Source organism: Cinclus cinclus, chromosome 14 (genome assembly GCF_963662255.1).
Source record: "Cinclus cinclus chromosome 14, bCinCin1.1, whole genome shotgun sequence".
Classification (NCBI taxonomy): Eukaryota; Metazoa; Chordata; class Aves; order Passeriformes; family Cinclidae; genus Cinclus; species Cinclus cinclus.
The window spans coordinates 14,546,763-14,657,890 of NC_085059.1; the positions used below are offsets into that span (position 1 = coordinate 14,546,763).

General features: G+C 46.4%; 2 protein-coding genes across 10 annotated transcripts; both read right to left on the minus strand.

The window, feature by feature from the left end:
- Positions 1-210: 210 nt before the first annotated feature.
- Positions 211-47,987, minus strand: RNF130 (ring finger protein 130). 4 transcript variants are annotated; one of them, XM_062502224.1, is made up of 9 exons: positions 47,343-47,987; positions 37,383-37,577; positions 24,323-24,573; positions 20,896-20,967; positions 18,991-19,073; positions 12,421-12,517; positions 11,222-11,426; positions 9,101-9,194; positions 6,196-6,392 (listed from the first exon to the last, which is right to left on the minus strand). In XM_062502224.1, the coding sequence occupies exons 1-9, from the start codon at positions 47,608-47,610 to the stop codon at positions 6,377-6,379; spliced, it is 1,281 nt and encodes a 426-aa protein (XP_062358208.1). In that variant the 5' UTR covers positions 47,611-47,987; the 3' UTR covers positions 6,196-6,376. The 4 variants fall into 4 exon arrangements, with proteins under 4 accessions (XP_062358209.1, XP_062358208.1, XP_062358210.1 ...); XM_062502225.1 differs by lacking the exons at positions 6,196-6,392; positions 9,101-9,194 and adding an exon at positions 211-320; XM_062502226.1 differs by lacking the exon at positions 20,896-20,967.
- A 3,497-nt stretch (positions 47,988-51,484) lies between these two features.
- Positions 51,485-109,016, minus strand: FLT4 (fms related receptor tyrosine kinase 4). Of its 6 annotated transcripts, none has more exons than XM_062502560.1 (30): positions 108,882-109,016; positions 87,543-87,639; positions 81,487-81,758; positions 77,735-77,844; positions 76,681-76,843; positions 76,300-76,439; positions 75,432-75,600; positions 74,759-74,876; positions 74,018-74,169; positions 73,172-73,334; positions 71,276-71,414; positions 68,615-68,723; positions 67,161-67,520; positions 66,765-66,911; positions 65,983-66,114; positions 65,597-65,703; positions 65,158-65,293; positions 64,260-64,364; positions 62,769-62,882; positions 62,456-62,544; positions 62,069-62,216; positions 61,411-61,505; positions 60,942-61,064; positions 60,452-60,563; positions 59,987-60,086; positions 59,391-59,496; positions 58,329-58,468; positions 57,607-57,727; positions 56,768-56,853; positions 51,485-55,449 (listed from the first exon to the last, which is right to left on the minus strand). In XM_062502560.1, exons 1-30 carry the CDS (start codon positions 108,937-108,939, stop codon positions 55,230-55,232), a joined length of 4,131 nt encoding a protein of 1,376 aa, XP_062358544.1. In that variant the 5' UTR covers positions 108,940-109,016; the 3' UTR covers positions 51,485-55,229. The 6 variants fall into 6 exon arrangements, with proteins under 6 accessions (XP_062358544.1, XP_062358542.1, XP_062358543.1 ...); XM_062502558.1 differs by having other exon boundaries at positions 71,276-71,420; XM_062502559.1 differs by having other exon boundaries at positions 51,485-55,446; positions 58,329-58,471; positions 71,276-71,420.
- Between the last annotated feature and the right edge of the window lie 2,112 nt (positions 109,017-111,128).

The window sequence follows — 111,128 nt, forward strand, 5'->3', positions numbered from 1 at the left end:
TTGCTTGTGCACAGCTCTTTGTCAGCTCAAAGATGCCACCCTCGGAATCCACCACAGCTGGTCTTCATCTGTGCAATCGAGAAGGTGGGTTCGTGTTCTGGAAAAAGCAGCTCTTCTTCAGACAAAGGAGATCCATGGAAAGAGTACACAACAACAGGAATGAGAAATGAAAAAAACAGAAAAAGGGCCAGGAAGGAGCATGGATTCCTTTCAGGTTTTGTTCTCGTCGTACATGTCCAAGGCAGGCTCGATGGTTGAGAACTCACTCTCATAGACCAGGCTTCGAGGGGACAGAGAGTTACGATGGAAGAAGTGACTGCCTGCAAGAGGTAGAACAAAACCACATTAGCAACACACATGAACAATGAAAGAACTGAGTAAAACATCCTCATATCTGTGTGCTGGATGCAAACAGAGCACACATGGAAAAAACAGCCACTCTTCAACACAAACCAGTAACAACCATGAAACATTTCACCTCTGTTCATGTACTCCCCTGCCAATTTAAAGCAACTGCTTTTCATATGCATGAACAGTCACATCTCAAATGCCTCTTTCAGATAAAAGAGGTCAAGTCTGAACAAGGCTGGGGCAGGCCAGAGTTTTGCACTTGTTGCTGGCTGTTAATTTACAGCCTTGTAAAGCAGAGATGTGTTCCCTCAGAAGACCCTGAAATCTCTGGTCAGCACCAAAGCACTATGCCCTGCACCACCACAAAGTGCTTCAGCTTGAGGCCAAAAGGAATGAGCAGGCAGAGTGAGTGGGCTCACCAGGGATCACCCGCCAGTGCTGCTGGGAGCCTGACCTCCTTCAGAGCTCAGCAAACTCCATCCACATGAGTCACCTTCTAAAAACAGCCACCTATGGATTCCTTACACATAACCAACGAGACCCAACCCTCTTTTCCATCACTCTGGCAATACCCAAAACAAACGCCATGCGGCTGTTGATAAACTTTTTCCTTGGTGGCCTGGCATTCCCATGGTGCCCTTTGAATCCATAGATGTGTTTTTGCAAGGAGCCCAGCCCTTCTGCTGTACAAACAATTCTCTCTGAAAGCATCTATCATCAGATCAGGCTCTTGGCCAAAACGCTTCATTACCTGGTTTCTTGATCCCAGGGGGGATTAGCTGGGAGCAAGGCTGCTTAGATTACAATACGCCAGGCAGCTACATGAGCCAAACTGGAGGCAACTGAAAAGCTTCCAAGTTCATCAAAAAGGCATTCAACAAACTAAGGTGCTTCCAGTTTCAGGCACTAGTGAAGCAAAATGCTTAGGGAATTGTAGTTTTAGCCCTGGCAGATTTTAGCTGTGTAAATCCCCCTTTCTTTGCCAAATTTTGAGCCCAGCTTTCCCCATTCTGAAATAAAGACCTCATAGGAGGCATAAGAAAAGAAGAATTCAGCTGCTACTGTCCAAAACACCTTTTCCCCTTTCCCACTCACCCAAAAGATACAGACTTTATGCCCAGGTCAAATCCTTAACAAGTGCCCAGCAGGAAAATGGAGCTGGGCAATGGATCTGCTGCTCTTTCACAAGCAAAAGTCAGTAAACACACTCACTTCACCATTTGCAGTGAGAATGGGAAGTTGTCATAAGCAAATTAATTTTTGATCTTGTAGTTAACTGAAACAAGAGTGAAATTAGTGGTTAAATTGCACAGGAGTGCATTGATGACTTTGCCAGGAGCATATATCCAGGTATGGAACAAGTGGGCTGTCTTGGAATATACTTCCAGAAGCAGTTGGTGGGGAATGATAAACACCCATTTTCTGTATCTGAATCGTCCCCCAAATTTACAGGTTTCTAAAACTGGGCAATGCTTAAAATAAAAACAAATAAATAAATAAATAAAGATTGAGTGTTTAAGGAAACATAAAGATGGAACTGTGACTTCCAGATTATCATAGTCTGTCTCCAACAGCTGGACTCAATGACTTTAGACATCTTTTCCAACCTTAATGATTCTATAATTCAAGCAAAAAATCCCCCAAACCCTGAACCTGCTGTGAAATTATACAAGATAAAAACTGATTTCAAGACTGTGCTATGGGTTAAGATAATTTACTTTTTGATGAACGAGTCTCATTTTGCAATTGAAATAAGCCGTGAATATTGAATATTTCATCTCCCCTTCCTCCACCTGCTGCAATGTTACACACAACCAATGCTCAAACAAACCCAAGGGATTCTAAAAGCTTTTGTATTTATTACACAGAAATCAAACATGGGATTCGGAAGCAGACAGCCCAGGCTGTCATTTCCTCTGTGTGCACCCAGACTTCCATCTAGCAGGTTGGAGGGAGAGATTTAATCAACAGGCAAACAGGTCATCTGACAGCAAGTATTTTATATACATCTGGAAATAGGCAATGTATATTCAATGGCTCTGAAATTCTTCACTGTGATGTTTTTGTCCTTCTTGGCAAAGGAAATTTGAGCCACCCACTTTCAGGAAGGCTGCATGTTTCTATGAAGATAGACGTCTCTTGGCTTCCATACCACTTTCGAGACACATCTTTCATTCTTTTCCTAAGTGTCTCCTCTCCCATCCAGTGCAGCCAGCCCAGAGCTGAGAATCCAGCTGCTGCTCAGTGTTTTCCACCACTCAATCTTCAGGTGCTCCATTAACCAGGTCAGGAGCATTGCCCACAGCTTACGGCTGGAGCAGCAGGGCACAGTGACCTGCCATACTCCTCTTAATGCAGAAAATTGCTAGTGTTTGTTTAAAAATGTGGCATCAGTCCAGCTGATAAATTTACTGAACAAATGTATTTTAAGGACAAGCACAAACATCCGCAGTTCCAAATTCAGCTTATGAATCTGTTCTTTCTATTTTGCACTTATGAAGAAGGATCAAGATTTATCCCTTATGTACAGAAAACAAATGGGAAGGCTGCATGCAGTTTAAATATATGAAAATAAATCCTTCAGTGCTCTCTGCCACTATTCTTCATTATATGCTTTAAAATAACTTTTCAGATAACTTGCATTGAGTGTGAAAATAAACACGCTACCCTGAAATTGATCTTTATACCTACCATAGGGTGCCACCAAAGCGAGGACAACACCAAGGCCAAAAACTCAAGAGACACAGCACTGCAGGTACACCAGGATTAAGTATCACCTGGTGTTCTCTTTCCATCTGAAAGGATCTTAATGCCCTTAGCCATTAATCAGGGCCATCTTCTGACACAAGCTGCAGTCCCTTCCACAGCTCCTGCAGTGAAGAGTTCTTACTGTGGAAATATGATCAGAGCACTCCCTACCATAACGTTTCAGACACCCTCTCAGTTAAGGAACAACAGAGTGGAGCTATTTTATAAAGTACCCTTTCCTCAAAGTCAGCTTAGCAGGAAGACTTTAAAGCAACTGCTTTCTATATGCACGAACAGTCACACCTCAAATGCCTCTTTCAGATAAAAGAGGTCAATTCTGAGCAAGGCTGGGGCAGGCCAAAGTTTTGCACTTGCTGCTGGCTGTAGATTTAGTAAAGCAGAGAGGTACTTCCTCAGAAGATCCTGAAAGACATGGTTACCATTGTGCAGACACAGTGGGATGACTGGCACAAATGGAGTGCTGCAACAGATAGCTGAAAACTCTTCAGAAGGGACAGGCAAGGAAGGAGACTCATTGTGGTGCTCACAGAGCCACTTCTCATGATTTACCAGAAGTTCCAGCAGCTACCTGGGGAGGTCTGACTTGAGGTCTGGGCAAATGCAGGGCCATCAGCTTGACTGAGGTGCCAGGAAAGGCCATGGAACAGATCATTTTAGTGCCATCACATGGCACATCCAGGACAAGCAGAGGGTCAGACCCAGCCAGTGTGGATTTAGGAAAAGCAGGTCCTCTTGACCAACCTGGTCTTCTGTGGCAAGATAACCCACATAGTGGATGAAGGAAAGGCTGTGGATGTGTCTACCTGTACTTTGGTTGACACTGTGTCCTACAGTATTCTCTTGGAAACTGGCTGCCCATGGCTTGGACAGGTGCACCATACATGGGTTAAGAACAGGCTGGATGGCTCAGCCCAGATGGGGAATGGAGTTACATCCACAGGGCTCAGAACTGGGGCCAGATGTGTTTAATGTCTTTATCAATGATCTGGATTAGGGGATTGAGTGCACCTTCAGTCAGTTTGCAGCCAACACCAAGTTGGGCTGATTTTCTGGAGGGCAGGAAGGCTCCACAGACAGATCTGGATAGGCTGGATCAAGGTATTTAAAAATACAGATGTGGCACTTGGGGACATGGTTTAGTGGTGGGCTTGGCAGTGCTGGGTTAATGGTTGGACTTGATGATCTTAGAGGGCTTTTCCAACCTAAGTGGTTCCATGATCCTATGAAAAACTGGGGATTTCCTTCTTCTGTCTAGCCAAGTAAAAATAGTTTCTGGGATGATGTAGAGTCCATCTTTGAACATATTTATTTCATTAACAGATAAACATGCACTGATTGCTCGACCTCTAAGTTTAAATCCTCTATGGAGGGAAATGCCCTAAAAGCCCTTTTGTTCCAAGTATCACTCAACTTCTTCTGCTGCTGCTGTTCTGAAGAAGAAACATGAACAGGAACTGTTATGTTGCCTTTTACATCTGGGTCACTGCACTGCTCACATGGTCCCTGCCCAAGAGCATTAAATAGCACTTACGGAATTTTGTTTCAGAAGACAAGCACAAACTTATCAGTTTTACTACTGCTGTTGAGAGATGAGTGAAAAGAACATGTATCGTAGTTTGTTCCCTAAATCATGCTCTAACCACATTCCTCCGTTTTTGGCAACAATACTCAGTTGACACATGCTGTACATTAAAAGCATACAACCCTCAAACACAGAATGTTTGAGGTTCTTTTTCTTCTCGTGAGTAAGTCCAATGGGGTTTTCCAGTCTTTCAAAATGCACTTACTGCTCTATTGGTTTGTTTCCATATTTCTTTCAGAATTTCACAAGGACACATTGGAGAAGAATTCTATTAAATGCACTGAAGCTATCACATTCTTCACTGCTTATTATAAAAGCTGCATTCTCAGCTGAAGTCTGATGGACAAATAAGAATTAAGAAACTATTTTAATGTAGCATCTGGCTGTGTTCCTAAATTCTAAAAGTGCCTATACATAAAAATAAAATTAAATTAAATCATACAGTTCCCAGTACATAAAAAAATTGAATCTTACAGCAAAATAGCTTAGCTCTGTCCATTTAATTAAATTAGAAAACATTCACTTTCTACATCTTGATCTGAGAACAACAAAAACAACCAAACGCAGGATAGTTTTTAATGTCTGTCAATTACTTTTTCCTTCCCAACTTGTTGCCTTCATTTACCCATCTCTTTAAGTCAAGCATTAGCATTTGGCTTCGACTCAGGCCCATGTGTTTTAACTGACTGTTGTGAAATTACTCACACAGGGCTTGCATAACGTGCGTGAAACAGGCAGAGTGAGGAAAGTGAGGGGAGATGTTTTCCCTCCGTCTCCTCACCAGTACAGAAGCTGTGGCATGAAAGGACATGCTGGCATAGAGTTTCTACATTAAAGAGCGTTATCAATCTTCCATAATCTGAATTTGAACCAAAACTAACCCCACCACTGTTACAAAAGGAGGTTTCACACATGGCACCAGGGGAAATGCTTTCACTTGTTATTAGGAAGGAAGAAGCAGTCAGAGCAGCTTCACTTTTATCAAAAGGAGGGTGGGGTGAAAGTAAAAGACAGAAAAAGTTTATGATTTGTGTTTTGAGACAACAGCTTTGCAAATCTTCAGCAATGCCTGGCCTCAAGGCAAAAATCCTACTGCAGTACTCCCAGGGTGACTGGGAGTGTTACAGGAAGAGAAACTGAGAAAATGTTCTTATTTCAAATTAATTCTCAGCTGGAGTCGAGGTAAGTCTATTACAGGAGAATTGACAGCTTGACCCAGCTTGTTTCCCTAACAAGTTGATGTGGAGTGATTGCTAACAACACTTTTTAGCCACTTCAGTGGCAGTTAAGTCACTTGATGGCATCGTTAACAATGGCAGTGCATGAGATTTCCACTACTTAGCTTGTGTCCCAAATGAATGCAGAATAATAGAGATCTGCAAAGACGAAGTCATCCAAAGGAAATAAAGCACCCTGTAAAATTTACAAAATGCTCTCAGACTTGAGTACTAACATAGAAAGAAAGCCCAAGAAAAAATGAGATTCTCACAGAGTAAGATTTCATAATTAAAGTTTTTTTTTATTTCTTCACTTTTTCTTTAATACAAAGCTTTGGCATCAGCAAATTTTATGAAAAAATAGAATGTACTAAATAATTGCTTGTGCTGCATGATCGATAAATGATGCATAAAAATAGGTGTCTCTCTCCAAGGCAATCGGCCGGAAAGCGTTTCTTCAATAGCATTCTGCTCTGCAGGGCAGAAAAAAAGGAACAAAATATTTATGTCAAAGTTAGTACTGCCAATACTAAAAAAAGAAAAAAAATCTGTAAGAAGTAAGTTAGTGAAAAACGACTAATTATACAAATCCAGAGCATTAAGAGACGTCTGTATTTGTCACATCATTCCTACAGAACAGCCAGAGGTCTGAGCACTTCTAAGCTTTTGAGGACACTCCATCTGCTACTGAAAACTTTCTCTAAGTGGTGCTTTCCAATATTGGGGCTTTTTGGGCTTAAACCCACACTTACACAGTAATTTCTGACTCTATTGAAGCAAGGCAAATTGTGCTGCTTCTGTTCCTTTCAAACACTGCCTAAAACTTTTCATACTAGTACTACAAGGGCATTTTGAGACCAAGAGAAAAGAGATGGTTCCTTATTTTATCACTTAGACAATGTTTACTTTGATCACAACGATTGAAAAATGCACGTGTGTGTATTTATACACACACAAACATACATATACATAGCTAAATATGTATATACTCACAACTCCAGAACTATTGCTCTAAATAATTATGTTTAAGCTGTGAGAAGGACATAGCAAAAAAAGGTGCAGGATATGTTTTTAGGTGAGTTTTAAAGCAGGGTTTCAAGTTTTTTACTTGCATCAGCATATTACATGGCCTCATTTTTGCTACTGTTGTTTTTCAGTAAGAAAACTCCCTCAGATTCCTCTTGAAACACTACCATAAGAAAGGCAGGGCATGCCAGCATTGCCTTTTTACATGGAGAGCAGCATAAAAAGCAGGTATGCTGTTTAACAGAAAAAGCAGTGAGAAGGAGCTGCCATATATCTGGCATGATACTTAGGACAGAAAATTCTCCGTCTGGCACTGGGAAGGTGTCAGTGAAATAATGAATCTTAGCATTAGTGTAATTTTAAAGTGTCTACAATGAGTAGTCGAATCTAGCAGCACTTGTGGAGGCTGCTCAGATCCCAGAGGATTCAGATGAAGACCTGCTGAGGTTAAAGGCCACAGCCAAGAACCTCAGTTACCCAAATAAGTGATTTTTGAAGTGCTGGTTTCTGGGTTGTGAGTTTTCTCAAGTCTGTCTCAAGTACACACTCGATGTGCTTGCATTTCAATTCCTATCACTCAGAAAAGGAGCTCTCCTTGTATCAGCACACCCTTTGTTTGTACTGAGGGAACATCACTGTTGAAAACACTTTGCTCCAGGCCCAAAGTCCCTGCCAATGCGCAGCAGCTTGTCCTTCCATTAAAAACAGTCCCAGATCCCACAGACCAACAAAAAGAAAATTTGCAAGCCAAGGCAGAAATGCAGCTGCTATCAATGCCCACATCTGGATGAGACTTCATGGGCTCCAGCTCCTCCTCCTTCCCAACGACTGTGCAAGTGCCCAGCAATGCAGACATTCCTGTTCTGCAGCTCATCTTGCTCCGTGCCCTCCCAAGATACTTTTCCAGGCAGATTAAAGATTAACTATGTTCAGCTGCAGCTATGTTGCCAAATTGCTGATTGATGACTGCAATTCAAGATTTTGACAAATGGAAAAAAAAATCAGTAGACATGATAGGGCTATTTGAAGTTCTAAATGTTTTCTTCATGCAGCCCTTTGGAATGAGCATATGAAAAGAGCAGGAAGATTTGCAAATTAGTGGTAATCAAAAATCCCTGACCAATATTATAGACCCTCCTGAAGATCATTACCTTGAGATTGCCTAGAATTTTACACTGGAGACTGTTAGACATGTTTCCATCTTACTGAGGACACCTTATACCTTCCAAATAGCAATTAAAAAAAAAAATCCAACTCCCTTCTCCTATCTCAAGAAAAAAAAAACAACAAAGAAAGTGTTTATAAAGCTGCATTTCTCAGCTGCATTTCTTTGGATCTCACCCCACTTCTGGCACAGAGACCAGCACTTTAATGGGAACTCAGCTGTGTCAAGATGTTCAGAGACAAAGAAGATGTTGACACTTTGCCTTCCCAAAGAAATAATTAAATTAAGATTAAACATATATCTTCAGCCCAGATATTCTGTATATCTACCTGAAAATAACTAGATGTACCTACTTAACAGATCTGCACAATAGATTTATACTTGCTCACACGCAGAATTATAAAAAAAAGACTGAAAGTCATCTGCTAGGGTAATTCTTGTCCAGTCTGCCTGAAGGAAGGCTGGGGGTTTCCATGTATGTTAAGAAAGCATGGAAGCAAGCATCCCCTCACCTAAGGGCAAAAAGGTAGTTTTCTATTTAAACACCATTTCCTCCCCTCTTAACTGAAAGTGTGTCAACTAGGAATACACAGTATTTTTTTTAATATGAAATTTGACTATAAAATTGAGGTAAAAACTGTCAAAGGTGTTGGCTATGACAGGTGAATTTTGAATGTAGGAATTTAATGGCAGAAATCGAATGGTTACCTAGAACATTGATAAAAAACTGACCATAAATATTGTGTTTTCCCCTTTTCATGTCTCCACTTAGCAGAGATTTTCTCAGACAGCCCAGCTAAATATAAATTAAGAGGGATTTTACATGTTGCCCTGAACGCTGCTGTTAACAGAGACACTTGCATTTGAGAAAAGCAGGAAATTTATTCCTTGAAATCCTACATATTTCCCCTTCTACTGGTATTTATTTCCAATGTTGTCCATGACACACACCCACCAGAAACACACAGAAACATCTGAGTATTTACTTACTCATTAGCATTCAAGCTAGCTGTGGCTTTGATGATCATGTAGCAGAGTGTAAGGGCACTGAGGAGGCCAAAACTGGCAATAATAAACCATTCTTCTGTTGACAAAGGAAAGGGAGGAAATCACTCGTGGGAGAAAGCGATGCCAATATTTCCCTCAAACACCACTGGTGGAAGGCAAGAGGCTTCTAAGCCATGACTGGCCCCAGGAGGTGAAGCAGAAGGAGGTTAAGCCAGAGTTACTGACGGGAGAAGGCTAGCAAAGAAGAAGTGGAGAGAGGTGCAGAAAAAAAGCATGGCACAACAGTATTTCCTGGCTGAGCCTATGGGTTAGTGATAAAGAAAAGTTACTTAACAATGCAAAGTGAAATGCAGGATCAAGGGAGAATGTAATGAAAACTTTGTCCACCCCCAAGTCAGAAAGACAACTCTCAGGTTGGGTTAGGTTTGGTGAGATGCAGCTCTTTCACATAAACACACCCAAAGTACTGTCACACTTCAACTCTTTGCCCCCTCCCTCCTGAATTTATGTTATACTGTTAATCAAAACCCAACAGAAATCAGGACAGATTGCTCAACAGCAAAACATAACTAAAGTTTTCTAATTAATAGACAGATATACCCACAGAAAAATAACTTCAATACTAGGGTAGACACACACACACATGTTAAATAAAAACTAACATAAAGAAGTCTATTGAAGAATGTTCACTATTCAAAATTCTCCCCAGGATAAACTTAGCATACAGTAACAGTTCAGAATACAAACACTGTTGTTGGATACAGCTTTTGGTTTAAATCCCATGCATCAAAGAATGCACGTGTCATCCATAAAATACAAACATTCCAAGAGCCCTTTCTTAAGCTTTACTTTATAAATATTGTCAGAATGAACTGTTGGTGGTTATTTCTTGTTTTACCCTGGCATCCCATTTGTGTACAAGCAGCACTACAGCTGGGAACAGACAGTAAAAAACACCTTCTGAAAAGGCAATCAGTAAAAAGTGAAAACTACAGTTCTCCCACCCATGACAAGGAAGCAGTACAGCAATGGATATGTTCTTGTTCACAACTGAGTGCAACGTGAACCAGAGGTTGAACAATGAATGCCAAAGAGACTTACTGGCTTTTGGAGAATCCAGGTTTTTTATGTGGATTTTCCCATCTCAGATTAGGACATTTCTAGATACGGACTAAGCTTTTCATGAGGTGAGCTGTTTTTTAATGAGGCATTTACTTTACTACAGCATCTAAAGAAGCACTCTAATGAACTGCATTGGTTTTTTCACTGCCTTGTATACATGTATCAGTGGCAACCAGTGTCATTAAGTTCAAAATCTAGATCACAGATGCACATAAACAAAACACACGGAGAAAGTTAGACTGTTGTACTGCATGGATTCTATTTTTTGCAATTCAGCCAGAAAAACAACCATGCACGCATCAACTTAAGACTGTACAGCATATGGATAACTAATGCAATTCCACACATACTGTATTTATTATAGTGCTATTGTACACTAAGAATCCTAGGTAAATTCCAGTACGTGGAAATTTTCCATGCTTCTCTTATGGATAAGAGGTTTCAAGCAGTGCAGGAACAGTTTTCTGATGTTATAAAACACTTGGACAATACTCAAAATGTTGGTACATCAAGTGCTTCTTTAATTCACAAATTTTGTAAGAAAAAACACCTGCTAAGTGACATCAGATTTCCAGTAGCAACGCTCTCAGGGGAAAAAAATGTCTGTAGAAATAGCTATTAGCTAAAATATTTATATTTGTATAAATTATTGCATGTAAAGTATTCTGAAGGGATAAATAACACTTTTGCCAATCCAGCTTCTTGTGCTGGTTACCGAATTCAGGAAGGTTATTTTGGTGCCATTTCAGTTCATCCAGGGCTTTTTGCATGCGGATCTAAATGGATATACCATTAATAATGGAAGTGCTGGCACTGTCATACCTAGAGTTATTGGTTCCAATAAGGAGCATATGCCTCTTGCAGAGACACTGAGGTCACCTTTGTCCCTGCAGGGACATCCATCACCAGGGCCCTGCAGCGCAGAGGGACACACACACCACGGAAGCTGTAGGACGGTACCAGGAGCCAAAGGACACTTACTTGTCACTGCAATGTTGATCTCTCCTGACCTGGGCGTCAGCTCCCCGTCCTGTGGCAGCTGTGACATGCCCGAGGTGCGCAGGGGCTCCAGGCTGAGGGAGCTGTCGGTGCCGAAGTCGCCGAGCGCCGAGCGCCTGCTCGCCGGCTGCCCCCGTGTCAGCCTCTCCATGTCAAAGGCTACATTATCTGTGCAGGGCACGTTGGGCTGGGGAAAAACACAGCTCTGTGTTACACTGCTGAATGCTCTACGTGCAGCACACCCATACGTTGAATGAAACCACTCACGCACACTTTCTTCAGCTGCTGTGGCTGTCCCAAGGCCACACAGGAGAGAAACACATGAATGAACAACTTCTACCTCTTAAAGGGGAGAAGGAAGAAGCAGAAAAAAAGGATTGAGATACAAGGAAGGCACTCAAGTACACTTGTATCATAGCCCATGTTGGTATGGCTTACCACAACTGTGACAAACTCTGAATTCTGTATCCTCTTCTAAAAACCCAGGAATGTTATTAACTGCAAAAACAGGTCATCCACAAAATATCTGCTACTATTTCTTAAGAAATGTGCAAATTTGCAACTGACACAGCTAAAAAAGGAGGCCTGATTATTCGCACTGTCTTGAATTAAAAACCACTTTAGACAGTCTCTCCATATGTTCTTCTCTTACTCTGAAAAGAGCATCACTCCCACGTTGTAATTTTTTTCTCATACAGGAAAGTTTAAAAGAATCTGCTCTGAGGTTTCACTGCTATCCCTTTGTGAAGTGGTCAGTGAAAGCAGTCCTCAAGTATCCCATAACACATGAGCTGCTTTAGGAAAACTCACTGGCCTTGGCTAGGGTGGGGCTTTTAATATGCAAATTTAAGACTGCCTACAGGAAACTACAAGAACAAGAGATTCAGAGAGTAAATTTAACAAGGAAGAGTTGAAAGAACTTGATAAAAAGAAGATTACGGAGAATCTGGCATACCTCCAGTAGATAATTGTGATAAACACAAATATAACAATATAGTCTTGACTACCAGCAAGGGAAAGAAGGAAGACCAACAAATCAGCACCGAAGAAATTTGTAAAAAAAACCCACATATTTTCTGAGTAAGGGTACTGGAACATCCTCCCCCCTCTCTCCCCTACAATTAATCTTCCTATTCTGGGTCTCAGACATGGGAGGAAGAGTTCACAACTGAGCAACTTACCACAATTCCCAGTGCTTTCAAAATGTTCAGTTTACACATTGGACATGTACAGTGCTCACTGAGCCATGGATCTACACAGACTTTGTGGAACACATGCCTAGAAGAACAGAGAAGACAGATACATAGTTTGCAAACAATTCTATTTTATACAATGAAAACTAATTAAACCTTCGGATAGTTGCCTTTTTTTTAAATTTTCAAATACATGCAATTCTTAGAATTGCCAGTATTCTATGCTAATTGCAGTAAAGAAATAGTTTAAAAAATTGCTTGTTGTTGTCACCCTTTACTAGTAGTTCAATTAGGAGGAAACACTTGAAGATTTTCCTTCCCCCCTCGCGCCTCCCTGCCTTTTATTGGGGATATGAATAATAGATGTAAGGTAGAAGAACCAAGGTAATGCCATTTCCACCATAAACTTGTCGGCAGCCTTGTCTCAGTTTTGATGCAGAATCTGACCATAAACTTGGTAGGAAGAGCATTGATCCATCAGCTGTCAATTTTGTTCACAAGTCAGTGGAACCAACTCAAACACACTCCTGTTTGACTTTGAAAAGACTTTTATAATTATCATATTGAAGTAAAAAGAAGGCTTTCTCTGGCATCAGTATTTCTTGATATCAAGAAGGAAAACATGTCCATCATCATACGGTTGTCATACAAATAAAAAGGAGAGGCAAACTGGGCTTTCAGAGATAGAAAGGCAAATTGGGCTCCTATTTGCACAGCAGGGAACTCTGCAATAGGCAACAGTCTGAATTTCCTCCCATATTGCATTCAAATTCTTAGTCACATACATGAATATAAATATAGTGTTGGGATTGATATAAACCAGTATAACAAGGAAGGACTATGCAGAGACCAAAACAAAGTATATAAATTAAAGGAAGTAAAGGAAATGCCCTCTTAGCTTTTCAAAAGGCAAATAACTTTTCAGAGCACATTCATGGCAGGAATGGGTATCACACGACTGTCTACCCAATATAGCTTTAGCAAATACTCATAATAACCCACTCTGAGTAACTGCCTGTGATAATTCCTATGATAAGAGCCCTGAACCTTCATTTCCACTGGTGCTGACTGCAGCAGTAAGAAACCAGTAAGAGCAGGCACACCCAAACACGACAGACTGGTGATCATGACAAAGATCAGCAATTACAAGGGCTGCTTATTCAGTGAAGAGCTGTGTTCTGGAGCCAGCAGGGAAAGGGGCAGACAAACAGGTCTTGCTATCTATTTGAGACAACAGCAGGGTCTGGAAGAGGTGGCCATGTGTGCCCCCAAGGCAGCACAAAGCTGAGGTATTCTCTGTCCCTTTCTTGCTTGGGTTACACTTGTCCTCTGTGCCTCAGAAAGCTCACCATGGAATCTGGGAGTTCTTTGCTCCCTATCTCTTGGGATTTTAAAACCAGAGACCAAATGAGGCATGTTACCAGACAATTCTCTTTTAAATCTCGGGAAAGCAACCTGAAAGGCCTCCTGAAACTGTTAAACATGGCAAAAGACAGTATATAATTATTGTCTATGCCTACTCAGGCTGATAGAGGGACTGAAGAATATCAACACAATGAAGTTCTAGGCAGCTACAGCTGTATGTCTTACCTGTACTAACTAAAGATGCAGAATTAGGGTGTAAAATCGTCAACAGAAGATGGATAGGCAGCAAAAGAATTTTGCTTATCCCTATCCCAGATAAGACAGGAATAGAAACTTAAAGAACCTCAATTAGTCACTTGCCTATGTCCTCTAGCAAGCTGGCTACTACAAAAACCAGGGCATGTACAGTGCCTTCTGTTCAAATCATCACCCAAAATAGACTCATTTCTATTATTATTAAGTCTTAATGCATTCCCTTTATTACTCACAAAACTACAGGAAACAATGTTTAGAAACTCTGGATGATGCATAATGGTTTGAAATAGTCTGAAACATACTGAGATGCTATTTTTCTGTTAGGCAAATTATGACTTTTAGTTGCTTATATTTTAAGTCTCTTAAGTCTGTTTTTTTAAAGTAGAACAAACCTGAAAATCTAATATTTTGGGCAATAGCAGACATCAAGTCTCCACAGAAGTATGAAAACAGCTTTATTATATCATTATTGGCTAATCAGTGCTGTAGAAGCACTCAGACCAAGTGAAGCAGGCGACGGATATAGATGCCAACATGCACCCACTAAACATTGTGAGTTATTTTAAAAAGTCATTAGCACTTGAATATATTTATATACACAGCCCAGTTGTTTTTGTGACCTCCCAATTATTTGATTTTAGTTCCTAAATCTTCAAAGATGTTTATTAATGTGTTTCAAAGAAGTGCAGTTCTCCAAAGGTTATTGATTTAGAAAGCATGGCTCTGCCTACTACTTACAGGGCTTCTCTACCTTTTAAAATGTTTGCTGATAGCACCACTGTGACACTGACTGCAAGAGTTAAAAAGCAGTTACACAGCAATGACGACAGCAAACAAGAATTATTTTAAAACCTCACCCTGACAAAATAAGCCCTTGCAATTTCTGCTCTCATAAACCTCCTCCATCTTCCTATTTCTGTCATTGGTATTCCAAGACCATAAACGTGACGAGTTCCTAGTGAGCTGCTCCTGGTCACAACAGCTGATGAGTTCCCTTAGGAGCCACTCTGGGGAGTCAGGTGTGACAGCCTCGGGCTGGAGGAAGCAGGGCTGGCAGCCAGGCTGGCAGGACTGACGGAGTCTCCCATGCGGGCACAACTCCAGGCAGGTGACCTCCAGGTATTTTTCCACTCTGTCAGCACACCCAATCCAGTTGCCCTCCAGCTGGTAATAAACATAACACTGACTCCTGTACAACACGGCTTCTTTGCAGCATTTCACAGGGGAGAAAGTGAGTTTAGGAATCTCTTCTGGTTGTATAAGGCCTCCAAATTCACACATCTCAAAAGAAGGGTGAAATGATTTACGGGTGCTGTTTCCCTAGAGATCACTACCCTTCCTGGCTCTCAGTGCAGCATCCCACCAAAGGGACCCTTGCTGCTGTAAAGCAGGATGTTTGGCTGCTGCTGGAAGAGCTGCTCTCCTGGCCCTGGGGTCCAAGGCACTGCAGGAAGCAGAAAGGATGCCATCAAGAATCTATGTTAATTTGGTCTTAAAAGGTTTGCCGCAGCACAGAATCAAACACGAAAATCTGAAAATCTGGTTTAGTCACTTTTGTCACTTTTCTCCTTCTTGCCAAGGACAGGAATTAAGACTTTGGCCCAAAAGCCATTATTTTGTAGTATTTGCTACTCTTTTAATTATTTTCCTACCTTGTTAATTCCTTCCTTCCTTCCTTGGCCATCTTTCTGTACTTCCCAATGTCATTTTCTGTTCTTCTCTAACCTGTGACTTTGCTCTCCCCTTTCTTTATCTCTCACTAATCCTTCACACTACCCACTCCTGATCACTTTTCACCTAGTGCCTTTTCTACCCCTAGATGCAGCAGTGTGATCGTAGAATAAAATTATCTGAACAAGGAAAAGTGTCCATGAGGTTTGTCTTTTGCTAGGATCCCTCTGACATTTACTTCCTCTACTTACTTCTCACTTACATAATGACATTCCCAAAATACACATTCCTCAAGCTTGGAAGCCTAAAATAGATGGCTACTTATCCCTCTGTGCCCTAAAGCTATAGGTATGTCCATAGGCTGCTGGTACTGAACATCTCTCTCTGAAGCACAAAATGAACTACTACAAACAATGATGTTGAATTTCTACCATTTTCACTTAAGTTTATTTTTAAATTGGCCACAATTTCCTGTATGCCACAAAACTTTACATTACAAATGTGGTGTTTTGCTACAGAATTTTAGGCGCAACTGCTCAGCTGCTGGTAGATTTTTCCTGCTGTTTGCCCAGACCAGATTTCTCTGCTGAAGCACAGTGCGACAGGACATACTTAACTGTGGAGAACAACTGTGCTACTAAAGAGAAAGGCTACTTTTAAATTGATAAAAGCAGCAAAGATGTCACATGTCAGTGATTCCTACTGACTAATGATTACAGCTTCCCCAGAAAAGCACAGTAAGAAGAACTTCTATCCTTTTATTTGTTTCCTCTTGGTCAAATAATTTTCTCCATGGTTTTCTTGCAATTATTTTCTCATCTGGCTTAGAAACTCTCTTGTAGGCTTTGTTTTATTGTCTGTGTGCTGTTTGGTTTTTGATTTTTTTTTTTTTAACTAACACTGTATACTGCACTAAAACGGAAGGCTGAAGTATGAGGAAGTAGAAAGGAATTAAACCTCCATAACAAGATTTGGGGAGAAGCATTTCAGGTACTCTGCTCCATATCAGGTACTGAAGACTGAAAAAATCTCACATGGAATCTGAAATTTATTGGGCCCATCTCTGAAGGTACTAGTTGGCTTTTCATCTACAAATATAAAAATGTCTTGTGGAAAGCATCAGTCTCACTGTGTCTAGCCTAGATGGCTTTGCACTCTGCTTAAAAGCTGGGCTGCAGCAAATGAAAAGTGAGATGTAAAAAAGAAGTAGAAAGCAAACATAAAAGTTGTCATACAGCCTTTGGCAGTAATGTAATCTGAGCCTTTGCTGACCTTACATTCTTGTGAAAAACAGAACAGAAAATGATCTACACAAGAGCCTTGATCTCTCCTTTACATGGGAAACTGCACTGGGGCAGCTTGTGCTGAGGTGGCAGCCAGGTGCACCTGCATGCAGCTCCCTGAACAGCTGTAACTATCCCTGAGAGCCCAGAGCTTCCTGCCTGCAGGACTGCAGCTCAACAAAGGTGTCGGAAGGAGAAGGACTTTTCTTTCTTTTTAATTAAAAGAATAAATCAATGATCATCCTGTTTAAATGGTCTGGATATCAGCAACATATCCACTGCTTGCACAGGGGCAGTTGTTTAACTGGCTTTTAATTCCAACTCTGCCTTGTGCTCAGTGGGAACAGTAATTTTCCTCTCAGGGAAGACTCATTTTCTCTTCTCTGGCAAGGACCTCCTCCTGCCCTTCGCTCAGTATCAGGAGAAAGGCACAGAGGAGTGGGACTTGTGACCTTTCATTCCATGTCCTTGAGCCTCACAGTAGAGCTACACAAGAGAAGTCTTCTTAAGAGGCAGTTTACAAAACAATCATCTCAGTGGTCAAAACTGGTGTGCAGTTTCCAGAACTTCCTCCTCTAATTTCTGAATAACCTTCTGCAGAACATATCCAAAGAGCAGGGCTTAATTCCCCTACACAAGCTTCACTTGAGATTGCAATAAATGATGTAACTCTGAAATCTTTACACTTGGGAGTACATTTTTCAATGCAAGAGGACATCAACTTTGAGTAAAAATGACCAAATTGTAAAAAAGAAATATACACATCCACATGACTAAAAATTCCGAAATCTTTACAATCAAAACTTTTCTATTCTTGAACATTTTAATGAGAATTTCTAAATAATTAGTTGTAGGGTATTTTAGGTAAACAACACTGAGAATCTAAAACAGGTCATTGTTTCCTGCTGTTCAAGCAGCAAGGAACACAGAACAGTAAACTGAATTGGAGTTTTGGCTTCAGAAGCATAATGTACACATATTTTGATCAGTAAGATATAAAATAATACTGTTTTCCTTTTATGATGATGGAAATACCCTGCACATTAGAAGATATTCAAGCTATTCAGAACAGCCTGCAGGAGGATTTAGAAGACCAATAATGAGCTCTTATGTGCTGCTGCTGCCTGACTGGAAATCAACTCCAACACATGACTTTGCTGCTTCTGGAGTATCATACAGAACCATTTATGTACCAAGCACAAGCCAAGTTACTGGATCTTGCTGCATATATACAACCTAATTTACATGTGGGTTTTGTGCCTGGAGATGAGGAGAAAACTTTGCATTTCAGAACACAAGGGAAAGATGTCCTTGGTAATGCTACCAAAATGTATGATTCATCAAAATCAACCACCAGGTGGAAAAGTATTTAAAAGCATTTCTCAAAGGAAAATGTCCCAAAACAACTCAAGAATGGAATTGGAATGGAAGCAAACTAAAAACCTGTAAATGTCAACACAATGCTATGAAAGGGGGAGGAAGTTGTTCCATTTTAAGCAGTAATGCAGAAGCACCAGCAAGTACAAATCTTCTGACACCAGCCAAGATCATACTGCATTGAAAAGACCAAAGACAGTGGCTGACTAATGTCAGGTGGTATGAAGGTTGCAAAGACTGCATTTCCCTTCCCTACAGTTTCAGCAACCAGCAGCCAGCAGCTGCACATCTACAGTGCAGAATGCTACAGCTGTACCTAGCTCATTATACTGAAGTGCTTTGAGTCTGCTCATTGCTCCTCACTGCAATCTCAACAGCTCCATTGCCAATATCTTTAATATAATTCTGTTTAATCTCCACTGTCCCAACAGTACCACCACCCACCTTCACAACTTCTGGCACCATAGTCTAAAATAAAGTGTCTGTTATCAGGACTGGAAACAGCCAACAAATGCATTTGTGAATTACAATGCACCTACTACATGAAATGAAACAAAAGAACACCAAAAGAGAACAGTTTCCAAACAAAGCAACTTTATTATCTTACTTGCATGGCAAAATGCGAACAACATCGTTCTGCTTGTAACTCTCAATGCAGACAGCACAATGATCAAAGTCTGGGTCTGTTTCCTAAAATGAATAGAATGAGAATTCAAGTCAAGAATTGAGGCTATGACAAATGTCAAAGTAGTTGTGACTAGTACATGAACTACACGGTGCCAAGTGGCTGTTACTAGGCTATAAACTCAATGACTGGATTATTATATTCCAACATGACTTAAGCAAGAAAAGCATCTCATACATGCAAAAATCCCCTTTCTTTAAGCTGGTAAATCATCGTTTGATACATAAGCTAAGGCCTAAGATGATTTTAATGTTCAGTGGAATTGTTACCAAACGTAGTGGAGATTTCCTAGATTTCCTTACTTTTTTTTTTTTTTACTTCCAGCTTAGAGCTAACATTTCTATCTTATTCAGTTTAATTTGTTTGTTTGTTTGTTTTGGCAGAATAAGAATTCTGGGGCTCATTTTTACAGCCAGAACAACCACACTTTACTTAGTGCAGAGTAGTCCCATATTTGTGTCTGCTGCTTACTTGCAGAATTATCATAATTCTTACTGAGACATGAATATCTGGATCACTGATTGACCAGCGCCTCTCTTTTCTGTTTTCCAGAAGTTATGATTTTTTTAAACTGTATTTTTACATATGATATTTTAAAATTCCAAATGAAAAAGGGGGGACTTCACTTGTATATAGATATGGCATCAACAAGACATATTTAAAATATTTGGGCCCGTGACACAAAACAGTCTGTGCTTCTTCTTAGTTCAACTTCATTATTCTTTTTCATGCCAACTAGCTACAAGCCAGACACCAAGACAGGGACCAGAGCAAGGCCAAAGCCACTCCTGGTCAGCATCAGCCAGGGCTGCACACAGAGAATTCTGATGGTTTCTTTGAGGAAGAAAAGGTTTTTCCCACTGTCCACCTGCACGTGCACCTCATGCTGTCTGTACTGCAACCTACACAGCACTTGCCAGTTCTGACTTTATGCTGTCAGGACAACAACACTGTTTTACATGGAAAGTTGCTCTAATTTGTACATTCTCTAATTCCAGAAAAGATTTAGTGCAGTGGGCTGTCTTGAAACAGAACTGTATAGGGAGGGAGGAAGATCAGAAAGACATTTTCTCTGCGTTCTCTCTGGAATCAAATTTTCCTATCACTTCCTAATCGCCCACTGCTGATAGTGTTGATAAGAAAGAAAAAAAAAAATCACAATAAAAAGGTCCTAAGAAATAGTATTTTAAAAATCAAATCACAGCCAGAATTCCCCTGCCTTTTGAAAATCAAAGCTAAAAATTTAAGCAAGATTAAATGACTATTCTTACACAATCAAAACTATAGCAATACTGCCCACGTAAGTGGGAAAAGCTTAGGACATAACACACCATATATTTTAGCTTGTATACTAGCAAGAAATATTCTTGGAGTAACTTTGACTGAAATACCTCTTTATGCTTCCCCTTAACTTACTGAATAGTCATATTTTACTTAAGATATTATCTTCAATTCCTGTCTTTTAACTTTATTTTTCATTTACAGAACTCACATATGATAAAGTTCTAAGCTTTTTAATTCCACATAAACAATGCCATCCCTATGTAGTCATGCCAGGACACCCTCCCAGTCAGCCAGCACACAAAACCACCCTCTGTCACGCTGCCAGATGGAGTGCAAATAGTATTTAAGAAAGAAAAACTTCTCTGAAATATCTGGACTTACTAACAGTTACACAAAATATTGTGCCACAGGACAAAGTAAGGCTCCAACAAGGAAGGCAAAGTCATAAATCAGAAACAAAAAGAAAAAAATGAGATTGTTTCCCCAGAAAAAAAAATTAAACATGATGTTCAAGTTTATCATGTTGAAATCTTATTATTATACCTTATCACCTTTCTTTACTGTCCTGGTTGTCAATTTACCAATGGCTTTCTTGGCAGCATCTCCAAGACGACGCTAATAAAGTGACAAAGAAAAGAACACAAATTAACCCTGATAAACAAGCTTAATTAGTGTCCTTTATAATGACTTATTTGGACTCAATAGTACCATTGCAATACACACTATGGCAGCAGGCCAACACAAGACAAAATGCAAATACAGCAAAGCACAGAGATTGATCAAGAAGGAAAAACAGCCAACAGTTGAATCCTCAAATGCTCTCCACAAGCACAGGCATAAAACTCATGGACTGTACAGAAGTCCACAGAAGTGAATCAACACTGATGTGCAAAACTAATCAAACCCAGGTTGCGGGGCAAAGGCTGAAGCAATGTCCTCTCCCAGTGATTTCCACTGTATTTTGTTCATATTGGTTTTTATTCAGTGTGCTGTAATATACTGCCTATTCTCTTAAGCTTGAATTATTTTTATATTTCCCCTCGGAGCAGGCTGATCTTATTCTGAGATGCAAAAGATCCTCCCAGTGTAACCTAGTTTCTCTTGCTATTACCCAAAACCACCAGGATCTCATAAAAGAAAGGAAACAGATGGGTCATGAAATCTAAATAAGCCAATACAGACTTAAATAAAGCTGAAATTAATACTGGTTAGAAGATAACCTCCATCTGAATGCAGAAGCTAAATTTCTTTCTTTCTTTTTTTTTTTTTTTTTTTTTTTTTTTTTTTTTTTTTTTTTTTGCTGTTTATGCTGCTTTATGACCACCACAGCTGGATGGAAGGAGCCTTTTCTGAAATTCAAGTGCTGATTCCTATGGAAATTGCCAGATCCCAGACAATAAGGAACAGCTTTTTGTTACTGTTTTTTTTTTCCCACTGGGGTCCCAGAGATAGGCAATGAATAAAACAAAGATCCTGCTGTCTTCCTTCAGGGACAGGAGACATCAATCTACAACTGACTTAAAAACTAGAAGTTACACATTTCCTCTTTCCCCTCCAACCTGTACTAAGTACTCTGCCTTTGAAAGGGATGGGCTGCTTATGAATGCAGCTCTCAAAAACTCTCCTGCAGCCTGCAATGAATGTGTAGGGTTTTGTGCCCACTTTTTATAAAACTGAAACCCAAAACCTTCATAACATGTGCCCCCTGCATCATACATTTCCTCGCATGCAAATTGCAATGAAAGTTACTTTTATGTGAGAAACACAATGATCTCAGAAGTCTGTATCACAACTGACTCTACCACTTATTCTAGAATTATGTAAGCACTTTTCTTCCTTGTGGTTTTCACAGAACAGCAACTCTTATTTTTTATTTTTTAGAGCAAGGATTTGAAAAAAAATCAGATACACAGTTCCAACTACTGAAGTACATCCTTGTATGAAGCACATCATCAGAAGCAGAGCTGGGATGGGAAATCATACGCTTCCTAAAGTCAGAAATCTCACCCTAACTTCAGTATGTAAGAATTTGGTCAATTTAAGCAGATCTAAATGACATATCCTGGAACAAGCATATTGGCCTGAGTACTTAATGACACAGAACACACTGGGCACACTGCTGGAGTAGATAACCACTGCATAATCAAAAGTGTGATTACTAAGAGAGGAAGGAGGCTGAGATGGCGTTTAACTTAAATGCTCAACTCTACCAGCTAAGTAAATGTGGGTAGTATTTATATTTCGTTCTACTGCATGCAGTTGTGTATGTACTACAATAAATTTTAAAGATTATTTTCCCATTGAAAGCATAATATTTCAGCAGAACTCTTCCAACATATTGAACTTCTTTTACATAAATAAATTTACCAAATAATAACTTCCATCTCTTCTGTTTAAGAGGTCAAGCTCTTCCATTTTCTAATTTTAACAAATACTCTTTTGTGCTAACACTGGAAATGCTCAGGATTTCCTATTTTGCTAAGTTAGGGCACAGGCATACAGCATATGCTTGCCTTTAAAACCCACAACTGTCTGGATGGAAAAGGTCACTCCCACATGCAAAAGAGTTTCACACCTCTGGAGGAAGTGAGCAAGAATAATGATGTGAAATGCCAATATCTACTTGTGTTATCTATAAAAGACAGCAAGTTTTAGATGGCTTTGATTTATAAAACAGAAAAACTTGTGCCTTGACATAACCTAAAAACAAGATCATAGCCTAAACCAAGTTATTTAATCACTAACAGTACAGTCTTTATGAAAGCTCTCAAAGCTTTTTAAAAATAAGCTGTAGCTGTCGCCACCTACTTATTAAAGTTTAATAAGCTCAGCTTTTTAAACCACATAAAATTTTCATCAAGTTTCTCCTGACCTTTGTAAAAATCTAAAGAAAGAAAGAAGGTCATAAGAGCCCTTTCCCAGTGGAACAACTGTTTTGAAACGTGGACATTTGGAAGGAGCCTAGAGCCATGTAGGGGATAGAGAAGGCACAATTTAGTATTCCACAGACATTCATTAAATTACAGTTATATTTAAACTTTCACCATCCCAAGGGACCACACTAAGTACTGGCTACAGTGTGGTCATTTAAGAATGACATCCTTAGGAAAATCTACAGGATGCCCATGGGAGCTGCAGCATCAGACACTATTTATAGTAACTGAAAAGGAAATCCTGTGCCACAGCCGAGGCTTTGTAAGTTTGAATTTGTTTTAGATCTGACAGAACACCAAAGAACTGGCACACAGTCAGCTGCTGTGTATCAGCTGTAATTTGGGGGAAAGGGGGAGACAGTGGCTAGAAGTCAGGAGGTTTCTAAGTTAGTCTTGACAGAGAGACAGGGCAAAGAGGGTCCTGTGGATTTCCTGAGGTTTACTGACCCTTCTCAATAAAAGCTAAGGCACACTGTGGAGGGTCATTAAGTCCACACTAGTAAAACATTTACTCCTGAAGTTTATCTCTGTTTGAGCTGACAACTTGATTTAGTCTAGATGTCTGAATATGGCCATACATAACTCAATTTTTAAACAAATAAAGAGTTGAAAAAGAATGTAAGAAAGGCATACTGGACAAAATTTTGGTTAAAATATATTACGCATAATTAGGCAGAAGAATTAGGCACACCTTACCAAGGGCGATTCACAATTTAACTTTCCTCCTCATTCCCAACATGCATCCAAGTATGTATTACTCAGCCAACATAGACTCCATCTTACTTCTGGACTTACACAAACCAAAACTCAAGTATTTTGCTTCAGTTCTGTTCTTTCTGTCATGTAATAGGACCTATACCAGTGATCAGGATGAAAACACTTTGCTATATGAAAATCCTTGTCTGGCAACATGCTCTGCCTTGGAACAAAGAGGTTCTGAACACCAGTTTGATGGGCATTCCTTATTTGTTCTCTACCGATTATTGTATACTGAAATATTATCTCCATAACTTAAGAGAAAACAAGAGCCCGCTTACCTGATTTCTGTCACGTGCACTTGTGTACCTGATCTTCTGGATGAAGTAAAATATTAACCATGCTGAAGAAATGATCATCAAAACAATGAATGATATTGACACAAAGACCAGAGAGCCCCGACTGAAGTTCTTTGGAGGAACACGGGACCCCACTGCTATGGCCATCAGGACAGAGATATTCTTTTCCAAGTAATTCAGGATCTCCTTAACCTTCGATTCTGTAATCATGACAGCAACAATGTCTCCAGTTCCTATAAAAAGGGGAAAAAAGGTCAATTGCTATTTAAAAATGAACATGGCACGCTGCTTACAAGATTTTCCAAATGCAAAGTCATTTGACAACTCAAGAGGTTTTAATTTTAACCATCGATGGCACATGGAACATACTACTGGGCACTCTACTCATATCTTGTCCTTCAAACTCAGATTTTCAAATTAGGGCATTAACATGCAAACTCTGCATCTCCACACATAGTAACAGATCTCTACTGTTGGTTACACAGTACTTCCCACATTGTAATTACTGTGTGAAGTCTGAACTAGCTTTCATAAGTACATTTGTTCCAGATCTGAAGCCGTGAAGACCTAAACAGTCAACTCTCAGAAAAACATTTAGGAGATGAGTGAGAATATGAGAATATTGCTCGAGCACCCTCAGCATTGGCAGTGCTGTGGATGTTGCTGGGGAAAGTTATGCAAGTTCCCTTGCATGGTTATGTGACTGCAAAGTAGAAGAGAATTGAAAAAACTTGGCAGAAGTTTGACTGCTGATTTTATCACCCGTACAAAGACACGCTTGATAGGATCGCAAAGAGGCTGTCAGCTTCATCAGCTCCATTTTCAATGTGTAGCCCATCTGTTTTCATAGTGTCTTGCCTCTAGACTATTTCCTGTCCCAAAGGGAAAATTATTGGTACAAGGATAATAGGAAAACCATAAGCCTTGCTGAAAAAGAACATAATTACCTATATAACAGAGAGAGCACCTATGTTTTAAAGCAAAGACCCCATTAAAAAATAGGATCTTGAACACAGGGTAATTCTAAGTTCAAAGAAAGAAAAGTTTTAGAAAAACCAAAGCCAGAAAGAAAAAAAATCCCTGTGAAGTTGCATTCTTATTCATGCAGACTTATCTGCTTCCTATACTAAAAACCCTTTCAAGACCTATTTTCAAAATGCTTGCAAAGTCTGTTCATCTGCTTTTTCCATCTGCTTGCTCCAAGTCGCATTGCCTCAGAGAGGAACTGTATAAGGCAAACGACTTCAGCACCAAGATTCTGGATTTAGAGTGGATTTAAGCTACAGAGAACCTAGTGTGACAGTAGAGAACATGAGGTCCTATTTTAACACAAGGCATTTATTCAAAGTCTTTTAATCAAAATCTAACTTTTAAGAAGCTACTGTATCCACAAAATGATGTTCAAGAGCCAAAAGAGCAGCATCTTTGAAACCCTGGGCACAATAACTCAGGGTGACAGCCACATAATTTTCCAAAATGGGGACTTTTAATAGAGTTGTGCAACAGCCTTAAATGCTGTCTTGTTACTCTTTGAATTCACCATGTTAAATAGTAACATTTACAGTCACTTATCATCAGTTTTCCTATTAAGTTCACTAATGTTGCTGATGTGGATTGTGCTGAACTACTCAAAAGAATCAAAATTTATAATCTCAGAAATTAAAATTTGCACAATAATTGAAAAAAACCATTCTACCGTCCTCAAATTGCTTTCGTCAAGAAACATAAACTTTTCTTTATTTAAAATTGAAATGGCAAAGTCATTCAGGTTTTGTCCTGCTAACATGGGACTGAATAGGAAAAGAAAGTTCAGCATTTCCTTCTGAATATTTTTGAAACAGTGCCACAGTAATTCAAAAGCTTTGAATAACAATGAAAACTCAACACAATTTATTTAATCTCTAGTTTACCACAGACTCACACAAGATCAACTTTCATCCAGCTCTCAGGAGATACTTCGGTACCAAGTTTGGTTTAATGCAAAAATAACCAATATATTTAACAGACAGCAGATGTCAGAATAGAAGTCCATCACTAGCTTTATTTTCATGGAAATCCACCCAGGTTCCCATTTGTCCAGTTGGGAAGATAGTTCCTGCCCAACCTTGCAGCACATTTCTACAGCACAAGAGACACACTTCCTGCAAGATCCTGTATGTAGATGCAGCACATGCTCCTGCAACCCCAAAATCCCTGCAGCTCAGATAGTGCAAGATCAATCAAGAGTAGATAATTTATATTGCTTGATATTTTCCCCAGACTTCACTTCTGCTCTTCGTATCTAGTTCAGACAGAGAAGAAAAGCAGGGAAGGGTACAGGAAGACTGTATTCCCCAGAGCACATGTTCTGCTAAACTCCCCCAGTAGGAATTTATTTGCACTGAGAGATTATGTTAGTATCAAAATATCAAGCTAAAGCACTTAATGTAATATTCTGACATGATTTATAGTTATCTACAAAGCAAAGATGACAAAGATCTTCTGATACTAGTCCAGTTCTTTCTGAATCCAAAGTCGAAACCTCTACCTATTCCCTGCCGCCCAGGGAATGTGACAAAGCTGACAATCTGTCATGCATTTTATTTAAAGCCCGGCACAATGGGAACCTCTGGCATCACTGCAAAGTGATTTGCATTCCAAATGACTCAACTGGGAACAGCCAAAGTGCTACTGCTGCTTCTGACCCTGCCAGAGCCAAGGAGAACTGCAGAAAAGAAAAATAAATTGTGTCTGTTTAACATACAGAAGCACAGTGGAAACTAGGACTTGGTTCATCCGTATTTTAGTCAGGGGCATCACCCTAAATAATTTTAGCAAGAACTCCCTGTTTGAGAACAATTGGGGGCAGGAGGAGAGAGTGACTCATTTATTTTAAGCACCTTGAAACCTTGTGTTTCTGAAACTTCAGCAGAAAAAAAATCCTCAGGTGAAGACAGAAAGACTATGAGTGTTTGTGAAACTCAGAATATGGTCTTACTCCATAATCTTACAAAAAGCAATATTCTCCTCAGCCAAGAACACAGTGTCCAGAGAAAAGAATCTAGATTGCTTACTAAAGCTAATGAACTACACGTGGAACCACAGATGACAAGCTAGGACAGACGGTAGGCATAAGATAAATATTGATGCCTGTAAACATAAATCATTTAATTGCTATCATCCAAGCCCAGGCAGCTCTCTCTCGCTTGCAATTTTACCATGTGCATGTTTAATTAGGAGAGTTATACAACCCTGTGTATGAAAAAGGATGGAGTTGTGACTAATCATTAAATCTGTGTAATGTTACATGGTGAGAGCAGAAGACTGAAGAACTTAAAAGCTGAGAAGACAGCAAAAAAAAAAGACTATGGGAAAAACAGCAACATCCTGTGGAGCTCATAAAGAAACTGCTTTGCTCTCTCACTGACCTATTCACATCTCCTAGCAATTCTAAAAGAGCATGCTTAGAAAGTCAATAAACAGTCATCTCAGAGAAATGTTTTAAGTGTCATCACAAGCAAATATATGTGGTGTTTTTGTTGCGTTGAGATTTTTTTTGTAGGTCTTTTTTTTTTTTTTTTTTTTACTGTTGTGGCTGATTCTTGACTACCAAATGTTTATCCAAAGCTCAAAATACTAATAACTATGTCCAGGATACCAGGCTGAAGCTGAAGACAGGCATGGTTCAAAGCAGACTTCTGACACTTTCAATCTGCCTAGCATGCACTGGAGGTTGCAGGGAATGGCAGCCTGGCAAAATGCAACTGCTAATCAGGCTACAATGCTTCAACCACCTTCCTGCAGATGGGGAGGGCAAAACGAAAGCGTCAGACCACCTGTAAGAAGCACTGAACTACTGTGATTTGATGCAACAGGGTTTGCAGACAACTGAGAATTAAGTCACATACTCATAACAAAGGTCAGTGATTTGCTAATGGCTGGTATTTTAAACTAAAGTCCTTGCAGTAAGTCCCTGATAGTGGCTGCTGACGCTGCAGACACAGCATGAAGCACACAGACTGCACTCATCTCATGCTTGTGTAAGAACACTGTCCTCTCTTGAAATACCAGAGAAAATTTTACTGCAACTGAGTCCTTTTCATCACTTCTTTCTGAAAAACCTAAACGTAGCACATTTACCTGAATAATTCTGCTGGTGAAATTTTCAGAGTACTTCCTTAGAAAACACAAATCCCCCATTCCCTGATAAAGGTAAAGATTGGTCCAGACAATCACTTGAAAGCTGGATTCAGACAGTGAAATGCCACTGCCTTTCTCAGTGCAGCAATAGGATCATCATCATGATAATGTAGGTGGAAATAAAACTGCCAATACTCAAATCCAGACTTCCCTATTCTTCTATTAAAATGCTGTAGCTGTGTGCTAAGCACTTCTGAACACATTATATCAGAAATAAAAAGACAGCAACACCTACTATTCAGTACCCAGGAAAGGGATCAGTCCTATTACTGTGAGCAACAGATTTCTTGGAATAACATCAACTAACGGTGAAACCACTCCAACAGAATTTGGGAGCCCAGAAAATGATGAAGAAAGCAGGAAAGCACTAATGAAAGCTATGGCTGTATATGAAATTTTGAGATACTGATTATGAGTTCTGTGAAAACAGCAGAAGACATCTGAGCTGCATGAGAGCAGAGGTGGAAGCAAGGATTAGCTCTACAAGGGAAAGGATTCAGCCATGGAGGATATAATCCACAGAACACATGAGGTAAAGGATAAGGGAAAGGCATACTGACTCGTAAGCAAAGCTGTGCTGCTAGCAAAGGTAGGCGTGAGGAGAACCGTTTTTAAATAAAAATTCCATGGCACAACAGTGGGGAAACCCACACATTTATCAGGTACGTTAACATTTTTGTCTGATGCAAAATAAAGAAATTCGTTGTGAAGAGTAACTCTTACATTCTAAACAGGTTTATGGGAAAGCAGACACCAAGAGGATGAGCCTTGGCATATCTTCAGAGTCATTAAAACCGGTCTAGCTGCACATATTTTTATTTTGATCTAATCAGAAAGTAAACAAGAGCACATCCAAGCTGTCAACACATAAGCAATCTCAAGAGTAGAATATGTTGTTTGAGTTATCCCAAATCAAATACTTCTGAAAACAGAAAAAGGCCATAATATTTGACAGTTATTGCATTCTAAACAAGACAAGAATTTATTGCTAGGAATACATATTAATTTTAAAATGAGACTGGTAGCATTTTAAAACATTTGTCTTCCTGTTACCTTAATAATATTGAAAATGTTGAATTCTTGCCTGTATGTAAACATTTAGTTTAGGATGCCTATTTTATGTATGTCAGACATCAGATTTTACAAAATTTCCATGAGAAAAATCCTAAAGGGCAGCAGCATATGAAAACAGCACCCAAAAGTCAGGCTTTCACAGGGTGCCTCAGTTAAATACAACCAATGAAACAACTTTCTATCCCAAAACACTGAATATGTATTTTCACAAGCCTCTGCGGCACAAACCTATGCAAAACAATGTAAACAAAAAAGCTTCTGAAATTAAAACTTGAATTCTCTCTACTCAAGAGGACAAAGTAGGTATTTCAAGTTCAGTGAGGAAAAGGCTTCTATGAAATACTGTCAGTGTGAGTCTGAAGAACACTCAAAACTCTTCTGTGTAGCAGAAAGAACTTCAACAAGTAAAGAGAGGGCTCTGCTCCGAGCCCTCTAAACATGATTACACACACTTCAGTGCTCTGCAGAGTGCCAGGCACTGCTGTACTGCAGATATGATGGACCATCACAAAGTCCTGCTCCTTTAAGAAAAGCAAGCATTGATTGAGGCATATGATTAGAAAACCAGAAACAGCAAGAGCAGCTTTTCAAAGATGGGTGTGACACAATTAAATTCATAAGTGACAAATAAACTTATAAGCCCATCCTCCTTTGCTAAACAAGAAACAATGCCTCAGTGTAATGTCCTTGCTGTATTTTTGATCAGCTTTATAATCCACTTTGACCAAGAGTTCCTAAAAGGAGAGCCAAATAGCAAAATCAGTTGAGAAAACGTTTGGGCTGTGTTTACAGGACAACTGCAGACACATTATTTCATAACCCAATTGTTCTATTCTGACACTCAGGGAAATGTTTCTTAAGGAGAAGTCTGCATACAATCAAAACAGGTAGTCAGAGTCACAGCCACATCCTGATTCATTCACAAGTCCAAATCCTACTGATACACGTGAGCTGGGGAACTACGCCCCTGGATTTCCTCAAGCTTGTCAAGGTCAAGCTGTCTCTCTCCAACACCCAACACATTCCAGAAAATCAACACTCAGCCTCTCAAAGATACAACACAACACTAGTATGTACAAAAGAGTTGTTGGGCTTTGGCTTCTCCGCAGATAATTTCCTCTTCAACCACCTCACCCAAGGATCTCCTCTCTTATCTTCCATCCCAAGGCATATGACACAAAGCACTACAAGAAAAATTTAGATCCTCTATTAAGCTACAAGATGCACCCACCTCTTTATTGTTAGAGTCCCTTAAGTTCCAGAATCTCTGCTCAGTCTTGAAACATGTTACTTCAATGCTTCTGATGGGCAGCAGGAGGACAGACTCATGGCCAAGCCAGGAAAGGGAGAGACTATAATCCCTGGAATTTGAACTGCAGCAGAGTTCCCATAGAATGGTAGGGACATTGGGTTTGGGGGCTAGGGGTTTCTTGTGCTCCCCTCCTTTGAATCACCTTGATAATTCCACCTGTATCACATATTCCCTTTCTGTGGAAGGACTTTCACCTTCTGGGAATTACATTTATATATGTATTTTTTTTTGCATGTGACCTTTTGGGTTCTTTACACTAGGAAAAACCAAGCCTAACACAGGAAAAGCAGACAGATGTTGCAATGACTTTACAGACATTTTACACTATTTCCTCTCTTAGCAATGCTTGTTTGCATCTGCTTGAATTGCAGTTTTATCTTTTTTAAAGGAAACGGACATTCCACCAATATAATGCCGGAAGAATAAAAAAGCTTGGCACAAAGAAATGTATCACTTGATCATGCCCTCTCCACAATCTGTGCATGGATTTTTTAAAATTTTACTCACATTTTTACATGGCATTTAGCCATGCTTATGGCAAGTATACTGATTTGCAGTCTCCTTTAAGGAATAAATATTTGTATTGTTAAGGTATTAGTATGCTAACAAAGTAGACCAAATTTTATATTCAAACCTTGAACAAATGCAAGTTAATAAAAAGCTGAATGATCACTTTGAGTTTTGACTAGGGAAATGGTGTAATCCTAACACATTACACACCACTGAAAAAAACTGTGTCACAGTTTCACACATTTCTGAAATATCTATGTCCACCTATCTTCAGAAGATATTTTTGCTAATTTGAAAACAACTTTTCTTCACTTTCTATACTTCTTAACAATGTCCAAAACCTGTTACAGTGTTACATTCTTGATTCCTCAATAATATTAATGGAGTCTAGACCTTGCTGACCCATTCATCAATGTAAGACACACTTGGATTTTGGTAATTGTCTCTTGCATTCCTCTGTGTGACCAGGTGCTACCAGGTGGTTTACATTTTGCCATTTCTGGATAGCAGCTTGTATTCCTACTAATGGATGGTGCAGCTGAAAAACCCAGGGACTTCTAAAAAGGGCCATTTGTCACACTCATGTATTTTCTTCTACAGACTTCTGTACAGATCTATCAATCTGGACATGGACAGTCATTCCAAACAAATTCAGCAAAGCGCCAAAGAGAAATGGCAAGATAGCCTTACCCAAGGACACTACAGAACACTTTGAGAGATTTATAAATAGCATATTCATAGATTAATATCATAAATTTGGTTCTACTGAGTCCATAGATATGGGGAATTACTCTGCTGCTGGAGCTCAGACTTTGGATAAGAAGAAGAATGTAATTACTTACAGTCACTAACAGTCCCGTGGGCCTTTTCACAGTCACAGAACTAATTACCCTTTCAGCTGGCTGAGTTAAAATGAGCCTGACTGCTGTTATTTCAGTTGTGGATGAGGCATGTGTGACACAGAAACACTGGTAAGGAGTTCTGCAAGGCACCAAGGCTATGATGGCTCTGTAAAGGGGTTTCCCTGGATTGCGCTTCCTTATGGTCCAGAGCCCTAGGTCTCTAAGTGTCAGACACTCCCATCTACTGTGACAGTTTCTCCTGATTGATACACCTCCAAGGAATGTAGTGGGAAACAGGATCAACAATAAAGCTGTTGACACTTGTCCTTCATCTTTTCAATTAGCAAGCATAAACAAAAAATGATCGAATATATGTAAACTATGCTTAGACTATTAATTGCTTTGCCTTTTATAAAGCTTCAGCTTTAACGACTCAGCTATTTTCACTAATATTCTAAGATAAATTAATAATAATACATTTTAATAACAATATTGTAATATACAACAAAATTAGTTTTGACCTGGGGATTAAAAGTAGGTCTCAGTAATCCAGGGCAAGTTTTGCAGTGGATTTGGTGTAGAGCTAAAATATTCGTCAGCACACATTTGTGCAAGATAATCTGCAGTGCACCCCGCCAGAGCTTTTATGCATCAGTTCAGCTGAGAGTTACATAAAGAGACATTTGTGAGAAAAAGGCAAGCAGCAGAGTAAAGAGATGAGCTGCTCAGGGATCAGTGCCACAACAGAGGACAGTGGCACTTCGATCCCCGGCTCTCTGTAATTGTACCCACTCCGAATGAGGGCAGGAACATGGAACAGCCATCAGATGGCAACAACTTCAGATTGCTTCCTGTCCCTCCTGCCTCTGACCCACTGACCTAAAACAATCCACAGACCATACAGGCAGATTTAGCACAGTTCAAAGCAAGTACAGCCCTTGCTTCCCACGCCAGTATGCTTTTTGAGTGAACAGAGGGCCATGAGAAATCCTTCCCTTGGAAGGATTTGGGAACCTGTTTCTGGGGGCAGCCCGTGTTGGACAGCTATTGCACAGTGCCATGGCAGGGGAACATCATCATGGAACAGAAGCACCTTCCTCCAGAAAATGAATGGTTTCTTTAGAAGAGCAATGAAGACTGATCTTGACATGGCTGCATCTTGGTTCAAAAGACCTTAAAAGCTTTACTTGTATCAGGTAAATCTTCTAAGAAACAGTGTTACATTAGAGGTTGTTTATATACTTCTGGAAATTTGTTAGATGCTGATAAACCATAGTTACTGGAATCCAACAACTTCATTTTAACACTGCTTTCTATATGTGTTCCTGTTTTTCCATAAATTCTAAGTATGAAATCTGAATTTTAGAAGCTTGTTTGGCATATATTCTTTTCTATAAATCCAAATAAAAGTCTAGATTTTAAGAGAGAAATTTGATAAAATAAAATCAAACAATGGTTTGGAAGGGACTTTAAAAATTACCCAGTTTTAACTTCCCCAAATTTAACTATTTCATACTTAACAGGATTGTCTCTACCACTGACAAAGAAAAAAAGAATTAAAATGTTATTTAACTTGAATTTTCTTCCTTTTCCCATAACTGCCTATAAAGGAGACAGCTACTACATATTTTCTCCACCACAGGCTCTTTTTTACATTAGACAGTATCAGTTTTGCTTTAATAGAAGCAGCAAGCAAAACCACTCATAAAACTGCCTTCCTGCCAGTGACATCACAGTCTAACATAACCTGTGCTGGGAAAGGTGTCCTTTGCTTAGGCTGATAGAAGGCATCTACAGGATTGTGCAAAATGAGTATACAGTGACAGGTACAAGGATATGCACAAAGAAATTAAAATAATGCTGCAAATAACATCAACACATGTACAGGTACTTAGAAAGCTGACCAATTCCTGAAGGTCATTACCTACTTTAAAACTCAAAGGTGAAAATGAAGGGGCAGAGACTTGGTGGACTATGACACTAGAGAAAGCAAATTCTGCCATTAGCAGCAGAAACTGTTCATTTGTCACAGTGATGACAGACTGATTCCAGAGTGACAGTTGTTATCCAAGCCACCAGAAGGAACTGCCATTCTGCTAAGTAATATCTTGAGTATGAACAAATTTCCATAAGAATAAAATTTTCAAATGTGTATTCAAGCATAAAATAGCTTGGATAAAATATTAATCCTACAGGTGAAAAGTGCTTCCTAAGCTCTTTTCACAGGGAATCACCTCTCTGCAGGTGGGAAACATACATAAATCTGTGTAATGTGTTATTTATTTTTACCACAGACACTGTCTAAGCGGGTGATTGGAATTCATGCAAATATCCAAGCAGGAAAGCTTGCAGTTCACAGTGTGCATTATAAGCAGTTTCTGCTTTCCCCTCTGCTTCACCAGGATGACAGAATATTTCTAAGGCTTGATTTGCAGCAAAGATTATACTACAGTAATATAAAATAACACAAGGTCTACCTTCTCCTTGGTCTATGGAAAGAAAATAGAGAGTCATTAACTTGGTCATCATAACACAGCTGCAAAATTATTTTGTGAAGACTGCATTTTTAAAGAAAAGAGGAATACTGCATAGCAACAGACATATGGAGCTAACACCTACTTGGTGGCTCACCTCCATCCTCACTTGCTATCAACTCCAACACATTAATTTAATCAGTGCAGAACAACTCTCAAATACATACGGTCAGCTCCTCCCAACCTTTAGGGACAGAAAATACTAAAGAGAAGAGATATAGTACGCTGGAATATCTAATTAGCAGATCACACAGAATCAATTAGGTTGGAAGAGATCTCTGAGATTATGTGGTTGTTCATCACCTAAAAAGCACAGAAGCAGTGCTATAGTTGAAAAGGCAGAAAAAGCAAGACCAGGGAATGGCTTGAATGTGTGCAAATTTGCTTTATACACATTGTTAGAAAACACTCATCCCATAAGCACAGGTTCAGGAATCTGTCTCCCACCAGAAATAACTCTCAAGAAGGGGAATGCTAGATTCCAAACCCTCCCTTGTACTGAGGCTAACACCAAAGGACTAGTCTACATTTCAGCTACACACAATTACAGTTCCTCCACCAGCCCACCAGGAAGTTATTTGCAGGAAGCTCTGCAAAGTGATTGCTGAGGAAATCCCTCACATGTCCATAACACAATCAAAACAAATGCTGTGGAACAACATCTCTCTTCAGTGCAGGTGGAACTTTAGTTCTAGAAAATTACTTTTAGCCTGTCACATAGATTGAACACTTCAAGTCCAACATTAATTTTGAAATAGAGTCTTCAGCCCAAACCAGGGCAGATTTCAGAGTATACTGAGTACATGTACCTAAAACCCAGTATTTCAAACACACAAAGCTAAAATATGCAGTATCTCCAGTAACTGCATTTTTTTAAAGCTTACCATAACTCAGCATGCTGAAGACAGTACTGGTCTTTTTCCCAAACATCAACTACCCAAACAGCTCCCTGCTACCTTGCAAGTCACTCTTTTACCCACAGCAGCTCTCAAATTTTACATCTTGAGATGGCATTTCAGCCAACTAGGAACTACTGGGAGTATTGATAAAGTTTCAAAGGCAACACACTGATCTCCTGAGCTAAAACAGGCAGTGAACATGGATTTCCGAATAAAAGACAGACCCCAACCTACTGCTGTAAAGCTACTGCCAAATTTAACAGCATTATGAGAAAGAAGGTATGAGAAAGAAGGTATTAAAGTTATAACCAAACCCATTATATCATTTAACATGTAATAGAACCAATAATGCTAAAGCTGTATTAGTAGTAGTAGCCTTTTTTCCTGACATAGTGAGGTATTCCAGACCATGGAAAAACTACAAATCACAGCTAAATAGAGCATATTTATACAAATATTCTTATAGGTAGTTCAAAGAGCCCAGAGCTGAAGATTTAAGAGGGCACAACAACTGTAGAGAGAGAAATAAGGGATATTTACAAAAAAAAAAAAAGGGAAGGTGGCAAAAAATGTTTCGTTAGAATATGGGACTTTTTGCCTGCAGATAACTTATCAAGATGTCTAAGGAAGGTACCTGAGATAAAAATCAATTGTCAACAGGCTTTGAATTGCTACATGGAGGTCAAACTCCCCCCCTGCAAAATTCCTGTGGTATAAAGAGTTGGGAAGGTCAAATCCCTCTAACATTTTCCTTATTAAAAAAAAGAAACCACAGCATTTCTTTAGTAAAGGAATTTAATTCAAATTGTGTGACAATATGCAGAGCAATAATTAAGAAATTCTAGTTTCCAAGCAACCCCCTATGCTAGAAGAGACTGAAAATTAAAAAAAAAAAAAAAAAATCAGCCAGCAGCACCACCACCAAATATAGAGATATGTCTTTTCTGATTAAGCTAAATAGTCCCAAAAGGAGAAGACCCTCTGGAAAATGAAAAAGGTAGTTATCAGAATTGCAAAAGGGATTTTTAACCAAAATATTTACATATGAGGCTTCCAGCAACAAAAGTACGTCAACAGGAACAGTGAAATTTTACACATAGGCAGCTGTAAAAAAAGAGCACTCTAGAAAAACATACTTCCAGCATTATTCTAGGCAATTTACAGAGGCAACTGCCCTCCAAATGACTGTTTTGTTGATTCCTGTGTAGCACTCAGACTTTCATTACAGAAAGAGAACTCTCTGTAAACTGTCATTAAAAAAGCATGCAAGCTAAGATCCCAAAATACAACTGTTAACATTTGAAGGTTCCCACCAGAACAGTGAGTTGAAGACACATTGCTACAGAATTCTTCAGGTTCAGATGCTTTGTAAAATTCTAGTTCCTCCATTATATATGTATGTTAGCTTCTCTTCTGCAGAAAGGTTTGAAAGATTGCTCAGATCTTACAGGCACTTCCTCACTGCAACACACCCACATCCCCATTGCAGAAGAAACTGTTCTTCATGGGATAAAAGTATGCTAAAGGAAAAATAACTTTTCAGCATTATTGGCTTATTTCACTATATTACATATATTCAAATATCTTTGGGGAATGGACTACTTCAAATATCATCTGTCCAATGCCAAGGGCTCTTTAGCAATAGTTTATATGGCAAAAGCACTACAGTGAAGGAGATTACGTTTTATTTACCTTGATGAGTCATTGTGACAGGTTCTTCACTGGATATATTGTTGTAAATGACCACAGCTGTGGCATTATGTGAAGCTGCTCGCAGTATTTTCTCTTTAAATGTACAGTTTCCTCTCTGTAGTAAAGCAATCCACTGCTTGGTGTTTGGTGGGACCTGGAAACGTGTTCGAGGGTCACAGCCCAGACGATCTGCAACTGAAATGGGAAACAAATTTACACAGATGCCAATTTCTTCTAACAGGCAAAACATAGGGGAAAAAAAGAGAAATATACTAATCCCGAGTATCTGAAGTACTTAAACACTATGCACTAGGAAGCCACTATTCTCTTGTGAAGAAAGTCTAAAGATAACTGTATTCTTTTGAAAAAAAGATTTAAAAAAAAGAAGTCTCACGCATTGAAAACTGTGACTATATGCCCAAGAATTAGGCTCACTAACACAAGCTATTTTTAACTCCAGTGCAGCTAGAATAATGAATTCACATTCAAATCAATACCTGCCTAGAGGCCAGAAAACATTAGAATATGGTTCATCTGCTATGGGCATTTACAAAACAGCTGTTTATCTACCATTCTGGGGAGTACGAGCCTTTTTTTTTTTCTTCTAATGCAGCCATAAATATCACTGCAGTGGGAAGTACAACTAAACAAAGCAGGTTGTGAAAACAAGACTTCAGAGTTATCTGCCATGTGCAGGCTACTGTAAAAAAGGACAATATTAAAAGCTGATTTTGTAAAACCCCAGCAGCCAACATCAGCTTTTTACACATGTACATTTTGTCTACAAGGAAATGTATTCAAATTCACAGAGAAACAAATGGGTTTGCTAACACAATGCACTCGTCAGCTAAACAGATATAGATGGTATAAAGGAAGAGTAACAGAAATGGCAAATGCCAGATGTCTGAATTCAACAGTGTGCAAAGCTCTTTTGTCCCTTCTGATGGTGTAACATATCCTAGAACAACCTAAAGCCACAGAGCTGTGTACAGAGGGCACAAAACCCAAGGCAGAAGTAACTTCACAGCAGCTGAAACCAATGAAAGATTGATCTGTTTGCACAACTGCAAACACAATTTAGTCTGATGTATTGGTCATATCATTAAAGGATTTTATAAATTTAGATCCAACGACAGTTTATTATGCAAATCTATTTATTCTTTCCAATGCCAAGAGTATATTAATCTTTGGCTACTAAAAATAGTTGGGATAAACAGTGATTTTTTTCAAGACATAAAAGACCAATTTATTTGCACAATAGCTCAGGAAATATTACAGTTCTACAATTTAAGAGCAAATCAAATGAAGTCTCCCATCATTTTTTTTCAAGAAGTGAGTTCAGCACAGCTATGACATTTCAGAAAAAAATCTACCAGCAAAAAAATATCCAGTTTAACCTATTAGTTGGAAACAAAACGTCTTTTTAAGCAATCTCAGCTTAACATAGCTGAGGTTAAAACCTGTAACAAAGGAGATTCAAAGAGCTAAAGATGTTTTCTGAAACAAGAAAGAAAATCTTCTGCTTGCCTAAAGAAAGGTGAATGCAGATGAATCTATACTGTGGCAGACGTACAGGAAGTCATTGCATCTCGTAATTTGGACAAGAAGTGCCTCTCCCTGTTCCCCTGGAAGGAGGGTGGGGAGCCAGATACCAGCACATCCTTTTCACAATTGTTTTTCAAGCCTGTATTAGACATCTCAGACATGGAGGGCTATTTGCTGTATTTTTGTTTCACACAAGCATCAGGGAAAATCTGAAATACAGATGCCTGAGGCCAAATTTTATAGAGTGTTTTCTTCCATTACCCTGACATCATTACTGGAATCCCTATGGAAATTGCTAGCTAGCACTGACCCACACATGCTTTGCAGCACTGGTGGTGGCCATCAAAACATCAACAATCACAGAAGAGCACGTTCATGCCCACTGCACTTTTGCAGCTTGTCTTTGTAATCTTAAATTTGAGAACAGTATGTATTTTTTTAAAGGAATTACAGTCCTTTTTGAAAATGTGGAAGAATCACAACACATGTGCCACCAACCTTTCTGCCCTCTGTTAAGATAAAAGCTGCATGATTCCCTCTTGTTCTGAATGTTTCCACTCAAAAACATGGAAGGGGGAAAGTACCAACAGATTGTGATAGGAAGTTTCTCAAGCCTTGGAAGCTAAAAATCCCATCCTTCTCCCATGCAAATATATTCAAGAATCTCAGGTATGATACATCTGTTGGAAAATACCATTTTCTAAATGGCTACAATTCCACAGAATCCCCTCAAACAGCCAAAAATAACTCTGAAAGTAGACACTATGGCCAACATAAACTTACACAAAATATATGGGATTATTAGAAACAGTAATGTACTACAGATTATGTACTTTTCCTTTCAGTACAATCATGACCAAAACTAAAATATTAAGTGAAAACAAAAATGGCCACAAGAACAAAGTAATGGATTATTACAGTGAAAAACCATAAAAGCAACAAAGAGCACCTTGAATGAGAAGGCAGCATTCTCAAAATTCACCTAGGCACCTTGAAATTTGTATGCTTGAAAATTTTTAGCTTAAAAAGCAACAGAGAAAGCAGTAAGAGATAACAGAAACTGCATCTGTGGGAAAAGTAGCACAAAATTTTCTACCACAGTAGAGATCAAAGTCTCCCTCAGCTGTGGACAGAGCTATGAAATGTTACTGGATAAAGCAACAGATTTAGGAAACAAGATATTAAGAGATTAAAGCTTTCCAGATATAGACCAATAAACACCACTCAAATGCTTACAGCATGTTATTCCTGATGAGCTGTATTCAGTATGTCCTGATGAAAATTTAACAGCTGACAACATTAAGTCAGTACTATTCAAGCAATACAAAAACATTGAGGAAAATCTGGTTGGTTTAGATAAATCTGAACTGTCTGCAAGTCACTTGAGATTTAATAAAGTCACAACCCACTTTCCTTTGCATTAGCATTCTATTACACCACACAAATGTTAAGTAATCTTTTCACTTTTAACTAAATAAAATTCAGGAATAACAGTGAAAAAAAGTGGGGTGTTCTGCTTGTCTTTTCAATAGACTGAAGATACTCTGAAAAGTGTGGAAGTCTTAAAATCACAGTCACCCTCCTAGAATACTGAGAAGGTTACAATAAAACATCTCCTGTACAGCTCAGGTGTCAGGGATATCAGTGGGCACTGAAGGGGACACACATGAACAGGGTCAGCCAGGATCATCATTCAGACTCCCCACTACCCTGTCATCTATGATCTGCTATCCGAAGTTAAACTAGAATCAAAACCACATGGGTTGCAAGCATTACCTGGATGATCACAGAATTGTTTGGGTTGGAAAAGACCTCCAAGAACATCAAGTTCAACCGTTAATCTGGCACTGGTGTGTTCACCACTAAACCACATTCCTGAGTACCACATCTACAAGTGTTCTAAATCCCTCCAGGTATGGTGACTCCACCACTGCCCTGGGCAGTCTGGTTGAGTGCTTGACAATCTTTTCAGTGATGAAATTTTTCCCAATATCGTATCTCACTCTGCCAATGACAGCTTGAGGCAGTTTCCTCTCATTGTGCCACTTGCTACCTGGAAGAGGAGACTGAACACCACCTGGCTCCACCCTCCTGTCAGGGAGTTTTAGACAGCAAGGAGGTCCTTGCTAAACCTCCTTTTCTCCAGCTCCCTCAGCCTTTCCTCATCAGACCTGTGCTTCAGCCCCTTTTCCAGCTCCTTCAACTTTCTCTGGACATGTTCTGCTATCTCAATGTCTTTCTTGTAGTGAAGGGCCCAAAACTGATGATATTTGCCAGAGTGAAAATAAACTTCACATTAAATTATTCTAAAATAAATCACTTTTAAATAAACCACAGAAAAATATATGATCAGAAGCCATGGAAGTTCAGAAGATATAAGCATACAGAAAGCCATTTAAGTAAATTTCCTGAAAGGTGCACTACTCTTCTGGTTTATTTGAAATATAAGCTATTCACCCTTCCTGTCTCTGTGTTTATCTATGCATCACGTGTTGGCAAAACCCCTAATTTTCTGTCAGAAGTGGCAGCCCGCTGGGTTAAAGAGCTATATACAGTATTGTTGTAAATATCTCCCTTCCTACCATAAGTCCCAACACCACAGAAGAACCTCTTTACTGAAGAATCAGCTTTGATTTAAGCACCTACCTACCATTAGGCTCATGTTTGTTTTCTGCTTTAGGAGAGCTTCAGTTTCCTTCTGCAGAATGCACAAGGCTGCTCAATTTGTATAACTGTTTTTCCTTGAGCATTTTTTATAATTCAAGGCCCCTTTCTGCTGAAGGACTAAAGTTTGTGACAGCATTTTAGGGATTCATGGGAAAAAATAGTTAATAATGCAACAGATCCAACCAAGGCTCCTCAACTACTGAAGAAGTAAATGCAAACTCCCACCAGCACAGCAACAGTACATTCCTCCTTTTCCAATTGCTTGACCATGTTTTAGCCCTCCCCCTATAAGAAGGAGAGCCACTTTGTGGAACAAAAATGAAATGAAAAGGGCAGTTCCCAGCAGCTTTGTCAGAAGCACATACCTGTCTGAATGCAGACTGTCCCCTAGTTCTTAACTGAGGCCGAGTTTACTGTTTCTCATACTGCGTGTTCCTGCAGCTCTTGCATCACTTTGAAGGCAACTGTGACACCCCTCTTCCAGGTTGCTGCACTGGCTGTTATCAGACTGTCCCCTTTTCACAGAAATATCCCACACTCTAGGCATTAGCCATTTTATTCTATGCTGGGTTTTTAGTTTTGTTTTTTTTTTTTTTTCCCTCTAAAGGTCAGATATCTTGCTATTGATTTCATCTTAGCTAATACTGTACTCTCTAAAGCCAGCACCAGTTGCCAGAGCTGGTCTGTCTCAGCTACACACACAGAAATCATTTTAAAGTCTGACCTTCAGTCACTGTAATACAATAGCTGAAGAGACTCCACTAGTATTTTGAGGGACAGCAGATCAAGACGCTTGCTGGGAAAGAAACTACAGAGGAACATGGGAAGGTGCAGTGCCATGCATGCTGCACCCCAAAACATTCCCTCCCTACAGTTCTGCTGCCCACGTGGATGCTATGTAGAACACCTGACTGGTGAAATAAGACAGCTTTGGGCAACACATTAATTATAAACCTGTGATAAAATTTCCAGAAAAGGAATTCATCTGGGAAATTCACAGAGGCAACTCAGCAGTGCTGACTGATTATTTCAAGGAATGTTACTAGTTATTTTCTATCCCATTCGGGCTCAATACATGCAATGGACATATTTTCTTTCAATGCGTTACTACTTGTATTATTATCAATACAGCCCTTATTCAAGCCAGTCACAATTGCTGCTTTATAAGGTGGTGCCACTGAGTCAATGAGTTATGTACAGCAATGTTTTATTTTCAATAGCTCTTTCAGGTAATTGCTTTGACTAAAGCTGGCTTTAGCATGAAAAAAAACTCTTTGAACAAGAGGCAATCTGGTTTCAGGGAGGAAGTTAAACAAAAGAAAATCAGTGAAGCTTAGAAGAGTCCTGTAATAGTTCAGATTTAATCTTGTTAGCTCAGTAAGTATTCTACAATTATAGCTATATACTCCAATATGTAACTTCCACTTTTGCTATCAATTAATGACTACTAATTAAGCTGGATACAAAGATCAATGATGAAGGACAGAAGCATGGCACGGAAGATTCTTCTTCCCCTATTTTACTGATATATTTGCTTGTTGCATTATCCTAAGCCTTAGTGGTTTAGATTCTGGGCCAGAATTTCTGTCTGAATGCTGCCTCAAGCTTCGTAGTTACCAGGAAACTGGCATTTCAAACCTTCTGCAGCTAAAACTTGTTCACACAACATGTTTATGAAGTGCCAGATGCTACAGAATGCTGTATTTACAGCACTATGCGCAAGATATAACTCCTTCCTAACACTGAGCCAATACGGTTTCTACCACACTTTCACCTTTTTCTACCACATGCTTTTCCTCATATTCTCAGTCTCCTTGCCCAGCCCCAATCCTTACATCCCTTTGGGAGAGCCCTCCTTTCTATGAGCTCTTCCTGCCTGCTTCCCAGCTTCCCAAGCCAGTCAAGGTACACAAAATCTTACCTCCCAGCAAGTCCTGCAAAGGGACCCTCAAGAGCACACAAGACTGAATTTCCAGTCTTCACACTGGAATCCAAGCATAGAACAAAAGCAATAACCCAGGTTCAACAGCCACAGAGAGTCCTATTCCCCATGGAGAATGTTTTTGAGGGAACTAAGCCATAAAAACAATGCAATTTCTCCCAAAAATCATTAAGGTGAGTACTCAGTGGCTTCTAGCTTGGCTTGCCATGGCAAGGGGAATACACCTGACACTTAAAGGTCTGCACCACAACTGCTGTCAGGCACCCATTACCAAAGAAGAGTAAAAGCACAGGTCACTGGAGTGGCACAGGGCTGAACACTTTCACAGTTCACGTACAGATACCCAGGAGCACCCAGGCAGCTGCTGTGAGAGGACTGGGCTGAAATGATCTGGAAGTGTTCAAGGCCAGGCTGGATGAGACTGTGACCAACCTAGTGTAGGTGGGTGTCCCTTCCCAAGGCAGGGGGCTTGGAACTAGACAATCTTTAAGGTCCTTTCCAACCCAAACCACTCTATGATTCTGTGAAAAATGTCTGGTTGCACAAAAAACGTCTGGCCACAACAGAGTAAGAGACTGAGAGTATTCTGGAATCTCACTGAAGGAATACTATAAACCTGGACTAAACTCTCAGAAAACCTGCTCAGGCTGTGAAGACACATTTCACTTCTGTGGACAAGAGGAGCTTTTTTTTTTTTTTAAAATTCAGCAAGCAGTCCTGTCCAGTAGCAGTTTAAAACACTCTTCTAATAAGAAATTAAGTCATGACAAGAGATTAACAAGTTAGAGGAAGTAAGAAAAGAAACTCAAAGTAGAAAAATGGAAGAGAGATTAATAAAGAAACTGTTGCTATCGTGCATTTAATGTGCTTGGGAAAATATGCCCACACAGGTGCTGAATGTATACCCAGCAGCCAACTGTGACCAAGAAGTTGCTGGAGCTGCACTTTCACAAGGCACATTCACAGGCGGTCATGCCAATTACAGCCACCCCACTCCCAGGGGAACACTGCCTTTGAAAGCCCCTATCAATTTCATACAAGCTCTATAAAAAGAACACGGAAAGAGTTTTAATACGTGTATTAACATGACAAGGTTGAATTCCATTAAAGAAATCCTGCTAAAGAAATGGGACAAGTGATTGAGTGTTGTGCTGCATTGTGATTTAAAGAATGGGTGATCACACGGGACTGGCACCTTCAAAAAGCGGTACATAAACTATTGGGCATGTTCAAGAATAAAAGTCAAAAAACACCACAGACCACTTAAAATTACAAATGCTGTGTGGTCAGCAGCAGATCATTGACCGTAAATCTTGAATTAGTAAACTCATTTATTTCCCTGCAGGCAATGAGTAAGAGATGTGATAAGATGCCCCATTCCTGAAAGTGTTCAAGGCCATGCTGAATGGGGCTTTGGGCAGACTGGTCTAGTGGAAAGCATCCCTGCCCATGGCAGGGGGGGTGGAACTTCATCATCTTCAATATCCCTTCCAACCCAAGCCATTCTGTGATTCTATGACTCTTCACAGACCATGCAGAAAAGTGAAATTAGGGGCACTTCAGCTCTAAAACAGTCCATGCCATCAAGGTGCTAACAGACCACCCACATTCGTGAAAATTTCCAAGATAGCCCATAAATGGGTGAATGCTTGTCATCAAAGCAGTTTCAAATTCAAGGTATCTTCAAATAAAGTTGTTAAGAATTGTAGAGTACTTTTCTTCTGAGGATACATGAAAACTGGGGTACAGCATTTACTGCTCTAAGAGCAGTGGCTGGCAGCTACTCATGTTTAGAGCTATTAGAAAACAAATCCTACAGCAATATTAACCAGCTGATTAAAAAAACATTACAGCAATTACTTTCAGCAAGACTGCATCATCTTTCATCGAATTTGAATATAAAAAAGCAGACGTTCAAGAAGAGCTTAACTAAGAGCATAAAATATTCCAATCTTTCTTACTACAGAAAACATTTTTGAACCACAGGCACATCAACAAAATTCTAATAAAATATAAGTATATAACAACCTACACAGAACAACTGAATGTCTAAAAGTAAGGAAGATAACTTTTGTTGTACTTGCTTTAAGTTGTCTGTTATGAAACAAAGGCAAAACTGAACTTCCCCCCCAAATTGTTAACTAAGTTTTAACAACTGCACTATGTCAAACCATGTTGGTCTGACATTTTCACACTTCCTGCTTTGCTTTCGTTATAAAGTTATTCATCACACTATTTAGCAGTAGGTATAAAAATGCTGTTTATGGACTGTTCATAATTTTATTTTGCTCTTCTCATTATCAGCTGTCTGTGAAAATGCTGTTAAAGCCTCCCTCAGTGTTTAAATTGCACCTTAGTGAAGGCATATCAAAAGAAAGGACAAAAGTTACACAGGCAGATTAAAAGAAATTAGTACCAAATGTTTTTCTTGACAAATAACAGCTCAAAAAAAATTAAAGTGCTTTGATACTTTGCAAGTATTAAAAGGCAGTATTGTAAAACCCGTTAAAATACTACCTGCAGTAACAGAGTATTTACATGCCTAAAACTTTCAGGGCAGACTCCTGATTTCAAGGGGATTGTGTGGGGATGTTAAGTGAGGAATATCAGGAAGCAGAAGATCAACTGCAACATTATTTACTGTTAGCTAATAGACAGGATTTGAAGTACAAATAAAAATCATTTTACAGCAGACTTCCTCAATAATTTCTGCTTCCTCACTCTTTCACCCCAAAATCTACCCCTTTAATACATTCTAGTTGTATTTTGCAGAGCTAATGAAACTGAGCTCCAGTGAGATTGGCAAGCACCTGCTGATGCACAGCCTGATCCATCTGGACCAGAAGCTTACAGAGGCGGCCTAGCAGAATGCATTTGCTCTGAAGAAGCATCGAAATATCTTCCTGATCTTAAGATTAGGCAAATTCTCTAAAGCTTGTAATAATACAGTAGTTCTGTGTTACCAATTATTCTAAAACATTCTTAGTATTGACTGCTTAGGGTCTTGTTTTAACTAACTACAACATTTCACTTAATTCATTATTGAGATGTTTACTGTCCAGGAAGCAGGTCAGGACCACTGTATTCCATCAACCGGTCCATTTCTTAAAGATGGCAGTTTAGATAATGTCAAGAATGTTTTTCAAAATAAGATACTATTAAAACTACATCACTATTACTGAAGATACTGGTTTTGCTACAGGTAAAAAATTACAAAACTCTCAGATGTTCAAATTAGTGTTATCTATAAACCCCAACATTTACCAAAAGAAGAACTGATGGACAACAGTTTCACTTTATTAAAAAAATACTTATATGGACACTCTATCCAGTGTTCAGTACTGCAAACAAGCACATTTTGGGCTTGCTATAAGAGCAACAACTTGGTAGCTTCAGTCGTTCCAAGTCTTGACGGGTAGCTTAAACAGCGTTTTTAGGAACTGCATACTGAAAAACTGTGACTCCATGCAGTTGCCAAAGCTATCCAGATGCACAGCGAGATGGCTATGCAGCTGTTCTGAGATTCAAGGCAATGCTGTAACCAAATACTGTCAACTGTCACTACCCTCTCTGTAATTAGTTAAGGAATAGCACCTTCACCGTTCAATATACCCAATCTACTGCGATCCACGCTGGAAAGCACATTATGCTTTGCTGAGTCGCTATTCAAGCCAACACTCTCGGATCATGGATTTATTTTCCTCTGGGAAAGCTTTTCCTCCTCGTTTATCAGAGCTCTCTAGGAAAGCCTGCCCAGCAGCCCAGGCAAGGACCAACCACCCGGCAGCGAGCGAGGGAAGAGTTACCTCCGTTGATGGGGACAGGAGCCACCAGCAGCCCTTTGACCTCCACCTTCGGGGAGTCCTGCCCGTAGCGGCCACGGTCGATCCGCAGCAGCGTGGGGCCGCCGCGCTCGGGGCTCAGCACCGTCACGTTGATGAGCGCGGTGTAGTACGCCTGGCTGGCGTTGTCGGCGCCGGCCGGCCGGACCCGGCCGTGCCACAGCAGCAGAGGCAGCAGCAGCAGCACGGAGGAGCCGCCGTTCCAGTGCTGGCGAGCCCACCGCCAGCTCATCTTCGACTCCAGGCGAGCCGACGGCCGTCACCGGTTGCCTCCGCCGCTCCCCCGCGGCAGCGCACGAGCCCGGCACGCCCGGGTGTGTCCTATCCCATCTGACAGCCCGGGAGCGGAGAGAGACCAAAAGCAGGCGGAGCGGGGAGGAGAGCTCAGGCTCATGCCATGGGAGGAGCCAGGGGAGTCATGGCAGGTCCCAGCCGAGTCCGATCCGCCGCCGCGGCTCCCAGGGGAGGCCGCTCGGGGAAAGCCGCGCTCCGCCGGTCCCTCGGGGCTCCGCCGGTCCCTCAGAGCGCCGCGCTCATACCGCCCGCCCGCCTCCGCGGGGCCGCTCCGGCCGGGCGAGGGGAGGGGAGGCGGCGGGGGCGGCGCCGCGGCCCCCTCCCCGCGCAGCCCCTCGCCAGCCCAGGGGAGACTGCTGGCAGAAACGGCTGCTGCCGCCTCAGTCGCGCTCGCGAACAGCCGCGGGGCTCGCCTCGGACACGGCCCGCCGCGCCGCCTCGGTTCGCCTAGGGGCTCGTCGCCACCTTAGTGCGACAGGCGGCGCGGCTCAGTGCCCAGCCCGGCGTCCGCAGCCGGCAGCCATCGCCTCATGCCCGGTTCGCTCCGAGGACAGCGGGGCTCCCGCACAGCCCCCAGCTCCGCCACCGGCTCCGCGCCCGTGCCTCGACTGCAGCCCCGCGCTCCGCCTCTGCGCAGGCGCCTCACGCCCCGCCCCGCGCCACGAGGGCGAGAGGCGTGGCTTGGGCCTGGACCACGCCCGCGGGGAGGCGGAACCAGATCAAGGGGCGGGGCATGGTGTATGATGTCATCGAGGGTGGGGCCAGGCGGTGATGGGAGCTGGGGTGGGTGGAGCGACACCGGGTTTCAGCGGCTCCGTGAGCACTTGGATTGCAGCATCGCAGAACCAGCTGGGCTGGGAAAGACCGCTGAGCTCATCGAGTCCAACCTGTGACCAGATACCACCGTGTCAACTAGACCGTGGCACCGAGTGCCGCATACAGTCTTTCCCTAAGCATCTGCAGGGGAGGCACCACCACCTCCTTGGACAGTCCGTTTCAACATCTAATCACCTTTCTGTGAAGAAAGTCTTCCTAATGTCCAACCTAAACCTTCCCTGGTGCAGCTTAAGATGTTGGGATACATACAGGCTCCCATGTCTCCTCAGCATCTTTTCAGAAAAATATTTTGAGTTCAGGAGTGCTGATCGCCAAAAAGATACAAAGAAAGAGTTTTAAAGCACGTCAGAAATAGGGGGTTAGAGAGCTATGTATGTGAAAACTAGGTAGGATGTGTTCAGTCTGTCCAGGTAGAACTGAATGGGCTTTTGGGGCCGCAACAGCAAAGCTTCTGCATCAGGATTTAGCCGTTCCTACCCTCTTTGGCATTACTCACTTCTGACATGCTAAAATGGGAAATTGTAAAAACACTCAAATATTGTTAATAAATATTAATCCTAGGAAATACTGTACAACAGGATTTGATGAATGATCAACTAACATAGTTTTAAGGATTCCAGCCTCTTGGGAAATGTAACAAAGTAGTGTAATGGCCTCCTTGGATTTTGAAAGGCAAACTAACTGAAAATTAGTTACAGCAAAGAGAACAATTACTGCAGGACTGTGAGTTAGGATATTTTCTAAGTTTCTGAAAAAATAGCTGTGGAGCCTTTGAGATATGGTCTCCTTGGTGACTTCCCCAGCTGCACAGGAAGGCCCTCAGATACGCCTGGTGTTTAACCTATCTTATTAACCTGTTTCCTTCTGGGAGCTTTTGCATTGTATTCATTTGTTATGCACCTGGTCACACATAGGTAAGATAACACTGACAAAGCACAGTCTGTTTATTTCATTGAGAAGCAAGTAGTTTCATCTTGCCCTTGGAAAGGTTTGTTCCATTTCTGAGGAAAGCAACATGCTTGCAAACCTGCATCTCAGAGCAGAAGGGACCTATGGATTCTGCTAAAGGCATGTTCTATAAAATCCTCTGAGAAGCTGTTTCTGCAAAGCTCTGTAGAAATGTCAATACAATCCAGGAAATTATTCTGAAGCAGCAACTGAATGTTCTGCTTACATTTTTTTAAAATTTAATTTTGCCCTTCTTGGTACATGCTGGGTGAGGAACCACATGCTATTGATTGCCTCCTCATTTCACCCAACTTTCACCACAGCCAGAGGGAGAGAGCTGTGGTTGATACACTGCAGTGTGCAGCGCATGTTTTGGAGCTATTCTTGCTTTGATTTCTCCGCGTTAAGAGCTCTGCATCATTTTGATGCAAACTCATGTGCTTTATTGCCAAAATGTCCTCAGAAGGGGCCAAGAAGTCCTGGGAGCCTGAAGGATTTTTCACTATCACTGTGCTGACTTTCAGAGAAGGATTTCAGAGCACTTTTGAAAAGCATTGAGGAAGCATTCACTGGCTATGTTAGAAGCAAAACAAGGAGCCCAGACAGAGCATCCCCAGTTCTTTGCTAACTGCATGGAGTTGCTGTTTTTTATTTTGCCCTGTCTGGTTTCCTGTGGGCTGTGTTTCTGATGGAAAGAGGCGCTCCAATGCCTGTGTGAAAGCTGCCTCCTTGGTTCCATTCCCATCCCCACCCCATTCCCATCCCCACACCATTCCCATTCCCATTCCCATTCCCATTCCCATTCCCATTCCCATTCCCATTCCTATTCCCATTCCCACTCCCATCCCTGCTCACATGGTATTGTATGGATGCCCAGTGGATGGGCTGGAAGGAAGGTGAGGAGCAACTAACGGGGACCACTCATGGCCCTAGAAGAGGAGTGGCCAAGCACTGCTCCAGGATGCACGAAAACAGGATATTTTATCAGTAGAGCAGCTTCAATATCCTAATTCCCCAGGTGGCCGGGCCCTTGGTTGGGGAAGGAAAAATTAAAAGGTCCTTTTGGATGCTTTCACCCCATGGTGGAGCTGGATGAAGGGATGGCGATGGAGAGGAGTGGAGATGTCCCCTCTCTGTCCCTACAGCTGTGTCTCTGCCGCTGACAGCGCCTCAGGGGACATTATTTTATTCAGCCAAATGGTGCTGATGCCTTCACAGGTAACATCCACCCAGGGGTAACGAGGGAGCTGTACCTGAGCATTCCTTGAACTCCTGGTGATTTTTTTTTTTTTTTTTTTTTTTTTAGGGAAATGCTCACGAATCCACTTGCGTCCCATTTCACAGTGAATACCTCGTTCAGCCGGGGTGCCGCCCCCGCCTCGCTCCCGCCCTCGGCTTTGCTGTGACAGCCACAAAACCGCCGCCATCTTCCCGCCGGGGCACGCGGCCGCCGAGGGCAGAGCGCCCCCTGCGGGCAGCCGGCGGCACCGCCAGGGGCTCGCACGGGGCGGGGGCCGGTACCGGGAGAGGGGGAACTGGGCGGGACTTCAGTGCCGTAATGACAAGGGGGTCCGGTCCTGGGGGCCGGTACTGTGAGGAGAAGGGGAGTCCGGGGGGTGTTGTTGCCTTGAGCAAGGGTGTCCGGGAAGGGTTTGATTCCCTGAGGAGGATGGTCCGGGGGGTCTCTGGTTCCCCTGGCATGGTGAATGAGGACAGGAAGGCTGGAGACCTCCAGGCCTCAGACCCCCAGGGCCAAAGTGGGAAAGGTCGTGTATCTGGGGTACGGGGCTGGGTGTTATGTTTGCTTCTGCCAGCAAAATTAGCCAAAGAGAATCTAACTTCACCATGAGGAAACACAGACTTTCATCTTGCATGGAAACACCACAAGATCCAGCTGTTTCTGAGAGGATTCGGGGAAATGCGAACAGATGCAAAAGTAAAAATAATAAACCCGAAATGTGCTGATGGTTTGGGCCAGGGCTGGGCTGCCCCAGGGGCAGAGGTGGCCCCAGGAACCAGAGAGCAGCTGCCAGTTATGACTTTATTCATTTTCACATTTAGATATTACAACAAAACTCTTAATGACAAAGGATAACAAGTACTATAGGAGGAGAGGAAAGGAAGCAGTGTTCTAACTGGTTTGATATATATAACTGTGAACTTCCAGAGACAAGACTCAATGTGAGTTACAATCACTCACAAATGATCACTGGTAGGAAAACTCATGTGCAAATACCCACACACTCACCCACAGCACACTCACACACACACAGACCATGCTTTGTACTCACACATAACCCCTGTTTTAGCCTACTTGCTTCAAAGGCAGACCACTGAAACATTGAATGCTGCTAGAGCAACAACAGGTACCAGGTTAAAATATTGCAATATAAATGTATTGTTACTTGTTACACAGGTTTTTCTTCAGAGACAAGTGTATTTGAAAGTAGGGGACCCAACATTTTGTTTTCAGGAGAGAGGAATGTCCTCTCAACACCAACACTTTGTGAAGAAAAGTGATACTGAGCATAGAGTGGAAGCAGCCATTTTAAAGGAAGGTGATGATGATAAATAGTTTAGCTTCAGTGTTGAGTTCCAGTAAGAAGCTCAAGCAAAACAAAAAAGGGAGTGCATTTTGAACAGAGCAGGCACAAGAATCCTAACCTGGGTTTTCAACATTGAAATACTCCCTTGCTGCTGTAGAAAGATAGACAACACTCCTGTCTCACATCTTAAAGCCAAAAAACCACCAGCTTCACTTCATGCTTATCTGGAGACTGTAAAAATAAAAAGCCAGAAATAATTCAAGAGAATGAGAAGGGTTATCAGAATTGCACATCTAATTTCAGTATACCTTTAGAGAGCAAAAGTACAATTGTCTCAACAGCTCTTCAATATCCCACACTACAGTGGTTGATCATCAGCAGGAGTGTGTGAAGAGGAACCCGCTTTTGCTCCTATTAGGCTGCATTGTTCATACAATGCTGTTGACACAGACACAATAGGATCTGATTCCATGCCCCCCCTCCCCCCATCTAGATGGCGCAAGAGTGAGAAAATAAACTTCTGTGGAGTTGAATGTTCAAAAATCAGGCAATACAGAAGTGCTTTTCTCAGGCTGAAGCAGGGGATCGTTAACAATGGTTTTAAAAACATAACCCTTCTCTACAAGGATGCTTGTGAGCAATTTACAGCTAAACCTAGAGAAAAAGTGCAGCTATACTGGCTGGATGTCCATGCTGACAACCAACCTGGGCACTAAGATACCTCTGTCCCCTTTCTGCTGAGGAATCCTCCCACTGCCCAGCAAATATCATGCTTTGCTGGCAAATACCTATCCTTTACATATGGACAGGGACTTACAGCTACTTTGAAATTCTGTTTTTTAACTATTATTTTGTTCTTGGGCCCCCTCTCAGATGGGCTGTTTCCAGGCAGAGAGCTCTTCTTGGAGCACTGGAAATATGAGAGTCTGGGTCCTATGGACACACATCACCCAGCAAGCAGCCTGAATTTAGCTCAGCTGGTCATCTTCTACCCCTGTCAATGCCAGTGGAAACTTCAAGCAACATGAATCACATGCAGCCTTCCTTCTGCCAAGGGAAACACCAGTTCAAAAAGCAGGGCAAGACGAGGGCAGGAGAATTTGATCTGGCCTACACCCTACTGGCTGTCCTACTTCCTTGTCGTGGCTGTCCAGCAGCTCCTGCCAGAGGATTCTTACTGAGTCACAACAATTACTTAAAGATGCTTAAATTCCTGGCAGCTTCAGGGGACACCAACAGAAGTCAGGGATTTCATTGTCATAAGCAGTTTCCAATTCCACATCGTGAGCCAGTTTGGCTCGAGCTGGTCTGGTTTTGTGCCTCTTTTTTGCCATGGAAATTGCAGCCATGTCATTCTGCTGACACAAAAGGGGAGTGGAACATTGAACAAGCTGCACAGGCTTAGAAAATCTGAATGACAGGTGTACTTTTCCCATGTGCTACATAAATCTCCCCATTACACTTGTGTGGAGAACTATAATTAAGACTTGGCAACATCATCCATAAAGACTCGCAGGCATACGTTGGGAAACACGTAAAACCCTCTGCTGGAAAAGAAATGCAGTTTGGGAAAGCTGTACATCTGACAGGAAACACAGTTTTACAAGTCCAAACCCTCGGCTCTGTGACAGAGGTGTGGCCCACAAGCACTAATTCCCTGGTGCTGAGATGCCCTGGTGCACAGAGCTCTGCCAGCCATGGGCATGTGGGAGAAGAGATGATGACAAGGTGTTCAAATGAGCCTTTTCACCCAGACTCCTGAGGTGGTGATGTAACTGTACTCTGTGGCTGAGCTCTTGGATTGGGAACAGGATGGAAAGAAGTAGGTGGGAAGTGGTGAGGCAGCAGTACAGAAATCTATAGAAGGGGACTGCAGAGGTTCCCCAGAGCTCTGAATTAATGTGGTATCTCTTAGAAACAAAAGACCAAAGTGAGGAGATGTTTCCTCTGCAAATACCTGTTTCTTAATCCTCTGGAGTCAGGTATGCTCTGCTGGAAGCTCTGCAAAAGAAACTGGAGAGGAGCCCGCTGGGCAGAGAGTGCCTCCTTTGAGTCAGGGAACTTGGGAGACAGGAAAGGTCATGGTGCAGAACTGTCCATCCAGGAGAATTAGGCCTTGAATCCTGGCCAGATCCTGGGCTGCATGTGTTCAGTGATGTCAACATACAAGGGGATGCAACCCAGAGCACCTTATTGCTGGAGCAATGTTCCTTCCATTGTTTCCAAAATGCTTTGCAGCAGCTTGAAAATAAACATTTCACTCCCTGCCCTTTTGATCTTTTTCCTCCCAGCGAATTCTATGTTTAGAAACCAGCTCAAATTAACCTAGCTTTGCTTTAATTTCTCACTTGAGCAACAAATGATCTCAGCACCAATCTGGGAGAAGGGGAAGGCAAAAGCAGCAAACCTGTGAGTAACCTGCTCTAAAAGAATCTGTTTTGCACAAGGCCTGCAAAAAAATTGCTGTTTATCTCACCGGGAGCACTTTAGCCATCAGCTGATGACCTACTCAGCACTAGCTGTGTTGAGATGGCTAAAATAATCCTAGTGATAAAGCAGATTGGCAGCTTTCCCCCCAGCAGAGATGAGAAGGGTGTGGGTGTTGCTTGCAGAGGAGATGGAGAGGCTGGCACCTACTCAGGATGAGCAGCACATATGATCATTTACAAAGACCCCTTGGGATCTCCCCATATACCTCTTTAAAATGTCCTGTGCTTGTTGCTAATACCTCTAGGGATTTCTTCCCTTTGATTCTGCTTCACAGCTCAGCAACTGACATCATGATGAGGGGAGGAAGAAGCAATCCAAGGAAAAACATTCAGGCTGCACACCAGGAAGAAACTTGAGACTAAGACAGATCTATTTATATCTGACCTGAAATGGGTTTTCTGAATGGGAAGCTGATCTGAGTGAAGGCTGGATGTTAGGCAGAAGGTGCCATAATGCTGAACACAGGCACCCACTCTCCAGCAGAATGCATCTGTCTGAGGTTCAGGAATAAAAGAAACATGAGAAATCAGTGAGGTGCTCTCTCCAGTCGCGACACAGGGAAGCTGCAGCTGGAGGTGCTGCATGGTTCATGCTGCAGTTCCAAGGACATCAGTGTTCCCTGTCCGTTTGGGGTAGTTATCCTGTTGGGTTTGGGCATAGGTTGAAGGAGAAGCTCTGAGTGACCCTGATGATGTGCCTGGAGGGCCTTGGCAATTGCCTCCAGGGCCTGGTGCCGTTAGTATTGCTCGGAGAAGAAGGAAGCATGGAGAGTGGGGGGACTGGCCCCCTCTCCAGGCGGGGTGCAGCTGCCATCCTCAGAGTGTTCCGACAGCTCCCCGTATTCACTGTTGTAAAAAGTCTGGCCTCCGACTTGGGACCCATATGACGGCCGACATCTGCCCCACAGGTCCGACTGCTCCCCTGACAGCTCCCCGGTTCGACTGGGCCCTTTACTGCTGGGAGGGAAAGAGACACAGAGAATTAACTTTAGCACTCCTAGAAAGACTCTGTCCTGCTCTGTCCTCTCTGTCCTGTCCCATCTTCAGAAAATCTCGTCTTCTAGTGCATGTGGCAGAGACAGGGTCAGGAATGGACTCGTACCTCCATTTCAAAGCACAAAACCAGGCCTTGCTTTAAATCTAAGCACAGCCTGTATGTTTTGTGACACACAACCTGGCACACTTACTTCAGCTCTTCTAGATACATCTATCCTTTGGGATACCTTCTAGATACAGGGAAGGGTTGGGACCCCAATGAGTAGGGAGAGGCAAGAGACATTGCCTTAATTGCTTCTAGGCCTGGCAGGAATAACAGAAATTGATACAAACCAACTGCCAGGATGGGGGAAAGGAAACAAAGGAAGATGATGAAGATGTGGGTGGAAATCATGTGTCCCATCTCATTGCCTGCCAATTCCAGGTGACTGGCAATAAATCACAAGAGCAAGGGCAGGGACACATTTAAGAAGAGATTTAAGAGTAGTGTTTTCCAGGAGATGGGACACCAGGTATAGGACACGACAGGAACATGCCTTAGGGAAAAGAGGACAAGGAGGAGATGCAGGAGATGGTTTGATACAAGAGCAGAAAGGCCACAAGGCTATGGCTAAGACAAAAGACAATGACCAGTCCAATCTGATGTTGGGAGGCAGAGGAGATTAGGAAGAGCCTTGGGACTGGCCTTGTCTACATATGAGGTGTCATGGCTTGCTCAACACACTGTCACAAAGACAAGGTCTCAGCCTGCTCTGGGAGAGATGAGCTGCGCAGATTCTCACCCATTTTCAAAGCCTGGATCAAGGACATAACCATCCATAGCATCCTCAGCTCTGAGAGTGCCAGGCCAACCTGCCAGACTCCATGTCAGCATGTGGGAATTCCTAAGGCCAGTCCCATCCTTCCAGCATCAAATCAGGGCCCTGTACCCCATGTGTTAGTGCTGAGGAAGGTGGCAGCCATATAGTTTCTGCCCATCCCATATGCCACTGCTTGAGCAAGCACTGATACATTTCACCAGAAAATGCCAAAAAGTATTAACAGTCTCATTAATGCTGACACTCCACTGTGCCTCATTATCTTAACAGGCACATTCTCATTGATGGGCACAGTTTATATTTTTAAACCCTAGAAAACAGCAGGCTTGTCTGTTCTTCCTGTGTTTTGCCTCTCATTAAGGAGTACATGGACTTGTCTGGCTCAGAGCCCACAGGTGAAAGCTCCAAGCAGTGCAGCCTTTGGCAGCAGGGAGGCCTCAGTGGCTTGGCTTAAGGAGTACCTGAATCCACCTTCTTTTCTGTGTCGGTTTTCTATCCTCTCAAATTCCTCAGATGCCAGAACCATGCCACTGTCTGTCTGATTGTCCTGGAAGGAAGCAACAGGAGTTATCAGTAACATCCCTGTCAACTGATCAGAGTGGGAAGGGAGGAGAAATCATTCCAGAGATGAGATTGTGTGTATGTGTGATGGGGAAGAAGGGGTAGGAGCACTTTACCAGCATGCTCCATAGTTTTGTTATATCTGATTTTCTCAGGTGTCTTCTTAAAAGCAGCACAGGAAAAGGTAAGATTTGTGTGGTTTGGTGCCATTTTTGGGGAACAAACAAAAGAATGCTCCCTGCCTGGAAAATGTATTACCATCAAATCTGTGAGAGGTGATATTTCCCTCTGAGACTAAAGGTATTACTTCAGTTCTGCTGCTAGAGAAGATATCAGTACCAGTCCAGTTCAGAGAGACCTGGAGGGTCCCTACTGCACACTGCCATGTGGATCAAGATACAGGAGCTGCAGACAAGCACTCTAGGTTTACCTAGTCCTGGCAAGATTTCAGTGTGCTTAACCAGGCTGTGTTCACAAATTTGAGAGGATGAAGAGCAGGCTCTTCTCTGAGGTCCTTTACAGGCCCCCTGTTTGCATATCTAACCTCCCTGTTCCTCACTAAGGCAGTATGAACCGTGCTGGAGAGAAACCCCTGTGTGCCAGATGAAGAAATGAATGTGCATAGGACTGGATGGACCGAACAGGAATGACACAGACAGACTGACATAAGATAGGAGTGATCTTCCTTCCACAGTCTCAATGGTAAAGGTGTCAGAAAAGACTGCCCCCCACTACTCACCGGGTGTGCCTTGTACATTGTGTGTGTCATGGGAAACTCTTCAAATGTCTTTATCCTGGATGGACACCTGATCTGATTTCCTCCAGTCAAACAACCAGGGAATGAGACGCAGTTGTAGTATCTGCCAACAGGAACAGAGAGTATTCAGTAAAGACAAGAGTCAGTATCCTGAATGAACAGAACCTGAACTCAACCTCCTCACTGTGAAACTGAAGTGTGCAGGGAGGAGGATGATCCAAATGGTGTATTTGGAGAAGATAATGGTGTCATCTTAGACCTCTTAACCCCATACTACTTCTGCAGTGGAGACTAGACTGACTGAATCAGGCCCCAATAACCTCTCCCTCCATGTGGGATAAGCAGAAAATGTCATATAGATCCCAGTCATCACATTGTCATAGTTCACCAGAGGCGAGAGGCCTGGGACTAATTGTTTGGGTCAGTTAGGAATAGAGAGGATGAAGCTCCTTACATGACACTCTGGCAGCATAACTGGAGGAAAAAAAGGAATGTGATAGGCTTACAAATCAGCACGTCCTCGTGAGCAAAATAAAGTAATTTTGCTTTAATAAGCAAGAAGCTATTGGCCTAAATGCTTGGATCGCACCTTATCACCTGGGATTTTCCGAACATCTGGGTTCTCCCCATATCCCTCGGGTTCCCTTACAGGTCAGGCTGCTCACTGCCTGCTAGGCTCTCTTCCCTTTTTGGAGGGGATTCACCTTGCTGCTAGGCTGTGGCAGCGTATCCTCATGTCGAAGTCCTCTTCATCTGAGTTTTGCTGGGCAGAGGAAGGCACCTGGGAGAAACCATCATCTTCTGAGCTGTGAGAGTCATTCAGCGGGATGTAATCTTTCCCTTCCTGCTGGGAAGAACAGTAAATGGCGTTACAAGAATTCCCCACAAGAAAAGGCTCTGCAGGCAGAAGCTGTCAGAGCTTAGAAGGAAAATTTCTGCTTTATAAATTTTATTTCTCTAGGACAAAATATCTGGCTGGAGATTTCTATGACCTTTGTGTTAAGTAGCAGTAAGTAATGCATGGAGGTGTGTGTGAGCAGGAAAACAACTGCCCATAATAATCCCATAATTCTCCAGTTTACATGGATAGAGTACTGTCCTCCAGGGCAATGTCATTTGTGGCTTAGTCATGCCTGTGCTGGGAACCAGTGCTGAAATGTTAAAGTCAGGAACGGTAGGATGAGACAGTACTCAGGCATTTAGCTATCATTTTCTGAAAGGCAACATCAAGAAAAAGTTAAAATCAAAGCTGCACGCTCGTCACAGTTAAATGTCCTGGTGAGTACCACATGGAAGTGATTAGTAATACATTCAAAGAAATCTGTATTACTGACTGCTGTAATGTAACAGTTGTTTGCTTCACATGGCCCTGACATTTCAATCTGAGGACAGTTTCAGAAACCCTGGTTAAGTACTGGTTTCCATTATGGAGGCATGTGGGAGGCAGAAGTACCAGGGCCTTGACTCAGCTGAAGAATTTCAAATAATCATCTGGGGATTAAGATGGAAGTACTAGAATGACGACTGAGAGGGCTTCTGCCCTGCAAGGAGCAGAGTTTTATGAGGATGCAGCTAAAAGGCTGTTTCAGAAATGAGTTTTCCAACAACTCTGGGAAACAGACCTCTGACCCAGGAATATCTGTGTTATTGGTGGCCTGCACAAATGTATTGCATTGACCATGGAGTCAGCTGAGGACACAGTGAGGGAGCTGGTGACAGAAGAAAGAGCTGTCTGGAGCAGAGCAGGGACACAGAGAGGTTTTCACCTGCTGGACGTTTTCCTGAAGAAGGTTGCCCAGTATCTCCACAAGGTCAGAGAAAGTTGGTCTCTCCTTGGGATCGCCGTGCCAGCAGCTCAGCATTATACGGTAGCTGCCAAGAAGAGATGCTGGTTTTACACCACAGAAATTCCCTCCTGTCCCACTCCACAGCTCCCACCATCCCACATGGTGCCCACTGGGACAGCCAGTTCCTGCACTGTGAAGGAAAGCTTGCTCCCCCTCAGCACACTGGCCAGATGGACTTACTAGCAAGGTGTTGATTGATTTATACACTTATTATAACAGGGAACAAGGAGCTAATTCAGACCCTTCTGATACCCTTCAGAGCAGGAAAGCACAGTGCTCACCTATAGACCCATCCTTAGACAAGGACACTTAGAGAGCTCTTATCAGAACCCATCTGCCTTGTTCTCCAGGCAATGGCCTAGAGTGAAGGATGTGTTGGCTCATCCCCTACCCTGGCTCAAGGTCTGCATCCCACAGAGGATGTTCTGCCCTATGCTGGGATCTGATAGGTTTCTGCCCTCCCAGGGAGGCCTCTGCTCTGACCAATGCTGGAATCCTTGAGGTTTCTGACTCACATTTCTGCTGTGGCATACTCTGGGGCTCTCATTCTGGTACCATCTTTGAGCCTCTGGCAGAACTCCTCATTGATCTGGACTCCAGGATATGGAGATGCCCCTAAAGAAGGTTCAGAGAAGGGAGGGAACATGAAATGTGCCATCAGAAACCAGTCCTTTTGAGACTGCTCTTCATCCCAGAATAGAGACATGTGGTCACTACTCATACACAGCCCAATCCTTGGTGCTGCCTGAGTCAGGCTTCTCTGCCTCAGTGACCTGGAGGCTACCTCTGCATGCCTGTGTCCCCATCACTCTGTTCATAGGTGGATATGGCCTCCATATTTTTTTTTGCCTATATCGATGTCACTTCCCATCAGTCCTTAGATCTGCTTCAGAATGTCTGTCTTGCACAGACTCACCCACAAACTGATATGTGGGCAGAGGTATCTCCCTCAGCAGCATGAGACCCTCATTAGCACTCACCTAATGAGAAGATTTCCCAGAGAAGGACCCCAAAAGACCAGACATCACTCTGGGTAGTGTAGACCTTGTCAAAGATGCTTTCTGGAGCCATCCACTTCAGTGGGAGACGGGCCTGAAGGAGGGAGAGGCAAGGCACAAATGTTCAGTTGGGAACATGACCCAGGACATCCCTTCTTGTAGCAAAGGGATGAAATGGATGAAAGGAAATCAGAGCCAATAGCCCTGCTCCCCTCTTGATGAAGGAATTGGTTAGGTCAGAGAGAGGGACAGAGGTATTAAAAGGGGGATGAAAGAGTATTAGGAGGAGTAAGTTAATGACAGGCTGAGGGGCAGAAGGAAGGAGACAGAGATCTCCTGGTGGAAGAGGACAGGACATGTGTCATTGGTCCAATGGCTTCTGGTCCCAGTCATGCATGTAATTCACTCGTGCTTTTTCATCTTTTCATCAAGGGGGCCTAATCTGTAAAGGGTTTGGGAAAATGGCACTCACACTGCCTTTCCTGACATAGTCGGGGTCCTTGTAGATGTCCCTGGCCAGGCCAAAGTCACAAATCTTTACCACGTTGTTTTCTGACAGCAGGATATTGCGAGCCGCCAGGTCTCTGTGGATGCACTGAGGGCACACAAAGAAGAAGGGGCAAAATAAGAGAGAGAGAGAAACCGCAATCAGAAAGTGTACAGCACCTCCCTTCTCCCATAAGCCTGAGCTGTAATGGAGGAATGGTGGAAATTGGAAGAAGCTAAAGATAAACGTTTCAAAAAGGGATGGTTAAGGAGAGGTTGAAGTGCAAGGGAACTTATTTCCCAGCTTTGTGTACATATATCTGTCTCAGATTTCTTGAGGAGTGTGAGGCAGATCACTGAATTTCTGTGTGTCACCTTGGAAGGTAGCTATAGCCAGGTGTCTATCATCAGGCATGCACAAAAGATCAAGTGAGCAAAGGAAAGGCTGAACTCACCTTTCGGGATGCCAGGAATTCCATGCCACGTGCTACCTGGAAGCTGTAACAGATGAGGTCTTCCATTGTCAAGGGACTTTGCCACAAGTCATCCACTGTCCAGAAGTAACAGAAAATCATTAAACAATTGGCAATCTGTTGTTCTCTTTGCTTCTCTCTGGGTCTGCAGGATACAGCCAGTTTCTCAGTGAAATACAGTTAGTCTTCGGTCCTAACTGGAATAATCAGCTCCTCTCAAAGATTTTCTGCTTAGGTAGCAGAAGGCACAAGACAGGGACCTGCTAAAGTGTGAGGAGAAAGAGTCCAGCCTCCAGCACATGTCAGACATGAGTTGTGGGGAACAGGACTGGAAGGGGCCTTGAATGTCAGCTTATTATTTCTGTCCTAGGGAGGACTCAACAAGATCCCTCTCAGTTCTCCTTTTTCAGGCTAAAATACCCAAAGGGATTTATTCTCCTTTCTGGGTTTCTGGTGTCTATTACAAGAGACAACAGATGATAGACTAGCCCTGTTCAGGAAATTGCCATGTAACAGTGATCTGTTCCAAGGCAGGGTCCCTGCTCCCCACTGATATTCCCTGCCCATTCCCCAGGTTAGCCAAGTGTAGCATAGTTTTGGTGGTCCAGGTGAGGGGCAGCTGCCAAGGCTGGTGTGTTACCTTCCTGGATGGGCAGTGCCGTGCAGCTCTTGTGCATCAGGAAGCGGTGGAAGATGGCGCTGTCGCTGGTCCCAGAGCGGCTCCTCCTGTCTGCTCTCACTGCCTGCACGATGGACTGCACCTGAATGCGCAGCCTGGGAGACTTCTCCTGGCCAAAAAAGGGACCAAACCCAAACTCTCAGCAGGCAATGCACACTGTAACCCTGGCACCCATGAGCTGCACAGCCTCTTCCTGCTCTTAAACTGTATTTCTGGCCTGGAAGCATCCACCATTGCAGAAAGAAGGACAGAGGGCATCTTTGTCACATTGTCAGAGCATGTATTAGGCTGCATGTCTTCCTTCCCTAGACAAGGGACAGGTCCCTAGGGGCAAAGGAAGTTACTCACTCTGTAAGGACTGAATCCTTCCCTCTTGGTCCGCAGGTAGTTGGAGAGGTTTCCATACTTGCAGAACTCAACAATAACCATGAGTGGACCTGGTGAGAAGAGACCAAAGGTTAGGGCAAGAGGTAAGGGCTTGAGATGGTCAGAATTTGCCACAGCTTGTGTTATGTGCAGCCGTGCTGAGCTGTGACATCTGCTTTAAGTGCACACAAACACACTAATGACTTCCCCACAGTGTGATCACACAGCAAAAAGACAGAGGGGACAAGCTCTGATTTTCATGAGCAGGCACAGCCTGCTGCCCTGGAATACTTACCATTGGGTTTGGTACAGGCACCCAGCAAATTCACCACGTTGAGGTGATTCCCGATGTGAATGAGGATCTTCAGCTCTGACATCAGTGCCTTGTGCTCGCTTGCAGTAGCCCCCTCTGGAAACACACAGACCATGTCATGACACCTCCTCACAGCTTTTCACTCCCCCTCACCACCTTTCTCTAGCAGTGTGTTAATGTGAGTCTTGCTGAGGAAGCTGTGACCTCAAAGCCTCAGTACATTTTGTTATTGCATGTTCCCACATGAAATGTTGAGCCTTTTCTGGAGATCCCAGGATCCCTGCTGTAACACACAGGGTGCTCTCTGTAAGTGCAGTGAACCAGAACAAAGGACAACACAATCTGTGCCCAACAGATTTTTCTTTATGATAGTTGTGCAGTGAAAAACATCACTTGAGACTTTCATTGGGATGTACCCGTTTGAATCTCTGCCCTTTTGGCCTCCAAACAGAGATAACGAACCATGAAACAATTTGAAAGAAAATTATGAACAAAAGACATCTGATTCTTTTTATCACAATTGAAGATAGGAGCTGTCTCAATTCAAACACAGATATCTTTTGATGATTCCTCTTCAATAGCAAACACAGTGTCATGCTCCTGCCATTTCTCTGTACTACATCTTCTCTCAAGTGTCCAATTCACATCAATTCTTGACCCTCTGTTTTACCCCCAGGGTGTGTTCTATGGCTGTGTGTGCATTTTTCTTACTTCTCAGCCTCCTCATATGCATTTTGTCTTACTTGAGAGTTTGTAAATTTAGCCTGTGAGAAAGAAACTCCTTGAGCTGCAGTTGAGGGGCCAGGTGAGAGCCTTTCCTTAAAAAAATGTAAAGCAAGCTTGCAAACCAGGCTCCCCTCTGCTGTGCAGATGATCTGTACACTTACAACAGTAAATACTGTTCCGATGAGCCATGACACCATTTCCATGTACAGGCTACTTCTGGCCAGAGACTGCCTCAGTGTTTTGTTTGGTGCCAAATTACACAATAATGTTTTGCATGCCTGTTTGAAACCATGGCTATAAAAGTTTAAAATCTCACTCTGGATAGACTTTGGGTGAAAAGCCAATTTAGCCCTCAGAGCTGGATACCTGCTTCCTTACCCAGCTCTGGATCTGGCCCATAAACACAAAATTCAGGCACATTTGGAAGAAGGCATTTGGGAGCTACACTTCCTTCAGTGCATGCCAATGAGGGGCTCTGGATTGTTGTTCATCCTTTGAGACAGATTTCATTCTTTGCCTTTGCAGACAGCTAAATTTCCTTGAAAGTTGAGTTCCCCAAGTCCTTGCTGTCTGTTCTGCCACTTCAGCCTCCCAGTGCAGCTGAATGGAGCCCAAGAGGATCAACTGTGTTGAGGCCAAGAAGCCATTAATTAAAAGATAGGCATTTACAGGGTGAATGCTCCCTGGCAAGTGCCTCATTAATTGTGGTCTACACACATTGCATGTTTTGCTACACTGTTCACATACCTTTCAGCATTTTGACTGCTACAGTCTCACAGCTGTTACTTTTGTTGATCCCAAATGCTGATGCTTCCACCACCTTTCCGAAGGCACCATGACCTAGGACTTTACCTGTGGACAAGGAGAGTAAGTGTGAAGAAAGGCAGGTGTAGAAAAGACAGAATAGAATGAAGGAAAACAAAATTCCCAACAGGAAATCATGGGAAGAAGAAAGAAAAAACATCATAAAGGCAAAGGAAGAGTGGAACATGTGCCCTTTCAGGTGGCTGCTTGCTGTGATGGTGAGAATAAGAGAAAGGACGATGGGAAGAACTGAGACAGAGCTGGCATGGACAAAGCAGAGGAAGGAAATGGCTATGCAGAAGTGAGGGGATGCTTGTTGCCCTCGAGCAACAAGTTGTTGTGTGTGGGAAAGGTAAACGACCCCTTGCAGCACAGCAGCCAGGACTAATATGCTCTGTGCCTCAAAGGTAGTGTGCTGCCCTTTATACTCTGCCAGAGGGAAGAGGCTGCAGGCATGAGGACAATAATGGATGCAATCCTAATCCTGAACTCGGGGTACCTGCTGTGAACTGGGCTGTTCTGTCCAGACACCCACTTGGAAAACATGGGGATGTGTTTTAAACCATCCCCAGGGGTCTTCTGTCTTCAGTAATATCTGTGTGGATACACTAAAGAAGTCTGGGCTTACAGCTGTCTCCAACCTGTCTACAGTCAGATGTAAAGAGATTTCCCAGGCACAGCTGGGCTTTAGGGACAGCCTGGGGAAGAGGATGGGAATCCTGAGGCAGAGAGAAAGCATTAAATACCCAGAGGTGTGTTAAGAAATCTGAAGAGTGAGTTTGTAGGACTGGTGGGAAGCCCTGGCTGCAGCGTGCAGGGGGAGGGAGGGGGTCTGGCTCACCCAAGCGCAGGCGGTCTCGTGGGAACTCCCACTTGCTGGAATCATAGGGCAGGTACTCGCACTGCTCCTCCAAGGGCACCTCGCCAGGGTCCATGATGATGGAGAGGTAGCCTGTCTTGATGTCTGCGTGGGCCGGCTGCAGGAACCAGCCAACACAAAGGGTGAGGAGGTGCCCTCCTTGTCCTGGGTGCTGACCCCCAGATGGGATTTTGATTCTTTGCCTGCCTTAACCTGCTACCCCCTCAAGCAAAGGCTCTTCCCTGTCACCTCCTTTAACATAGTGCTTACTCACCCTGTCCTTGGCAGTGAGAACTGGAAGCATCACTAATGACCTCCTTTTAGCAGGTGCTGTCATGCACCCCCCACATCACAGCACTGGTGTGATGTCCCAAGTCCTGATATGCCACCTCCCCTGCCTGGGCCACTGACAGTCACATACCCTCTTGATGTTGCAGAAGATGAGAATAAGTAAGATCCAGAAGAAAACAGCAATAACTCCAGTCCCAATCAGGATGACAATCTCCACATTTGTCCTGTCATCAGAGCCTGTGGAATGGAAGGGAAATCATAGCTTCAGGGATTCCCATTCCATGCTCCAACTCAGCCATTCCTTATGGCTTGCCTCAGGATATAGGGTGACTGGAGACATGTTTGCTTGAGCTAAAAATGCTCTGGACTATAGATCCTCCTGTGAGAACACTATGCCACCAGCAAGGCCAAGGAGCTTTCACTGCCTCCCACTGTCACTGGGAAGAGTCATGGGAGCTTGGCCATAACTCCTATTCCACCCCTTCACATCCCCAGGAGTGTTGTGGCTGCTGGTACCTTCCACGGAGACACTGGCTGAGGAGTTCACACAGCCCTTAGCATTGCAGACGCTGCACAGGTAGAGGCCAGCATCCTCCTCCCTCACCCTCTGAATGCTCAGCCTCTGGTTGAAGTCTGCCAGGTCAATCCCTGTAAGGCACAGAGGGTTGTGGTGGTCACTCACAGGGAGGGAAGATTAGTACACTGGACTCAGGCTCAAAATAAGGCTTGCATTTTTCTGCTGATTCATTTTAGATGGCAGAATGACATGCACCAGTTGGAAGAGGCTTTTCTCTTACAGCCTCAGAAATACCCTGGAGAGGTTTTCCCCAGGCAGTGTATAGAGAGTACAAATCCCACACAGAACATACTGAACAGGGACAGTGCCCAGGCAGTTCAGCTGGTGTGTAAAGTTCTGCTTCAGCTTCAGAACCTGTTCCTTTCCCTCTGCAATGTTTCTGGATCCTTTGCATGTTCCTTCCATGAGATCTGGGTCAGTCCCTGCATACTCAGAGATGCCAGGCACTGGGCTGAGAGTAAGAACATGAATTATTTCTCTCTCCCTGCTCTCCTGCTGAATGTGCACAAGCACAGACAGTGTTGAGCCAGACCCTAGGGCATAGACTTGGCCAGTGAGACTGCATAAAATTAGGACAGAATGTGATTAAAACCAGGGTCTAGATGATTCAGAGAACAGGTGCCTTTATCCGGGCACAGCAACTCCCAGAAGCCAGCAGTGTCCAGCTCTCCAGATGCTGGACATAACCCCCTGCCTGTGACCCACCCCCAGCCCACTGTACCTGACACTTCTTCCACCAGTTTCTCGTCTTTGTACCAGCTGATTTCAGGAACGTGGTTGCCGTCCACCTTACAGCGCATCTCTATGGAATCGCTGACATTCACCCAAATGTCTGTCAGGTTCTGCTTGAGGCGGGGGATCTCCAGGGCTGGAGGAGCAGCACAAAGAGGAGGAGGGGAAAACGGGAAACTGATTGATCAAAAGAATATCTGTGTTCCTGGGGGGCTTTGGGTCTCTGACCCCTGCTGAAGGATGTCTTGAGAACCCAGATGCCCTGCCTTTGCCACCTTGAGTTTAGCTTGCTTGTGTGGCTTCCCCTGGGGATGGACTGGGGACCTGATGGCAGCAAGAGCACCAGCTCTCCTCTGTCACTCCCGCCAGCCCTGTGGACCCTCACCCTGCACAGAGATGTATTTCTTGTGGCAGTGTTTCTCCCGGGTCTTCCTGTTCTGCACCTCACACACATAATCTCCCTCCTCATCCAGGGAGATGTTTGGGATGGTGAGCAGCAAGGTCGCATCGTTGGAGTCAGGCTGGAAGCGCAGCTCCCCCTGCATCTTGGTGGCATAGTGGTGGACGTTCTTACAGTCCAGCACGAGGGGGTTGCCCTCTTCATCGTGGAGCTTGGAGAGGTTCAGCCGATACCACTGCAGGTTCTCATAGGTGTAGTTGTCTGCATTGCAGCTCAGCTGTAGGTCCTGCCCCTCTATGGGCTCTTCTGAGGGCTGCGACTCAATCTCAAACCCATCTGGAATGGCTTTCAGGAAGGAAATGAACATATGAATGAGTTTTCATGGCTGAGCTGCCAGACACAATGAAATTGTCTCCCTGGGCTCAACTTTTGGAGATCTGCCTGTCCTCAGCCAGAGTAAAGGAAACCACAGTAGACCAGAACTGTGACATGCAAACTCCTGGCAGCCACAGCTCAAGCCCAGAGAGTGCTATGGGACATGCTCAAGTCTGAGGGTGAAATTAAGATAGGGTCACAAATGAAACAAGCCAGGAAGGTCTGAATTCGGCTCTTACTGCTCCCAGCTCAGCTGCAGCATTCTGTTTTGCACACATGCCTACTTCCACAAGTGCAAGCAGCCTGGACAACAACAAAGAGAGCATTACTGAAGCAGTGACTGAAGATGTTCGTCTGGCTTCACAACAGCTGGTGGCTCTGACAGCCCAGGTACTACCACAAAGGCCATGAGCCCAGCCTTTTGGGCTGGGAATTTCATTATGGAATTCTCATTCCATAGGATAAACTTCTTCTGTGCTCTTGCTAGGCTCCCTGTCTCAGCAGAGAGGGACAGGCTCCCACCAGAACGGGGTACCACTGGCAGGAGGCTCATACAGCCCCCTATGGGCCATGACTCCAGCCCACGCCGCTGGGCCCTGGTTCCTACAAACTCAGCTTCCTCCCACTACCAAAATCCCGTGGGATAACTGCCGGGGGCTGGGGCCAGCGGGACCTGGCCTGGGATAGGGTCGGGCAGTGCCACTAGAGGATGCTCTTGGACCAGACACATCCCCAGACCAGGGAGCTGCCTGGGCCTGAGCCAGTGGGATGTCCCCAGCCCAAGACCTGCCCAGGACCTGCCAGGGCTGCTTCAGGACCTAGGCACAGGCAGTGCTGGCTCGTTCCCAGGTCTGCCTGCCAAATTCTGCCTGTGCTATCTGCTGCCAGGGCTTCAGGCATTTGCCACCCAGAAAAGCTCTGGGTTAGCCCTGCTTTCCTGCTGGCTTTCCAGTTGCTGTTGAAGATCCTAAGTGTGAATGGCAGGACCTGACAGCTCTAGGGACCTGCCTGTTTCAAGCAGAGACTTTGGCTGGTGCAGCAGGATGGGATTTTACAGTACTCACTCGTCACATAGAAGTAGATCAGCCGCTCATCTCGACCCACTTTATTAGAGGCAATACACTTGTACATGGCTGAGACATTGGCCTCCTGGATGGCCAGTTTGCTGACTGTCTGATTGGGGAAGAGAACAGAAGGAACAGTGAGGAAGAGCAAAAGGGAAGAGAAGTAGGATCCCTGCTGCTCTCCAGCAGGTAGCAAAGCCCCCAACAGCTGTTGGTGCATAACCCTGGGAAACAGTTATGCAAAACCAGACTCTTATTCTACAGCCCTTTGTGCTTTTCAAGCTTTATCTGTTGGCTCCACCAATAACAGCATGATTTTATTCCCAATCTCAGCATCTTTTTATGGAGCTCAGTCAGCATAGATGCCTCTCCATTGGAGTAAACTTGTTAAGCCCCTCAGGTCACAATGGGGACAGTGCTCAGCAAGGGGGACAGTAAACATGATGCAGGACTGAAGGGATGGTTAAGCTCCAGCCAAGCTTTATTTATAAGAGTGGGAAGAAAGGGAAAGGACACCAGGGCTTTGATTCACTGAGCCCTCTACAGTTAAGTGACTACATAGTGTCTCACAGGGTTCAGCAGAATTTATGGGTACTTGCAGACCTGCAAGCACTCCTTTTATTCATAAAGAAAAATCAAACCTGTGAAAACATCCCAGCTCTCATCCCTTCAGGAAGAGCTGTCATCTTTCTTTGAATTCCAAGTGCACATAGACATGGTCCTAAAAGCTTACTCCTGTCTCCCCACAGCGAGACATGACTAAGACTGGGCAAACAGCCAGGCTGCCATCCTGGGAGCTGGGCCCCAGGGGATGCTGCCTCCAAATAAGCCAGGAAAAGCAGCTGGGGAATAAGGCTGCTCTCCTCCTCCTCCTCCTCCTCCTGGCTCACATAGCACATGTGTGAGCTACCAAAAGTGTTACAAGCACTCCCCTTAGAGGAGACTTGCAGTTTGAGATTCCAGTTTAAATGACAAGTTAAACACATGTAGAAATGTCTCTGATGTGATGGTGTTTAAAATGCAAAATTAACATGTTCCTACAGGGAAACTTCTTTGCTTTTACATCCCACAGACTTTGGGAAGCATTTCCGTTCTGAGGGACAATGTATTGAGGTTGTGTTAACCAGAAGGAACAGTCATTCATTCAGTGCATACTCAACACAGCTGAAGTGACTTTATTACTGGTACTTTTGTGCATTGCCTTTTCCGTTTCTAGGGGTTATTCATACAACCAGAGTGACCCTATTGCTGGCACTTTTGTGTGCTGCCTTTCCTGTTTCTTGGGGATTTTCCTTCTGATCTGTGGTGTTATGTTTGAGTTGGGGTTTCTTGATCTGACATCATCCTGATGCCTGCAGTGCATGGCTGTACGCTGTGCATCCTGTTGCCATTCTTGCCTTTACAGATGGAATAAAAACCAGGAGGATGATAAGAGAAGACAGGCAGAAAGGACAAGGCAAGAGAGAAATCAGATTTTAGGATGTAGCATCCTACTGTAAATGGAAGAGCTCTTTTCTCCCAAAGCTCTTGCACATCTGTGGGGATGCACAATCAAAGTTGAAGCTCCAGGACAGTTATAACCAAACAGATGGAATGAGAAAGACTCAGTGGAGGAATAGGAGAAAAAAAAATGGGGAAAATAGGAGAAGATGAAAAAGGACCAATGTAAATGTCACGCTGGCAGTGGGACACAAGGGCTTCTCACCCGGGAGCTCCCACCACCCCTGCTTGTGTCCCTGAGGAACATTAATTCCTTACTCCCCTTCAGTTGCTCTGGGATGAGAAGCATCTGCCCTTGCCACCCTTTTGGCAGAATGATGAACTTCTGGCCAGGCCAAGGGACGGGAAGTGCCTTTAGAGGTGTGTAGGAAAACAGGAAGTGACTTTCGGAAACAGGGGCCCATTTGTTTGCTCTGCATCCCTCTGTGAGCGGCTGGTGCCCAACACCAGTGGGGACAGGAACCTCGTCATGGCACAGACCTGACACTGGTGGCTACCCCAGACACAGAAAGAAACAGGCAGCGAGCAGGTCACACACTGCGGCGAGGGAGAGATGTTCCTTCCAGAGAGGAAATGCTGTGATGGAGGAGTGGCTTTGTGGAGCACACACTGCTCCCATTCACAAAGCTACAGAGGATGGGTGCCAGCTTCTTCAAACCATCCTCACCCCACCAGGATGGGGACAGCTGGATGAAATCCCCCCACCAGACACATGCACCTTCCCAAGGGCAGAGATTTCCTGGTCAGTTTGTGACTCCTGCTCTCCTGTCCCAGATGCTCTGCGGGGTTTGGTTCTCACAGCTCATGCAAAATGCCCAGAAATGGCCATGGAAGCCCCCATAGCACCTGTCCCACATGACCTCCCTAGCTGGACACCCTGTGTTCAGTAACCATCCATGAACTCCCTCCTGTGCAGCCAGCCCCAGTGGGAGGCTCTGGACACAGGGTAATTTCTCAAAGATGACAGCTTTCCCTTGCCCTGAGGCTGCCTGGTACTGTGGAGCCCCACTGAAAGTCTACTTTAGAAGCAGAGGTGTGAAGCCCTCCCAAATCTGTCTCTGCCAGGCTCCTTTCCAGGCCACTTTTCCTGGCTGATTGCCAAGGAGCCCCGTGCCCGTATCCAGCTCCCTGTCCCAGGATGGGTTTGGAATACAGCCTCACCTTGTTCCGTCCCTCCACCAACTCCACCCAGGTGTCAATGCTCTCGATGGGGTTCACGGCATCCTGCTGTGACACATCTTTCCAGTCCTTGCACTCGGGCATCCGGTCTCGCTGATGGCGCCTTGCTGCCCGGTGCCTGCTATTGCTAATCCAGCAGCCAGGGACAAGCAGGGGGAAGAGAAGAGACACAGACAGAAGGTTAGCTGAGAAAAAGGCAGCAAAAGCAGCTTTGTGTCAGAGAACTGATGGCCCTGTCCTATAACTCTGCAAAATTTCCTGGCTCTTTCAGTTACACAGTTCTGATGTGCTTTATAAGGGCGCCTTGCAACTAACAGTGAAGTAAAAATTTGTAGGTGTGAAAACTGAGGCAGGGAACAGATACAGGTATCCCAAGCAGTGTCTTCATCCGCAAGCCTGGGACTTCATATTTCATTGCTAACGGTGGAGAAAGGCAGGAGTGAAGTTGATTCATATGTGCCTAGGGCAACTGTTGATGTCATTTTGCTCAGCACCGAGGCCTTAAAACCCTGCTGGCACTGAGAGTCAGGGGTGTCACTGGCAGGTGCTGGCCTGGAGAGCAGATGGTGCAATACCCAAGGGCATAGCACCCAGGGGTCCACCTGCTGCCCCTGATTCAGCAAAAGCCAGGAGGGAGACCTCCCAAGTAGAGCTGCTGCTGTGTCTCACTGGGGAATGATAGTTCCTCTTCAAGCTGAGACACCTGGGTGGGGAGAGGTGCAAAAATGTATCAGGGACCTGGGATGCTGCAGCCTGCAGGATGCTTTTGAAATGCAGGTTGGGGTGGAAGATGGGAGGGTCTGCTCAAAAATGTGGGTTGGGATAGGAAGGAGAGGGTTCGGGTGACAGGGAAGCAGAGGGGAGCTGACGGGCCAGGAGCTGTAGCAAAGTGTGTACTGGCATTGTGGGGCAGAGCCCTTGGAGGGGCAAACACACTGGTGAGCTGTGTAAACAACAGGAAGCTAGAAAGAAGCCTCCTGCATCCTCTGGACCTGTGCTAGGCAGAAATATGATGGCCTTGAGAGACAGTGCTCATAATTCATGGGCCCTCTGCTTCCTGACAGGTCCACAGTGCACTTGCATGCAATGGAAAGCTCTCTGGTGTCCCTGGCTTGGCAAAAGTCTGCACAGGGCTCCAGAACCTGGCTTCCTCCAGGCACCCTGATGTCCTCCACCCTCACTGCTCTCCACCCTCACCACAACTCCCCAGCATCCCTTTTCCTTCTTCCAGTGAGGTTGTCATTAAAAAATGCCACTGCAGCCCTGCCTGATGCCGCCTCAGCTTCCCAGGGCATGGACAGTGGGCATGCACCCTTCCTGTCTACCTATTGCCCCAGGTAAATCATCCCAGCAGCTGACAGAGATCAAGCACTTCCCCAGGATTCAGCAAATCTTCCCCACAAGCAGCAGCTGCCCTGTGAGCACTTTTATTTCCCAGGAGAGAAAAAAGGACAGAAAAGCCACAGGGACCTCAGGGCAGGAGTGGCCAGGAGGCCCAGCTGCTGTCTTGGGGTCTCACCAAGGGGTTGTGACAATTTGTCCTGCAATCTGCCTCAGTTTCCCCATTAGCACAGTGATCAGTGGTTTCATTGCAGGTGCTGTGAGGTGTGCCTGGGCCATGGATATCCACTGACAGATGCAGGAGGCTGAGGATGCAGAGGATGCTGTGGAAGCTTTTGGTATCTTGGACCAGCTAGCCTGGGCAAAACTCCCACATGGACAACAAGTGTCTCCACTCTGCCTTCCCACAAGGTGCCATGTTGTGAGTGGGAGAGCAAAAGCAAGACACAGTTGGGGGCACAGCCATGATCACAAGAAGCCCAGTAAACCACTATGGTGGCCTGACAAGACACAAGTGTTAGAAGAAATGGCACTTACAGGCTGCGTCGGGAGAACATCCGACAGGGCATCCATGGCCTCCACTGCCACTGGATCACCTCTGGTGCTGGGATGCCATAGACAGTGCAGGTGAGAGCCTGGGGGCTCCTCTTGGAGTAGATGCTTGGGGAAGAGGCTTCCTTTTCATGGATGCGTGGAGGAACTGCAAGGATCGGAGTGACACTGTGAGCAGCTGCAGGCTCAGCTGCTGCATCCTCAGACCTGGCACAGCCCTCCTGGTTAACAGCCCTCTCCAGGCTCATTTATAGACAGCCTGGGCACTACAGCTCTCTGGCTTTCAGGGCAACTCAGGCCTGCAAGGCATAGCAGGTCATACTTAAACAGATTCAAGTGACATCATTCCTTCTTTCTCTGGTGAGTGGAATTGTCTGGATAATACAGGGCTCAAAGCACAGGGCCACAGAGCCTACTGGAGACACATCTCCAGGCAGCAGTTCCCTTCCAGCACTTTTTCAACAGGCATCTGTTTCCTGCATGACTAGAACCAGTTTCTGCTGTGAGAAAACTCCATAGGGGCTTCCCACCCAGAGGAACTACTTCAGATCAAGACTTCATCTGTGTGGCAGCTGCCCTGCTCTCAAGTCCACATCAGTCAGGGATCCTCAGGAGCATCTCCAACTGCAATTGGGAAGTGGCCCCTGAGCAATGACATATCCTGCCCAAATTGAGGGAGCCAGGAACAAAACTGTGGCATGGGGGAGGAAGAGGTGATGTAGGTACCAACTGCTTCAGGGCAGCAATGGGGACTTGTTCTCACAGCAGCCCAAAGGCTGGGGCCATGGGCTCAGCACTCTCCCCCCAGCTCCAGCCCTGGCCCCCCCTTACCATTGACGATTAACTGGAGGCTGATGTGCTTCTCCAGCCCCGCCAGCCTGTTCCGCAGAACCAGCGTGTATGTCCCAGCGTGCTGCTCCGACACATCCTTGATCTGCATTGAAGATTGAGATTGCTTGGGAATTAGCTTTCCATCCTTGTACCTGTGGGGAGGCAGAGAGAAAATGCAGCCATGGGGAGGAAGTGTCCCAGTGGTAGCTGGACAAAGGGTTTGCTGGTCCCCACAGGAGTGCAGTCTGGGTGCCTTGCTAGCACTGAGGACCTCTCTGGAGAGATCCCTGGGCCTTCCCTGGACCCAAGTTATAAGTCTGCACATTGCGTCACACAGATGTGTGTGGGGTTAGGGGTGTTGTAGCTCTGTCCTGAGCAGTGAGTGGGTGCAGAGCTCCCATCTCCAGTCAGCTCTGATGGAAGTGCACCATGATGAAGTGCACAACCCACCCCACTACCTTGTTCCTCTGGGCAGCTGTGATCGCCACAGCAGAGGGACAAGAGGGGCAGCTCCTGTGGGAACTCCACTTGGCCCCTCCAGACAGTGCAGAGCTGCCAAGCCAGGCTGTGCAGCTGAGAGCCAGGACATGGGAGAAATTACCACCATGGGTGGAAAAAAAGTGACATTTGTGACAATCTTGGCCACAGAGGGACCTAGCAAGGAAGCCAGGCTAGGCTACCCCATTTGGCAGAGAAAGGGAGGAGAGAAGAAGGTGGCTCAAGCCAAGAAAGGTTAGTTACCACTGGAAGTCTGGTGGGGGGTAAGCCACGACTTTCACTGGCAGCTTCACGGCTTCATCTCCTGCCGTGGCTTCTATCACCGGGCCCTTCCTCCACTCCACAGTGATGAAGGGCTTTTCTGCAAGATAAAAAGGGACCATGGAAGAGAACTCAAAGAGGTAGGGTGTCACAAAGCTCTGCTGCTCTCCACAGGGCCCAACAGCATGGACCAAGGACAGGTGGGGTGTCATGATAGTTCAGCTGAGATCCTGGCAGCTGAAGAGATGCCTCTGTCTCCCTCTTGGGAACCATTGGGGATCCAGGAAGGCTGGGCTGCCCTGTGACTTTCTGCTGCCAAGAAACAGCCACCCAAAGCAGGTGGTGCCTTGTGCACCCGCAGCTGGTGCTCCTTGCCATGCCACAGGGGCACTGCATTTGCCACAGGGCTGCAAGATATGCATGTGCTGCCATTCCACCACATTTGGGCAAATTTGATGTTGGCATCTCCCTCCCTTTTGGGACCTTGCTGAATGTGACTCTGCTCCCAGCATGGTGCTGGGGCGCAGGAGGGCTGGGTTTCACTAAAGCAGAGTGGATGGAGGTTCAGAAGCTGCTCTGCCCAAGCAGTCCATGGTTGGCTCTGTTGCAGCTGGGCTCTGGCTGTGGCTCTGCAGGGCACTGGCAGGTACTGTACCATGCACAATGACATCAATGCTCTCCTTCAGAATCTGGGCATCAGTGGCGGCAGTGCATGTGTACTTCCCCAGGTCCTGCTGGCTGATATTGTGGAGGGTCAGGACACTGGAGAGCTCCGTCTGTGTCTGCAGGGACCAGCGCTCGGACTCGATCACTGCTCGCTTCATCTGTGGGAGATGACAGAGAGAGGAGGATGAAAGACAGCAACGGGATGGGGCTGTGTGGGTGGGCTCTTCACAGCTCTGAGTCCTGATGCTCAGTGCTTGTCTCTGCTTGGACAGGTTTCTGCACAACTGACTGCCATCCTCAGGGATGGAAGGGCACATATTCTGTGTATTGATTGCCTCAGGCTGGGGTCAGATCTTAGTATGTTTTGCCCTTGTAGCCCAGGAACCAGGCTGGGAGCCCCATGAATTGAGTGATGTTCTCAAGGGACTCCCCTGTCTCATCATTCAAAAAAGCTAGAGGATACAAGAAGGAGAAAACACAGCTGGGGAAGGAACACCTCACAGGCTCTCGGTAACAAGGGCTTTATGATTAGAGTAGCTCCTTCTAAATCAATCACGTTTGCTCTGGATTTGCACTGGTGAAAGTGAAGCCAGTGTTTTCCCAAGAATCCCAAAGTAGTAACACCTTGGCGAGGAGGGAGCTTTGTGCCAGGAAGAGGGGTCTTCCTTTTGTCTGCCTTCTGCTGCAGGAGAAAAAAAATGGGAAATCACTCCGAACAAGATGGCCAGGGCACAGCATGGTTAGGATTATGAAGCAGAGCCCTGCCAATGATGTGAAGAGGAACAATGAAGGGTCAGGAGGGGGCAACTTAGAGGACAACAGTTCAGTGCATGGGGAGCTGCTCTGTTTGCTGGTACCTGTTCGCCAGGGTAAGTCCACTGGAAGCGGACACCGGAGTTGAACTCAGCCCACACTGTGCAGTTCAAGACCAGTTTCTCTCCCACTAGCAGCTCCACGGCTTTCTTGGGATACAGATGGATGTCATACAGCTCATTCCCTGATGCAGAAGAGGAAATAAAAATGTGTTTCTGATCTAGTAACTCTTTGACTCAGGCTGTGCAGTTACAGATTTGGGAATGACCTGCTGCATACTGTGTCTCTGTCCGACACACAGTAGAAGAGATATAAGCACCATGCAGAGTTTGTGTAGCTAGAGAGGACCATAACAATCCCATGAACCACAATGATGGACTTCAGAGACACCCAAACTGCTCCCCTGAACCTTCCCAAATATTCACCTGTAATATGGATGATGAATAAATTGGATTTGAAGACCTTCTTGTCGATTACAGTCTCACAGTGGACATACAAAAAGTCCCTGATCAAGTGTGTGGGTACCTGCATTCCCTTCTTGTTGTCCCAGAAAGTGCTTTTTCCATCAGGGTGGATGAAGATATTTTGCTGGAAAAATGAACATTTTGTCAACTGAAATCACAGGGTAATAGCATTCCCACTCCACCCCTCCCAGGCTTTATGCTGGCAAACACTTCTCTTTTGTGGTAAGAAACGATGCAGCATCATGCTATGCTGGCCTCCTGCCCTCTCCCCCTGAGGGTTTGCCATCTAGGAATCGTGGCCTCCCCTCTACCCTAAGTAGCTGCATCCTGCACCATGAGCCTCCCTGTCTGCAGAGTGGGCCAGAGACTTCCAGGAATGGAAATTTCTAGAGATAGCTAAGGAAACTCTTCTGATGTCCCAAACATCAGCCCACCGGGATGAGTGCTGACCTTGGGTAGTGTCCTTCCCGGGCAAGGGAAAGGCCCCTGGCCCCCAGAGTGTCCCTGGAGGCCTTTGTACAATAGTAACACTCATCCTGGAAGGATGTATTTGCATTGTAAAAAAAAAAAAAAAAAAAAAAAAAAGAAAAAAAAGGGAAAAAGGCAAAAGCAAACTGATAAGAGAGTTGTTTTTAGTCATGAGCCCCCAGGGCTCAGCCTCCTCCCTTGTGGGGATGCCGAACACCTAGAGGGGTGTAGATCATAGAGACGAGGCAAACAGGGGATGCTGTGGGGAAATAGGTTTGAAATAAAGTCTTGTTTTGTTTCATAGAGCTCCAGGGAAGACAAGCAAGGTTGGCAGGAAACCCGTGGGGTCTGCCCAAGGGAACTGGATAACACAGCTTCAACCAGCAAATAAAACGAGGAAGCCAGTGGCTTGTACTTTCCATGGAAAATGTATCCCATGCATTTTCCTTTCCTGGCAGTGCCTGTCATGCTTCCACTCAGGCAATTACAAATGCAGAACAAATGCAATACATCTAGGTCCAGAGTCTCCCAGCAGCTGAGCTCTCACCGAAGTCAGTGTGACGTTAAGATCTGGGATAGACACGAGGCATGGTATCCAAGCGTTCTCCTTGTTGATGAGGAGGATCTCTGGCTTATTGACAAATGGCTGTTCAAAATCTGTAGAAAAGATATGAGGAGAACAACTACTAAAAAAGAAGAAAAAACCTGGGAAAAGGCAACAAGCTGTAGAAAAGGAGGCTTTCTGAATTTCCTTAACACAGCACAAGCTTCACAGAGGGAGTGGTGCTGAGCTGTTCAGCCCCATCTGCCTCATGTGACAGTCAGAGGAACCACCTGGAGCTTGGGAATGCCAAGGCAGCCGGCTCCTCCCCGCCAAACATGGCACCGGTGCAGCGGCAGTTGTGTGACATGTGGGCAGTGCGGGAAATGACCTCTCCTTTCCTGGAGCTCTCGAGGTCTCTGCCTGAGCCTGACCCTTTGTGAAACCAGTGCGTCGTGTCCTGGGCCCGGTGCCTGCCCAGCTGGCGGCTGTGGAGCTGTGCTGCCCTGGTGGGCCAGTACTGCCCCGGTGCAGCCCTGGTTCCTCGACCTTGCCGGCCGAGGAAGTGATCCGCAGCACCATGGAATGCAGATGTCATCCTGCAGCCATCCCGGCTGGCAGATAAACACGAGCTGAGCTTTCCAGGGCTGCCACCCCACTGTCACCCAACTGCTGCAAGCACAAATATTGACAGGAAGAGTAAAACCACCCCAAAATAATAATTATGAAATGACTTAGCAAGGCCAGGGATGTTACACTAAACTCTGTGCAGAGCCAGTGTAGAATCAGCAGCGACCCAGGCTGAGTAAATGGGATGAAGACAAAATCAGAAGAGACAGAATTGTGAGGCTGCTCCATGGCCTCAGTGACAGATGATTTATTCTGTACTATCAGCCCCCACCTGCCCTTTTCCACAGGGTTTTATGCCTCATGGGATGCTCTGAATAGAGACTGGTTTCTAGTGTCTCGAAGGCATGGTGTTGCCAGATTCTCTCCCCTGTAAATGTCCATCCAGCACATGGTCATGATTGGCTTTATTCATGGAAATTGCCCCTTGGGTGAAGGGGGCTTTATAAGTGGATGATGGGTCTCCATCTGGGAGGCACTACGCTGCCTCAGAGTCCTGCTAGGGGAGATATTACAGCTTTTGGTACACTGGAATCAGACCAAATGATCCCAGTGGCCTACATTTAGTTTTATTCACCTGTGTTTCAGCTAAACAATTGATTTCAAGGGAGTGTAGCATGAGGACATCTGTTTGTCCAACCTGATATTCTTTCCCTCTGATACCCAACCCCTAAAGAGACCCATCTAAAGGGACAAGTGAAAGATGAATTTGGAAATGATCCTCACTTGGGGATTCTGTTGTTCAAATCACATTTGGCAAAACCCAATCCAACCCTGTGCTCCCACTGTTAAGTGCATAAACCTTTAATTCTTGGTAAGTAAAGCTGCTGCTTCAGTGACAGTCATGTTGCAAATGCATGTGTGAAGCACTTTTTCTACAGTGTAGGCAAAACAACCCACACTCATGAAACTGTACTGGTCACCTCTTAGGAAAATATGGATTGCCCAGAGAGTTCTTAACTTTATTTCCTGGGGATTTTTGCTGCCACAGGATTGCTGACTTCTGAAACCACAGATTTGTTTCCCAGTGTGAACATGTTTCTCATACCTCTCCCAAACCCTGGGCATGTAAGGAGGAGCTGCACAGCTGCCAGAGGTGAGAGACTGTGAGGTCCCTTTTAAGCTCAGGTGGCAGCCAAGAACTGATTTACTGGACTGGCAATGAGCCTGTGATTCACGACTACCTCCCATCTCTGACAACACCACAAATTTCCTTAAGACTGCCTTAATGGGTTGGATGGGGATAATTTAGCATCTTCTTCATTAATACATGCTAATACATGCTATGTGATGCGGGCTGTACAAAGCCTATCCTACCCTGATGGGGCGTTCTGTGTCTACAGTACTATCTGTAGTTGCAATAAAATACACATCTAACCAGATACATGGGAAGGAGGCACATGCATGGAGAGTTCATTTAAGAACTGAATTGCAGGTAAAATACAGAAGAACCCATTCTTTGAGACAAGCACAGATATTTTCTGGCAGTTTCACCAAGCTCTTAACATGAGAAATGAGCTTGATGGATAAACCTGTGGTCTGATCATCCTGTCTCCAAACATCCCCAACACTTACATCAGCCCTTCCAAGCTCTCCAGGGACAGTCTCACGTTGCAGCCCAGTTCAGCAGGAGCAGGCTTTATCTGAATGTTCTGCAATGGCTATGCTTACCACATGCCTGGGTTTTCCTGACATGTCCCTTCTCCTGCATGAAAGCCTGTCCTGTCTGGAAAGGCAGATTCTGAGGTTTTCTAGATGCTTGATAACCATAAGAGGGGACAGCCTGAGTATGAACATGTGCTGTGTAGCCATGTGCACAGCAGTGCTGCAAGCTGTTGGCAGGATCTGTTGCACACACACCATCCACAGGCACTGTGAGTCCCATGGGCCCTGAAAATATAGGATTTATTGCCCCTTACCTGCACCATGTGCACTCTCTGGTAAACAGGAGAGCAGCTCCTGAGCTGCAGAGAGGCTGGAGGTGAGAGAAGGCAGATCAGGGGGAAAAGCGACATTTGCTGGATCACAAAGAAAATCAGTTCTTGCGAAAACACTTCCTGTATGTAAGCTTGTGAGGTTGTACTCATTTTCAATGTATCTAAGAAGCTCTCTGCCTCCATCCTGATACAACTGTCTAGAGTGTCTGAACACCCCTGTCCAACTCACAGATGTCTGAAATCCAGACAGGCTCTGTCCTGTTTTAGGATGGACAGCATAGCCCATGGAAAGAGGAAGCAATTGCCAAAACAGACTTCAATTCCCCTCCAACAGTTGCCCAGATTTTCTGATTCGCCCCTGCATTTTTCTCTTCGTAGTTGCAGAGGCAGAATTGGCTTTGCCCTGGGACTTCTGAAAAATGCATCTTATATGTCATGACCTGCCTGGCTCATGACAACTGCACTAACTAATAAATGGGGGCGGAAAGAGAAATAGCTCAGCCAACTGTTTCTAGGGGACAGAGTTAATTTATCTTGCTGGAGCCTGCTGTGAGCAGTGGGGGAGATAACAGAAGAGGAGCCCCTGGGACACAGAGATGCTGAGCACTGGCCCCGCAGACACTCCCTAAGATGAGGTTCCAGCCCCCAACCTGGTGAACAACCCTCCTCTGCCAAAATACACCTCATAACCCTGCCTGCACAGGCAGCCCCTGCACAGTATGGAGAGGGGCATCTGGATCTGTCACTCCCCAGCAAGTCTGGGGACAGGCTGCCCATGGAGTGTTTGTACCACTCATCCTCTCCCTCTCAGTCTCAGCTTTATGAAACACTATCACCCCTGGCCAGCAGCATCTCAGGGAGCCCCAGCTTCTCAGAAGATAACTCCTGTGCTTTTTTTAGTGGTCGAGTGTCTCTGAGGCCAGGCTCTCACTTCTTGAATTCCTGCATTCCAGCCCGGCTGGAGCGATGCCCCCAGGACGGAACATAATTGAATCCCGGACACTGCCGGCATGGATGGATATTGGTCCCCTGCATTTCCAGGGAACCAGCCCTTAGCCCCCTCCCCGAGGCTGCAGCAACCACACTCTGCCCTGTGAGGCACACTGAGATGTTTAATCTTTCAGATATTACATATGGTGCACTGGCTGCCCTGAGGCCCCCAGCCCACAGGTGCACACCACTGACAACTCTTACCTCTCACAAACACATAGGTGCTGACTGCTGTGGTGCCCTCGATTTTGGCATCAATGTACTTGTAGGAGCAGCGGTAGGAGCCTGTATCATTCGCCTGTGCTTCCATCAGCACCAGCACCTTGCAGTAGGGCTTCGTGCCTGTCCCCTCGCAGTCTTCCTCTTGGATTTCCCGGTCTCTGCTGGGGGCTGCTGTGGTCACCAGCTCAGTCTTCTCCTTCCCTGCAGGATCCATCTTGCCCCCTGGCCAGGACCACTCCAAAGGGTGCTGGCCTCTAGACATGGGCAAAAAGCAGCATTAGCTTTGGGCTAAGCGTGGTGAGCGTGGTGATTTTATTGCCCTGTGTAACTCTGTGCACACCTGCATGTGGCCCAGCCAGACACCAGTCTGGGGTTGGGCCATGGAGGAATGGCCATCCTCCAAGGGAAGAAACAAGCACAAGGAAATGGCAACCAGATTCCCTAAGTGCTGGGCAAGCAAAGGCTCATCCCTTTCCCCAGGCCACCCCTCTGGCCATAATAAGCTGTAAGACATCAGCCAACTCACAAGCAGGCCCCTCTGTCCCATGGCACTGTCCTACTGGCATGAATGCCAGGACAGGGAAACACAGAGGGTCCTGAGGGAAAGGTTCCATTTATTTTCTATTCCCTCTCATTATTAAAAGGGTCCGGAGCTATTAGGGAAACACATGGATGTGATGATTTCCCTTGGCTCAGTGTAGCTGCTGGCTGGGGCTCATTGTGTGATGAATGGAGTGGGGAGAAGAATGGGGGAAGGAGAGCAGACTGGAAAGAAAGCAAGAAAGAGAAAAGCAGGAGGGAGTCAGGGATAAAAGACAGCAAGGGGAAAACAAGAGGAGGCTCAGCTGACTGCCTTCTGGCCAGCTGCCAGCTGTTTCCTTCCCCATTACTGTGGGAGGGGGTTCCCTTTGCTCTGCAGAGCACCCTGCAGCCCCTCCAAACCCCAGCGGTCCTGGGGCTGCCACCCCTTCCCACCTCTGCACAGACACTGAGCTGCAGACACCTCCCTGATGGCATGACCACAAACCCTGTTCACCAGCAGCCCAAAGACTGACAGAAAAGTCTAGGAACTCAAGAAACCCCCCAGACAGAACGTGTGTATTTATATATAGCTGAGGATCTCCAGAGTGGGAACTTGCATGTGCACACATGTACCACCGTAGCTTGTTATAACTGCACTTGTTTACTACAAACAAAACAAGTCTTTATTCCACACTGGAAGTTTCCTTCTGTGGAATCAGAGCCCCTTTCAGAGGAAGGCTTAGCCCCCACTTGAAAGTTTGCCAAATAGCTGAAAGTCACTTAAGTATGTGAAAAAAAAAAAGAAATTGGTGAAAAAAAAGCCATCGTAAGAGACAGCTGTGGGGTAAAAATGGGCTTTTGTCAGCACTATTGGCTCTATGAGGGGAAACTGGGTTCATCTATTATGCAAGCTGGGAATACACATGGTGGCACATGCAGTCCCTCTGCCAGGGCAGCTCTGTGGGCAGATGCTTTTAAGGTCAGGCAGACTGTGACCATCACCAGGCAGCAAGGGACAGCGAGGAGGAAGCAAGATAAGGTGCCATTGGAAGGCACAATGGCTCAGACACGAGGACAGGATTTCTGTCCAAGCATGGGGGAAAGACCTGCCCCTTTGTGTTTGTCTTCAGCAGCCGATTTATCTTCCTGCAGACTTTACTCTCTTCCAGCTCACTGCAGAGAGTGTGCTGCACTCTTCCCATGTCGCCAAGCACAAGGGCTCTGGAGGCAGTGACGAGCCCTTGGGGATAGCCACAGAGCTCCTCTTACCCAGCTCAAACTTCTGCTTTCTCTAAAAATGCCATCAAGTGCCTGAGGGAGGACTGTAAGTACAGCTCTAGCAGCTTGTGTTCATGAAGCAGAGGCAAGTTTGTCCCAAGTACCAGAGCATCATGAACACTTCCATAAAAATAAGAACTGAATTTTGAGTTTTTCCCATCCGATTCATGCACATAGAAAATAACAGTAAAACTAATCACCAGGAGCGCCTGGCAGCCTCTGCCACAGCTGTTGCTGCTGTGTCCACAGCCCCACTGCACTGGCACAGACCATGGGGCTGTGGCCTCTTTCAGCCCAGAGCTGAGAGCAGACCAGCAATTTTTGGCACTCCACTTGGAGAAGGGTAATTGTAAAAATCTCTAGTGTTTCCACTTTCTCTTTGTTTACCTACTGGGATTTCACACATTATCAGATCCACTTGTTTCATTAACCATCAAGGCCTGAAGTAGCTGAGTGACATGTATTTATTTAAACGTGGATGGCCCAGTGCACACAGACATGCCAACCAGCCTGTGGGCAGCTCAGCCCAGGCATTCCTTTCAGATGTACTTTCATTTCCTTTCATATGTCCACAGGCTTGGTGGGGACACAGAGGGGTGGGCATTACTGTGAGTCCAAGTTAGTGTCACTGGTGTGTTAAGAGGATCAGAAGAAGGCAGGAATGAGGGCAGGCCAGGCTCACATGGATTTATTTCTGAATCTACCCTCTGCATTTGGGGAAGGGTCCAAGCAGCAGTTTTAGATAATTCCCTCCCTCCTATCTGTCAATTTCCAAGATTTATTCCCACGTTGTTTTCTTTCAGCTGGCTGATAATGTGCCTCTTGGCGATGGAGCCTTCTGATGCCAGCTGGAAAAAAAATGCATTGTAGTCTTCTCCACAGCTGTTTTCCTCAATCTTTTCAGGAGAGATGCTCTTCAAGGGAGATTATGCAATTGGCACCTCTCTTCTTCAATCCTCTTTGAAACTGCCATGTGTGGCATGATGGGCAAAGCTGGTTGTGGCTTTGTGGCTTAGCTGGGATAAACCAGATTCCCCTCAGCACCATGGAGGATGTTCACAGCAGCCACACACGTGTAGGAGAGAGCAGCAGGTGTTGTGTGTTCCTGGACATCACTCCAGAGCTTCACATTATCCTCAGGCTCCTTCAGCCCTGCCACAGTGCTCATTTCCCCCATGGGAGCCAAATATTTCAAATATTTCATGGGGTCAAATATTTCCTCTCTGACACAGACAGGTTTGCACATCTGTGAGTCAGCTTCAGGTCACTGGGCAGCAAAGGACATCCTTGCCCTTGCTTCTCTTGGTTTGCTCCCCACATGTGTGCCCAGCACCTGCAAGATGGGATGGGATGGGATGGGATGGGATGGGATGGGATGGGATGGGATGGGATGGGATGGGATGGGATGGGATGGGATGGGATGGGATGGGATGGGATGGGATGGGACGGGACAGCCAGGACCAGGTTGATCCTTCCGGAGGTTTCTGCTGTTGTGCAGCTGGCTCCTGTGGGATTTGCTCCAATGCTTGTGAGCTGGAACAGCACAAGCTCTCTGCTTTCCCCCACGCAGGCTGCTGAGGGCATGAATGCAGAGATTCACAATAGTCTTTCCTTCCTTCTGGGAATGGGAGCTAATAAAAGCTGCACTGTCCATTTGGGCATCAGCCTCTTTCCCCTGTTCTGCCACATGTTTGGATGAAAACATCCCTGGGGCTCTCAGCCAGCCCTGGCACAATCTCTATTTTGGGGAATCTTCCTGCACTGGTCCCCTGCTCTGTCTGGGCCTCTCAAGGGTGCCTTGTTCTGGGTGACAAGGGAACAGGACTTCATGTGATGGCACTTGTAGCCCCCAGCATCTGGTAGCTCCTAGTGTGTGTGCTGTGCCTTTGGGTATCTGTTAAGCATGCCCAGCTCCAGAGGCATTGCTTATCCCACAGCCTGGCACAGACTCTGGTCACTGATGAGGCTTGGTGGGCTGTGGAGCAGGAGCAGGGCTGCAGAGTTGTGGATGTCTGAGATGTAGGCTGCTGTGAGGAAGCCTGAGAGCACAGTTGGCTGCAGGACTCTCACGCTCGGTGGGTGAAGCTTGAAAGGTCTCCAGGGAGTTTCACACAGGGGTTTTGAGCTCATCTTTCTGCTGAAGCACTGCTTCAAGCAAGCCCGTACTCCTGGCTCCAGGGCAGCTTGAAGAGCAGCCAGAGGACATTGCTCTCAAGGGAAGACCAGGGTCAAACTGAAGTCACCTCCAACACGATGCTCAGCAGGAAATCCCTGGATCCTGGATTTGATTTCATATTTGTTTCTGCCCTATCCTGCCCCACCACCCTCTCCTTTGCCTGTTCTCTTGGTGGTCTGCGTGTTTTTCCCTTCAGCTCCCATTAACACAAGCCAGGTCTTCCCAGGGTGGGCCATGGTCCAGAGAAGAGGTTGGAGAAGCAGCTGGGTGTAATTAGAGATCCAGGGACCAGGAAAGATTTACTCTTCATTCAAGTGAAATAAGTGTCCCACAGTCAAAGCCCTCTCCTCAAGATAGACAAACACAGGACTGAGAACTCAGAAGGAAAAGGGAAATGCTCTGAGCCATGCAGGAGATACTGAGACTTATCCAGCTGCAGATGATGGTGTGAAGGACACTGCACAGCCCCAAGGAACACATCTGGGACAGCAGCATGCAGAGGCAAAGAGCAGCCAAAGAGCAATATGGGCAGAGGGTACATGGGTTTTAGTGCTGTTTGCAGATGGTCCTGTGTTCTTCATCTGGCCAGATCAGTCTTTCACAGCTGCAGAAGACACTTTCTTTTACCACACCTCTAACTTCAGTATGTCCTTTAACCTTGGCTCAATCTATAGACAACAATCTTGAAAACAGTTTCTGGGTCCCAATCTGGGCCCCTGTTGAGAAATGTCTGCCCTGATTCTAAGTTTGTTCAGAATACCCTCACTGAATCTCACCTCTTCCAAGGTTTTTATATAGAGTGTCAGTTCCCACATCCCTCAGTGGAGAAAAGTGCCACAGCAGAACACTGGAATCCCCAAACTCCCTTCTCTCCCTCTATGTTCCCACAGTGACTCTATGGCTGATTATAGCTCCCCACAGACAGCCATGGACAGACCTCCAACTCACACATTTCATACATCTCAACACACGATGGCTCTTCAAGTCACCAGATGAAAACAAGCCCACAACCACTCAGCTTCCCAGACGGAGTGAAATCAGTTCAGTAATTAATATCAACAACCTTTCCTCTGTCCTTCTCCCTTGGTTATGAACTGATTCACAAAGGAAAAGCAATGCCATCTGTTCCAGGAAAAGTTAAATATGTTTGTGACAAGACATGAACACAATGCCAGCCAAGTGTTTGCAGTAATTGCTGTGTGGTTATATATAACACTGAGAAACACCCATTTGAGGCCCATGCTGAATTTAGATCCCCATTGGACCCAGCATTCAGATCCCAAGCATGATCTGTTTTCAGCTGCTGAAGGGAAACTCCAGGAAAATTGACCTTGGGCAATTCTCCCACTTGTTTATGTTGGCTTTTTTTTTTTTTTCCTGCTTTCTGAAACAGGAGACAGTCCAGAAAACATGCACAGCCAAGTGTCCCAGTGCAGATAAATCAGTTCAGACACACCACCTTCTCAGAGCCACAGTGTCCAAAACAGACAGAGATTCTCCAGCTCCTCTCACAGTTATTCACCTGGCCTGGCTGGGGCTTCTTTTCACCCACACATATAAAGGGAGAACATTAAATCCCATCGTCCTAGAAAAGCTGGAGGTCTCTCATAGCCACCACTAAGTGAAGCCTTGCCTTCTTCCATGGATATTTCTCAATGTCCCCCAAATGTCTCACTAGATTTAGAAACCAGAACTTCGATCTCAGTAGCCCCAATGAGGTGAGAATAGGCAACCCTAGAGAAAGACAAGGGGAGTCAGGAAGATCAGTTTCCCTGAAGAGCTTACAACAAAACTATCAAATCACACAAAATGTTTCACTGTCTTTCTTATTGTCTGAAAGACTACAGCAGAGGTTATCACTGAATCCTCTGAGACATCTTTTGCTTCTTTTTCAATTAATTAGATGAATTCACACTTGGGGGATGTAGAAGATTTGCAGTCAGACATGCTAATTTGCAGGAATACTGCAGCCAAGGTGTCCCTGGTGGGCTCTTCTTGCCTGGTCCTGCAACACTCACCAGGTAAGAGTAGTCTAGACAGAGCCACACTTGCTGGTGCCTACCTGCAGGTGATGGTCAGCGTGTCCTTGGCGTTGATGACGTGCTCCTCCTTGGTGACGCTCAGAGTAGGAGGGGCCATAGAATAACTGCTCACCAGATCTGTGGAGAGAAAGGAGAGAGGGGATGATGCAGAGATCCAAAAGCCTGGGCCCAGAACTGTGGGCAGCAGCTATCCTGGTGCCATGAGCTCAGAGAGGGGCAAAGGCTCTTGAAGAGAACATCTCCTTGGGGTCTGCTCCTACAAGGTAGTTAGTGCTGGCTCAGTGGGACTCAAGAGGTTTGCCTGAAGCCCTCCTGCTTCCAGTGAGCAGCTCTTCAGCTCTTGTGCCAGGGCCAGACAGCCCCTGGGCTCTGATAGACAGCCTAGCACGGATGAGGGCCAGAAAAAGAATGGAAGACTAGAAATTGTGGAATTCAGTGGCGGCAATTCCTCACCAGGTGAATGATATTGGGCTTGTTTGAACTAGGGCTCTGAAATAAGCCCCTCTGCTAATGGGAGGGAGTCTGGCAGGAGGTTTTCCCATACACATGTAGTTTTCTGTAATCAGGGGGACAAATCAGGGATGCCCAAATACCACAAATGTGTTTGTACTGAGATGCTCTCCAGAGCCAAGAGGCATTCATGGAATGCCCTTCTCCTGTGGTGTACTCTCAGGTGTTGTCACCTGACTAGGACCAACCTTTGTGGATTGCAGCAGCCCCCTTCCCTGTACCACTGGACAGGCATTCCAGGAGTGAAATTATCCAGGCTCAGGGACAGGCAGTTAAACATTATCATGCTCTTCTTCCAGCTCTTTTCAGGGAGAGTCCCACTTTTTGTGTGTTTGCATCTCTGGCATGCCAGACATGCACCCTTAGTGAGCTCCTCATGGACAAAACATCTCGAAGTACCGGTTACCCTCAGAGACTACTGACGTTTTTCTCAGCACACTGTTGCCAACTGTCATTACTTCATGATCTTTATCTTAAAACTCCAGCTTCTGGAGATGTGAGATAATTCAGAAGAAGTCTCATTCACTGCAAAAACAAGCAAACTAACCAGAAATAGAGAGGGGGAAAAATGTTACGGAATGTGAGGCTGTGACTCAGGTAGGTGCTAAATGCTAAGGAAGAAAAGAATGCAAAAATATGCTGCTAGCTTGACTTTCTACAAAAACATGAGGTATTTAGCAACTGTGTTCTGTGTATGTCTGTTTCCTTCCCTTGTAACACTCATACACAGGTATCAGAGAGATCTGGCAGGGCTGGAGAGGTCTCAAGGATGTGGAGTTTCCATACATTTCACAAACAGCTGTAACACCTTTCCTCCAAAACTGTGACCTGAGGACTACAGGTTGAGAACCTTAGGATGAGAGGAAACGGTCTTTGGTTGCACCAGGGGAGGTTAACACTGGATATTAAGAAAAATTTCTACACTGAAAAGGTGGTCAGGCATTGGAACAGGCTTCCCAGGGTAGTGGTAGAGCCACCATCCCTGGAAGTGTTCAAAAGACATGTGGATGTAGCACCTGGGGACATGATTTAGCGGTGAACACAGTGGTGCTGGATTAAGGGCTGGACTTGATGATCTTAGAAGTCTTCTCCAACTTTAATCATCCAGTGATTCTAGGAATGTTTCTCTATGGGGAACACTGATTCAGGAGACAACAAATGGCCACCAGCTTCTCAGACACAGGGGTGGCATGGGGATCCAGGCTGGTGGAGAAGCCACAGTGCCCAGGGCCCACCAGGAGAGGCTGCAGAGGGGGACCCGGCAGTGAGGGACGTGCGGAGCGGCACCGCCAGCACTGCCAGGCCTTGTTCTCCCCAATTGTTCTCCACTTCCTTCCCGCCTGCGCACGCTCTGAGGTGGTGTCCCCATGGCTGCCCCCATGGCAACAGCAGGGTGACAGCCATCTCCCCCTGCCATCTCCTGCCTCCCCTCCACTTGCCCACATGAAGGAGTCTCAGCCAGGGGCAGTCCTGGCCCACCTCCTGTGTGCGTGTCCCGCTGCCACAGACACTTCACCCTCAACAACAGCAGCAGCAGCCATCACTTGTCACTCAACACACGGGTCGGTGTCACTGCGGTCCCTGGGACTGCCTGATGCTCGGCCACCATGGAGGACACCCCACCTTGTGCCTCTAGCCTCCCCTTCCCTGGTGAAGGGGACGTCAGATGTCACACAGAAAAAATGTGCCCTGGGGCTGTGAAAATAAATGACCACATTTTTTGTAAAATCCCTTCAAAATGTAACAAGGTTTATTAAAAAAAAAAGAGGCGGGGGAAGGAATCTGTCTGCTAAGCTGCATTTCCTATTAATGCCGGACACACTTATCCCAGTGCAAACACTGCTCTCCAGATGGCCACGGCTTCTCTGTCCATCGTTCCAGGGAGCAGCTGGGGGTGCCTGCCAACCCCACAGTGCTCAGCCCAAAATGCGTAAGATAATGGCTTGCATGGGGCTAGCTGGGGACAGCAAACTCTCTCATCCTGCCTCTGGGGCAGCAAGCAGAAAGGTAATCCCCAAAACTCTGGCATGGCAAGCTCAGGCACTGAGGTCATGGCTGCAACAGGCACTGAATTAGGTCTTAAAACCTAAGCAGGGCATGGGCCCTCTGCTTGAACCACTGTATAAGTGCCAAAGTGGCAGAAGTCTCTTGGCTAACGCTGTGCCCCACTACTGGGGCTGGAGGGAGCAGGACGGAGGCAGAAATAACACCCTGCCTCCCTTCACGTGCTGCCTGGTGACCTGTTAGCAAACAACACCAGGGGGTGGAGAGGAAAAAAGGAAAAGTACGATCTGTGCAGGTTAGGGCTGTGGGATTCCTGCAGATGCATCCTGTCCATGGCCCTCTGTGAGTACAACAGGAAAAGGAGCCACTGCTCACTCCGAAAGCTCCGTGGCGCGGGGCTGGGGACACTTGCTGCTGGCAGCACTGCTGGGCCAGCTCTTGTGGCCATCCAACCTCTTCACTGGCCCCGGTTTCCCAGGAATTTTGGGGACTCCCTGCACTGGATCATGCTGTGGATCCACTACTCACGCTGATGTCCCACACTAAGCCCGACATCTTGGGATGCCGATGCCCAGAGCCACCCATGGCATCCAGGACAGGCAAAGGGATGCACATACCCATTCCCAGACTGAAAAATCATCTTCAAAGCCATAAGTTTTCCCTGCAAAAATTCTCTATCACTCTGTGCTTGCCAGATGGATCCACCCCATTACTGGCCTTGCCCTTTCCTCCCCAAGGGAGCATGTGCCCTGCCATGGCTCTCTCCTGTGTTTTGCTCTCCCCAGCGCTGAACTTGGTGCTGGGTTTGGCCATTAAATCTCTGCTAACCGACACACAGATGGTTTGTGTCTCTGGCAAATCCCAGGGTGCGAGGGAGATGTCTCCAGAGCATGGAGTGTCTCCTTTCCTCTGAATCCCTCCTTCCCCACCTCCAACCCCTCTGATGCTTTATCTCCTCAGCCCTCCAAGCAGCTCCCTCTTTCTCCCGCACACCCAATTGTGCCCTTGCACAGGGAGAGCATTAATGTAATTAAAAAGGCATGCAGCAGCTCTGGCTTTGTTTTTTCAAGATGGTTGCAGCGTTTTTCAAGTAAGTTGGCAGCAGGATATTAAAATAAACAGAGGGGGATTGATGGGATGCAGTGAGAGGAAGCAGGATCCCACAGCCAGTCACACCTTGTCTATCTCCAGAGTAGCTTGTTTCCCAGCAGTTTTCCTTGCCTTGATCTTGCAGCACGTGGCTCTGAAAGGGGCCAGGCTGCACTGAGAGCCTTCTCATTATCTCTGGTGGCTGCTTCATTTTCAGGGCCCTCTACCTCCTTCTGCACCCTGACACCACTGCTACTCTCAGTTGCATCCTGCATCCAGGGCTCTCCCTGCCTCGTGGGAAAGTCACATTCATGCTGGAAAGTTCTATCCACCCCAGTGCATCTCACAGCTTGGCCTCATCTCTCCACTCTTGGGAATGTGGGAGAGCCCTGCATGGCAGAGCAGCATCAGTGCCACAGCCAGCACTGCCACAGCGTGCTGTGGCTTTGGGAATAGAGCAAAGGCTGTGTGTGGGACAAGGTATAGCATGGTATGGTACTGTATGGCACAGCATAGCTCCTGCTCTCCATCTGCTTCCACTCACAGGAAGCCCTGCACCGGATCCTCCCCCAAGCCCCACACACCACCTCAGCCCCTCTCTGCTTCCCCTTCCCTCCCTCTCTGCTGAGCTGGCCCTGCTGACTGATTAACGGGGCGCCTTTCCGGAGAGGGATTTTGTTCACACTCTGTCCTTCTCGCTGACTTCCTTCCCTGGTGAGGGGCTGGATCGCTCTGCTCACAGCCATCACATGTCCCCAGCTAACCGGCCTCGCTCCGGCTCCTGCCACCCCACCTTGGGGTCCTGTCACAAGAGCTACAAGATAACATGCACAAAGCAAAGCGGGTCCAGATTAGGGCTGTCTCCCTGCACTCTGCATACCCAGCCCAGCCTGCCACCTCACTGCTGTACTGGGGCAAAATATAGGCGGGAAAAGGAAAAAGAGTGTCCTCTCCCCCAGCAAAGCTCCCCTGACCCTGCTATAGTCCCACTTCTACTTTGCTGTTTTCAGACAAAAATTCCCTGTCAATGAGCATCTGTCAAACAAAGCAATGCAGGAACTCAAGATCTTTCTAAAAAGGAAAATTTTGTTTGCACCAGTCACTATGTGAGCAAAGCTCTGCTCCTGAACAGCCAACAGTAAAATTCTGGTACCTCTCTGGCCAAGAGGGACTATTCAAAAGAGCAGCAGTAGCTAGCACTGGGGCAGAGAGAGAGGAGAAGCTTTGCTCTGCTCTTTCTGCAGACTTCTCCTGCTTTCCAGGTTGGACTTGTTTGAATTAGCAGCATTTTCTGGGAAATCTGCATGTGCCCCACAGGAACTAACTCCAGCACCTCAGGTACCATTTACCCCCCTGCTATGGTTACAATTCCCACTCTGCCCTTGAGCTGGAGGACCTGTGGTTGCCCACAGACATGTGGAAAGTCCATGTGCTGGAGGCAGAGCCAGGCCAAATTCCCACCTACAGGGCTGAAGTTTCTCCATAGAGCGACTTGTTCTCATGCATGGGGCAAGCATCCAACTGTGGGTTGGAGCAGCAAAGCGTGAGTGTCACGTCACACAAGGAGCAGGCAGCTGGCAGAGCAGCAGGGGAAATTTGAAGTAGGGCTGTCAGCTCCTCCTCTTCCTCCTCCCAGTGCTCTCCAGCTTGGAGGAAGGCTTGTTTTGCAGAGAGATGAGATATCACACAAGGCTGAGAAATAAACGTCAGGCTCCAGCCGATGTAGGGATGAAACACCAGGTGTCTTCTCTCCAGCCTCACAGTGGGCAGAGCGAGCCCCAAACCATGGTGGGAATTGACACTAAAATAGAGCAGATTCTGCCCAGCAGCCTGTGCCAGAGGACTGCCAGGGGAGGGTGACAGCCACCCAGACCTACAGTGAAGCTGGGAGGAAAACAGAGATGGAAACAGGCTAATAAGCAAGCAATGAACAAGTGAAAAAAAGGATAATGATAAAATACTGAAAATCACACCCAAACTACGCATGTGCACTAGGACAAACAGAGCAGACCCCTTCTTTCATGGGTTCATGGAAGGCAATCCCAGTCCCATAACTCAGGGTTGTCCTTCAGTTCAGACCTCCCTCAGAAGGGTTAAAAAGGAGGACTGTGCTTCTCAGTCCTGATCACAGCCCCTGTGATCCTGGTGGTGTGCTACAGCAGCATCACAGTCCCAGCCACACAACTGAACCCACACACCAGGGGCTCACTCAGGCCTTGGGCAGCTCCTTTCCCCTTCTCATAGTAGGCAGTGCCAATGGCAAGGCATTGCTCTTTTGGTCTACACATTTTTGTCCATGGACCTCAAAGCCCTGAAACAACACCAAATCAAAGTGGGGTGGGTTTGTATCCTCCCCAGTTTGTGAGGACATTCCCAAAGCATCAGAGGTTCCATTGCTTCAATTAGGACATTGTCCTTTCTCAGGTGTCAGAAAGGAAAAAGAATTATAGAAACTCAGTCAATACAAACCCAGAGGTGGCCATCATTACGGGATGTCTGATACTTCCTGTCCATCACCAGCAGTGTGAGACATCTTTGCCCCAAAACACCTGTGGGCAAGTTGTGTGGAGGTGGGGACCTCCTGAGCAGGAACCAACAGAAGGGCTGAGGAAGGGGCCACCAGAGCTGGTGGAAATGCTTTTCCCTTGGCACCAGACTCAGTGATACCCTAAGCACCTCGGGTCTGCAGCCGTGCCAGGTGAGGAGAAAACAGACCTCCCCATCCAAACAGACGGGGCATTTGGGGACTGAAGGAACAGGGCTCTCCTCCAGCTCAGCACCTGCAATGAGGGGAGACCCCAGCCAAAGCATCCCCCTCCTTGGCAGCCAAGTGGGGAGTGGGATGGAGTGGGCAGAGACATAAGCAGCACATTACAGGACAGCAGCAAGGTCACAACACAAGCAGAAGCCACAGCCAGAGCAGCAGTACCCTGAGGCTGGGCATTACTCTGCTTCCCCTGGCACTCCATAGCTGCACATCCAGTGCCTTGTGCTCTGGACAAACAGGCCTCAGTCCGAAAAGCTGCTTGGCCTCAGTGCATGCACCCCAACAGGTCTCTTTAGCCTCTCATGGCTGATAAATTTTAATTAAATGATTCTTTTTGGGCATCTCATAACCACCTACACTGCTGGGTAACGAGGCAGAAAAAGGCACAAGCTCTCTGGCTCCTTCAACATTTTGTCTTCCAAGCCAGGTGTCCATCAGGGAAGAGAAGCAGAGCAGTTCAAAAGCAGAAGCCACTTTCAAAAGAGATGGGCTGTCCTGAAGAATAAAGTTACCCGTGTATCTCTGGTCCCCTGGTGCCTTCAGGCAGGGATTTACATCAGGGTATTTCCGAGCCAGCTGCCCTGGGCAGCAAAGCACGGCTACACCCAGTGCCTGACCATGCTCTCACCTGTTTTTGGACTCTGCTCTGCCCCAGGGTCCTGCCACCACGTCATCCCAAAGCATCCCAAAGAGGGGTCAGGAGCGCCTGTCCGGGACTGTTTATCTGTCTGCCGCTCTCCCTTGGCAGGAAGCACAATCTCACCATCGCCCTGCTCGCTCCAGCCCGGTTTCCTGCTCCATCCTACCAGGTTTACCCTGCTTTTTCCTCCTCCCCTCCCCCTGCCCCACGGCTGTCAGCCCATGTTTGCATTTCTGTCTCCTGCCGTCTTTCCTCTCCCTACCCGTGCCCCCCCGCGCTCTCTCCCTGCTCCATCCTCCCCGAGAGGCTCCGTCCTGAGCCAAAGTTAGCCTGTGTCAGGTAGCCACATGTCCGGCCGGGGGCAGCGGGTCAGCCGGGGCCACCCTGCAGACCTCCTCCAGGATCTCTGCTGTCAGCAGCCTCCCCGGGCCCCAGGGGAGCGCCTGTTTGCTGCCCTCGCTCCAGCGAGGGATGCTCCGGCACATCAGAGGGCTGCTTTCCCCTCGGTGGCCGCCGGCCCACCCTTTCTGCTGCGGGCCAGGGCTGGCCAGACGCTGCTTTGTTTGGTCCTCCACTCCCTGGATCGCTCCCCGTTTGCTGGCTGCCTGCTCCTGCCCGGAGAATCCTTTTCCTGCCTTTGAGATAGAGGATGCTCGAACCATCTGTGTGTTTTATTTCCTTGTAGAAACTAACAAGCCAAGGATTGCTTCCTCTCCCTGACATTTCAGAGAGCAGCTCCGGCTCAGCGGGATGCGCAGGGAGGGGAGGGGGGCCCAGCACCTTCAGACAGGAACAGGACCTATTCTGCCCACAGGATTCACTCCCTAAGGGGCAGAAATCCTCAGACCTACCCAAACACCTGTGGCAGCTCCCACTCTGCCACAGCCGTGGCTCTGCAGGAGTCCTGGGAGAGCTGTCCTGCTTAGCATACATAACCACCCCTCTTCCAGTGGCCCCTATTAACTGCACGGCTAAACCCTTGCAAAACTCAATTAAAATTATCCTCCTACATCTTAAGGACTGTCAGGTTGCTTCTCTTCCTGTTTTAATTTACTTCTTTCAAAATCTTGCCCTGCTCACATTCTCTGCCCCAGCAGGGTGTGATTAACCTGGCATAGAAGGAGCAGAGGGATCGGATGGTTTTAGGGGACTGATATCAGCAATTAATACCGTTCATTACATCTCTGACTTGAAGGGATGCAAAGCATGGTTTCACAGCTCGGCTGAAACGAGCGTTGGTCCAAGTCCACTACTTGGCATAAGGTATTGCCAGAACAAATGTATGGCCAGGATGGGCTAGGGACACGCCCCTGCGAGCCCTGGAGGTCTGGGGTCTCTTGGAAGTGTCTTGGTTAAAGGCTTGCTGCTCCCTCCAGTTCATCTGTTTGGGATTGCTCAGGAGTTGCCTGACCATTGCAGGATTCAGAGGTTAATTCTGCCCCGTGACTATCCAGGTGTAACCTCAGGGGCTTTGCTGGGCTGAGGTACCTCTGGCAGCAGTGGGTAAAAACCCATGGAACCCTAAGGACACATCTTTGGCCACTGAGAAGAAATGGCAGTCCATCAGTGATTAAAGGGAAATGATAGAATGAAATTACAATCCACTGCTTCTTACTGTACCTGAGGGAGTTACAAGGCAGATGACCAAGAACCTCTTCAAGCAACTCAGCTACATTGTGGATTTTTCCACTTTGGAATATCCTTAGAGAGATAAGCTCCCAGAAGACAAGTCACCACCAGCTCTTACACACCATGATCCAGGTGAGACATCCAGGACCAGGAGTCTCTAAACCACCCACTGTCATTATAGAGTGGGCACACCCAGGATCTTCCTGTCCATGCCAGGGTATCATCCCCTTTCCCAGAGCTCCAGCTGTCCATGCTGAGGCTGCTGGCAGTCCAAGCAAAGCCAAGACCAGTTTCAGCACCTGGGCAGAGGCTTCCACCCACAGCACCTGGACTTTGCTGCGTGAACACAGAGGAAGGGAAAAGCTGAGAAACAGTGAAGAGACACCCTCAGATTCAACATCATCAACTACAGCTTCATCATGAGCCATTTCCGGAGGCTCAGGTGAACTCCTGCCAAAGCAAACTGGAGGTGTGCTGTTGGGGGAAGATGAAGTTCTAGCCATGTGAGGCCTCAGCATCCAACTCTCACTGGGAGATGAGAGGCAGTTGACTGGGAATTCAGATGGAGCCTGAGGGTCAGCACTGAGCACGGAGAGAAAAGGGCAGTAGCATTTGGAAAGAAAACAACAAGACACAGGTTTGCTTTTTCCTTCATGTGTGTGGGCTTAATCGCTGGCCTTTGAAGTTTAACTCTTCCCAAGACTGTTGGCTTATGGACAGACTGAGCAGGACACTGAAAAAATCCTGTACACTACGCAGGGCAGGTTTCACCTCCGTGAGCAAAGCCTGGAGTGCCCTGCCTGCCTCCTGCCCAGCCTGCTGTGCCAGACTGACTGTGCTGGACTTTTTCAGAGGTCTGCAGCTGCACTGGGAGACAATGGACCAAGTGGAAAAGACCTGCTCCTCCATCTTCACGTCCCTGAGTCTGCGTCCAGATGTTTGCTACTTAGCTGTGAACTGAAATCAACTCAGAGCCCTCAAACCCAACAGCTGCCCTGGAGCTGGCAGCGCCTGTTCTCTGCAGCACAACCCACCCTCAAGTTGATCTCCAGCTGCAGGGTGCAAGAGAAGCTGATTGATAAACACGGTATGTGGGAAAAAAATAGTTTTGCAATCAGATGATTATCTTGGCCTTGGAAAACCTTCATTCAATCCCCATCTGCTCTAGGCTCAGTGGAATACAGCTTCCATGTATCTCCATCCCTGTCTGAGATACAGAGGGTAGGACAGCAGAAACTGGGCTGCTCTGGCTTGGAAAAAACATGTACTGGTGCAAGAAAGGAGGAATCCTTGCTCCTTCTAATTAAAGGTACACAGGGAACAAAGAAAATTAATTTAGCCCAGAGTCAATGCAACATGAAAAAGCTACATAAGGTGAGGATGGGTGCAGAAAGTAGGAAGCACAAGCAAAATGCAGGAGGAATTTAAACTTCCTGATTATCAAAGAGATAATAATATCCTTCAAGCACTGAGGATAATCTAAAAATAATAATAATAAAGCAAAGGGAGGAGTGATGAGGGGCATAGAGAGAGAGCTGCTGCCTGGGGAGCAGGATCCCTCCTCCCTGCACAGCCTTTCCGTGCACACCTGCACGTGCACACAGGAGCATCAGCACGACCCTGGGTGGGGTGGGCACGAGGGGAGCCAGGAAGATCACAGGCACACACTCTTCAAAGGAGAATTAGTCATCAGAGGTAGCAGCAGAGGAAGGAAGGCTCAGGTACAAGGTCAGACACAAGCAGTGAGGGCTGACAGAGGAGTTCTGAGCGCTTGCTGCAGATCTAAGAGCCCTCAGTGTGAGCAGGATGGGAGGTGGGATCCCTGGGGTAAATGCACCCACAGCACATAAGAGATAAGAAATTCCAACCCTCCACTGCACAGCTAAGCTTGGCTTTCTGCCATTCCTGAAAGCAGCCAGAGCTGCCCAAACCCAGAGCCTTCCCTGATGTGGTTAATGAAATCTTACTTGGTTCTCTGCAGAATCCCCAGAAGAGATGGGCTCTGAAGAGCACAGCAAAGCTCTCCCCCCACAGGACTTTGCTGGGCTGTACCTCAGCCCTGGGTCAGTGATCCCACCCCTGCTGGGCAAAAAGATTTGAGGATGCAGAGACTCCGGGCAGTAGAAGGAAGTCTGGCCCTGTGGGGCTGTCCAGGGCATCGATGGCAAGTTACAGATGCACACGCTCTCAGTTTCTCTTGGCACAGAGCTGTGACCACAAGCCAGGACCCACTGCAGCACAAGATGATAATCATCATCTCTGAGAGCCAAAGTGTACCGGGGCATTCGCGTCACTTGAGATTAGTTGGCTGTTTAACATCTGCACAGATTTCTCTCTCCATCTCCACATAACACCCCTTGTGCAGCTATGAAACTAATTTAATTCCCTTCCAAGAAAGGCTGAGTTGGAAATGTCACACTTTGTATATCACAGCACAATTCCTACAATGAAACACCCAGCCTAAATGGCAGTATAGGACTCTGGCGCTATTTGAAGGCCAATAAGCTAAACCTACTTCTTCTGTATTTTAAAAATAGCTTACGACAGGGTGACCAAGTTCCATAAACACGCAGTTACTCTCTGTTAGTGCGCAGTTGTGACTGTTGTTTTCCTGCTCCAAGGTGCTTCCCTTGCCACGCAGTGCAGTGGGAAGAGCACGCAAGCAGACGGGATGGGAAGGAAGCGTTTACACATGCTAATGACTTCCAGCCAAGGAGCACAAGCACCAACAGGGAAACACTGCTAAAGAAACAACATGCCACTTCCTCAGCTCTCCCTGTTTGGTCAACATGAGGTACTTGATGCTCAGAGCTGTGAGGCAAGGCTGGGGATGGCCTCTCCAGCCCCTGGGAATTCAAGGTGTGGATGAAGGAAAGACACATTGGCTTGGTTCACAAATGCAGGAGAAGCTGTTTGGGAGTAGGGGTGTTTTGGCATCATGCTGGACCAAAGGGGCAGGACAGACACTAGCTCTTCCCCACTTCCAGAAATGTGGGTCTAGAGGCCAGAGTCCTTTCAAGTGCCACTCAGTTTCATTTCATTATACACATCTCTCTTTATGCCAGAACAGGTTTCCTAAGTTCATGTGGGGTCCTGTTTATTTTTCTTTTCTTTTTTCTTTTTTTTAAATCACTATTGTATTAAGAAGTGTTTTTCTTTTGGCAAAGGTTACCGTGGGGCCAACACTGTGTGGAATCTCCTGCCTCCTATCACCACTAAAACCTCTGAGCCAGAGCTCAGTCCAGCCATGTCACTTATCTTCAATGAAGGCAGGCTTGGATTTCCCCCTCCATATAAAAATTAGATCCCAGCACTCCCCCTCTCCCCCAGTGCATTCTTTCAAATGCCACCCACTCCTTGTTATTGCTGGGAGGCTGGAGAGCCAGGGATTAACTGCCTCAGGCTGCATCAAGCTTTATTTGTCTAAGTAGCTAAGGGTGAGGAACAGCCATAAATATTGTGAAATGCTGAACACAGTGGAGAGCCAACATTGGGCAACGCAGGCACCTTGGCAGCAGGGATTGCATCTTGGGCTGGACGCAATCCTGGTGTGACCAACACCATTGGAAAGGTTCCTACTTCCCTACAGTACAGGGGCTTCAAGGAACATTAAACTCCATCCTCAGTTTTAAACTGCGGACACCATGCTACACCCAGTGCAGCACTAACAGTGGTGACTCTGTCAGTCCTTGTAACACAGGAGTAAGCAAACACGGTGAGGAAAATCCCACTTCAACGCTGTCACCCAAGGGGACATATCCTGGGTCTGAGCCTGCCTGTCCAGAACAGGGCACTACGGGATACGCTGTAACTGCCCTTCCCTTGCACACTGGAATGTCACGACAGAGAGGAGATGAAAGACCAGGATATGCCCTGATCCCATCCCAGCATCAGCAGCCAGAGCCAGCACTTACAGCCCAGGATCTGCCAAGTCTGACAGTTTGGCAACAGCCAAACAAACCCTGTGAGGAGGCACCAGGCCCAGATGCACACTGTTAACTATATTGCTTTACAAGGCATTACCAGGTAACTCTTTTTGGAGGAAAGGCAGTTTCTTCCCCTGTGCTTCATCCCAGCACAAGGACCATGTACTGCTTGCCCAGCAGTGAGTGATCGCCTTGGTGTGCACGTGTGCATGTCCCATGGGAGCATCCTACTCTGCAGCTGGCTGCCACACTCTGGGAGATGCTGTTAAACCTCTGCCCTTTGCTCCCCAAGGGCCAGGGGCTGCAGTGTGGGGAAGGGATTGATGGCCACTCAGACCCAGTTACACCCCTCTGGGGACTCTGCTGGGGCTGGGACTATGCAGGGTGTGAGTGATGGATTTCTGTGGGCGCTGGATGCCGTCACCTCTGCTGGGTGCAATTTCACTCGCTGCCATCGCTCTGAGCTGGCAGTTTCAAATCGGAGTATAAGCCACCATTCATGCCCAACTTTGCTGCATTCCTGCCTCAGTAAATGTCAAGATTTAGTGTCATTCATGGAAACTATTGGCTTGACCCACACTTATGTCAGTATTTATTTTTTTAGGTCACTACATCTAACATCCATCTCAGTGGACATCAATACTTCAGAAATGGGGAAAACAAGTTACAGACTGAAAGTTAAGCCCGGAGCCGAATCTCACTGTCAGCACACAAATGTCTGTGCAAACATACAGGGTGTCCCCAGTCAATTTGGGAAATCAGTGGAGTAATTTCCAGTCTCTGCTACACAGCCCTGTGCTTTTTTGTGGAATAAATAAAACCAGTAAACCCTTCACAGATTTCCCTGCTACATGCAGAGCCCAAGTGCCTCAGTAACTCAGAAGGATGATGGAGGACCCTGAAACCCTCCATGGGTCTCATGAGTCTTGTGAAGGTGCAGACAGAGCTTCATAAACCTGTGGGGCCACTGCCCAGCTCTGGGCACCTCACTGTGTCCTGCAAGGTCTGCCAGCCCCAGCTTGCCCTGCCAGCACCAGGAATGGAAAACCCACTGCAGGATGGGGAAGGACCCAGAGAGGAAGGGGACAGTGACCCAGGGGGAGGCCTGGCTGCCAGGGGTGCTGCTCGCTGGCTACCACCAGCTGCTCAGCAAAGCCACCGTGAGCTTGCAAATTCTCTATAAACTTCCCACGTGACACAATTATTCAGGGGCCAGATTCTGAAGCTCTTCCTTCTCTCTTTACTCAGACCAAGCTCCACTGAAGTCACTGAGACATTGGTCTGAATACAACTGAAGGAGTTCAGGATTTGGCCCAGTAATAAAAACTTCCTTCCTTTGTCTACTGCTCACTCTGCATAATCCCACTGCCTCCCAGCCTCCTCCTGGCCTCGTCTCCCGAGGCTGGGGCCGTCAGTTGTTTTGATGTTGTTCTTTCATTTTACCCTCAGCCAGACAATGCCAGTCCCCTCATGCAGCTGCAAACTGCTGAGGTAGAGGGAGCTGGGGTGGCCATTGAGGAAGAGGAGGAAATTGTGGGGTTAAATGCAACCTGGCTGAGCACAGAGCCAGTCTTGGAAACACGGATGCATGCAGACACCCTGCAGGCTGGGAGCTGGATCAGCCATCACCTCCCCAGTTCCTTCAACACCTCCTTGAGGACAGGCTGGACTATCTCCAAAAAAGACTTTCTCCCCCCTGCTGAGTGTAGAGCAAATGCCTTGGGCTCTACACCAAACTTTTATGCGAAGGAATGGGTGAGATGACTCCAGGAAAGTACAGCAGGAAGTTATCTCAGTGCAATGACACATGCTAGAAAGTGACACCATAAGAAACACATACAACTTTAAACAAATAACTTGCAAAATGAATTTTGCTGCTTTTTCTGCCTCAAAATAGCCAGGAGGATGGAAATCCCTGTCATTCCCCAAGGGTACCTCATCCTCAGCAAGACCATCTGAAACGTGCACTGGGGTTTAGAGCAAGAGCTCCTGGTTCCTTCCCACATCCACCAGCCTTGCACACACCTGTGACACAGACAGAGCAGCACAGGAACACACATGGACAGATACAGCAATTCCCCTTGCACCATCTCTCTGCCTGTGCTGCTTGGTGACAGAAAGCAAACACAAAAAGGATCTGAACTCAGCTGAATTGAGAAGCATTTGGTCCTGAGGCACCACCATGGTTTGATGACCTAAACCTCAGTCTTGCAACTCATGGATGTTCATGTGGGTGACCTGGTCAGGCAGCAGATGGCTCAGAGACAACTGACACAACCCCTGTGAGTTCCTACTGAGGTTTTGCATCTTGCAGTGAGATTTTTAACATTCCTCAGCTAAGACTGAAACAGAAGTGCACTTTGGAGGGTGAAGCTCTAACTACCCTAGAGAACACAGAACTCTGAGCAGCAGAGGAATGGCGTTCTCAAGGTGCAAGGCTGTGGCACAGCCTTTGCACAGGTCTGTGAGAGCCCTGTGCCATCCAGCCTGGCTGAACCAGCTCATTACATCCTGCATCCCAAAGCAAAACACAGCAATGCCAGTCTGGGCATTCCACAGACTGAGAGTACAATGCCCTGGCCAGTGGCAGGAGCTGCTTTGCTTAGGGCTTGCTCTTGAATAAATACAGTCTTGCTGTACATTCTGCCCTTTTAAAGTACATTAATTGTCATGGAAACAACGCTGTTACTGGTATGGCAGCAGCCTGGTGGCCTCCACAGATGCAATGCAAAAATCAATGGATACATTGACATACAAGCTGTGTTTCAGGACTTTTTGTGGTTTTGAGGCTGGTCACCATGGGCACATATGAGAGAATGACTCAGACACTAGGAAGATGCCGTCTTCCATGGAGAAAAAGCCAGGGACAGAACATGGAACATCTCCTTTGCTGTGTTCATCTGCTTATGAAACACATTCTTGTTTGGGATCTGCTCTCAGTACTGATGTGTGTGCTCAACTTGGGGCACTGGTCAGCACTCCGAGCTCCTGCTGGAGCATCCCAGCCCTGGCTGCCCTTCACATCCTCATTGCCAGCGAATACAAAGCCTCACCTGGTCTCAGACCTCAGCAGGGTGGCTTTGCTCCACGCCTCCCTTCTGCTCATCCATGGCCCTTTCCACCAGCTCAGATGCCTCACCAAAAAGAAGGAAAAAAGCCAGTATTACAGATGTATGGACACACACCATCACTTCTTGGTCTTAGGAGTCTTTTAAGTAGCACTAAGGCGGTTTGTACACAGAGCAGCATAAAGGGAAAAGCTGTGAATGCCCTTCCTGCCCTGCCTGGCCGTCCCCGAGAACCCAGAGCAAAGGGCAGCCCTGGCTGTCCCCTCCCAGCCAGGGCAGTGCTGCCCTGTTCCCTGCCGTGCCGCCCATCATAAAGGGGTCCCTGAACTGTTATCAGGCAGTGACAGTTTCCGCCATCAGATTCCTCCTGTCCGTCAGGAAAGCTAAATAAGGAACATCGTTCAGGCGGCTGCAGGAAGAGGGGAAATGCAGGGACATCCGGCCCAGCTGCCAATTTTTCCTTTCCCATGAACCACCACTGACCTCCACCAAGGGAGAACCTGGACACCCAGCCTGGCATTGGCACTGTTCCTCTTTGCTTAACCCTTCCCTGGGGGATACCCTGGCCCCTGGAGCCTGCTGAGCAGGTGGTCTCACCAGGCAGGGTGGTGGGGCTGTGGTGGGATAGAGCCTGGGTGCTTTGTCACTGTCGCTGGCACCGCAGACCAAGGCAGGCAGACCTGGTGCACTGGCTGGCATTTGCCAAGCCAACTGGAGCCACAGCCAGGAGAAGGCTTAACCCCCTGTACCTGCACATGGGTGGGCAGCTACAGCTCACACAGAGACAACGGGTCCCAAAAACATCAGTGAGCTGCTCCGTTGCTTCCCTCTTTGCATGCACCTACATCAAGAGCAGCATCAAGCTTATTCTTTCACCAATTCCTCTGAAACAGAACTTGGGTGTTCTAGGCTCTGCCAGGAGTTGTAACCAACCCTGGACTGGCTGCTGCAGAAGATAAGACTTCATCTCCTTTTTCTCTCTGCTCACTCCAGGGCTCCTCCCATCAGTAACAGGGACCAGGACAGTCTGCAATCCACTTGTCCCTTTCTCGTGGTCCTTATGAGCAGCCCTGGGGTCCTTGCTGCCTTTCACTGCATAGAACCCAAGCAGGGGAGCAGGGGCTGCCTGGTTATTATGTGCTCAGAGATACAGGAGACCACAGCACTTAAATCTGCCTTCCCCCATCACCCTGTCCTCGCTGTTTGCCCAGTGAAAGCCTTTTTCTGACCCCCAAAACTGATCCTCCCTCATTAGCACATGACGTCTGTCCCACAGCACCTCCAGGTTTGGCCAAAAGGCTCCGTGAGGGATCCTTGCCCTGGGAGGGGGGGGGGGGGGGGGGGGGGGGCGGCAGAAACACGGGAAGAAAAACAATTAACTCGTGGGAGAAGTTGTAAGGTGAAATACAAGTCACTGGCTGAAACTTGTTTCTGCTACCTCAGCAGGGAAAGGACTCTAGGAGAGACTCCAAGACTCCCCACTTAATATCCTCATCTTATAAAACTTAGTGGGAGTTTCAGCACCGGCTGCTGCAGGGCCAGGTTTTTCACCCTCCTTCTGCTGAACTTGCACCTAGAGATGGAGAGATTTTCTCTACAAGAAGAGTAGCCATGCTGGGCTCAGGGCTTGTGCCTCCTCGCTGACTTGACCACAGGCCACCTCTGCTTCCACTATTCTGCCTTAACAATGAGGCACCACAGACGGGCAATAATGCTGCACTGAAAACATCAGAACTATTCTGACCAAAGAGAAAAAGCCCCCCTGGGACCTGGCTAACCCCCTCTTTTAACAACGTGAAATGAGAAACAAAGGTCTGGGATAGCTAGAGGCAATAAAACCCCTGGAATTCATTTAACCAGTCACTAGATGCCAGTGCAGCTGCAGCAGTATTTCTTTTCCTAATGAAGGACAAAAGCTCTGGCCCACAGCAAGGCTCAGTTCTAGTCTCCCCGGAAAACCGTGCCATGCACTAGGAGGTCATGATCCCCCCACAGCACACAGCAGCAGTGAGATGTGTACCTGGCTGCTGCCCCTTGCCCAGCTGGAGATTTGCAGGAGTTGTAGGGGAAGCTGGAGCAGGTCAATGCAAAACACAGCACTGGGTGTCTCTGGCTCACAGTCCAAGGTGAGAAAGGGGGGCTTTCAGCTTGAACTAACCACCCGTGGATTTTCTCCTTGCAAACCCATGTATTTTTTCATGCACAGCTGCCTGTGGACCCAGGCAAACATGTGACACTCACAAAGCCCTGTGAAAGTGAGCTCCACTGCTGCTTGGCAGCGTGCAACAAGCCATCAGGCTCCCACCATGCTTCCAACACAGAATTCCACCAGGAACTGCCTTCTCCAGGTGACCTGTGATTTTGCAGCCCTCAGTCATAATGCTACAGCCTGTCTTTCCCAAAGGAAGAGCCCTGCGGCTTTAGTCATTCCTCACATGGAAACCACCAGCCTTGCTGGCTCCCCACCTTCCATGGGCAGTGGAGCCTGCAGGCTCTGGCCATCACAGGACTTTCTGCTTTTCCCTGCAACTGCAGGACCTCCCCATCACCCCCAACCTGGTTTAAATGCACAGCTCCCCCAAACTGGGAGTGAGGAGTCTCCTGCCCTGCGTCCATTGTTTTGGGGCTGTTCCAGTCCAGTGGGCTGAATGCAGTCATCTCTGCTGCGCCAGCTGGAGTGGCTGAGGAGAAGGTGGGTGAGATAGGTGCTAACCCCAGGGCTCACCTTGCTCCCCAAAGCTGCTGAGAGCTGGACAGACCTGGGGACCCACGAGAGCCCCCTCCTGCTCTGCAAGGCAACCTTCTGACTGTGGTGGATGTCCCCTATGGCTTTGGAGAAACTGCTCCCTGGCCACGGTCCCCTCCCTCGTGCTGCCGTTCCCGTGGGATTCCGCTCTCCCCTTCTTTCTCCAGGAACTGCTTCGGGATGCCGGGAACAGCCTGTTCCCTCCTGGCTGGCTGGGAGCACCTGCCCTTCCCACGCCTGCCCCGGAAAACACCGCAACAGGACCAAGAGAAACCCTGGGGACAGTGATCCCGCATGGAGGGAGCCCATGGGAGAGAGGCAGCAGAGTGGAGCGGGATACAGTGCAGGGAGGAAGCCCCGTCCACCCTGCCTGCCCTGGCTGGGGACATAGTGCTGCTGGGGGAGTGTCCCTGACCAGACGTCAGTTCGAGCTCAGTGACGCCCTGGTGTTTGTGCAGGCAGTGAGCCGCGGGCTCGCCTGCCCAAGCCAAATCCCAGGGCTGTAGTTGCAGCTCACTCATCTGAAATCATCCTTAAGCAGACAGCAGGGCGCAGGAGCCGTGGCTGTCCCTGCCCTGTCCCCTCCCTCTCAGCCCCAGGGACCACGGGCTGCATCCCTGCACACCCAGTCCCCTTGGAGGCCCTGGCTCATCGCTGCGGGTTGAGCCTGGTGGGGTTGCTGGGCAGTCAGGGCTGTTGAATGAAAGGGTGTTGCTGAATCGGCTCATGTTTATTACTTGCAATAAAGCAACTGCTTCAAATCCCAGCTGCACAGGCAACTGTTGCTGCTGGCATCGTCAGCGCGGGGCTGTCCGAGCACCCGGCCGGGAATTCTGAGTGATCCGAGAGGGGAGCAGGCAGCGGCAGCCAACCTAATCGGCTCAGGTCCTACACTAGCACGGGCTCTTCCCTCACACAATGGGCATACGCCCTTGGAAGCGGCAAGCCAGCGACCCCAGCGGGATTTTTTGGCTGCGGGGGGCTCAGCGCTGCTCTGTGTCCAGAGCATGGTGGGTCAGGGAGCACATGGTCTCATCACCATTCACAGAGGGTTACACTGGGAGGCCGAGATGATCTAGAATGTTGGGACTGAACCTCTGCCTGTTGCCCCCATCTCACTGCCTGCACAGGGCAGCTCCCCAGCTCCACTCCATCCTGGGAGCACCATGGAGCTGGAATGTGTAAGAGTTTTGTGCTCTTACACACAACATCCTCTAATGCTGGCCCAATTGAACAGGCACCCTGGTGCCAGAACAGACCTTTCATGAAAATCATGAGATGATTATTTCATCCTTCACAGGTGGAACAGTCTCACACACACATCCCTACATCCAAGGGGAGCAAATATTTGCACCCCATTGGGATTATGGTTAATGAGAAATTTGTATGTCCTTTACGCACTGACAAATTGTCCTCATTGACAGAATGGAAGGAGGGGAAGCAAATCCCCATGGCGCCATCCCCCAGATGAGCTCCACATCACCCTTCATTACTGCACTAATCAGCAGCACCGAGAGCTTCAAAGCTCTGCTCAGCCCTGTGCAAGGAGGCCACACAGCTGCACTGGCCAGAGCCTGCCAGGCCTTGCTCCTGCACCTCCAGGAGATGAAAGAACACGGGAGCAGCTACACTGTGCTTTACAAGTTGCTAACAACAAGAGAGCTTTGAACAGTTGTTCCCACTGCAATGCCACCAGCAGCAGGTTCCTTTCTCCCCAGCCTCCTTGAGAATCCCCTGAGCTCCGCTACCCATTGTGTCCTTTGGCCCCATGTCGCCAGAGCCACCAGCAGCTTTTCGGGAAGAGCAGGTTGACAGTGACACTGTTGGTGATGCTGTTCATGTCGCACCTGCAGCTCTCCCGTGAGCTCACTTCAACCATAGCAGCAAATGCCACTGGTGACAGCAAGTCATTGAGCTGACGCTACAGAAAATTGTATTTATGCTCCCAAAATTAATCTCCCCACATTGCAAGCTTTCTCCATTACTAACTTTGTTTCAGTCTTGCTCTGATCTGGGCTTTAAATGCTTTTCTTGTGCAAGAAAGAGCTCCTCTGGGGGTATCTGGTGGGGTGTCCTGTCCCCACTGCCCGAGCAGTGCCCACGCAGCTCTACCCTGTCTCATGGGCTCTGCTTGCTAGAAGGGCGTTGCAGCCCCATCTCTGCCGCGGTTCTGCGCTCTCTGCCCAACAGCCTTTTGCTCCAGAAGTGCTACGGCAAGGAAAAGCATTTCACTGGGATCTGCCTCGGGTAACTTCCGAGGCGGACCAGAGCTGGGACAGGCAGGCTGGACAACCTTGCATGGACCCCCGCCTCCTCGCGCCTTCCTCCCCGGCACACACAAATTAATGATTCTGTGCGTGAATAAATAAATGCATAGACCCGGGACTGGCCTCCGGCCTGCCCTCCAGCCGGGAGCGTCCCTGCGCAGCGACATCCCTCCCGCGAGGGTCCCGTGGGGTTTCTCCCCGCTCTCAGCGAGACATCCGCGGCACGAGCACAGCGTGGGCTCCCCGCGGCCCCGGACCCCGCGGGGACCGCAGCAGGGTCCTCCCGTGCCGTCCTGTCGCCGCGGGCACGCTGTCACCGCCGTCGGGGACACCCGGGCGGGCACCGCGGCGCGTCCTGGTTGGGGATGGGTCGGGCAGCGCCGGTCGGGGATGGGGCACCCCAGGGCGGACTGCGCCGGTCCCCGTCGGGGATTGGGGTCGCCGGGACCGGGAACGCCGGTCTCCGCCGGGATGGGGGAACCCGGGACCGGGGGCGCCGGTCCCCGCCGGGATGGGCAGCGCCAGGGCACGGCACATCCCCGTCCTGGGTGAGGGACGCCACAGCGGGCAATGCTGATCCCTGCGGGGTCTGGGGGACACTCGGGCGGAGGCGCCGAGTCCTGTCCCGCCGAAACAACCCCGTCCTCAGCGCGCCCGCAGGTGCGGAGCGAGCATCAGAGCGGGCAGGGCAGCCCGCAGCCCCGGCAGCTCACCTGCCTCCGAGACAATGCCGAGCCAGAGCCAGAGGGGCAGCGTGCAAACTCTCCTCATCTCCGGGGCTGCCGGCAGGTCCGTGCGATGCGGAGCGGTGCGAGCGCCCCGCGCCCGAGCTCTGCTCCCGCCGCGCCCCAGCTGCGGCGACGCGCGGCAGCGGCGGGCGGGGAGCACCGGGGCCGCTTCCTTTTCCTCCGCCCGCCCGGGCCGCCCGCCGCCCTCCGCCGAGCCTCGGGGCGCCGGGCGGGCGGGGCGGGACGGGGAGGGGCGGGCGGGGAGGCAGAAGGGGTGGGGGGAGCGCACCTGCAGCTCCGGGGGCTGACGGGGAATCCGCGGTCCCCACACCAGCGGGGGTGCGCGCATCCCTTCGCACCTGGGTGGATCCACCTGTGTGCGTGGGTCTGTATCATCCCTGATCCTATAGGCACATGAGCACCTCCACACCTGCGTGCACCCCGTGTGTCTCCCTCCGTTTGTGTGAGAATGCCCGCACATCGCCTGTTTCTCGTCCATGCCTGGGTGCACAACCCGGCCTCTCGGAGCAGAGGGAACGCACACAAACACGCACTCAACAACAGCACACACACACCTCACGCGATGGAACACATCTCTCACCTGCCCGCGCACACCCCTTCATGCCTGTGCACCCCCTCAGTTCCACACTTCACACCTGTACGCACGCACCCCTTGAACCTCCCTCCTCCCGCACTCCCTGGGCCGCACAAAGACACGCACTTGGGTGTGCTGACACTTGCACCCGTATCCATCGGGACTGCGGTAGGGCCCCTCACTCACGCCGTCCACACGTGCACAGTGCCAGCAGCATGGAGCAGTCGCATTCTCCCTCAGCACCGCTCAGAGTGGCACACGCACGGTTCTCTGGCAGGTACACACCAAACCCCCACACGCCCGTGGCGCTGGCAGACGAGCGGTGCCGCCCCACCGGTGCCAGCGGCGCTGCCCCCACAACGCTGCCACTGCCAGCGACAACGGCTCTGGCTCGGAGCGAACTGGCTGCGAATACGCCACAGACGGAGGCGACGGCAGAGCTTTGGGAGCGCGGTGGCACAGCCGGCACAGCGCTGGCCAAGCTGCCTGTGCGCCCAACGGGCGCTGAATGGATAAATTAACATGGCCCCGCGCTGCGCCCCAGAGGATTATAAATAATGCTCACTTGTAGGCAGTGAAGAAAGAGCCTGAATGAAAGCCATGCGCTCACGGCTTCAAAAAGGCAGGAAAACTTCTGGTGCAGTCAACTACTCGCGTTGCCAAACCTGCAGAAGAAATCACCCTGACCCACTAATGGAACCCTTAGAGGCACTCTAAGTCACAGAATTTCTTTTACCCGACTCCCTCCATCCTGACTAGTGAGTTTTAAACCCAGAGAGTGCCAACTCCATCACTCTTCAGCACACTCAGCTTAGATCACCTCCCTCCTGGATCTCAGCAGAGCAGAAAGCAGCCATGTCCCTTCATCCCAGGTGGGTGTCCAAGTCCCTCAAGTTTGAGGAGAAGCTTCCAAACCTGCCATGAGAAGGGAGAGTTGGAATGTCACAGAGGGGTGGCACTGCCCAGCACTAAGGAGTGAAGAGCTGAGGCTGCAGGATCAGACCCCTCCCCAGTGACAGAAGCTGTGATGAGAGACGGGGCAGCCATGCAGTGCACCCACGCTGGGGACAGCATCGGGGTCAGCACCCTTGAGAGGCGAGCAGTGAGGTGCTGAGGGGTGGACAGAGACAGGGGAATGAATCCTATGGTATCACGGAGCTGCTGGCTGAAATGCACAGTCAGAGCGTGCCTGGAGAAGCTGAGTGCAAGAGGAGCAGAGGGTACGACCCGCAGTTGAGGGGAGGCATCTTCTGGCACCCCAAAGGTGAAGGGATTTTGGTATCCTCCACCCGCTGCAGTCCGAATGTGCACAGTGCAGGCGATGGTGGCCAGGACCCGCCCGTCCATGCTGCCATCTAATGGCAGGACACCGGGGAGGGCTCGCCCCGCCACGGCGGGGAATTTTCCATCACAAACGTAGGGCGACTGTGGGACCGATGGGACCTTTCCATTGTTGCGGCCCTGAGAAACAAAAGGATCTTATTTTAAAATCATGTCCCCATTCCAGCACGTGGGGGGACCCGAGGAAGCAAAGGCTTCCCCAAAGCACTGGATAAAGCCACACACATATCACAGAAGGCAGCCAAGGCAGGAGCTGCTGGACCCTGCCCAGCCCTAGCACAATTTTGGGAAAGGGA

What these genes read in the sequence shown, in the direction of transcription:
- FLT4 (XM_062502557.1), bottom strand. Translation starts at nt 108,939, where the DNA reads ATGAGGAGAGTTTGCACGCTGCCCCTCTGGCTCTGGCTCGGCATTGTC. An exon ending in ACTATGTCAGGAAAGGCAGT is followed by an intron (nt 60,564 to 60,941) that starts GTGAGTGCCATT and finishes TCCCTCCTTCAG; the next exon opens with GCCCGTCTCCCACTGAAGTG. An exon ending in CAATGTACAAGGCACACCCG is followed by an intron (nt 56,854 to 57,606) that starts GTGAGTAGTGGG and finishes GCTTCCTTCCAG; the next exon opens with GACAATCAGACAGACAGTGG.
- RNF130 (XM_062502223.1), bottom strand. Translation starts at nt 47,610, where the DNA reads ATGAGCTGGCGGTGGGCTCGCCAGCACTGGAACGGCGGCTCCTCCGTG. An exon ending in TGTCACAATGACTCATCAAG is followed by an intron (nt 24,574 to 37,382) that starts GTAAATAAAACG and finishes CCCTTTTTATAG; the next exon opens with GAACTGGAGACATTGTTGCT. An exon ending in GATCAACATTGCAGTGACAA is followed by an intron (nt 6,393 to 11,221) that starts GTAAGTGTCCTT and finishes TCTGCCCTGCAG; the next exon opens with AGCAGAATGCTATTGAAGAA.